This window comes from Dama dama, chromosome 9 (assembly GCF_033118175.1).
Source record: "Dama dama isolate Ldn47 chromosome 9, ASM3311817v1, whole genome shotgun sequence".
Lineage (NCBI taxonomy): Eukaryota > Metazoa > Chordata > Mammalia > Artiodactyla > Cervidae > Dama > Dama dama.
The window spans coordinates 40512021-40651838 of record NC_083689.1 but is presented as its reverse complement, the minus strand read 5'-3'; the positions used below and the strand labels follow the sequence as shown (position 1 = coordinate 40651838).

Genomic DNA, 139818 nt, shown 5'->3' with positions numbered 1-139818 from the left:
AAGGTGTTTTTTCTTTGTCTTAAGTTTTCTAAAGTTTAATTATGATGTGTCTGGGCATAAATTTCTTTGTATTTATTCTATTTTGGATTCACTGAGCTTCTTAAATTTGTGTGTTTATTTTTTCATCACATTTGGAAGATTTGCATCACTATTTCTTCAAAATTTCCCCCTGGATCTACCTGTCTCTTCTTCCAAGACTCCAATGACATGAATGTTAGACATTTTGGTATTGTCCCACAGGTCTCTGAGGCTCTCTTCACTTTTTTCCACTCTTCTTTCTCTGTGTTATTCATATTCGATAACTTCTATTAGTCTATCTTCAAGTTCACCGTTTTCTCCATCATCTCCATTTTGCTATTGAGCCCATGCGGTGAGTTTTTAAATTTTTGGCTATTGTATTTTCTACTTCTAAACTTCCATTTGATCCTTCTAGATATCTTTTATTTTTAGGCTGATGCTTTTTTGTCTTTCCATTAATTTCAAGAGTGTTTGCCCTTATATATTGGACTATTTTTGTAATAGCTGCTGCAATCTCAGTAAAGTCATCTCAGCATTGGCTACTGTTGATTGTCTTTTCCCAAGTAAGTTGAGATTTCCCTGGTTCTTCCCATGCAGAGTAGCTTTCTATTTTTCCTTTAGCAGACAGTTGACCCAATTGGGTTCAGGTCACAAGTTCCCACCAGCTTCCTGTGGGTTGTGGTTCCAATGTCAGTGCAATTTTCAAAGCTTTTACAGTGCTGTTTGGATCTGTCCCACATGTGCACCTCCCCATAGCCAGTCTGGGATTGGGACAGTGGTCTGTCCTCAGGTGTTCAGTTCGCTAGTCTCTTCATGCTGTTTAAGAGTTCAATTTCATAAACAACTTTAAGGGACTCTTTTCCCCAGCTCTTCCCTTTCTGTGATCTCCCCTGGGCTTTCCAGTCTACTGAGGTTTCTCTTTGCCAGTCCCCAGGCCAGAGGCTGGGGCTCTGCTCACTCTCCATAGCACGTCCTTCCTGTAACTGCTAGTGAGGAACCCAAGGGGCTTGCCCACCCTGATGGACCGTGGCTCCTCCCGCTGGAGCTCTGGGTTGCCACCAGCCCACACTGCTATTGCTGCTGCTACCATCACATGATTTATTGGAAGCTGGGGTGCAAGAGAATGAAAAAAAAGGCAGAGAAAGAAAAATAGAAGCCTTCTCTTTTGTCTCTCACCCCTTTCTTGGTCCTCAAGGCAGAATCAGAGGGCTTTTCCTGGAACTCTCTTTGTAGATGCCAATACCCACTTCAAGATTTTGCGCTGCATTGGACTCAGCCCAGGAGATATTGGAGGGGGTAAAAATAGTAAATTTACTACTGATTTGTGTTGCTTTGATATCTGGTCTTCTCCGAGGCACCATAATGCTTGTAAGCCCTTTATCGTGAGACCCAGCACTTAGTAAGTGCTCAAAAATGACAGCTATTGTTGATTTTATTATTACCACACACTTGGTTTCAGGCAGAAGAGACTTCAAATCCAGGCATTCTGTCCAAGTTTTATGCTGTATTCAGTGGGAGAGACAGGATGAGTGTGTTTGCCTCATCTTACCTGGAACTGGAAATTCTCAATTCTTTAAAGGACATAAAGCATGCAAGTATACAGAGGTGGTGTAGTGCTAAAGCCAGTGTTTAGTAAGCACATGACAGAGCTTTATGTTCGTGCAACTCAGGATTTGAACCCAGCTGTCCTTCTTTCTATCTGTGTAATGCTGGGCGAGAATCTAAATGTATATGATCCTCAGGTTCCTCACCTGTAAAATAGAGACAGTCATAGGGGTGTGCAAGAATAATGTCTATAAAGCTCTTTATTTCAGGATTCAGCACATAGTAAGTGCTCAAGACACTAATGGCAACTCTTGGTGTTATTGCCACCTGGGATTGCAAGTTACAGAGAGGGACTGCCTATATTAAGCAAAAAGGAAGGTATATTTGGGGCTCCCAGAATCCACAGGAGGTGATGGGCATCAGGTCTAGGAGCACCAGCAACTGCAGGCTGGGTTGAGGTTCACGGTTGAGTTCACTCCTAGCCCCACAGCATGGGACACACAGCCCTCGGGCTCCCACTGTGGGAGGCAGGTGCCATCACTGCCCTCCGCATGAAGACGGTGCTCATTGAGGACCCTTCCAGAGGGAAACAGGAACTACCAAGCAAGAAGGGTGGATTCTGGAAAGCTCTCCTTAACCCCTCCCCCCCAAACCTCTTCCCTTTTATCAGGAATGAGACCACAGGCAATCAAACTAACCTCACTATACCTATTTTCTCAGCTGTGAAATAAGGCTAGAAATCATATACACTGAAGATTTCATTCAGTAATGTCAGAAAAGATTAAGTCAGGATTAGGCACTGTGTTAGTGCTCAGTTATAAAATATTATTATTACTACTACCTGGGGCTGCTCCTTCAATCCTCACAACAACCTCTGTGTGTTACTGACCTGACTCTCCAGGTGGAGAAACTGAGAGACGTGCAGTGGTTTGGCCTAGGATGCAGGTGGACTTCTAAACTGGTTTGAATCATACCTGTTGTGAAGGTGGGTGGGCCACCAGAGGTGGGACAGGCCCCCAGGGAGTGGGTGGCAGCCAAAAAGAGAGCACCATTCAGGGAAGGGGGTCTTGAACTGGGGGTTGAGGAGCCCCCTTCATCTGTGTGCCTTGGAGGCCAGGGACGACCTGCTGTGTGTGTTCACTTGTATGTGCAAAGTGTATCTCCTCTCAGCACACGTGTGTCCTGCTCTGTGCTTTTCTCACGAAAAACATCAGTGACTTGGACGAGGCATCATGATGAGAAATCTGAGAACCTACTCGTGGGCTGGGGGAAAAGAACAGGGTCCCCACAGGGCCTGAGGGGTGTGGGGATTGGCAGGAGAAGCCCTAAGTTGAGCGGGCACGCTGATCTCATCTGGAAAGCACAGCTGGAGTGGGTGGGCAGGCCAGCGCTGGACTGACAGCTAGACAAGAAGGCCAGGGTGGAAAACCAGTGGGACCCACCATGGGGCGGGAGGTGATATGGGTGCAGATGGTACCTCTTTTTCTTTCCATGTTATTTTCCTCCACTTAAGCAAAAGCTGTAACTAGGCAGCCTATGGAATGGCAAGATTGATTGTGTCATTGTGGCCTTTGAGGGAAGAAGGGGGAAAAAAATCAAATTATCGGACAGGGTCCTTTTAAGGAGCTGCTGCTTTAATTTATTTTTTTTTATATTTTGTCAATAGCTGTTGTTTTTTTTCTTAAACAAGTGCTGCACTTTATAAATGGATTTTGCTTGGGCAAAACAAACACAGTCATTTCATACCTCCTTCTAAAACTCACCAAAAATGTGGTGAGTGGCTATGATGGACACAGGGCCAGATCACCACTTGGAAGGGTGACGGGCAGCTTTAGAGATTCCTCTAGCCCTGGGGCTGGGGGTGGAGGGGTGGGGGCGGGCAGTGGGTGGGAAAGGAGTTGGACATAGCAGCAGACTATGGCACAGATCACCACCCCCCTGTCACATGGCCTATGTCCCAGGCCTATTGAGGCTCCGTGACCCCCCAGTGGAGGAAAACATTTTTTAAAACAGAGGTTGCTTCTCGCCTTCAAGAGTCCGATTCACTGGGTCTGCAGTGGTCCCTGGATGGTAGTTTTTTAAGCTCAGGTGATTGGACAATAAATCTCAGCTCTTCGGCATAGCCTTCCAGCCTCCCCTGGGAGACTGCCTTGCCTCATCCCCACCCCACCCCAGGTGCCCCAGAGCCCTCTGGGTGCCCCCACCTCTGTCCCTCTGCTTCCTTAGCCTGCGGTTCAGACTCACCTTTTCAAATGGCATTCAACCTCCTAACGCTGGGCAGGGGTCACTTGTTCACTCATTTATTCAACTGCTCATTGAAAATGTATTTATTCAGTCCCTCTATATGCCAGGCATTGGGCCGGGCATTACAATGAGTAATGTACAGGGAAACTGGGAAAAGAGAGAGTTCTTGTCCTCTAGAAACACACAATACAGCTGAGAAGGAGGGAGGGAGCTGGCACTGAGCAGGGTTCTCAAGCCAGACTTCCCCAGGGGTGGGACAGGCCCCAGGAGAGCAGAGGCCGGACTGTGGCGAAGGCCCACGCAGGCACTTTCCAAACCTCGCTGCAACCCCACTTGTGGAGAGCAGCTCGGTGTTGACCACTTTTGCAGGAAAAGCTAAATCCAGGTGTGTATATTAAATCTCCTAGTTTCTAAAAGCAGCTTGAGGAAAGTGAAAGTCGCTCAGTCATGTCTGACTCTTTGCGACCCCATGGACTATGCAGTCCATGGAATTCTCCAAGCCAGAATATTGGAGTGGGTAGCCTTTCCCTTCTCCAGGGAATCTTCCCAACCCAGGGATTGAACCCAGTTCTCCTGCAGTGCAGGCGGATTCTTTACCAGCTGAGCCACCAGGGAAGCCCAATTGGTTTTCTTTAAATCCTTCATCCCTAGGAACCACACAGCTGCCTGGTGGCTGGGCCTCTGCATCTCAAATCATCTTGAAACCATTTGGCATCATTTCAGGGGAGCTTCGCAAAGCTCCGGTACCACAGTTCTTTATGTCTTGACACAGAAAAGAATTCAGCGAGAGACAAAGGGATAGATAAGATGTGATTTATGAAAATAGGATGCTTGTGAGGTTTACAAGTGGGCAGGCGAGAAATGCCACGCCCCGAGAACTTACTGGGCTACAGTTTTATAATCAAATGAAAAGTGGGGAGGGGGAGAAGACCTTCTATATCTTTCTCAAGCGGATGTCATGCTTCCATCATGAGCTCCTCCTCCAGGTATGGCAGGGGAGTTCTCTTGTCCCTACACAGTCCAGCTAGGTCCACAAATTCTTGTTCTTTATGTGTGCAGAGAGCATGTTCTAGGGTCATTAACTCGCTGAGCTCACTGGACAGGATGTGGGTCTCCTGCCACCATTGTTTTATTGTCTGGGGGCAAGTCTCATGCTTCTGTTACAAGGTTTTGTTGCTAAGCAATCCTGCTTGGTTTTGTGGTTAAGCAAACCTGCTTTCTTGAGTAATTTACAGGGGCTCCCATATTTTTTTCTACTTACAATCCCCTAGTGGGATTAACTATTTAATCACCTTTAATCAAATTGTTACTTTGTCCCTATCACTCTTGGAGTCTGACTGGCAGGCGCTGGAGTGTGGACTGGGCAGGGCAAAGGTAGAATGTCCCCCCTTCAAAGGCCACCCTGGATGGGTGCTGCCTGATCAGAGAACCTGCCCTGGGACTCAGTTCACATCCCTGGGCCTGCATCTGGGCTCAGCTGTCTCCCTGAGACACCCTGGTTCCAGGCCAGGAGCCAGTCTCCTCCCACCAAGGCAGGTCTCTTTTCTCCACTGCAGCGTCTCCCAGGAAGTGCCATTTCACCCCAGTCATTCTGCAGACTTAAATAATAAATTGCAGAAGAGAGAGGGGAATTGAGCAATGCACTGTGGAGGCTGGAGGCTGAGATGGAATATCTGATGAGGAGTCAATGAAGTGAAACAGGATGGCTGGGTGGGCGCTGACATGCCATCCGCAGCTGCACGGGTGCCTAGGGTTGTATCTTTGCCACCTTAGACCTGGAGCAGAGCTGCATTGCAGCCTCCATCTCATCGAAACGCAGAACCCCATTTGGTCCTGCAGCTGCTTAAAGCAAGATGAAGCCCACTGTTGGGCCTCTCACCCCTCAACACATCCCTGACAGTAGGAGCCTGGCTCCCTCCAGATTGGCACCCAGGACCCCTCAGATTGCTCCTCCAGGAACCCATCCTGACCAGTAGGAGTGATGGGTCTCCATGGGGGTGGGGTAGGGAGGGTGGCATTCTTCCCTGCCCTCCCTTCCTCTCTGCATTTCCCTACTCTGAGGACCCCAGGGAGTCCTACAGGGACCAAGATGAACATGTATGCCACAAGCAACATGCCAGAGAAAGACCCCAGGCTGGGGAGAGCCCCAGAGTGAGAGGGGAGGAGCGGGAAAGGCAAACCTGGCCTGTTGTGGCATTCGGGGATCCCAGGGCAGTGGGACTGAACCTCACTTCTGAGACGAGACCTGGGGAGCATCAAGGCCCACAGAGACCCCTTCCCACCTACTCAGCCCCCAGTCAGCAAGACATAAGAAACTCCTTTTGCAGGAGTTGGTATAGTCAGGTTTAGAGCAGGGCAGAGGGTCCCCATGTGCCCCTGGAGGCAGAATGCTTGTCTTGGTGTGAGATGGTCACCAGAGTGGTCCTGACCATGACGGGGGGACCTCAGTAGCCAGGAAGGGGCCTGTAGCAGGGGATGGACCCAGGGCCCAGCAGGACGGCAGACCTCAGTGAGAGCCAGTGCAGAGGTGGAGAGCTCGGAAAGGTGGACACAGCCTGGATGGGGTGAGCTCAGCCCCAGTCAAGGCCTCCACCCTTTGTGGGCCCCTCCTCCTGCACAGGTTTGACTCAAACCCACCGTAGGTTTGAAAAGGGGCTTCCCAGTGGCTCATCAGTAAAGAATCTGCCTGCAATGAAGAAAATGCATGCAGGTTTGATCCCTGGGTCAGGAAAACCTCCTGGAGTAGGAAATGGCAACCTGCTCCGATATTCTTGCCAGGAGAAGCCCAAGGGCAGAGGAGCCTGGTGGGCTACAGTCCATGGGGTCACAAAGAGTCAGACATGACTGAGTGAGCACACTACTGAAAAGGAGGAGCTGACGAGTGATGTAGGAGACCCAGGACTGACCAAGGGCACCTCGAAATGCTACATTTATCCTGAGTTTACTATAGCAGAGACTAAGACAAGATTAATTTCAGTTTTATATGTATACGCTACTACATTTAAAATAGAGGGACTTCCCTAGTGGTCCAGGGGTTAAGAATCCGCCTGCCAGTACAGAGGACCCAGGTTCCATCCCTGATCCAGGAGCTAAGATGTCACATGCTAAGGGGCAGCTAAGCCCATGCCCTGCAACTTCTGAGCCCACATGCCCCAGAGCGCATGCTCTCCAGTAAGAGAAGTCACCCCAATGAAAAGCCCATGCACTGCAGCTAGAAGCAGCCCACACACAGCAGTAAAGACCCAGCACAGCCAAAAGTAGATTAATTAATTTAAAAAAATAATAGATAACCAACGAGGACCTACTGTATAGCACAGGGAACTCTATTCACTATTCTGTAATAACCTAAATGGGAAAAGAATCTGAAAAAGAATAGATACATGTATATGTATAACTGAATCACTTTGCTGTATCCCGGAAACTAACACAACATTGTTAATCATCTATGCTCCAATACAAAAGAAAAAAATGTTTTTTTTAAGATAGTTAAGTTTTTAAAAACCTGAGACCATCTTTACACATCTGGGTTTGTAACCTGGAGATTCTACCCAGTGCTCGGCACAGAGTTCTCTAAGGTAGTGGTGTCCGGGCACGGCCTCTACTGAGAGTCTGTCTGTGCCGGGCTCTGTCCTGGGACAGGGTGCAGCAGTGAGCTCAGCTGAGGCTAGGCCCCAGCCCACGGGTGCGGACACTACAAACGGGGCAGTAATGCGATGACAGTGAGTGCTGGTAAGAACTCTAGCACAGAACCCTGTGTGGAGCCTCAGGGCTGTTGGGGAGGCAGTCCAGGAAGACTTCTCGGAGGAAGAGGCACAGGACTGAGTCTCAGGAGTTGAAGTCAGTGGAGAAGGCTTTTCAGGTGAAGGGGCTGGAGGTAGGATGACTCATGAGAACACGGTGAAGGGGCCCAGCGGGGCCGCAGTGTGGGGTGTGCAGGGTCAGTGGGCTCGGGAAGGCATGGAGAATGGGGGTGTCTGCCCTTCATTCTGTGTGATGGGAAGTGAGGGGTGAAAAGAGGTGAAACAGGGAAGAGAACCAATCTGATTTGCTTCTTTTAAAGGATGCCTTGGGACTTTGCTGGTGGTCCAGTGGTTAAGAATCCACCTGCACCAGGTTTAATCCCTCGTCCAGGAAGACCCACATGCTAAGTAGGACAACTAAACCCATGTGTCATAATTAGCCCACACACCTCAATGAAGACTCAGCACAGTCACAAATAAATAAATAAAAGTATTTAAAGTATATATTAAGGATGTCTCAGAAACTGAGGCAATCTGCAGTGCCCACCAGCCTGCCATCCTGCCCTGACCCTCTTGGATGGAAAGTCCATCTTCCCGTGGACTTTCTAACTATATAAGCCATTCCATTCTAGACCAACATAGTTTGGGTTTCTGAAGGTTGCAAATGAGAGTTCTGTGACAACTGTCATATTTATTAGACATGTCTGTGCTTAGCACATGACATATGTGGAAGTGTTCATTTGGTCCCCGGAGAGAAGGTGAAAATGTTTACATGGGGAGGGAAAGCAGTCCATGGGACGCTCTCACTCCAGCTCAGCATGCCTGCCAGCCTCGTGCCTCACCAGCCTGCCCGCAGCCCCTAGCCCACTCCAGGGGCTCGCAACCACAAAGTCTCCATCCCTTAATACCACACAGCAAACAAGAACTCAGTTTGCTGGGAACCACTCATTTCCAACAATAAGTCTTGGTTTGTTTTCTCTCTTCTCGATTTCCCCCCAAATAACACTTCTTTTGTCCCTTTGCCATTCTGAATCCTTCCTTCCCTCCCATGCCATGCCTTTCCTGGTCTACTCCCCTTTCTCTCCTAACTGCTTCCCCCTCCCCATGTTAAACATTTTCACCTTTTCTGCAGGACCAAATGAATACTTCTTCCACATATGTCATGTGTCTACATGTAGACATATGTCCACAGACATGTCTAATAAATAGGACAGTTGTCACAGAACTCTCATTTGCAAGTTACAGAAACCCAAACTACACCAGTCTAGAATGGAATGACTTATATAGCTGAAAAGTCAGTGGGAAGACATAGCTAGATCCAGGGGTACAAACCATGTTTTTAGAACTTTGTTATGGACTGGATGTTTGTGTCGCCTATAATTTATGTTTTGAAACCCCAAACCCTAATGTCACTGTATTTAAAGATAGGGACTTAATGTAGGTAACTAAGGTTAAGTGAGGCCATAAAGATGATCCCATAGGCTTAGAATCCTTGTAAAAAGAAGCACCAGAGTGCTGGCTGTCCCTCTCTCTCTCTGTCTCTACTTTGTCAACACCTTGATGGTGGATTCTCAGCCTCCGGGGCTGTGAGAAATAAATGTCTGTTCTTCAAGCCACAGTCTATGGTATTTTGTTATACAGCTGAGCTGACTGACACAGACTCCATTCCACTCATCTTTCAGCTCTGCTTTCCTCTGAGTTGGAATCATTCTCAGACAAACCTACCTCTTCACGGAGGTGCCCCAGCAGCTGCAAGCTGCAAACTCACTGCTCACCACCTGGGGAGAGCCAGCTTCTCTTTGCCAATAAAGTTCCAACAAAGCAAATAGCTCCAACAGAATACAGCCGAGACTATATTCTGGCCGATAAGAATATAGTGTTGTCAACCAGGCCCAGATCACATACATACCCATGCCTGAAGTTAGAGGCCAGGGTCAGCCCTGCCTGAACTACTGGGAGGTGTGTGCGTGTAGTTTCAGTTGCTTGGTCCTGTCTGACTCTTTGTGACCCCATGGACTGTAGCCTGCCAGGGTCCTCTGTCCATGGGATTTCCCAGGCAAGAATTCTGGAGTGGACTGCCATTTCCTTCTCCAGGGATCTTCCCAACCCAGGGGTCCAACTCAGATCTCCTGCATTGCAGGCAGATTCCTTACCATACCAGGGAGATGAGGTTTTCCCAGATGGGAGTCACATAGGGGAAAGATGTGTGTCAGGCAAGATCCACAGAATTCACCCTGTTTTGGGGTCTCAGGGGCTTCTCAGGTGACGCTGGTGGTAGAGAATCGGCCTGCCAATGCAGGAGACGTAAGAGACATGGGTTCGATCCTTGGTTTGGGAAGATCCCCTAGAGAAGGGAAAGGCTACCCACTCCAGCCTTCTTGCCTAGAGAATCCCGAGGACAGATGAACCTGGTGGGCTATAGTCCACGGGGTCACAAAGAGTGAGACATGAGTGAGTGACTAAAACACATACACACTGGGGGCTCAGAGAGCTTAGAGACTTGCCAAGGACCCTGGAGTTGGTCCACCGCCTTCCCCTGCCCCTCTTCCCCTCACCCCTCCCGGTGCCTACACAAGGGTGCTTCCCTCTGTCCAGCAGCCAACTCCAGGCCTCTCCTCTCAGACCAGCAGCTCACCCAGCTTCCCTGCCTGCCTCCTTCCTTCCTCCTCACTCATCATGGGCTCCTGTCATGACCCCCATCCCGAGTTAAGCCGTTTGTTGTTGGTATGACTCTTCAGGCCACTAACCCAAGGGTGCCAAAGCCAAAACCTGATGTTCCTATTATCTTTATTCTTCTTTGTTTCAAACCTCCATTTCTTGCCCAGCAGCAGAAAAAAGTCTGGGTCAGTTAAAGCAGTTAGCATTTATACTCAGTTGTTCTGGGGCTCCCCCTCCCCCATCTCCCAGTCCCTAGATTCCAGCAAATGTGGGTGGTTTCCCAACCTAGGTGGGAGGTGGCAGATGGGTCATAGGTTGGTGTCTGCCCTGCTGACGCCCCCAAGACAGGGACAGCTGGCTCTTGGCTGTCATCTCCCGTCAGTGTTGGCAGCCAATGAGGTGTCTGTGTCCCCATCTGGTCCCTGCTTGTAAAGGCCAAGACGGTTTTGGCAGTGGCCTTTCCTTGTCATGACCGGGAAGCCCCTCCAAGCCCTCCAGGGGGACTTGGCTGCGGCCCGGGTTTCTCCAGGGCTGGGAAGCTCACTGGGCTGTCTCGGGGCCCTCACTGTGGGCACCGCTCACCTCCTATGTACGGTCACCACTCCTTGTCAGGGCACAGGGGGCCTGGGGGTCTCACCCAGACAGGAAACAAGATTCAGGTGCCCCTGCAGTCAACTCGACTAAGAGGCTGATCCTCCCCAGCTGCCCCCACCCAGGGCTTCCCTCCCCTCCCCTCTCAGCAGAGCCCAGCTCACTCATTTCATTCCATACACCCTCTTTCTTTCCCAGCCAGACAGAATTTTTAACCTCATCTATCTGTGGCGAAGGCCAAAAACGCACTGGGCAGAGACAGTATTCTGAATTTACTGTTTATGATGGTACCTGGGCCTTTGGGAGCTCAAAAGCTAAGATTTAACTCCTCTGTTTCTCTCTCTGCAGAGCCTGTAGCCTGCAGGCAGGGTCTGGCTACTGTGGGTGGTGGGGAGTGTGAGAAGGGAATTGCTGGCATCACCGGCCCACACGGGGGAAAACAGCCCAGTGCCACCCACACAGGCTGGCAGGGGTGAAGCCACAACTCTAGGGGAGACAAGGCCGTCTCTGGAATGACACTCTGCAAAGGTGAGGGCAGCTGCAGAGGTGGGGACTTCCTTGTGGGGCAGGCCCATCAAGGCAGCCAGGCACGTGGTGAGGAGCGCCTGGCAGGGGCCGGGAAAGCTGCCCTGCCTGCCGCCTAGAGGCAAGTGGACCAGGAACGTGAGAGTACCAGCCGCAGTTGGTGACCAAGGCCCAGGGGCTGACATGGGAGCTGGACGAACCCATCGGCCTCGGCCTGGGCCTGGCCCACAGCTCTTGACTTCTCTGCATTTATACCTTTGTTAAATCCCACTGTAACAAAGCTGTGCACAGAGGATGCAAAGAAAAAGGTTATTCACACGGCAGCCAGGACATAAAAGGGGCAGCACTTGCCATGGACCCCTGAGGAGTGAGTGGCAGGAATCAGAGGGCGAGATCCCCAGGGAGAGAGGGAAATTGAAGATGCAGTGGTGTGGGTTTAAGTCATGGGAGCAGGAGCTCTTTGTAGGACCTCCAACTTCAATGGAAGGATGGCAGACTCCAGATACTGGGCCTGTTTGTTTGGGCACATCTGGGAACATCCCCTGGCCCTGGTGGGTTCCTGGACTCTGAACCTTTTGAAAGTTCTGATGACCTCAGTTAAGGATGTTTCAGTTCCAAGGGGCTAAAGCCCTACTGTGATTGTCAGTCACAAGAGGAAACACACTGACTCATAATTAAAAGTTAAGCGATGGTGAGCTGGCCATTGGAAGCCTCTGTGAAAGTTAATTTTACACCAACTTGACTGGGCAATCAAACATTACTCTGAATGTCCAGTGTCCATCAACTGATAAATGGATAGACCAAATATGCTCTATCTATATGATTAAATATTAGTCAACCATAAAAAGAATGAAGTTCTGACACGTGTTATCCCATGGATGAGCCATTATGCTAAGTGAATTAAGTCAGACACAAAAAGCCACATATGTGGAATCACATGTATGATTCCATTCATGTGAAATGTCCAGAATAGGAAGACCTATAGAGATGGATAGTAGATTAGATGTTGCCTAGGGTTTGGGGAATAGAGGGATAATAGCTGAAAACAAATAGCTAATACCTAGACAGCATATTAAAGAGCAAAGACATTATTTTGCTGACAAAGGTCCGTACAATCAAAGCTATGGTTTTTCCAGTGATCATGTATGGCTGTGAGAGTTGGACCATAAAGAAGGCTGAGCACCAAAGAAAAGATGGTTTTGAACTGTGGTGTTGGAGAAGACTCTTAAGAGTCCCTTGGACTGCAAGGAGATCAAAGCAGTCCTTCCTAAAGGACATCAGTCCTGAATATTCATTGGAAGGACGGATGCTGAAGCTGAAGCTCCAATACTTTGGCCACCAGATAAGAAGAGCCGACTCATTGGAAAAGACCCTGATGCTGGGCAAGATTGAAGGAAGGAGGAGAAAGGGAAGACAGAGAACAAGATGGTTGGATGGCATTACTGATTCAATGGACATGAGTTTGAGCAAGCTCTGGGAGATGGTGAAGGACAGGGAAGCCTGGCGTGCTGCAGTCCATGGGGTCACAAAGAGTCAGACACGACTGAGTGACTGAACAACAGCCAGTAGCTTTTGGAGATGAAAATTGATTGTGATGATAGTTGCATGTATCTGTGAATACACTGAAAACCATGGAATGGTATACTTTTAAATGGGTAAAGTATATGATATGTGAATTATATGTCAATAAAGGTGTTTTTTTTTGTTGTTGTTGTTTTAAGAAACTCTTTCTTGTGATCTTGGCAATCTGGAATCTGTGTCTTTCTCCCAGGATAGAGAGCCTAGTCTTCATGGGGCCATCACCCCCATTACTCTAACTGCCCCTCCCACATCCCTGAGTGTGGGGCCCCAAATGCTGTCCCATGCATGGGACCCAAGTTAAGTCTCTTACACTCCCCTGGACGCTCATGTTCATGCAGGGGAGCCAGGGCCTCTGGAGGACCCGCTCTATGTCTGTGCTGCCCCCACCCACCCTGTGTTGGTATCATCCATAGACTCCAGCTTTGCTTTAGCTGTCTTCTTTGGCCCTGCCAGCCAAACAGTACTCTCTGATTCCCACCCTTATGCACCCTCCAGCCCTTGCCTGTGGCCCCACCGTCTCATCCAGGATCATGCCTGATGGCCCTTTCCTTGCCTTCCTGGACTCCCCCTCCCATCTTGCGGGGTCACGCCTGGAGCTCTGGGGTCAGCCTCCCCACTTCCAGCCTGATGCCCTGCCCCTCCAGCTCTTTGCTGCTCCCCTCTGCCACCCACCTCCAGCCCAGGACGTGAGCCTTTGTGCACTTTCACTCACGGTCACAGGAGAGGTGACTGCCAGCGGTGGGGGCTGCTGGGGGCGGTTGGCTGGAGCCTGCAGTGGGGACCCTTTGGGCAGCGATCCATCAGTGTCTCCTCCACCTGCACGGGCCTCCCCTACCAGTGAGTTCACTGCTCACCTGCCTCAGCAAACTGGCCCAGGTGCCAGGAGCCTTGCAGCGTGGTTTCATAATTGTGAAAAGCTGGAAACCGCCCAAGTGCTCGTCAAGGGGATGCTGCAGGGCTCAAAGGCAGGCTAGTCATGGAAAGGAGAACCACCTGCCAGTCCAGGAAGGATCCAGACCCACGTGGGTCTACTCACACGGAGCTTGAAAACATATTGAGTGCAAAACACAAGAAGCTGCTTATGCAGTATGATACCACTTAAGAAAGGGAAAAAAAATCCATAGAGGACTACTACCTCTTTTAAGGCATCTTGATGTATTTGTAAAATCAAGAGGAGAAAAATCCTTCGTAGTTGCCTCTGGGGAAGGGGAGAAAGGGGCGGGGGTGGGACTGGTGGCCACTGGGGATTTTACCAGGAATGTTCTAATTTTTTTCAAAAGAAGAATAGATCCTTGTATGACACATGTAATTTATCATATCTGAAGAGAGACAAAGAATTCCAACAGCTGGGCCACATGCCCCCCTGGGCCAGCCTCGCTCCTGGCTCCCCACCCACCCCTGTGCCTTGGGCTTTCCTGTATCCTCACCCTTCTCGCCGGACCCAGAGCTGAAGGCTGTTAGATCTTCCATTTAAAACTCCTCATCCACACCGCCTGCACAAGGGAGTTTCTTATTCCCTTTCAGATGTAACTGTCTGTCACCAATAATAGTCTTTTTCGATTTCATTTCCTTCAGCTCCTGCCAGCCACTCAAGAGCCGCCTTCCCATCCCCACTGTGGCCGCCCCTCCTCACTCAGCCCCAAGTCAGAGGGAAAAAAAATACATTTTTGCCTTTACCATGATGTATGCGATCCCATAAAATAGTGAAACAGATATGAAAGGTTGAGAGAAGGTAGATAAATGGCTCCTATTATTCTACCAATCAAATGAAATACCTCTCCACGTCCTCATTTGAATGATAATAAAACTCGGAGAGGCTGCTGGTTCGCTGTTGTCATCGCTGGCAGCAGCTCGAGCCACGGAGCCACAGGCCAAGGTAACCTTGGGGTGTCCTCTGCAACCAGCAGGGGACTGCAGCCCCCATCCCCTCCCCTCGCCCCTAACCCGGGGCTTCCCCTACTCCCAGCCCATCCTACTTCCCCTGCCCTGCCCCCACCCACCCCCCCAGCAGCTCACCTGCCCAGCCCCCAGCTCCCTTCAGGGCCAGAGGGCAGAACTAGCCCCAGAATAAAACAGTAGGGTCCCCCAGGGCATGCGCTCCCTCGCTGCCACAGCCTTTCACCGCCCTCTCAGCCTTCCCACCCAGACCTCCTGGGAGAGGTCCTGACCTCCTGTCTAGCCTGAGCTCTGGTCCTGAGCAGTCCCGTGGCGCTTGCCACATGCCTCAGTGACGATGTCTTGTTCTGTCTCTAGTCTGGGGGACATCTGTCACCACTGCTGGGCTCAATCCTGATGGCAGGGCCACATGAGACTGGCTTTGCAGTGCCCTCTTGACCTAGGCACGTGCGCAGAGTTTCATTCATTCCACCTGCATTTACCAAACACTCATGGAGCCCTCCCGGGTTCCGATGGGAAGTCCTGCCCCAGAGTCTACCTCCCTTTCTGAGCCCAGACACACCAAAGCCTTCTGTGCTGATGGCTGAGTTTCCCCAGACACTTGTGGGGCCTCCTGTGAGTCCTTGCCTGACAACCAGGGACACTGGGGGCTTTTGCCTTCCCTGTTCCCCTCACTTCTTGGGAGCAGCACATGAGGACCCTCTCCACCACAGGCAGTCCTGGTGGCTGTCAGTAATGAGAACTTGGACCCTGATGGGTACAAGCCCATGAGGCTCGGCAGACCTTCACAGTGATGCTGACTCTTCAGCAGAACTTTTCATTCTGATAGCCTCCCCTTGAGCCTATACTTGAGGGTCTCAGTGCTGAGATCCTGGGTGCTGCTCTGACTCCTGTCCTTTCCTTCCAAATCCCCTTGCCAAGGTCAGTTTCTGGTCCACAGATTCACAGAGGCCTGGACAATGCCCCAAGATGACTTCCAGGGCACTGGGACTTAGTCCATCACCTCTCCCAAATGTGACATCTCATTGTCTGTTCTCTCTTAGGGCAGGGTCATCTGCCCTAAGATGACCCTGAGTCATCTCCTCACCTTGTCTCCCCAGCACCATGGACAGCTCCTGCCCATAACAATGACCAAGAATAACCCGATGGTAGGGATGCCCTTTGCAGAGATAAGGACAGTGCGTCCCAGAGGGAGAGTGACAAGTCAGGACCCAAGTTTGTGTCTTCTCACCCCAAGCCTGGGACCCCTCCCTTTTCTGGTTGCTCCCAAATACCAGATACTCCCTCTCCTGGGTTTCCTCAAGCCGAGGGGAATCCAAGCCCACACTGAGGCCATGGGCCCACAATGGAGGGGACGAGCAAGCGTGGTGTGCAGGGCTAACTGATTGCAAGCGTCAGGAAGCTCTGGGGTTGCCCTGGGAGGTTGCCGGACAGCTTCCTGAAGCCACACCCGCGCGGAGCCTGCTCAGGCCACCTCTCAGTCCCCGTGTCAGGCCTCTCTCTGCTCGGGTTTCAGAGCCCTGACAGAGACAGGCAGATGACCCTCCTATGGCCAAGGTAAGGCTCTGATGGACCGTCCCCACTGGGCTGTTTGTGTTGAAGGAGAAGCCCCAAGAGGAAAAGAGAGCTGTTACTCCCCAACAAGAGGCGTGACCTCAGGTAACCTAAGTCCCACAGCCCAGAAGCCAGGCTGCCCAGACTGAATTTCCAGTTCCTGCCTGGCTTGGCCTCCCAAGGGCTGTTTTGGGACCCACCCAGTTATTCAGAATCCCCACAGGGTTAAAGGTCACAGACTTGGAGATCAAGGGTTCCTTGGAGGGGACTGACACTGTACATCTGTACCAAGGGACCCAAGGTCTGTGGAGAGACAGAGATAGAGCCCAGATCCTTCCCACCCCAGCACGGGGCCAACCCTGACTAAGGACCCTCCGGGCTCCACCAGGGATGAGGCAGCATGGATGAGGGCAGGAGAGGTGAACTGTGTGACCCATGACAGGCCACTGAGATCTGAGCTCCTATCTCCTCATGTATAAAAGGAGGCTGCTTCTCAGGATTATTGTCAGGATTAGACAAATATGAAGTTTATGTGCTCCTATGAAAATACTTGGAATGGAAGTAAAAACACAAGTCCACACAAACACTTGTACATGAAAGTTCATAGCAGACTTATTCATAATTGCCAAAAACTGGACACGATTCAGATGCTCCATCAACTGAAAGTGTCTGCAGGATGGAATACTAACTCAGCAGTGAACGGGGCCAGCCTCGTATAGGCATGGCAACATTGATGCATCTCAGGCGTATTATGTTAAGAGGCAGAGCCAGACTCTGAAGGCAGGTGGCCACCGTGTGATCTCATACACAGAGGATCATCCTCCCATAAAGTCACTGCAGACACTGAATTTGTGAGTCTGAACCATCGCTCCTGGGGGAATATGCACAGGGTTAGGTTCCAGCAAGTCTTTGGTCACATCTGTGTCAGACAATCAATACAGAACTTTGTTGCATGTGTGTTTCTGTTTAAAGAAAGACACTTTAATATATATATATATATATATATATATATATATATATATATATATATATAGTTGAGTCATTAACATTGAGCTCACAGCCAGCAGCGCTAACTCCTATCTGAGCAAAGCTTTCCTAACTCGCATGTTCTCTGCACTGGGCACATCACAGCCTTCTCGCGCTGAGGAATGTTAGACAGCACTTGAGCACTGCACTTTGTGTTAATCACTCAGTCGTGTCTGACTCTTTGTGACCCCATGGACTGCAGCCTGCCAGTCTCCTCTGCCCATGGGATTCTCCATCCAGGCAAGAATATTGGAGTGCGTTGCCAGCTCTTCTCCAGGGGAATCTTCCTGACCCAGGGATCGAACCCAGGTCTCCTACATTGCAGGTAGCTTCTTTACCACCTGAACCACCAGGGAAGCCCTACACTTTGGGTCCATTTTAAACAGCAAAACCACCACCGACCAAAAAAAAAAAAAATCAAACACACAAAATGTAGCACTAAAAAGACTGCAAAGAGAAACCTTGTTTACAATAGGAACTGAAGCAAAAAGCAGAGCCTTGCCTTGTTCAGTCTTGGCTGGGGACGTAAATCAGATGAGTTAAATTTTTTACTGCTCTTAATGTGTCCACAAAACGACCACAAAAGCACTGTGAGAGTTGATTTCAAGGTTACAAATAAATTTTAGCAAATAGGTGAGTTCTCAAACATGGGATCTGCAAATACTGAGGACTGACTGTATAAGAAAAAATCTTAGCTGCAAGGCAATGATTGGGCTGGAGGTGGGGGAGGGTGTGAGCAGAGACTAGCCAGGAATGACCATGGGACACCTTCTAGGTGGTGGCAATGTTCTTTATCTTGATCGTGGTGGAGGTTACACAGGGAAACACATTTGTAAAGCTCACTGAAATATACACTAAAAGTGGGTACATGCTATTGTTTGTAAATTATACCTCTAGGAAGTTGAGTTTACAAAAATGACTTAGAAAAGGGATATTGGATTGTTTTTCCATTCCTCTTGGTATCTCAGGGGACAGACCTTTGAAAGACTCAGCACAGAATAGAGAGAGAGGCAGGGAGTGCTGACTCAGGCTCCATTCGGAAGCTGTTTGCCCTGCCCTCCCAGCCCTGCCCCTGTATGAGAGAGAGCATGTATGACTCAGACCTTCAGCTTCTCCAACTCAGACACTCTCACTTCCACTAGGTCCATCAGAACTTTTTTGGTTGCAGGTAGACAGAAACCCAACTCAAATCAGCTTAGACCAAAAAAAGGGGGTGGTGAGCGGGACATAGGAAACAAAACTTTGGTTACCGAAGAGGAAAAGGAGGAGGGGGTTGGATTATGAATTTGGGTTTAACAGATACACACATAATATATAAAGTAGATAAGCAACAAGGACAGCACAGGGAGCTATGTTCAATATCTTGTAACAACCTATATGGCAAAGAATCTAAAAAAGAAGATATTAATATACATATGTACATACATATATATAACTGAATCGCTTTGCTGTATACCTAAAACATTATAAATCAACTATACCTCAATGAAAAAAGACTTATATACAAATTTTCATAGCAGCTTTATTTGAGGTAGCCCCAAACTGGAAACAACTGGTGAATGAACAAACAAATTATAGTATATCCATACTATGAAATCTTATTTAGCAATAAAGTGAATAAATTTTTGATACATGTAACAGCATGGATAAATTTCAAAATAATTATTCTAGATGAAAGAAACCAGACCAAAAAAGTACATAGTGATTTTATTTACATGAAGTTTTAGAATATGTAAAATCAATAATGAGGAAAGTAGATCAATGGGGGTAAATAGAGGTACAGAAGAAAAGAATTCCAAATAATCTCAAAAAAACTTTAGGGATGATGATTTTGGGGTGTTCATTTATTGATCATGATGATGATCTCATGAGTGTATACTTGTTAAAATTGGTCACATGGTACACTTTAAATATGTATTTAATTGTATGTCAATATTACCACAATAAAACTGTTTTAAAGACTGAAAAAAAAAAAGAGATGTTATTTGCTCATGTCATTGGGAAGAGCAGGAAAGCTCTGCCATCAGACATGACTAGATCTAGGGCTCAAGTATGGTCACCAGGCTCTCATGACTTTATTCCTCTGTGTTAGCTTCATTTTGGGACCACTGGCAGGAAGGTGGTCACCAGTAGCCCCAGAACACCAAAGAGAGGGAGCTTCTCTGTTATCAAACACCCGGGAGCAGGTGTCCTTTGCCCAACCCTCCACAGCCAAGGGGGTGGAACACGTTGACTGGTTAGGCCTGGGTCCTGTTCCTACTCCCCTTAAAGAACATGGACCAAAGGTGGGGGAGATTTCTCTCTAAAAGATAACTCAGGTGCTGTTCCCAGAATATGGGGGAAGAGATGGTGACCAGGCAGAGACAGCAGGTACCCAACAACCAATTTGCATTGAGCCAGAGCTACCTTTCCTGGACATATAGATACATCAAGAACTGAACCTGGCAGGGAATGAATGGGATGTGGGAATTAAAATCAGTATTCTAGAACCCCACAGAAAACAGTGGAGTATTCTGACCATGTGTCTCAAGAAAGGGTAGAAAGAGTTCCTGGGGCCTATGCCTCTAATCTCCACAGTTCTCACAGGTTAGAAGATACAGTCTGACTTTGCTTCCCAGCTGTTTGCCTTAAATGCAGAATCCAGGTGCCATTTACTCCTCTTACTACAGAGATTCCACTGACTCAAGTATCTTGCCCCTGTTTTGGGGTCAACATGAATCATTTTTGAAATCTCTCTTCCTGGCACACCAAGAGCTCACTCACTCAGTTCTGATCTCAGGGAAATAACATACTTCTATCTTTTTGGCAGGACCATGATGATGGCCCCTGGAGAAGAGAATGGCAACCCACTCCAGTATTCTTGCCTGGAGAATCCCAAGGACAGATGAGCCTGATAGGCTACAGTCCACGGGGTCGCAAAGAGTCAGACATGGTTGAGTGACTGACACACACTTAATGATGGAACTTCTTGAGCATCAGTGAATTTTCTCAGACTCTTGCTCTTAGCTGATCAGTTTTGCCTTCACCTTCTTCAAGAAATTTCTTTCAGGACACACTGAATTTTCTTCAGTTTAACAAACATGCATTAAGTATCTGTTTAATTGGAAGCAAGATGAATGAGATGGTCTCTGCCCTTGTTTCTTCTTTTTTAATCTTTACACTTATTGATTTTCTTGTGTTATTGCATTGGATAGGACTCCACTACAATGTCAATACTTGGTATCCTTGTTAGATTCCTGCTACTATTGTTTCAACATTAAGTATAACTGGTAGATGCTCTTTAACAAGTTAAAGAAATTCCCTCTTATTTCTAGTTGCTAAGAAGTTGTGATTTTAAAAACAATGATAAATCAGTGTTTAAATTTATCAGATGCTTTTTCTATATCATATTTTCTGAAATCTGTCATTTAAAAAGTATACTACACTGAGCTCTAGTAGAGGGGAGCCAGGGGACAAAGAAACATTTGAGTAGGTCCTTCAAGGATGTGACAAACCCACCAGCCTCAATGAGGGGAATGACACTGTGCACTGGGGGGACAATCTCGGCAAGGTTATGTGAGTGTGAACACACCTTCAGAGAATGGATTCTAGTCTGAGTGGTTCTTTCAAATGAGAGTCCCTCCCCTGGTTTACAAATATCTGCCCACTGTGGGATCAGGACACGCCTCAGCCTCACAGTAACAGTAACTTGGGCATTCTACAGTGAAGTCTGCACATATGGCAAAAATCAAAAGAACAGTCGAGATTATCCAAGAAAATTACTTAAGCTGCCCGTAAAGAACATATATGGGTTTTATGTCTAAAACTGTAAGAATTCTAGAGTGCTCCTGCTTTCCTCTCAGGCTCACTCCAACTTCTTTCCAGGAGCTTTATTAAGTTTTACCCTTCAATGTTTATGCTTATTAATATATTTGGTTCTTTTTTAAATATTTATTTATTTGTCTGTGTTGAGTCTTAGTTGTGGCATTGAAGATCTTTGATCTTTGTTGCAACATGCGGGATCCTTTAGCTGTGGCCTGCAAACCCTCAGCTGCAGCATGTGGGATCTAGTTCCCTGGCCAGGGACCAAACCTAGTTCCCCCACATTGGGAGAAAAGAGTCTTAGCCACTGGACCACTGGGGAAGCCCCAATATATTTGTTAGTTGCTGGGAGGGTACTTGAGAGGCATCTTAGGTCAACCAGACTCTAGATGATGTAGGACACAGAGCAGAGACTGGATACCGTCCCCCAGAATGACCAGCAAAGCCTTTGTGTCCCTTCTCAGTCAGGTTGAGGTCAGCCTGACACCCCTGAAAGTCTGCCCCTCCCTAATCTGTAGGCATGTGACCAGAGAGTGACAGGGATCTTTCCAAGCCTGACTCTGGCCCTGCTGACCCAGGTCAGACCTTTCTGTCTGACTTTGCATGTGGCTAACACCACCTGGAATGGGGACCCATTCACCATGACCCCACAAGCCTAGCAACTGGGATCTGGCCTTGACCATGATCATCCTTACCTTATTGCCACCGACTTCTCGGCTCATCTCCTCCTCACAGGCCATGCTCCAGCCACACTGGTCCCTTCTTTCTCCAACACCCAAAGCTCATTTCAGCCTCAGGACCTTTGTTCTGCCCATTCCCTTTCCAAGAGTGCTTTTTCCTTGTCACCATTCAGGTTTCAACTCACATGTTACCTCCCCCAGTCTCTTCCTAAAGCAGCACTCAATTCGGGCATTCTGATCACGTAACCCCATTTATTTTCATCTGAGCATTTATCACCATTTATTACATATTAAATATGTATTTTCCTAGTTACTGTCCATCCCCCGACCATAAAGAAGATCTTGACTATTTGGGTCACCTAGCAACTACCCAGTGCCTGGAACATGGTTACCACTTAATAAATGCTTGTTGACTGACTGGACAATGGAATCGGTGGCTGGCCGATTTGGCTTTGGAGTATCTTGGTCCCTCCTCCACACAAAACTAATTGGGGACCTGCCTTACTTGGGCCCCAGCACTCATATCCTTCCTGGGATGCCATCCCAGAACTTCAGTCCCTCCTCTGAGACTGGCCTCTGCCTCCACACCAGCAGGCAGCTGAATTTCAGAGCCCCTCTGCCCACTGGTGTGCCCATCCGGGCCCAGGGTCAGATTGAGGGCTGGATGGCCGCCCGGCGGTGTGGGCAGAGGCAGCCGCAGACTGCCCAACTGACTCGAAGGCCTCCTCCGTGCATCTCCATCTCCTGCCCACCTCCCCACCCCGCAGGGGCCTCCCGGTGAGCGTCCCTCAGAGGCACCTCCTGCGCCATTCATCCCCATTAGCCGCTGTCCATACTGGGCTGGTGGGAGATCAATTACCAGCGCTGGCCATTGAACCGTGTTAATGAGGATGTACGCTCACTCGGCTGGTGGCGGGGATGGGTGGGAGGGACAGAGAGGGGCAAGGGAGGCTACCTACTAAGGTCTTGGGCGGGGGTTCCTCTCTAAGGACCCTGGAAGATGCTTGGGCAGAGACCCCAGGAACCAAGGCTTTGCTCAAGCTGTGTGTGGGAGCAGAGGAAACAGCCTGGCTACAGATTCAGGCCTCAGGGAATAGAGGTGACATTGATGAGAAGAGGGGCTCCTCGGGCTTGGCTTTCCATTCTTTTGAGCCTTGGCTCGGACCCTCCCCTCTACCAGGAATGCCCTCCCTGTGTCTGTCCTACCGCCCAGGGGCCAGCTCACATGACCCTGGCAATGCTCCTGGACCACCTTTACCCTCACCGCTGACTGCAAAACCACTCCAGCCTCTTGGTTCCCAGCCCCTCTGGACCTCGCTCTGTGTAATTCTGACTCTACCAGAATCTGGGCTTCCCAGATGGCATTAGTGGGAAAGAACCCGCCAATGCAGGAGACATAAGAGACGCAGGTTTGATCCCTGGGTGGGGAAGATCCCCTGGAGAAGGACATGGCAATCCCCCCTCCAGTGTCCTTGCCTGGAGAATCCCATGGACAGAGGAGCCTGGAAGGCTGCAGTCCATGGAGTCTCGAACAGTCAGACATGACTGAAACGGCTGAGTACACAGCATACCAGATTGTACTGATCTGTGTGAAAAGACACTCAACCTCTGTCACAAGAGTAACTCAAAGGAAAATCATGAGAGGAGATGGTTTTCTTCTATCAGATTGGTGAAGGTAGAAAAGGTGGATAAAGGCAGCGCGGGCTCTGGCTACTGCAGCGGGAGGGGCAGGTCCCACCTTAGTAACTGAGGGAGTGTGACCTCTTCAGAGGGTAATTGGACAAGAGCTATGTAAATTCCAAATGTACCTGCCCTTTGACCTAGTCTTTCACATCCAAGCATTCATCCTCTGACACACAAGTGCCCAAAGATAAAAGTGCTCACTGCCCGGAAATGTCCTTCGTGTCTATCAGGAGGGGTCGTGAGAGTCACTCAGGCCACACCACACAATGGGCACCCCTGGTCTCCTGCCTGTGGAGGGAGATAAGAGGAGTGTCCATCTCCAATATTCAGGGGAGTCAATCAGTTAATATAAATAAAGTGCTTAGAGGAGCGTCCAGCACAGAGTAAGTATAAGTTCCTGCTATTATTATGGGTTTGCTGTTGTTGAAAAGCATTGGGTGGATCTGTACATACTGCTATGTAATTATCTCCCAGAAATGCTGGTCAGTGAAAAATGCAGACAGAGGCTGCTGGCGGTGCAGGACACAGCTTAAGTTCTGCTTTGTTTCTAGAGGAAATCTGCTTTTGAATGCATAGACCATCTCCGGAGGAGTGGTCCTGGCTGACAGCGCTGCTCTCTGGGGAGGGGCAGGAGAGCAGGAGACAGGGACAAGAGGGAGATTTGCACAGAGCCTTCCACACAGTTTGCAGTTTCTAACCACATGCCTGCACCACCTATTCAAACAAATAAACCACCCATAAAGAATCACCCGGTGATTCACCTGTCTGTGTCTCTCACCAGACCATGAGCCCCCCGAGGGCAGAAACCATGTTGGAGCTGCTGCAGAATTCCTGGCCTGGCCAACGTTGGCTGATGGGTGAGCCTGGCCAATGCTGGCTGGTGGGTGAGCTGGCTGCAGTTCCACATAGCCCATCTGCTGGGAACCACTCCCCCACCACCACCACAAGGCCTGATTCCCAGGAGACACCAACAGATTGGTGATGGGGCATGCTGGAGCAGCCTGGGGAGGGTCCAGCCTCAGCAGGAGGCAGGGCTGAAGAGCTAATTCCCAGATCATTTCTGGAAGCAGGATCCAAGTGGCCAGGTGTGTGGCCAGGCCTCCAGGAGCCTAAAGTAGCAGCCTCCATCAAAGACTGGGCTCTCTCTTGGGCCACAGAGCAGGCCCCTTTGTTTGCAGGAGGCTGATATTCCCATCTGTCTAGGTGGCTGCACAGGGGACCAGGAAGGCATTACCGTGGCAACAGTCTTCACAGCACCAAGGGGCTAGCTGTGTGGCTTTCACACCTCTGATCGGCTGAGTTCCAGGCCCCAGATCTGTGGTAATGCAGCCTGCCCGGTCAGTGCCTGGGCCAAGGGGCAGAAATGAGGCCCCTGGGCACAGGAAGGGACCTGCTGGGGCCACTTCTGTAATCAGACCTGCTTTAGGGCCACCCTCTGCTGCTGCCCTCATCCTCCTGTTTAGTGAATGGCAGCTACTCCAGCTGGAAACTCAGGAGAGACGGCCTGGCCACCAGAGCCTCGAGGTGCAAAGCGCCCCAGAGCAGGAAGAGCTTGACTGTCCACTATCCACTATCCGTGGACAGTCAAGGAAAGGGAGGGAGAGGCAAAACATGACTTATTCCTGCAGGGGACGTCCCTGCAGTTGAGAAAGGTAGCAGCTTTACATGCACAAAATGTGACTCTGTGTTCAAAACACATAACGGCAGGCGTGGGGGTGAGGGTAGCCCAGCAAGATGGGGACAGTATCCTGCCACTTACACACACTCACAACCATGCTGAACATTTTCTACAAATACATAACATGAGGACGAAATTTTTAAAATGCAAGTGATCCAGAGAGAGATCTAGAGCTCACAGCTTCAGTGTCACTGGAAGAGGAGGGGGGAACAAATGGGGCACTAAGACCTTAGTGTTATTCACATTTTAAGTTAGTTGCTCAGTCACTCAGTCGTGTCCGACTCTTTGCGACCCCATGGACTGCAGCACGCCAGGCTTCCCTGTGCTTCACCATCTCCCGGAGTTTGCTCAAACTGATGTCCGTTGAGTCAGTGATGCCATCCAGCCATCTCATTCTCTGTTGTCCCCTTCTCCTCCTGCCTTCAATCTTTCCCAGCATCAGGGTCTTCTCTAATGAGTTTTAAGTAGAATGGGTTCCTAATTTACCTGTTCTAATGAGTTTTAAGTAGAATGGGTTCCTAATTTACCTGTCCTATCAAAATGATTTAAAAGTAATATAAAAAGTCATTGCTCCAACTTCCTGTCTCATTGAGGCTCCCTCTGACCATCCCATTTATTGCCGAGTCCTGACCCCCCCACACTCTCAGAGCCCCTTGCTCACTCATATTTCCAACAACACTCACATCCTCTCCTGGGTGAGGGACTCACCACCAGGCTCATGCTCCGTGGTCTTCTCTCTTCCCAGGTAGGGTCTCCCTTCCTGGGCAGGCTCTCTTTGGGGCGGGGACACACCAGCCTGTGTGCATGGCCAATCCAGTCCACTGCCTGTTTTTACATAGTTCCAGAGCTATATATAAAAGAATGGTTTTATGTTTTTTAATTGTTGAAAATCAAAAGAGGCATAGTATTTTGTGACATATGAAAATTATATGAAATTCAAATTTCAGTGTCCAGAAAATGTTATTTGAACATGGCCATGCTCATTTGTTTGTCTTGGCAACAGCTGCTTTCTGCTCTAAAGGCAGAGTTGAGTGGTTGTATGACCTGAAAACCTAAAATATTTACCATTTGGCCCTTTGCAGACAAACGCTGTTGATCCCAAGGTGCACCAACCACAGCGTCTGGCACACAGTAGGTGCTCAGTAAATCTGGCTGAATGAATAATGGAGGTGTATGTATTGGAGCATGTCACTTCGACGTCCTGGAGAAAGTGACCCTCTTTCCAGACGTGCCTAGCGGACATCACCGCCTGTGGAGACCGGAAGGTGGGCTAAGGTCTCCCTGAGCGACCACTGCACTGCGAGAGGCATCTGTGGAGAAAGAGGTGTCGCTGGCCCTAAGTCCTCGGAGAAGGAAGGACAGAGGATGGCAAAATCCGGATTTGGCACCTACAGGGTGGGCTGCCGGGTGTCTGGAACGGGGCTTGGCTTTGCTTAGCCACGCGGACCTCCCTCCAGTGACCCACAGCAGACACTGCTGCCTGCGTGGGTTGCACTTTGGTGCCCTCTGGTGGCAGCCGGGAGTGTATCCGTCCAAAGCAAGCGCCGGCCGCCCTCTGGAAGGCCTGTTCCCTGACTGTTCCCATCTGACCTCCTTGTCCAGATTCAAGGTCTCATTGTTACGAGCTCGATTTGTCCGTTCCAGTACTCCCCCTTCCTCCACAGACGAAGTAGCCTGATGTCACAGGACGTCCTCCTGCTGAGTTGCTGGGTGAGCTGCTGGCAGCCTCTCCTCTGGTTAAACCAGGCAGGCCAAGGGCTCCTGAGGGACTCCCAGGTTGCCAGTCAACGCCCAACCCTGTCACCACATGTGTCCTGATAGACGGTGAGAGGGTGACCTGGGTCATGTCCCAGGGACCCATCTAGAGTGATGGAAAGTGGGGTGCTTACAAAGCTTCCTTGTGTTTTCTACACACCAAGAGATGTCCCATCTGGGTAAGGGCTCCTTAGTACAAGGAAGAGAACTGTTCCAAGTTCTACTTTGGGGACAGGAAATTTGAGTCTCGCCAGCCTGAAATGCCACGTGGAATGATCCTCACGTGCTCATTACCACATACATGTTACACCACTAGCAACTGTTCCATCTGTCCGTGCCAAGAGACCATGGGCTCCAGGAGGGCAAGGGCAAGATGCTCCAGTGACCCCAGCCTCCAGCCTGAGTGGATGGATGTCCTGTAGCAGAACTGAGCTTTGGGGAACTCTGGGTCCCCAGCCAAGGTCACGCCCACCCCTTCTAATCATTCCTATGCATCTCACTGGTCCTATTTCCAAATATATCCTGGTTCTACCACTTCCCCCTGACCTTCACCCACACTCACCTCTCCAGCACACCAAGCTCCCTTATGCCAAACCCACCAGCTTCAGGGCCCCTAGAGCAACTGTTCCCCTGGAGCTTCCCAGAGATGGGACCCCTTCCACCACCTCATCAGAAGGTCCCTTCTCCCAGGCACTCTAGCTACACCTGTCTGACCATCACTCTTATTTTCTTCACAACTTGCATTACTAACAAAAATGCATACTTATTTGTGTCTCCCCCACAAGAATGGAGCCCAAGGGCTAGGACTTTGCCCTTCTTTCTCCTCTGCATCCCCAGCACCTGCATGGAAGCTCAACTCAAGCTTGGGGAATGATACCTTGCTGCCCCTACGAGTGCAGGTGTCACTCGTGTGCATCAGAAAGGCAGGACAGGTCTGGTGCAGACCTCCAGTGAGAGGGCTCAGAGCTGGGTGCCTCCTCCAGCTGTGTGCTGGGCAACTCCCCCCACCCAGCCCGAGTTCCTTCATCAGGAAAAGAAATCTCCACCTCACAAGGGGCGCTGTTGAGGTTTAAAGGGAAAATGAAAACTGAAAGCTTTTGAAATTAAAAAAAAAAAAAAAGCAAGACACGCACAATACTGTGAGTTGCATTTATTGCGGTACACTGGCACCTATCAGGGACCCTGGACACTGTCTAGCTGGCATCTGGGAGCCATGATGCTGGGTGCATACCCAACACCCTACCCTCCCAGCAGCAGCTCTCAGCATCCCTGGATGGCAGAGCAGCCAGGACTCCAGCGGATGACTGTCCCAGAGGGATCTGCAGTATCACAGGGGCCAAAGCTGTACACCTTTTGTTGGGCTTGCAGCATTTAAATTTTTTTCATTAGTTAACAACTTAAAAATAGGTCTATTTCACATAAAATCCTGAATTCCTGGCTTCTCTGGATTTCTGACATTAGACCTGCATTCCCACTTTATAGCAATTAGCCACAACTCAATAACAGTCACCAAGTTCAGGTGGGGATCTATGCTGTCAGTCCCCACCATACTCTGTTGTATCTCAAGGTACATCATCAACTCAATGGCCCAAATATTTCTCTGGTCACAAGGCAAAGTGTCTCTGTGTGGTCTTCAGGGACAGTACGAAAGTCAGTTGCACTACAAAGGCCTCACAAGTCAAAGGCCTACTTCATTCATTTATATGACCTACGTGACCTTAAGAGCATCTGAGTTGGAGATCTATGAACTACCCCAAATCCCTTTGATCCACAAAGAGCACCCCCTGGATGGATGGGTGCAGCACTTACTCTTCACACACCCCTTCATGCAGCTAAGAGGCAGAGCTGAGAGCAACAGTCAGACTTCCCAAGTCTGAACTCTTCTCAAAGATCTCAAGTTCCCTGAATCGGAAGCACTGGTAAGCAGGGTGGACACACCAGCCACTTGGCTGTACCAGAGGTTGCCGTGGAAGTCGCCAGACCCAAGCAAAGCTGTGCTGGAGCGCCCTCTGGTGGTCATGAGGCAGCTCTGCAGGCCACCATTGGATTCCAAGTGAGACCCAGCATCAACCACCATGGGCCCCAAAGCAGGCTCCCCACCAACCCTATGGGTGCCAAGTTTTTGACTTCCAATTATTTCCTTCCCCAAACCTTCCTGATCTCCATTCCACACCTCAGCCATTCTCCTGGGCACCCATCTCAGTCTCCAGGGGGGTTGGACCCCACCCAAGTTCTGTGGCCTCCATTTTTCACATCCCTGTGCCTGGCTCCAGGCTTGGCCCATGGCAGCCTCGAGGTGTTTTCAGGGGAAAACCCTACAGCAGAGGGGAGGTCAACCCAGCCTACAGGGTGAGCAGCACCGACCAGGTGGGTCTCTCAGAGAACAGGAAGCACGTGGGGGATGATGATGTCCCAAGAGCCGCAGGGGCCGGATGGCCAATCTTCATGAAAGGCTTGGGATCTGGACTTTTACATGAAGTACACCACGTTTTAAAGGTTGGCTCAAATGTATATACTACCCAGACCAAGAAAATGCACTGGCGGAGTGGGTCTGGGCCAGGGCCCAAAGTGGAGAGCTCTGCCGAGGCCCTGCAGCTGACAGAACCTTCAGGACGCTGGGCGGAAGCCACTGGTTTTCAAGGATTTGTTTATTTGAGTAGTTTGTAGCCGTCATCATATTTGATCCTGAGAGGCAAGCAAGGGAGAGAAGATTCTTGGACCCATTTCAGAGTCTGAGACACTGAGGCTGAAGTGGGCTTCTGGAAGGGTCACTAGTGAAGAGAACTCTGAGATATGTGAGGCTGAGTCGCAGGCAACAGCAGTCCCCAAGCCCACCCCACCTGGCCTGCCCCCTCCTAGCTGAGCCCTTCCTAGTCCCCTGGAGAGCCAACCACCCAACAGCAGCCCAGACGGTCAGACGGTGGCTCCTTGTGCCCCCACCCTCCATACACACAGCTCTAGGATAGGCAGCCGGGCAGAGCCATGCGGCTCTCCCTGCGTGCACAGTGCAGTGGCCCGCAAACCCCATGTGGGGTTCAGCTCCAAGCAGAAACACCTCCTGCAGCCTTGCCCATTATGGGCAGAGTGGAGGGTCCCTGGGTTGGCCAGGCGAGTGCCATGGCCAGCGTGGCAGCCTCACCAGTTGGCCTTCACTGCTTTGATGTCGCTGACGAGGTTCTGGGCCAGGCAGATGCCAAAGATCTGGAAGACAGAGGGCAGGTGAGGGAGGGGCCGACAGGAGGGCAGACTGCCCGGGACAGAGTGAGGTTGTGCAGGGCCACAGTGGTACCTGGAGAAGGGCGATGCCCACGAAGACCCCTGCCACAACAATCAGGTTGTCCTGTAGCCACTTTTCAAACTGGCCCACACAGCCTTTGGTGTGAATGAAGCCCTGCTGCTCCAGCTCCTGGGGACAAACGGGCACCAGGCTCGGCTCAGCCCACCCACTGCCACCAGGGGCCCCGCCTCAGTCCAATGTGCCAAGCTCAGCCTGGCCCAGGGCCTTATACCTTAGCGCCTGCCACCTGGAGCCCCACCGAAGGGCCTTCTCCTCCTTGGGGGTTTCAGCACAGACAGCTTCTCCTCTGAGGCCTTCCCTGACTGCCCTGCCCCAACCCCATTACCTCCCTCTTTTTCGCTTCTTCCTAGTACTTAGGTGAAACTGTCACACTGCTGTTCATATTTCCTTATCCCTGACTTCCTGTTTTCCTCCTCTACAGGAGCCCACTGCCTTGTTCCACAGTATCAAGCCCTCTGTGCCTCCTGGGGCTCGGCACTCCCCGCCGCCCCCCCGCCCCCGGAATCCCTAAGGCCTTTTGGCACATATGAGGGCCCCCCTTCTTATCCTAGTTTCCCCAGTTGCCCCCAGCCCTGTCCCCACCCCTCTCACCAGTTTGAGCCGGACGTCGTAGCCACACTGAGTGTTGAGGACATCTTCCTGAGGAGAAACACGCCAGGGAGCGACTCGGTAGGTGCACCCATGAGGCCTCAGGGGAAGCGGATGGAACCATGGATTCCGCCACGGCCACCGCTCCTTAAGGGAAGCTGGCTAGGACCCGAGCGCCTCTCCCCATCGCCAAGGCGCATGGCCGCAACACCAGCTTGAACGGCTTCCTTTTTAGGAGCCCTGCCTGCCCGTGTGTTGTAAGAATGGGAAGAAACCTGGCCCTCAGTGTCCCTGTGCCCTGGGACTGGAGGGATGTCACTGCAAGAAGCTTCTGCTCTTAAAGAAAACCATGCAAGTTTCAGAACTTTTCACCGCTGCCACCCCAGCATGGTGGGCCAAGAGAAGCAGCCCCCATCCAGCAGACCTCAACGCCACCCACCGACACAAACTCCCCACTCCCCAGCCCAGCAGAGCTACTACTACACATAAGAGGACTTCCCCGACATCGGTGGCCCCCAGAGCAGGGCTGAGGCGAGGCGGGTGGTGGGCTCGTTCCAGACTGCGCCTGCGCGCTGAGGCCCCGCCCCTCCGCACGGGGCCCCGCCCCTCGCCAAGGCGCACTCACCGCTGGGTCCCTGACGCAGCAGGAGAAGGGCACTCCGCAGCGCTCCCGGCTGGGGTTCAAGTCAGTGCAGTTGAAGTAGATATTGAGGTTCCAGTCGTTGGGCCCTCGGGCTCCGCAGCAAGACCACTAGGGGGTGGGAGGGGAGCCCGGGTGAGCCAGGCCCGCCCCAGGAGCCCCATCCTGTTTGGGGACAGGCCCAGGCTGGCTGGCAGTGGCCTGGAGACAGCCAGTCAGGTGGGAACCTCCCCACCGACAGGTCAAGCCTGGGCCCAGGGCCATCAGAGCAGCTCAAGGCTCCTGACCAGGTTAATGGGGACTGGGGGTAGTGGGAAGGGGCTCCTGAGCTTGTCCCCCTAGCCCAAGAGAGGCTGAGAAAAGGGAGTGGGCAAGGACGGTGGCCCAAGGACTGTGGCTTCCTCTAGGCCACCTTGAGGGTTGGGAGTTTCAATAAACTCTGCAGAGAGGCTGAAGGCCCCTATCTGTGCCTGGTCTTCCTACACTTGTCCCACAATTTTTACAAAAGACCTTATCTTTTCCTCTCTCCAGGGACAGGAGAGCAATCCTGTCACCCTCATGACCATCCCCCATCCCACTTCATAGATGCTGCTGTGGGCACCTGTATCCCCATGACCCCTATCCAAGACAATGGGCTGCTTCCTTAGGTGGGGCTGCAATGAAGCAAACAGCTCACAATCTAGTGGGGAGACAGGCAGCCTTAACTCACTGACACAGCACAGGCTGCCAAACAGCTGGCCCTCGAGGGACCAGCTCAGTGGCAGACACAGGTAGGCCCTGTGGACTGAATAGGGAGGCAGAGCCATGCAGCTCTGCCTGCCTCCTCTCTACTCAGCACCCCTGCTCCCGCTAGAGAACACTGGCTCCTCTCATCACATCCCTGCTCCTTCTCCTCCCCCAAGGCCAGCCCCTAGAGGCCTTCTCCTTCGCCGTACTTCCCCATTTCAGCCTCTACCACAATTTATAATGCTACACACACGTTTGTTTCTTTTGCTTGTTTATCATCTGTCTCTTCCCCCAAATCACTATCTGCACAAAGACAGGTCCTAGCTCTTTTTCCGGAGAAGGCAATGGCAACCCACTCCAGTACTCTTGCCTGGATAATCCCATGGACGGAGGAGCCTGGTAGGCTATAGTCCATGGGGTCGCGAAGAGTCGGACACAACTGAGTGACTTCACTTTCACTTTTCACTTTCATGCATTGGAGAAGGAAATGGCAACCCACTCCAGTGCTCTTGCCCGGAGAATCCCAGGGACGGCGGAGCCTGGTGGGCTGCCGTCTGTGGGGTCACACAGAGTCGGACACAACTGAAGCGACTTAGCAGCAGTAGCAGCTCTTTTTCACCCCTGAATCCCCAGCACCTAGCTCAGGACCCAGCACATAGGTGGTCCATCACAATTCTGCATTAAATGAACAAATAAGTCACATCCTAACCACCTGGCTCTTCATTTACTTCTGCCCTGGGTTGAGAGCTCCTCCAAACAGGCACCAGCTCTGGTTCACCTCTGGATCCCAGAGCAGTTCTTGGGGGAGATGGCATCAAAAGAGCATGGCTGTTTAAGTGGGTGCGACTATGAGTTTGTGTGACTAAGTGTGTGAGTGGGTGAGAACACGCAGGCGGAAGGTGTCTCAGAGTTCTTGAACTGTTCACTGACTGCTTCTTCTCAGGGGTTGGGTTTGCAAGCTTAAGGGCAGAGCTTCTGGGAGGTGGGGCGGGTCTCAAACCTGACTAAGAGGCCAAACAAATAATATAAATGAGAGAAGAGGGCCAACAGGTATACTAAAGTAGAGTGGCAGGGATGGTGGCAGAGAGCCTCTCTACCAGCAAAGGGGCAGTGGCAATGTAGCCCTGGCCGATACTGTGGGCCCAGCTTAGTAGAAGAAGAAATCGATATTTTTATGCCACAATTCCTCCTTTAAGTGTGTCCTAAACCTGTCCTAGGAGCTGCCAGTTTGCAGCCTCTGGCCTCTGCTCCGTGCCCATGCAGGGTTAGGCACATGTAGATCACCAAGGGCTGGCTTCCTTTCAGACAGGGGGACACCTGGCTCTCTTCCTTGGGGCTTGCCTGGTCTGGTAGGCAAGGGAACGGTCCCAGCACACAGGGAACTTGCTCCTTCATTCATCTGCTTGGCAGGTGCCTCCTGTATGTAGCTGGAGCTGGATGCCGGACTTACGTATTCCTGAGCAAAGTCAATGAGGTTCTGGAGGTCAATGTCGTCCCGATAGGCCTTGACATTGTTGTTGATGAAGAGGTTGAGCTGGTCTCGAATCCAGTCCTTGAAGACGAAGGCCAGGATCCCTGTTGCCAGCTCCAGGAAGAAGATGAGGCCAAGGAACACGGAGAACTGGCATGGGGGGCAGACCGACAGTAGGGGTCAGAGATACAGGGCCTGGGGTTGCCACTGAGTGGGGTTTCAACCTCCCTCATCCTGACTCAAGGCAGCCCAGAGTCTCCACCTTCTACCATATTAGTATTGATTTATGATGGAAAGATAGCGCTGTTCTTACCTACTCTATTGTCTTTGAGAAGCCACCCACCATACACAACTCCAGTTTCTTTGGTTCCGGAGGAGCCACTTCCATATAGAGGACGAGGCACGCATCAAGAGCCCACCAATCAAAGCACTACCTCTCCTGGGGCCACAGGGATTGGTCCAGAGGTGGCCAATCAGGATTAAGGAGATGCAATTAAAGAACTTTGGCAGAAAGTTCTGGGAAAGGAGAGACTCACTCAGCCTCCAGCAGAGTTCCTGGGAGGGCGGCTTGAAGCCAGTACCCCACCGCCCCCTCACCCCACCCGATTCCTGGACATCTGGGTCTGGAGCCAACCCAGAGGCACAGAGCTGAGAAACAGAGAGGCTAGGCCAAGTGACACTGTGGTGGCCCCTGGATCCAGTGGCACTGGCAGCTAACACATCCCTGGGGTTTCTTAATGGCCGTTTTCGCTTAGGGCCCAGGCCACTAGGTTTCAGTCACTTAAAACAGCTGCTGCTGCTGCTTAGTCGCTTCAGTCGTGTTCGACTCTGTGACCCTTAGGGACTGTAGCCTTCCAGGCTCCTCTGTCCATGGGACTCTCCAGGCAAGAATACTGGAGTGGGTTGCCATGCCCTCCTCCAGGGGATCTTCCCTACCCAGGGATTGAACCCGGGGCTTCTTTACCGCTGAACCACCAGGGAAGCCCCACTTACAACAGAGGATCCTATAAATGTATTAATAATACAAATCTGGTGACCACTGTTAAAATTACACAATAATAAAACTACCATTATTAAGCATGAACTATATGTAAGAAGTGGGTGGGAGGAGGTTGGGGTCCCCAGTGAATCTAGGTGGGAGGGCACTCACAAACTTGAGCAAGAAGGTGTTCTCCCGGAGGGCCCCAATGCAGCCGGCAAAGCCCAGCACGGACATGACGCCTCCAACCACCACAAACAGCCACACCGGGTCAAGGCCTCCCAGATCTGTCAGTGCCGAGATGTTGGAGAGAACGCCCTGTGCAGGGGGAGCAGAGGCAGGTGGGGGGGACTGGCCCTCCCACCATCTCAGCCCATAGCAGCCCTGCACCATATCCCACTGCCTTACCTTCTCACTCCAGGCCCAGAGACCGATGGCCAGGAACAGGGCCCCCAGCACCTGCAAGAATAGCAGCAAAGAGCTGAGGGCTGCGGCACCAGCATTCTTTCCCATCCCCAGCAGAGCCCCCTCCCCACTGGTGCTCAGGCTCTTCAGGAAGCCACGGGGAAGGGCTGTAAATGGGATCCAGGGTCTTTTCCATCTTTCTAAGACTGCATCTCAGTGTTTCTTCCCACAGGGCACAGCTTGGAACACTGAACCCTCCCCAGCCCTAAGAAGGGATCCCTTCTTGGAACTTCAGAATTGGAGCAGAGGAGGGCCAAACAGTCCCACCAAGCAGCAGTGACTGGTTCTTGAGCCTTTTCCCTCACCTCAGGCCTATGGTAGGGTTCCCGGCTCCTGGCATCCTCTCCAATATCCTCCCAAGTCTGGTCCTCCTGCTTCCCTGCAATTCGGTGACTGCCACCCTACTCCCATCCCACCCTTCCAACCTCCATCTGCCAGAGTACATCTTGGCAGCTCACAGCCAAAGACCCCTGAATGACCAGGAATCCCAGTGAAGAGCTAGATCAGCAGAGGGGCCCTGGGCTAGGCCTTCTAAACACCACCCACCATCCCACCTCATCTCTGTGCTAGGACGAGCCCTGGATATTCAGGGCAGCTGCCTGAACCCGAGCAGGACATCTAGTCTCAGAGGGAGAGCACCCCTCCTGCCCAAGCCCGAGGCCATGACCCTACCTCTTCAGACATCCATCTCCCACCTGCTTTCTCTACAGGCTCCCTCCCTGCCTCAGCGCAGAGCCTCAGTCAACTCCACCCCAGGCCAGCCACCTTTAGCACCCACCCCTTTCTGACCCCAGGCTCCTCTCACTGCTGCACTCTTTTTGAAGAAATATTTTTCTTTGCCTCCCCCACACTAGATCTGGGATGTGAAACCAAACCTTACTTCTCCTGCCTCATCCCATCTGACCCGCCCACGGCCTTTAGACAGGTGAATGATTACTACTTTCTCTTTTTCGAACCTCCCCATGGTTAATGCAATGCCATTCCTCCTCCAGCCCCTTCTCAGCCTCCCTCCTACAAGGCTCTGCTTCACTGGTGCCATGCACAAGGCCACCCCCTCCTCCACCAGGTTCCAACCTCAACCTCCCACCTACCCTTCTTCTTCTCAAACTCATCTTTCACCTCATCATGACACTGGCAATCTCCCAATCTCCACCCAAACCTCTCGCTGGCTCTAGAGCCTTTAGTCCATCTGCCTGCTGCAAAAGCCTCCGCATCCCAGGCTCCATTTCATGCACTGAAAACACATCAGTGAAAAGGGCACATGAGCTCTCAGCCTTCATGGAGTTTACACTCCAGTGGGGGAAACCCACAGTGAGCAAACAAGGTAGTTTCAGATACCAACAGAGCCTTTAAAGAAAATCAAAAAAGGATGATGTGATGGGAAGTGATGGGGTAGTTGCGGGGGGGGCGGAGCATGTTTCAGTTAGGGAGCATGGTGACATTTTAGCTGAGGCCTGAATGATGAAAAGGGGCATTGAAGAGAAAAGAATTCCAGGCAGTACTGAATTCCAGGTGGAAGTACTGAATTCCAGGCAGAAGAACTGAATTTCAGGCGGAAGTAATGACAAAGGCCCAGAGGTAAGATCATGGATGGTGGTGCAAGGGACAAACTGAAGACATCAAGCCAGACACCACAGGGTACTCTGGGCCAGTCCTGTCAATTCAGCCTGATAACTTCCCCTGAAACCTTCCTCAGCTTGTCCACCTGCCATCACCCCTCCTTTGCCCAAGCCCGCCTCCCTGGTCTCCTTGCCCATGGCAGTCAGGCAGATCTGCCTCTAATACAGAAGCTAAAACAAATCCATCCCCACTGCCCTCAACGTGAAACTCAAACTCTGCCCCAGCCCTGGGGCCTTTCACACTTGGGAGTCCCATCCTGGGGAAGCCTGGAACAAGCCTGGGTCTCTCATGCCTCTCCCGCCCTGACATTTGGCAGCCCCCTCTGCTCAGCGCTCTGCCTCACCTCCACCTACTGCCCACTGAGCTGTCCCCTTGGCCTTGCACTTACTGGCTGTGTGACTCTGGGTTAAGTGACTTAACCTCTCTGTGCCTGTTCCTTCACCTATAAAATGTAGATTATAATTAAAGTAACTGTGAGAATACAGTAGGTTATAATCCATGTCATCTGCCTAACAGCCCTGAGAAGCAGGCTTCATCATCCCCCCCTCCCTGTCAGGAAAGCTGAGGCCCAGAGAGAAGTGACTTGCCCACTGTCTCACAGCTAGGCCTGAGACAACCAGAGCCCCAGACTTTCCCACCAGACCAGCTCTCACACATGGCCCACACTCTCGAGGCTGTGGCACTGCAGGGGCCAAAGGACACCCACACTGCCGGAGCAGCTTGTGGGCAGAGGGCAGTGCCACTGATTCCTGCTAAACAAAACTGAGTGGGCCTGACATTCTGACCCAAGGCAGCAGGAGTAGAGACTGAAGAGTCAGCAAGTAGCCTCGGAGAGATGGGATGGGGGAGGGAGAAGGGAAAGATGACTTGGCAGCCCCAGGGGTACGGATTCCGCCCTGGGAGGGGCACCAGCAGTTCCCTTCTCCAGATAGGGACAGCCTGGCCCTGACACCTCGATTTGCTCAGCTGTGGAATGTTGAATTCTGTTCCCCAAGGCCAGCTCTCCCGGCCTTTCATTAGGGAATATCCCCCTGTCCTCGGCCGAGAACTAGGGCGACTAGCCCTCCTTGCCTGCAAGCCTCTTAATTTGGGGATGGGAGTTTGACCTATTCCCGCCCCTCCCCCGCCTCTTTGTAGGAGCTTGAGGCGAAGCGGTAGGCCCAGGTACTGGAGCGGTAAAAGGGTTGGAGAGGGAATCCAGCCCTTCGCGGAGGCTTTCCTCCCTACCAGCAAAAACCAGAGGTGGGGCTCCGCAGACCCCTTACACCTCAGGGTAAGCGAGGGAGAGGGGCGACCCGCACCAAGCAGGGCCGCGGGGTCTTCACCCAAACACCTCCCATTTCTCCGCTGAGCCCTGAAAAGACCCCGGAAGACTACCCCTCCCCATCCTACTACCGCAGTGGCTGGGACCCGCCGCCTGCAATCCAGACCTCTAATTCCCTCAGGTGCTCCAGAGGGTGGGCGTGGAGGTGGGAAGGGGAGGAAGAAGTTGGGGGACGGTCCCAAGGCCTTGTGGCAAAGAGTGTCTCCCCCTAGTAGGGGACTGAGCCTCCTCCTTCCGCCACCCCAGCACAGGGCCCAGAACCCACCCCGCGCTCACCCAGAAGACGATGTTGAAGCCAAACAGGAAGTATTTCCCGCAGCAGCCGACCTCGGGTTCCTGGAAGTGCTGGTGCTTGCCGGGCATGGTGAGTGGCCGCACGCCGGCCCGGCAACCGGGCCCGGAGGCTGGGCCCAGCCCTCCGCGGGCCGCCCTGGGCTAGAGCCGCCCGGGGCCTAGCCCGGCGGCTGCTGCTTCATGGCCGCGGCCACACAGAGAGCCCGTCGGGCCCCGCCCGCCCCGCAGGGACCGCCCCCGGTGCCCGAACAGCCCCGGCTCGGTCCACTCAGAGCCCCTCCTCTATGCCTGATTCCGCCCCGCCCCTAGGCTCCGCCCCTAGCTCCCCTCAGTCCCCTTTGGAGCCCCGCCTCTGGGTCTGGCTCCGCCCCCCCGCTCCCCTCCGGGCCCCTCCCCCACACAGGCACACCACCCCAAGTCCAGGCCCCTCCCCACAGTCCGACTTAGCCCCCTCGGAGCCCCGCCTCTAGGCCTGACTCCGCCCCTTACGCTGGCTGCTGCAGCGTCCTTCAAGCCCACTTCAGATTATTGCTGAAAGCTCCGCAGGTCGCAGGCACGAAAGACCCCCAGTTCCCCCAACACCACAAGGATCAGTACCAGCGCCACCCCAATCCCCGGCCTTGCGGTCAGTGCCCATCCCTGAAGAGTAGTAACGACCGCGTTGGTGAGCGAACAGAAAATAGTTATATGGATGGTGTTTTTTAGCACAAGTGCAGGACGTTTTATTCCAGGGGAGTCGAATCAGATGTGCTTCTCACTCGGAAATTCAGTTCTGTCTCTACTGGTTCAAACTCAGACGTGATGACACCTGGGTCTTGTGAGGGCTGCGCCTGCTGCTCCCTGCCCCTTCAGTTTTTCCAGGGGGCATATATCGCAGCCCCCAGTTCAAACCCCTTTGGTGGTTGAAGCACTGCCCTGCACCGTCTAAGCCCTCTTCCCCATACCAGCGTCTACCTTGATCAGGCTCCTTGCTACCTAAGGGGTCTCACATGAACCCTCTCAAGGCAGGTCTGGAGCAGACCAACGTGTAGGGGGCGAATTTTAGAGTCCTCTTTAAAAATAATTCCAATTTTGGGCTTCCCTGCGGGCTCAGTGATAAAGAATCCTCCTGCCAATGCAGGAGACCCAGGTTCGAGCCCTGATCTGGGAAGATCCTACATACCACGGAGCAACTAAGTTCGTGCACCACAACTATTGAGCCTGTGCTCTAGAGCCCCAGAGCTGCAACCACTGAGGCTGGCGCGCCTTGGAGCCCATACTCCACAAGGAAGCCACCACAGTGAGAAGCCTGTGCCCCGCAACCAGAGAGTAGCCCCCGCTCTCTACAACTAGAGAAAAACCCACGCAGCAACAAGGATCCAGCACAGCCAAAATAAATAAATACTTTAAAAATTTTTCAAAAATTCCAGTTTTGTTTAAAGTATTTATTTATAAGAGGAACAGAAAGGGGCTTAAGCTTCACCTTCCGGTTAATCCACCTCTGGCAGAGCCACAGTAAGGCCTGATCACCTCTCCTGGGCCAGGCCCTCATCAACCCCACCCCCTACTCTAGGGACCCACACACAGCTGGCCGAGAGAAGGTGTGGGATAAAGCATAGGCTCCAAGGCTAACAAATCTGATGAGAGGCAACCCATAAAAGTTTTTAAAGCAGAGTGATCACTCAGAGCCCCCACTCCTGTCCCTGAGCTCCAGCTCTGTCAGTGGCCTTGAACGCCCCTCCCCCAAATAGAAGAGACTGGCCTTCAGAACACCTAACTTCTTTCCCCAAGGTGGGGGGCATGGAGTTAGTCCTGAATCCTAGGATTCTCTCCTGTTCTCTTCCTGCTTGCCGTCCCACCTCCTCTACCAATGTCTCACCTCACCACACTACCCAACCCAGACCCCCCAGGGATAAAAAGCCCAGGGTTTTCTCCACCTTTCCACTGCCCTGGGCCCTCAAGTTGGCTACTCACCCCAAGGCCTTAGCCCCAGGATAGGGGAGAAACATGGCATCTGCCCTCAGCCCAGCCCAGCCCTCTTGAGAAATAAATACACACAGCAATGGGAGGCTCAGGGTCCTCTCACACCACAAATTTGTTCTTGGCTAAGGAGTTGCTCTTGGTGGCTGTGTCTGCGTGGGCCTGGTACCCAATGATGGTCTTTGTGGAGAGGCCCAGGCGCTCTTTGTAGACACGCCTGGGAGGTAAGTGGGAGAGGAAAGCAGACAGGCAGTCAGCAGCGGGTCCTGCAGTTAACCTGGGACCATGGGTCCTATGCCCAGAGCCCCTACCCTGGTTCCAGCCACAGTAACTCCTGTTGTGTGCGTCTTACCCCTGTGGAAACCCAAAATGTGACTAATGCAAAAGAAAAGAGGTCTGCAAGAAACAGTTGGAAATCTAGACTCCACGCCCTTTGCACAAGTTGCGGAAGAAAGAAGGGAGAGACAGCATGGAGTATTCTGGAGGTCTCCCTTGCAGGCCAAGCCATTCCCCGTCCACCTTCTCCGCTAGAGGAGGCCCAGCCCCCACTCTGTGCCAGAGATACCCCTCACCCAATGTGCAGCACGCCCTCCTGGTTCTCTGCCTCCCGTGTCCACACAGCAATCTTGTCCCCCTTGGCGCGGATGTTGATGACGGCCCCACACACTTCCCGGCTGTGCTCCCCAAAGCTCTCCCCGATGAGACACAGCAGCTGGACCCGAAAAGGAGGAGGAGGAGGCCTCCTGGTGAGCACAGAGGCTGCCCCCACCATCCTTGAGACCACTGCCACCACACCAGCCCAGCCTCTTCCCTTGGGAACCCTGCCCACCCAGCCTCCCGCCCAACCCCCCACTCACTGTCTCCAGCCACAGGTGGTCCAGCTCAGGGTGACGCTGCTGCCTGGTGAGGCTGACCAGCCAGCGGCCACCCCGCTTATTCCTGCTGTCTTCCCACATGGGCTTAATGCCATCCTGGGAGGCAGGTATGCCAATCAGCCACCTCCCTTTGTTCGAAGGGAAGTGAGTGCCTGGCCACCTCCCCAGGTCCTGCTCCAGCCCCTCCACAGACTAGATCTTCTGTCTTCACCCTTCAGTACAAGCAGGGTCAGCCCTGCAGACCCTCCTGTGTGCTCCCATGGGCCCTAAGCCTCAATATAGGTCACCTCACGTAGCCCTGCATAGATGTGTGTCTCCTTTGCTGAGCCAAGATCATTGAGATGAGAGTTCAGAGGGGGGTGATTAAAGGAAGCATCTGGGGCAACCCCAGTGTGGCCAGGGACAGACAGCCCAGGCTCGCTGGGCACAAGTCACTTAGGGAAATCTGCAAACATGGACGTCAGGGCCCCACTGCCCAGCCCCTCCAAGGACAAGCCTGGACATTGACGAGTGTCCTCAGGCACTCCTGATGCATTCCCAAGTTAAAGAGCCAGGCCAGAAACCTAGACCCCTTCGTTGCTCCCCTTTGTTCCCCCCTCCCCTGTTCTTCAAGATGGGGCTCAGTTCTGACACTCTGCCCCAGCTTTCCTTGGCTCCAAGGAAGGCTGTCCTTAGTACCCCACTGTCAAACCTCCTGTGAGGGAGGAAGCTTGGAAGAAATCAGCCCCACTGTGTCCCGGGGAGTGGGGGAAGCCGAGCTTACCTTGAACAGGGCGTAGTCACAACCGGAAGACAGCTTACTGGCCAGCTGGATATTATTATATATCCTGGAGAGAGACCCCCACCCCAGGCTGAAAGTCCAAGCTTTTTAGGGCCTGGTTTCAACTGGCCTCAGATCCCTCAACTTCTTACCCCACTGCTTTCCACCCACCTTCCAGCCTCCAAGCCTTAGCTCATACTGATGCCCCCTGTCAAAAAATTCCATCCACATCTACCCAGACCCTCAAATTCCCACCTTCTCACCCACCCCTAGGGTTTGTGAAGCGCCTTGCAGGCCCCCTCACAGGATCACCACAGACACTGAAACAGCTTGAAACTCATTCAGTAGCTGAGACAAGTTCAGAGGGGGAAGGAACTCGCCCAGGGTCACAAGGCACAGAGCAGCAGAGTCACGGTCCACTCCTCGCTTCTCCTACTTCCCAGGCTTTCTCCCTGAGTCCCAGCAAGGCTTGGGGGCAGGGGCTGTGACCCAGCCCAAACTCCCCGTCACTTCCCTGCAGAGCCCACCAAGCCCCAGCCCCCAGGAGATGCTGCAAGACCGCAGGAAGGGCTGGGAAGACAGCCGTAGGCAGCAGGTCCCTGGAGGCATGGGGTCTGGGAAAGATCCCCAGCTAAGGCCCCCTGACCTCAGCCCCCTCCATGAGGGACAGACACTCACGCCCAGAAGTCCTCCACGGTGTTGAACTTGGTGACCCGATGCAGGTTGTTCTGCCAGGCTCGGCTGCGGTCGTTCTTGAAGAACCACAGAGCCCACCTGGGGGGTGGGGGAGGGGGCAGGAGGAAGCAAAGTGCACCCACCTGCCCTCCCCACCCCACCCCACCCCACCTCCACAGCAGTAGGTTGGCCGGGAAGTCCTGCTCCTTCCTGAGCCAATAGGGAGGTAGGGTTTGTAGCACCGACCCCCACAATAAGGTGATGGGGAGAGTGATCCTGAGAGGCTGGGGGACCAGTGAGGGCCTTTAACCCGGAATCTCAGCTGGATTGAGGCTGAAAGGGCCAGCAGGGCCCAAGTCTTAGGGCAGCTCTGGCCTTGCCCAGATGAGGAAGTGAGGTCAAAGCCAAGGGTAGGGCCTGCCCTACCTGCTGAGCAGCGGGTGGAAGTCCAGCCTGCCCTCCTCCGGGGCCTTCCTCAGAACCTCCTCTCCCATGCACGACCCCGCGGCTGCCGCCTCCTCCTCTTTCTCCTCCTTTTGGATTCCATCCTCAGCCTCTTCAGCCTGACCAAGGAGAGGAGTCAAGCTGGGCGGTGAGCCCCGGCCCTCACTGCCCAAGGGGGCAAGGTGAGTGGACTTACAGGGCGGGCAGCAGCCATTCTGCAGCCTGGGCTCTACGGGCACCCAGCCATCCGAGGGGGCCTCCAGCCGCCCGGCCTTAAACCCACCATCGCCCCGCCCCACTCACCCAGGGCAGGCGACTGGGAGGAGCCAGCGTGGGGTGGGGGGGTGGGGTTTTCCGAGGAGGCGGGGCCTATACTACTAGTTCCATCAGCAAGCATTCAGTGAGCACCTTCTGCATGCAGCCTGGGGTCTGGGAACACAGCTGTGACCAGGCAGACCTAGCCTCGGTTCACATGACACTGGTCATTTGGGGGCAAAGACAGGATGGCCGGGGTCAGTATTAGGGGTCTGCCCCTAGTGAAACCACATCCCACCAAGGGTAGACCCTGAATTTAAAGCGGATTGACCCAAACATGGCAGAAAGTGGAGGGGAGCAGGGCGGGGCCAGGTCAGAGACAATACACGCATGGTGGTGTCTCCCTTTAGGCTCTGCTGTCATTCACCCCCTCAATTTTTGCCACCAATGTCATTTGACATAGGCATGTATCTAGTCTCCGGAAGCTTCTGTGGGTTTTCTTTTCTATGTGATTATTTAGAAACAAGAAGCTTGTGTATTAGAAATCCACATTTTGAAATTTTAGGTTTGGCAACACTGGAGCCTCCTTCTCCCAATCTGTTGCAGTCAACACTGCTTTTTGGAAGAGCAAATGAGGATCCGCATGGACCCTGTGTCCCACTGCACTCACGCTTCTTCCCTCCTGTCCACCTGAGCATTCTCCACCTGCCCAGGGCGCACCTGTCCACAGCCGGAGTCACGTCCTCCCTGCCCCCACCTCAGCCAAGTACCTGAACCTCATTGAGTCTTAGCCTTCCTCTCTGTAAAATGGGAATATTAATGAAACACAGCTCAGAAGCTTGCTGTATTAAGTGATATAAAACAAGTCCACAGAACAAGGCCTGCTCAGTGGTCAACAGCGGTCAGCTGAGGGCCTCCCCAGGGTGGAGGAGGGACTGGGGAAGTGAGGGAGGGAAAGCTGGATATCCTTTCCCCGCCTTCTGAACAACAGCCTTTTCTGCAGGGGTTGAAACCTCCCCAAGTTTCTTAAGGTTTCTCACACTCCCCTTGGCCCAGCTCTGTAAGAGACTAGTGTCTTCCCCTCTGCCACACACAGGAGAGCCATGGGTGACAGTTAATATCTGTTCAACCCGCATCTCTAAGCTCCAGGTGGTGCTGCCAGGCCTGTGGGGGGCTGGGTGCTGGGAGGCAGTGAGGAGCAGATGAGTGGCCCCTGTGCTCTGGTCTATCAGGGGAGCAGACACCAGGTCATCTCACAAAGACCTGTGTCACAGCAAACGCAAGCCTCTGAAGGAAACGGATTCACAGGTGGGAGAAGACCAAGTCCATGATGTGAACTGGGGGCTCTAGAGCAGCCCTTCTCAAGAGCATGGATCAGAATCACCTGCAAGGCTTGCTAAATACTGACCGCTGCACTCTGCCTCTGAGGTGGCGCTAGTGGTAAAAAGCCCGCCTGCCAACGCAGGATATGTAAGAGATGTGAGTTCGATCCCTTGGTCAGGAAGATCTCCTGGAGGAGGGCATGGCAACTCACCCCAGCATTCTTACGTGGAGAATCCCATGGACAGAGGAGCCTAATAGGCTACAGTCCATGGGGTCGCAAAGAGTCAGACAGGACTGAAGTGACTTAGCACAAACAAATGAATACCTAGCTTGGGCTTGAGAACTGGCATTTCTAACAATGAGATGAGCTGATCAGGAACCTCATTTTGAGAACTACCAACTCAGAGGCAGTTCGCGGAAGAGGTGATGTTTGAGTGAGAGTTAATGAGCCAGGTGGAGAAGGGTATCTCTGGAAGTGGAAGCGGCATGTGCAGAGGCTCTAGGGCAAAGGGAACATGAGGTACTGGAGGGAGAGAATAAAGACCACTGCAGCTGACGCCTAAAGGGGAAAGGATGGTGAGTCTTGATGTTAGGAAAGAGGAGAGCCATTGGGTGCTTCAGGGGTTGGGGAGGTAATCAGATGGACTTTCTAGCAAGTTCTCTGGCTGCTGTGTAGGAAACAGACCCTGCTCAATTAAGAGTGAATGGAAGGAGGTCTATCTGGATGCAAACATGGTGATAAATGGGGCAGCTGGGAAGATGAGAGAATATGATGGATTTCAGAGATATTTAGAAGGAAGACTCAGTGGTGTTTGGTGGTGGATAGGCTCAGGAGGGCCTTCCCTGGTGGCTCAGATGGTAAAGAATCTGCCTGCAGTGTGGGAGATTCAGGTTTGACCCCTGGGTAGGGAAGATCCCCTGAAGGAGGGCATGGCAACCCACTCATTTTCTTGTCTGGAGAACTCCATGGATAGAGGAGCCTGGCAGGCTACAGTCCATGTGTCACAAGGAGTCAGACATGACTGAGCAACTAACACACACAAACACACAGGATCTGGAGGTGGGCATGGAGTCCCGGCTTCCTGTTGCTGTATAATAGACCACCCCAAACCCAGTGACTTAAAACTACAATAATCACTTATTTTGCTCACAGATCTGCAATTTGGGTAGCACTTGATAGGGATGGCCCATCTCTACTCCAAAGCCCTGTCGATTGGAGTGGCTCACAGGCTGGGACTGGAGCTGTCTGCTCACTCACAGCAGGGCAGTCTTTGCCGGCTCTCAGATGGAACCTCAGCTGGGGTGTCAACTGGGTTAGCTCTTTGTGGCCTCTCCATGTGACCCCTTGGCTTCCTCATGGCACAATGGCTGGGTTCCCAGGATGAGTGTCCCAAGAGGAGAGAGGCAGAAGCTGCCTATTTCTTAAAGCACCAGCCTGAAACCTGGCACAGCTTCACCACCGCTGTATTCTATCAGAGTCTCAGGGTCCATGTCCCAGGCACTGTTTTAGGCACTGAGGAACACGGATGTGAACAAAGTTTCTCTTTGCCCTGGAAGTTCCCAGGACTGAGCCCTTGGACCTCAGCTCTGCTCTGTCAACACTTGCCATTTCATGATCCCATTCAGTCATGAGCATTGGATGTCACATGTGCAGAACACCTGTGGCCTGGCATGAAATCCTGAAGAGTGCATCCAACTGCCTGCTCACAGCTCCACCTGGATATCTTACTTGTACCTGTCTCACACTTATTGCATTCAAAGCTGAATTCCTGGCTTTCCCCTGTCCCCCGACCTGCCTCTCCCATAATCTTCCCCATCCTTCCACCTGCTCAGCCCAAAATCCTGGACTGGGCCTGACTCTTCTCTTTCTAACCCATCAGTACATTCCATATTCAGCCCTACCTACAAAATATCCAGGATCCAGCCACTTCTCTCCATCTCCATTGCCACACCCTAGTCCAAATGGACTGTCATCTTCCATGTACTATGGCAATGGTATGCACACTGGCTCCAGCTTCCACCGTGGCCCAAGAACAATCTACCATCTACACAGTTCAGTTCAGTTCAGTCACTCAGCTGTGTCCAACTCTGTGACATCATGGACTACAGCATGCCAGGCCTCCCTGTCCATCACCGGAGTTTACTCAAACTCATGTCCATTGAGTCAGTGATGCCATCCAACCATCTCATCCTCTGTCATCCCCTTCTCCTCCTGCCTTCAATCTTTCCCAGCATCAGGTTCTTTTCCAGTGAGTCAGTTCTTCGCATCAGGTGGCCAAAGTATTGGAGTTTCAGTTTCAGCATCAGTCCTTCCAATGAATATTCAAGACTGATTTCCTTTAGGATGGACTGGTTGGATCTCCTTGTAGTCCAAGGGACTCTCAAGAGTCTTCTCCAACATTACAGTTCAAAAGGATCAATTCTTCAGCACTCACCTTTATTTATAATCCAACTGTCACATCCATACATGACTACTGGAAAAACCATAGCTTTGACTAGACAGACCTTTGTCAGCAATGTCTCTGCTTTTTAATATGCTGTCTAGGTTGGTCATAACTTTTCTTCCAAGGAGCAAGCATCTTTTAATTTCATGGCTGCAGTCACCATCTTCAGTGATTTTGGAGCCCCCAAAATAAAGTCTCTCACTGTTTCATTGTTTTCCCATCTATTTGCCGTGAAATGATGGGACCAGATGCCATGATCTTAGTTTTCTGAATGTTGAATTTTAAGTCAGCTTCTTCACTCTCCTCTTTTACTTTCATCAAGAAGCTCTTTAGTTCTTCTTTGCTTTCTGCCATAAGGTTGGTGTCATCTGCATATCTGGGGTTATTGATATTTCTCCCAGCTTCCCTGATAGTTCAGTTGGTAAAGAATCCACCTGCAATGGAGGAGACCCCAGTTCGAGTCCTGGGTTGGTAAGATCCACTGGAGAAGGGATAGGTTACCCACTCCAGTATTCTGGCCTGGAGATGTCCATGGGGTTGCAAAGAGTCGTACATGAGTGAGCAACTGTCTACACAGCGAACCTTAAAAAGGAAAGTGAGATCACATCACTCCTGTGCTCACAGTCCAAGGATGTGTAAGGCCTCACCAGCTCTCAGCACCTCCTCCTCATGACTCTCCACCCCTACAGCCACACTGGCTGCCTTGCAGGTCTTCAAACATGCCAGACCCACACCTGCCCTAGGACTTTACACTGGCTGCTTTCTCAGTTCCTACCTCAAGCCAGTCCTTCCCTGCCCACTGCATTTAACTGGTCAAGCGCTCAGCCCCCACTGCAGCACTCCCATGCTCTTTCTCTTCTTTGCTTTCTCTCCAAGCACTTCCACCTCCTGACACACCCTATATTTTACTTATTTATTTTACTCATCATCTGCCTTCTGGTGCTAGAACATAAGGTCCCCAGGGCCTCTTTTACTCACGACTCTGTTCTGCAGTTCCTAGGACAGGGCCTGGCTCATGGCAAGTACTCAGAAGTCAGAGCGACAAGGGAGAACTAACATTAGACTGATTTTGACAAAAGTAACACAGTCTAAGGGATCTTATTTAGTCACTAGTTCATTTGTTAATTATCTGCCTTCTCCTTCTTGAACGGTAAGCTCTAAAAGAGCAAGAACTTCATGCATCTTGTTTTCTGCTGAGTCTCCAGTACCTAGAACAGTACCTCGCACACAGTAGACACTCAGGAAAGACCGGAAAGACTAGATGCCAGGGACCAGTTACTTTCCCTCTCTGGGTATTGGTTCTTTCATCTGTAAAGTGGGACTGTAAATGTCTGCTTTAAAAGACTGACTTTAGGACTTAGTGATATAATGGATATAGTGACTGGCACACAGGTGTTCAATCAGTATTACCCACCTCCCCCGTCTGATCTTAGGCCCACACCCTGCCTTCCTGCCTTCCTCCTCATCCTGAGGCCTGGACAGCAGGAATGTTGGTATATGTCCAGTCACAGGGTAAGGCCCCACATGCAGAGTTATAAAGACACATCTGGATTTTTATAGAACCCAAGCAGAAACTAGTATCCTGGGACTCTCTTCAGAGAACCCCTGCTGCTCCAGTTGGGATTTTTCTCCCATCCCCTTCCCCACACTCTCCCAGGCTTCCCTCTCATCAGAAGCTTCTTAGTACATTCTTAAGAAGGGGAGAGAAAAGAGGAATAGAGGGGCCTATTTTCCAGGAGAGAGAACAAAAACAAAGAAAGGGTCCTGAGAACTCACAGGTTTAGGGTCTGGCCAGAAAGAGACCCAGGGGTCTGGACTCTGCCATCCTATGCCCCAAAGGAGGGCCAACCACGTGACGTGGGGTAGAGAGTCCAGTGTGCTGGAAAGTGGTAACCCGGTAACCATGCCACCTTCTTCTGGAGACAGCTCCTACGCAGATAGAGAAGGAAAGATGTAGCAAATGTTAACAACTGGCGAACCTAGGTGAGGATATCTGGGTATTCGTTGTGCTAATATTGTGACTTTTCTAAAAGTTTTGTTCATTGTATTATATTTGGGTTCCCTGGTGGCTCCGATGGTAAAGCATCTGCCTGCAGTGCAGGAGACCTGGGTTCAATCCCTGGTTCGGGAAGATCCCCTGGAGAAGGAAATGGCAACCCATTCCAGTATTCTTGCCTGGGAAACCCCATGGACAGAGGAGCCTGGCAGGCTACAGTCCATGGGGTCACAAAGAGTTGGACACGACTGAGCAACTTCACATTGTTTGGAACTTTTCTCTAGGCTTGAGGTTTTTAAAAATTAAAAAAATTGGAGGCAAAAACCCTATGCGGGGCAGAGGGGCTAGTGGCTCATTCAATAACTATTCTTCCCTTCTCATACCTTGATTCGAGGAAGTCATAAGCCCAGAGAGATCACCAAACTTTTCTAACATCCCTGCAGTTAGGTGTAGCCAATGACAGGTAGGCAGGAATTGTTGGCTTCCAGGAAAATTCCTTAAAAAAAAGACAGAAAGCTAGCAGGTGTTCTTTTTACACTACTTCCCTTCCTTCTGCTTTCTGCATGGACATGATGAATGGAGCTGCAGCAGCCATCTTAGACCATGAAGTGGCCTTGAAAGTGGAATCCAAGTACTAAGAATAATTGAATAGGAAGTTAGGATTCTGGGTCTCTGATGATTGTGAAGTCATCACACCAACTATGGACTGCCTACTACATGACTTCTTTGAGTGAAAGAATAAATAGCTGCTTTGCTAAGCTTCTGATGAGCAGCCAAATGAACTTCCTACCTGATTCAGAATTTAACACATTTTCTATTCCCTCTACACTCTGGACTTTTCCACCTGCTGGATCCCCTGCTGGGAAAGTTCACCACCCCATTGTAAGGTCCTTCTCATTTTTCAAAACCCAGCTTGAATGTCACTTTCTGCTGGAGGTTTTCCCTGGATGCTTCCTCTCTCCTGGACTCACGATGCTTCCTGTGGTTGTTCAGTCACTTAGTCGTGTCTGACTCTTTGTGACCCCATGGACTGCAGCACACCAGGCTTCCCTGTCCTTCACTATCTCCTGGAGTTTGCTCAAACACATGTCCACTGAGTCGGTGATACCATCCAACCAGCTCATCCTCGGCCATCCCCTTCTCCTCCTGCCTTCAGTCTTTCCCAGAATTAGGGTCTTTTCCGATGAGTCTTTTCCTGGTGCTGCTGTTAAACTCCTCCGCAGCCCACTTGCTGCCCATCTGCGGATTCTTTATTACTTGTTGTTTTGGCTTCTCTTTAACATCTGTCCTCTTGTCCTCTAATCCCCTTGGTTTCCCTGCCACCGCACTCTCCAGCTTCTCCTCCTCTCTGTGCTGCTTCTTCTCAGCCTTTCCCTGGGCTCCCCTGCCCCTGGCCACTCAGGAAGTTTGCAGTGACTCAGCATTCTGTTCTGACCCTCCATTCTTTTCACTCTCTCTGTTCCTCTGGGCAGTTGCATCCTCCCCATGACTCCAACCACCACCTCTATGCAAATAACTCCAAATCCAATGGTGTCCTGGGCTGGCTTGGATCAGCTTGTAAGAACAAAGTTTTAGGAATTTTATGAGTCAGACATTAAAGTCATTATTAAAAATTAAATAAACTTATGGTTATATAAATATGTTTAAAACAAAGATAATAAGCACTTAAAACATAACTTCCTAATTGTTTTACTATTATCTATGCTTTTCAGATTATTTTGTATCTATTTTACCTGAATGGTGGAAATGCTGTATAAGGGAGTGCTACCGCATGTCTCTTCCCAACTCTCTGCTCAGAGACATCACAGTGACAGCTTGAAATAAACCACAGGGGTAGAATTTACACCACGGGTATGGACAAACTCTACAAGGTGTTTCTCTGCTTGGAAAGCCATGTATGAAAGACTTCCCAGTATACCATGGCCCAAATGAATACCTGAAGCCAGCATGGAGGAGCTTCCTAAGTTCCAGGCTCAGATAACGCTTGGCTGCACACCTTGTCCACCTCGTCTATCAGGCACGGCACATTCAGGGTGCCCTAAACAAGCTCACCCTCCAAAGCTGCCCCAGCCCCTCAATACCTATTTCCTTTTTTGCAGCAGCATCACTCACCCCATTGTCCAAGCCAGAAACCTGGGGATCTTCCTGGATTCATTCCACTTCCTCTTCCCAACATCCAATAAGTTACATCCAAAATGATGCTCAGGTCCCCCCTCCAGTCCTGTTCCAGACTCACTGAGGCTTCCCTCCTCTAGGCTTTATCATTCTTCCTGTGGATTCTGCCTCAGGTCCCTCATTGCTCTTGCTGCTTCTAGCAGTGTCCCCTCCAACCCACCTCCATTTGGCCCCCATAAAATGCAGATCTCATTTAGGTTTCTCTTGGGCTTAAAATCCTTCAGTGACTTCCCAATTCTTACAATAGGAAGACGACACCCTTCGTATGGCCTTCTTTCTCTCTTCTTCCTCTCTCCTTCCTACTGCTTGGTCCTTCCTCATCTGACATTCAGAGAATCTTAGTCAAGAGTCACAAACATCACTTCTTGGCTTATTAACCAGATACGGAGTTTATTAACCAGTGGGCAGCTCAGAAACTTTCCTGGAAGGCCAGAGTCCCCTTGGAGACCCGGCAGCCTGGAATGATGCCCAAATCACATCATCAAGCAGTCCCAGGAAGACTCCCCAGATGCTACAGCTGAGCACAGACAGTACAGCTTGCCCTGTTGGTGCTAGGTGCTCCCAGAAGCAGTGCCACAGCTGCCCCTGGTCCCTGGCAAGAACTGCCAACACCGCTTGTCTTTAACTAAGCAGACTCTCCTCCTTTGCTGCTGCTTCCTGGCACTAGGTTCAGGTTCCAGGTCTGGAGCTGGGATGTCTGGGGCTGAGGTCACATGTCCTGGAAGCAAGAAAAGCTGGGAAAGCATTGTCAGCTCCTAGATGGGGAGGAGGGCTCTACCTCATAAGGTGGGGAATCCCACAGACATAGGAGGGAGGCAGTTTCAATGCTGAGAGGCCAGCAATAACAACAGTTGTCCCCCATGCTAGCTTTTAAAATTACACAAGTAAAACACTCTTCAAGGTAAAATAGTCAAACAGCGCAAGAATGAAGGTGATGAAATGTACAAGCTTCTTTCCTTGAGTTCTCTCAGTCCCATTTGCCAGGGGCAACTACTGTAAACAGTGTTTTGGAAGTTCTTAGGGGTGTGTTCTTTGTATATCCAGATGTCTGTATTTATATTTAAGATGTCTGTATATAACTGTGTGACTGCAAATGCTTTCTTTGTGTCAAAATTGACTAGCTCCATAAGAAAAGGGAACCCTCCTATACTGTTAATGGGACTGTAAATTGATTAAGCCAATATAGAAAACAATATGGAGGATTCACAAAAAAGTAAAAATAGAGTTGCCATATGATCCTACAAACCCACTCCTAGGCATATATTGAGAGAAAACTATAATTCAAAATGATACATCCACCCTAATGTTCATAGCAGCATTATTTACAATAGCCAAGGCATGGAAACAATCTAAATGTCCAGTGACAGATGAATGGACAAAGATGCTGTGGTACATATATACAATGGAATATTACTCAGCCAAAAAAAAAAACAATGAAATAATGTTGTTTGCAGAGATATAGATAGACCAGGAGATTATCATACTAAGTGAAGTAAGTCAAAAAGAAATAGACAAATACTATATGATATCACTTAAAATATAACACAAATGAACTTATCTATGAAAGTGAAAGTCACTCAGTCATGTCCGACTCTTTGCGACCCCATGGACTTTACAGTCCATGGAATTCTCCAGGCCAGAATACCGGAGTGGGTAGCCTTTCCCTTCTCCAGGGATCTTCCCAACCCAGGGATCAAACCCATATCTCTTACATCTCCTGCATTGGCAGGTGGATTCTTTACCAGCTGAGCCACAAGGGAAGCCCAAGAATACTGGAGTGGGTAGCCTATCCCTTCTCCAGCAGATCTTCCTGACCCAGGAATCAAACCAGGGTCTCCTGCATTGCAGGTGGATTCTTTGCCAACTGAGCTATTAGAGAAGTCAATAAATAAAGTCACAGTCACAGAGAACAGATTTGTGGTTTCCAAGGGGGCAGGGAGTGAGGGAGGGATGGATTGGGAGTTTGGGATTAGCAGATGCAAACTATTATATATATTAAATGGATAAACAATAATGTCCTACTGTATAGAACAGGGAATTATATTCAATATCCTGTGATAAACCATAATGGAAAAGAATATAAAAAAGAATATATATATATGTATAACTGATCACTTTGCTCTACAGTAGAAATTAACATATTGTAAATCAACTATATTTCAATAAAATAATTTTTTTAAAAATTAGTTAGTTTGGTACCTTGGCTTCTCTCACCTCACACCATGTCTTATACTCCAAATCAATGCACATGGGTCTAACCCATCCTTTCTAATGACAACATTGCACTGGGTGGATGAACCATAATTAACTAGCCAGTCCTCTACAGATAGACATTTAGATTATTTTCAGTTTTTTGCTACAATAAACTATGCTGCAGTAAAAATCCTTGCACACATGTCTTTGTGTGCTCGTGAGAGTAGAGATCCAAAGGATGAATTCCTGGAAGGGGAACTAACTGTTGGCTCTAAAGGAGCATGCATTTATGTCTTTGGTAAACATTGCCAAATTGTCTTCCAAAAAGCATGTGCCAGTTTGCAGCTCTACCAGCAATCTGTGAACAATTTTTTCCAGGCCCTGCATAGTCTGGCTCCTGGCTGCCCCCTCACCTCATCATCTGACACTTACACACCTTACATTTCCAACCGCATTGCCTTTGTGGATGCTATGTCCACAACCCAAAATGTCCTTCCTCCCTTGTCTGCCAGATGAAATTCCACAAGGCCCAGCTCAGATGTCACCTCCTCTGTACAGCCTTACCTGACTCTGTTGAGCTGTCAGAGACCCCTTCCTCTGGTATCCCACAGCTTCCTGGGCATAATTCTGTCATACACCAACTAAGGACCTATGTGTGACTGGCACTCTAGGGCCATTTTGACAATCCAGACCATAACCACAGAAAAAAGGATCAGGGGCACCTACTTCTCCTTCCCTATTGTTTCTTCTGCTACATTGTGTTTTATCTGTTCCCAAGCACAGTCCTGCCTCTGGGCCTTTGCACATACAGTTCCCTCTCTGTGGATCTTGCCCTCAAGCATCCTGGCCTTGGTGCTTCTCTGGAATCTCTGCTCCCATTCACCTCCTCACAGAGGCCTTCCCTGACCACCAGATCTCAAGCACCCCTACTCTGGTAACTCTTGTCCATCTCCATTTTAACATCTCCATGACTCTTATCACAAGCTGAAATAACCTTTGGTTTAAGCATTGATGTTTATTTTCTGTCCTGTGTCCCGTCTCTGCACACGCACAAATTCACCACTGCAAACTCCCCAAGAAGGAGGGGTCTAGTTTTCCTTTTGTGCGGTCTCCAGTCTCAAATCTGCCTGGTACCTAAGAGCTCAGTAAACGTTCGCTGAATGAACCATCCATATTTTACAGAAGAGGAAACTGACATTCAGAAAGGAGAGTTGAGTATCCCAAGGTCCCACAGCTAATAAAGACCTCCAAACCCATCTGAACACTAAAACCAACTGCAGTATTTCTCCCGTGCTCTCAGCACGCCGCATGGTGTCTCCCACCAGACTAGGTTCCTGGGGGACAGGACTTAAGTCCGATGACGCTCCGGGGTCCCCAGCGGCGTGTTCCGGGCCCGCCCCGTGAGGCTAGCGGGCTCCGCGGAGATGTCCCCCTCCCCGCCTCCTGTCAGTCAGGCCGAGGGGGTGGCGCGGCCGCCAGGGGGGGCGCTGAGCTCAGAGCTGCCGCAGCGCCCCAGCCCGAGCAGGAGCGCGCGAGACAGCAGGGCGCTAGGAGCGAGCGGCGGCTGGCGAAGCACTCCAGGCCCGGGCCCTACTTCACCTCGGCTCGGGGCTCGCGCCTCGTCTGCTGCAGACCAGCCTGAACGCCTGGCCACGGCCCGATCCTCCCGAGCCCACCCCGGCCTAGCCCAGCCGAGCCCGTGCGTCCGCCTGCCGCAGCCTCTGCCGCAGCCGCCACTCCATCCCCAACCCGGGCCCCGCATCTAGGTGAGGCGGCCGCGCTCCGGGCGCCCCGGGCTGAGGAAAAGGGGGAAGGTCTGGGAATGGAGTGGAGAGGGGACGGGGTGGGATGGGGAAGGGGCTGGAGAACGTAAACAGGACGCCGGGGGTGCTGTCCGTGTGCGATCCGGGGTATGGATCTCTCTTACTTGGTGTCTGCAACTGCCTGGATGGCCGTGTGGACGTGCGCCCGCGCCCGTGTGCCCCGTGGTGTGTCCGCGTGTCCGTGCGCGTCAGAATGTCTGAGGGTCCTGTGTGTGCACGTGAGCGTGTCCAAGGAGTATGTTTGTTTGCATGGCCGTGTGTCTGTCGCGTGTGTGCAGGCAGGCCCCCGGGCTTCGCGCCGTGCCCAGCACTCCGCTTCCGCGGGGCTGCAGGTTGCAGGGCCCCGGATAACCGAGGCGGGGGGCCCCTCCTGCGTCCACGGGTTTCAAGGACGCTAGGACTCGCCGCGGCCCTGTGGCCGGGCGCTGGGGAAGGGGGTAAGGTGGGAGGAGGTTCCGGGCCCAAAGGGCGCCTTCGGTCTCAGGGGGAGGGGATGGGACACCTGCGGTCTCTGCACAAGGGCTGGGTTGAGGATGCGGGCGAGCGCGCCGGTGCCCGTGTGTTCGTCCTCCCCAGGCCGCCAGGATGGACGTGTTCATGAAGGGCCTTTCCATGGCCAAGGAGGGCGTCGTGGCCGCCGCGGAGAAAACCAAGCAGGGGGTCACCGAGGCCGCGGAGAAGACCAAGGAGGGTGTCCTCTACGTCGGTGGGCGAGGGGCGGGGCTTCCGGGGCTGCGAGGTTTGGGTGTCCTCCGAGGGGACAGAGCCGAGGTCCTTAGAGCGAGGAAGTGGGGGGTCTGGGCCGGAGAATATGAGTCAGCAGATGGGCCCGGGTTAGCAGGGGTCACTGAGGACATAGCCAGCTGATGGAAACCTGGGTCAGTGATGACACCGACGGTAGGGAGGAATGGAGGAAGGGTTGATGAGGGTGGAGTTCAGCTGAAAGTCCAGAGAAGCAAGGCAGGAGTCAAAGGAGATAGCCTTCTTCAGCTGCTTCTTCCCATTATTAATAGCTACCTGGTGTTGAACCCTTACTGTCTGCCAAGTACAGTGTGAAATACATCTGCAACATCTATTACCTCATTTAATGCTCCCTGCCCATCCACAGACCAGGGAAACCCCGGCTTCCCAGAGCTTTAATTCTCTTGCTCAAGGTCACAGCTGACAAGACCTGAAGCTGAAGTTTGAGCCAAGTTTTATGGATTCCAAAGTGCCCCCCTCCCCTTACCACTCTCCTTCCTGTATTGTTGGGGCTCCCTCCCAGCACTGCTCTCCACCTCTGAATCTCTCCTCCCAGTGGTTCCACCATTGGCACCTCTCCTCGGGGTCTACCGTCCTTGCAACTGCCAGCTGTCATCAGGAGAAAGGCCAAGTGGTTAAAATATCTCACCCTAAGTGGGGGAAAAGAAAAAGAGGGAGCCTTCAGGGTCATTTGCATAAAGGGAGGCAAGAAACTCTGCATTCAGTCTGCCGATTCAGGGCTTACTTTTGTGTGATAGACTTATCTTCTATGCAGACTGCAGAGGGTTGGCTAACCTGCCCAGGGCTGTGGCAGATTTGGAATGGTGGTAATTTGAAAAATACTTATTGATCACCTACTCTGTGCTGGTAGGTGCCGGCTCTGCTGATGGTGAGGTCAAGTATTCTAGTGTCGGGCTTTGACATCCAGTGGCTGGGGCGGGGAGCCACTTTGGTAATCAAAGAGGGTAGCATTTGAGCTGAGCCCAGAGAATAAGGAGGGTTAGCGAGGGAGGTGCAGAAAAGACAGGTGCAAAGAGCCCTGGGATGAGGTGAAAGATACTGGGTTTGAGAGCAGAGGGCAGGAAGCAAGGGTAAGAAATGAGATCAGAAACAGCCAGTTCATGAGGGGCCCTTGCAGGCAAAGCATTAGTATGACTGCCATGGCAGACTGTGAGCCAGGGACCGACATGATCTGGCTTCAGTATAGAGAAGTCCCCTAGCACTCTGGGGACAGAACAAATTACAGGGAGGCCCGCTGGGAGGTAACATAGCCATGAGATGAGGGTGGTTAGAGCTAGGGCAGAGGTGATGGAGACTGGGAGAAGGCTTGAGCCCACACCTTCTGGACCCTAGCTCTGGCCTCCTCCTCCCTCAGCCCTTTCACTCCTGTGGACCCCTGACATCCCTGACACTGTCTCCCTGCTAACAGACTCAACAACCACCTCCTTTTCCCCTAGGTTGGCACCTCCTGCTCCTTCCCCTGAGCAAGAACTCCTGATGGTCCCCGGCTCCTACTCGTCAAAGCTTCAGCTCCCTGTAGCCTAGCATTTAACCTGCCTCGTGGTTCCATCCTAGTCTCCATCACTCTGAGCACACAGACCATGTCAACGTGCTCCATGCAGACCCTAAAATCACACCTCTCTAGGTCTCGCCTACATGGTTCCCTGTCCCTAGAACACCCTCCTCAGTCCCGTTTCTGTGTATCCACTGCTCCCCATTTGTCAAGACCTGGGAAAAGCCCCCTCCCCCATCCTGCACCCCCAGGAGGCCCAAACTTCCTTTCCCCACTACTTTGAAGTCCAGGGCACCAACTTTCCTCTTCTCTGTCCCTCATCTAACAGTGAGCCATCAGCCTGGGCCTTGAATCAGAGAAGGTGCCAACAAGAGTTTGTGCGAGGAATAAATAGAAGTGCTTGCACAATCCCCCTTCCCCATCCACCGGTCTCTGGATGTGGCTGGCCTTAGCCCTGAGAAGCCCATCCATCTGCACCCTCCTCCTGCCAGCCTCAGCTGGCCCACACTCCTGTTTCTGACTCTATTAGCTATTGTCTGGGTTGCGAGATCCTCAGGATTAGAGACATCCCACTCTCCCAAGTGTTCCCACCCCCACCTCAGGACAGGCTCTCTCGCCTTTCCCAGTTGCTACCCTCCTGGGAAGACCCAGCCAATGCCGTGGCTGTCAGTCATAATCTTCACGTCATCCTTAGACCCATCCTGCATCTAAGACACTCCCCACTTTGGCCAGAAGAAGAGATTTGCACCCTATTTGAAAGAGAGTCTTAAGAAATGGAGCAGGGGATGTGGGGATGTGGGGATGTGGGGATGTGAGTGTACTGGGGCAGGATGTGGGCAGTTGTGCACCAGGGGCACCTTTCCAAAGACAGAATCTTTTCGCCCCACCCCCAGGTCCACCCCCACCCCCACCTGCTCCCATCCAGGGCAGAGGATTAAATGAACCGGCAGGCAGAGTGCTTTCCCAGTGCTGGATCATGGGCAACATCCAGAGGAGGGTGGGGGGGCCAGGGCACGCGAGGTCAGGGGAGGGGGTCGGCAGGGCGGGGACAGACAATGGGGAGAACTGGATGTCCAGATGACGCAGGCATGGAAGGGGGCATCTGTGGGATCTGGGGGCCCAAGAAGGCAGGGAAAGACCAGGATGCCCATGCTGCCTGGGTCCCTCTGCCCACTCTCTAACCACTGTGCTTGCTGGCGGCTGTTCCCTCGGCCCTTAAGTGTGCTCCGTTTTGTCTCTACAGGAAGCAAAACCCGAGAGGGGGTGGTACAAGGAGTGGCCTCAGGTACTAGCCCAACTCTGCCCAGCCTTGTTCCCTCACCCTGGCCCGGGGTCTGGCTGACATCCAGAGAGTGGGGGGAGAGAGCGGTGGAAGAGGGTACCCCCAAAGCTTTCTGGGGGGTGTAGTACTCTGTGGGAAGTCAGGCCCTGGGACACTACAGAGGAGGAAGGCATCTATGTCTGCTTGACCTTTGCCCCCAACCATCTCCCTGACGCAGTGGCTGAGAAAACCAAGGAGCAGGCATCACACCTGGGAGGAGCCGTGTTCTCTGGGGCTGGGAACATTGCAGCAGCCACAGGCCTGGTGAAGAAGGAGGAGTTCCCTACTGATCTGAAGGTGCGTTATCCTTCCAACACACACACACACACACACACACACACACACACCAGGTACCCCCATAAATCTGCCACCAGGCTCCCTGCTCCCCCAGCCAGCCTGGGGCACAAGCCACCTTGCCTAACATTCTGCAGGGCCCAGCTAGACACAGTTCGGCATGAGTCTGCATGTAGCTGTGTGCGGGCATGGCGCTCCCCGTGACTGTGACCCAGATCTGGATTGGATACGTGTATCCTGCTCGTGAGTGTGATCTGGGCTGCTTTTGGCCTCATCCACATATGTCGCTGATTGTTCGCTCATGTCTTTTCAATCAACAAGTATTCTGCCAGGGAGGGATTGTTCTAGGGGTTACCACAGTGAATAGGTGGTAACTATTCACTGACTCTGACTCTGTAGTGGGAGAAGTTACAGTAAACAGCTAAGCAGTACACAAGATGATTTCAGACAGGAATATGTGCTATGAAGAAAACAAGAGCAATGGGATAGAGAGTCAAGGGGTGAGGGGGCTACTTTAGTTGGGAGGGCTTCTTTGAAAAGGTGGCATTAGAACTGACACCCAAGTGATGAGGCACACCATGCGGGAAGTCTATTTCAGGTAGGAGGAACAGCACATGCAAAGGCCCCGAGGCAGACATGAGCAGAAGTGGGCCATGGGGAGGGGTGAACTGTGTCTCACACATTTGTGCAGACATGTTACCCCAGGCAAGTGGTGGCAGCAACCCATGTGTGCACGAAGTCAGATACCTTCCTTAGGACATGCTTCAGGGTCAGAGCTGTGAGCTCTGGAGCCCCACAGAGCTGGATCTGAGTCTCAGCTCCATTGCTTCTTGACTGTCTGGCCCTGGGCAGGTCCCATCAAGTCTCTGAGCCTGATTCTTTGCCTCTAAGGCAGGAGATGAACACAGGAGGACTTTTGTGTAGATTAGAGACAATGTAGCTTAGAGGTGTTCAAAAACCTAAGTGTGCATCAGATCACCAGGAGGCCAGGTTGAAATACAGACTGTTGGTCCTATTCCTAGAATTTCTGATTCAGTAGGTCTGAGGTAGGGCTAGAATGTGCATTTCTAAAAGGTATCTGGGTGATGTTGATGCTGCAGGTCCAGGGATCACACCTTGAGAACCACTGACGTAAAGAGCCTGGATGGCATATAGTGAATGCTCAGTAAGAGATGATGGCCCCGCGATCACATGATCAGCCTGTGTGTGCCCCCAGGGGCTTGTGTCATAGGTGTGCTAGGACGTTACACTCTGTGGACCTATACACCATCTGCACAGACATGCCTCCTGTGCGGTGCCCCATGTTTTCCACGTACAAATGCCGAATCTGCCTCCATGGGGGCGGGGCCTCCTTCCGTGTGATCTCGGCATGAGCGGATCCATCCACTGGGCTGGGGGAGGAGACAACACAGCACCCTCCACTCTAGACATTCTGCTCAGTTGGTTCCTCCCCTCAGCTCAGAAGTTCTGGTTCAAGTCCTGTCTCTGCATTTTACCAGCTGTGTGACTTCCCATTTCTTATCCTTGTTTCCAGTGATCACTCCCATTCATTGATCTCTTGTGTGGGCAGGTGCTGTTCTAAAGATTGTACATGGAGTCACTCAATGAATCTTCACAATGTCCCTATAAAAAAGGCATCACAATTAGCACACCTTAGAGGTAAAAGAACTGAGACTCAGAGAGGAGAAGTGACTTACTCAAGATCCCAAATCCAGCCTGCCCCCCTGAGAAGGTAGTTGGGAGGTGCTAAGCTCAGGTTCATGTCATTGTAGTCCCTTGATGCCAACATGGGACCAGGCCCAGTACTGAGAGCTAGGGTGCAGAGAAGGCAGAGCTGTCAGCTTGAGGCTTGGTGAGGGGGCCTTTGCACACAACCCTTTTTCTCAGGCTGCCTTCCTCTTACCATCACTTGTTGACATTTCAAACCTCTTCTCTCAAGAGAACTCAAGATCATAGACTTACAATCCAAAGCCAGGCCTTTGGGGCCACTGGGCCCGTGGAGAACTCATGCAAGCTAAGCGTGTGAGTTTCTGTCTCTACCTCTCAGCCTGCCAACATATAGATAGTATCGTGGAAGCCTCCCCATACGCCTACAAAGCAAAGATACCATCCCACTTCCCATCCGAGGCAGCTGAGATTAGAGGTGAAACAACTTACCTGATGCCAAAAGGTAGTGAATAGCAAGGCTGGAGTGGTTTTTAAGTGAACTCCTTACTGAAGTACATTATGCAGAAAACATTCATGCAGAAAACACGCGGATCCATGGAATTTTCACAAACTCAACTCTCCCCAGGTAACCAAGCACCCAGATCAAAACACAAAACACAAGACATAGCTCGTTAGAAACCCCCTTTACACTCCCTCCCACCCCTGCTCCCAGGGCTAAGACTAGGGTGAGGGAAGGGAAGTGCCTGGGTCACAAAATTGAAGGGGGCGCTTATTCCAGGGTCTCATTTACATCCCAGGCACCTGACTCTCCTCACCTTTGTCCTGTCCCCCTCCACAGTTAATTGCTTCTATCACCACAGATTATCTGAGTGTCTTTCAGCTTCATGTAAACGTTATCCTAAAGCACATGTTCTTTTGTACCCGGGTTCTTTCACTCACCAGTAAGAAGGGGAGTCAACCACGCCTTGGTGTGCGCTGGGTTTCCCCATCCTAGACGTGCAGTACCCTCTGTGTGATAGGACCACAGTGCACACATCCATTCTCCTGCTGTTGGATATTTGTTTCCAAATGATGTGCAGAGCTGGGATTCTTTGCATTCTGTTTCTTTCCTGGGTTCTGGTCATAGCTGGGTGACTTTGGGCAAGCTAACATTTCCCCACTTCCCGGGCTGTGGTGGACTCCCTTGTAACTAGGGGAAGTGAGCTCAGCCAGGAGTGTAAACTCATGTGGTCACAGGGCCCACCTAGACAGGTAATGTGAAGGAGTTGAAGCTGCCTGGATGGAGCTGGAGTAACTAGAGCGCCGAGGTGCCAGCCCTCATGGGTCCCAAGATTCTTACCTCTGCCCAGTAGGGAGGGACAGTGGTTACATGTGCAAGTGGGGGACATGGTGGGGCCCCTTGCCTACAGAGCATGAACCTCAGGTTACTGTGTGCGCCCATGTGTGCAGTCAGCTCAGTCTCGTGTTTGTGCACACATATGTGCTCGCTCACAGGGGACTGGCCATGTGTCTGGCAGCCCCCTATTTGCATGTATGCTGGCCTGCACAGGTCTGGGCAGCAGATGCTGTGGGGAGGGGAGAGTCTTAGCTCACACATCCAAGCAACACCATGAGCTGTTGCTTCCAGCTTATCTTAAAATAGCAACAGCTGAAGAAACCAGGCCACACAGGGCCCTGGGGGAGGGATGGGTGGAAAGTGGCAGGGGAATGGCTCAGAGCCTCTGCTCAGCTCTGTCCCTGAGCCTCCATCTCCCTCCAGCCCAGAGGAGCCTCCAGGGTTATCTCAGGGTCCTCGTAAGCACCCCCACCTACAGAGCTGACACAAAGAGGGACAAATGGATGATTACGTGTGCTATCTCCCCATCCCACCCAGTCCCATCAAGGGAAGCATAGGAGGCTGTCAGCTGCTGGGAGAGGGGTATGTGTACCCACAATCCCTGGACACCCCCAGCTTAAAGCCTTCATTGGAGGGATTTCACTGCTCCATCCCTTTTCCAAGGCACTCCAAATAAACAATTGAAAATTCTGGTTGCACTGCCAACAAAGCCCAGCCTTCCCCCGATCAGCCAACATCTTCTCAGGGTAGGAATCTGGGGGGCATGCCCAGCTGGCCTCACAGGCCCTGTCTCTTCTCTTCGTGCAGCCAGAGGAAGTGGCCCAGGAAGCTGCTGAGGAGCCGCTGATTGAGCCCCTGATGGAGCCTGAAGGGGAGAGTTATGAGGAACAGCCCCAGGTGAGGGATGGGGCTTTGGGCATCCCCAGCTGGGGTGGGAGGTTCTGGCAGGATAAGTTTGGGCCATTGAGTTTTCAGGCTCCCAGACCCCAGACCCCAGAGATGGCAGCAGGGAGGGAGGACAGATGGAGCCTGTCGCTGGGTCTCAGGCACTCCTGCCCAGGAACATCCCAGCCATCCCCAAATTCTAGGTCTCTCCCCTGCCCAGAGGGAGGGGCGTTCAGCATTCCTCTTGGTGGGCGAAGGGTCTCGGGTCGCGGCCTGGCCACTTGGTCTCCAACCCCTTCCTCTTTTGCTCTTCTCCACTCTACCCCCATCCCTCTGATGCAGGAGGAGTATCAGGAGTATGAGCCAGAGGCGTAAGGGCCCAGGACGGCCCCCCACCAGCAGCACAATCCCTTCCCGGTACCCTGCCCCGCCCCCCAGAGCCAGGGCTGTCCTTCTACCCCTTCCCCTCAAAACACGAGATCTTCCTTCGCTCCGAGGCCCCCCCTCGGAGCCCGTGTTTGAGTCTATCTGTCTGTCCTTCCCGCCCGCGTCCAACCCTGGGGCGTGGACAGGGCTGGGGCTGCGGCCAAGGCTGGGAGCCTCGCAGCACGTATGTTGCCCCTTCCGCGCCCCATCCCGTCTGGTGTCTGCGCGGTTGTAGCGTGTTCTATGTGTTTTTAAACGAACAGGAAAGCGACGGCTCCCTTCCACCCCCCGATAGAGGCTCTCTGAAGGGCCTCCGGGCACCCCCGCCAAAGTCCTCCAGAGCACTCCCACATCGACCCCAAGAACCTTTTTTTTTCTTTTAAACCAAAACCAGGAGCCAGGCTGTGCCATGACCCCTCCCCCAGCCGACCCGGTCCGAGCGCGGGCGTCGTGTGTCGTGATTGTAGCATGGAGGTCCCCAACCCTCGTGTGAGCGTGTTCCGGGAGGGCGGGTCCGGCCGCCCCCCTCCCCGCGTGTCCATGAATAAAGCCAATCTGTCTGTAGCAGGCGCCGCACGGGCAGGGCAGGGCAGGGCTGGGCTGGGCGCTGGATGGGAGCGGCCTACAGACTTCCAGGTTACAGCCTGCCTCACTCCACTCTTTGGGGCCCGGCACACTCTGCCCAGGTGTAAGACTGACCACCTCGGGCCTCAGCTCCTACCCTCCCCCATGAACGACCTGGATGGACGCGGTACCACCCCCCCCCCCCCCACCCCTCGCCCCCAGGCTGGGACATGCTGCTGGCAGGGAGGCGGCCTCGGGCGCCACCCACTGGACTATAAAGCACCTACTGGGCGTGCTGGGCGGAAGGAAGCCCAGTGCAGCCGAGGCGCAGGGCCCACAGGTTCACACCTCAAGTCACAGGCAGCGCAGGAGCATCGATGGCTACGCGCGCGCGGACTTGTGTGCACTTATGCTGGTCCTTGCGCTCCAACCCGAGTGTACGCACCGGACAGGCGCGCACCTGCACTGACGCGCGCAGCACTCTGGCCGACAAGTGCAGAACCGGGCGCGTACTCAGTGTTGCACGCGCACCGCGAAGCTCTGGGAAAACAGCAGCATGATCACTGGAAGAAGCTGCTGACCCTAAACTTCCCCCCACCCCCAAGAACACTGACATGCACATAACCCTGCGCATACCGGCCCGCTGCAGAAAAACTCATCCCGGGGAAAAGGAAATGGACAGTTGTCCCCCCCAAAAAAGGCAGAGTTCGGGCAACCAGTGCTCCACCCTTCCCAGAAAAAAAGCCTCGAAAAGTCTGCGACCTCGGCTGAGGGGAGCTAGGGTCTGCAGAAATCTGGAAAGCTGGCCCGGAACCTTGAGCAGATCGGTATCTGCATTGCTGCTGCTGCTAAGTCGCTTCAGTGGTGTCCGCTTCTGTGCGACCCCATAGACGGCTGCCCACCAGGCTCCTCTGTCCCTGGGATTCTCCAGGCAAGAATACTGGAGTGGGTTGCCATTTCCTTCTCTAGGTATCTGCACTAGAGGGCCCCCAACACCGCTTCAGTGCTGGGAAGTAGGGTCGGAGAAGCCGCGGTGCTGCACAGAGGCCCCGCCCCCATCAGGGCGAAGGCACTGCTCTGATTGGTATAGAACACACCGCGCCCGCGTCGAGGCCCCGCCCCAGCCAGGGGTAGGCCCCGCCCCCGCCGATGCGGCGCTCTTGCTCTCTTTCGTCGCAGCAGTAGCTTAACCTGGCTCAGACGCAGACCACCACCCCTGCCCAAGCGGAAGCCCGGCACCGCCTTGCCACGATAGCCCCTAAACCTCGCCTGATCAAGACACCATCCTTTCCCTGCCAAGTTCGACCTCATTTCCGACTCAAACCTTGCTTCGCCCTTGCAGACCTAGGGGCTAGAAGAAGCTTGCTCTATTTATTCAACCCCCAAGTTTTTAGCGCCCGCTCCTTCCCTGAGTTGTTGGGGGCGGTAGGGTGCAGAAGGCCGTGAGCGCTGGGGGTCACCAGGGTCACTTGAGTCACTTTGGCCTGCAGTGAAGGAGCCTTTACTTCCAGAAGTACGAGGCTGCTGGCAGACGTGTGTGTAGGGAGAACAAACGGGGGTGGGCCGTGGGGGGTGGGGCCGTGGGGGGTCTCTAATTCCCTGACTCAACATGCGGGTACTAGGATGTCCAGATCATCTTTGTCTGAATTAAGACATTATTTGCAACCCATAGTCTGCAGGGACTGCAGACTCGTGGTCCTTAGGTTGAATTTGGCCTGTAGAGATGTTTAATTTGCTAGCACAAGGTTTAAATATTTCTCATTTGATTCCAGTTGGCGACAGTCCCTTTCCCTCCCTGTTGTGTTCCTCCCATCCACTTCACTCATTTTCATGAACTGCTTTGCCTCTGAGGAATTTGAGTTTGTCACCTCCTCGCCAGCTACCAGCACCTGATCCCCATTTTTAGATGCCAAAACCAGGTTCACCATCTGCTTGTGAAGAGCTTTATTCCTCCTTCCTGGGTGCCAAGCCACGCACCTGGTTTACTGAGCTCGATTTTCTGCTCAGAGACCAATGTTCTCATCTGCAGGGGTCACTTTAAATGCATTCCAGGCACAAGCCCAGAAGTGTCAGCAGAAGATGCCAGCCCCGTGTCAGACCCAAGTCCTGACTGTGAGTGCTTGTGTGGGAACACACAGCTAGCTCCTGGGTGCCTCCCTCATGACAGGGACAGAGCCATTTCCCCAGTGCCCAGCATTTCCCAGGCATCCAGCCCTTGCCTCCATTCATTTCACTTGAAACCATCCTCAAGGATTCCTTGTTATTTGCCCTAATTTACAGTTGAGAGAATGAAGGCCAGAGAGGCAAAGTTACCCGCCCTAGGTCACATCACTGGGAAGTGGCAAAAGCCACATTCAGCCCCAAGCCTGACTCCGAAGCCCTGTTTCTTTGGAATTTTCCAAAAAGGACTTGCTCTGAGGGGAGACAAACAAAAACCACCACCAACAGGAAAATGTGAAGCAGCAGAGTGGAGATAACAGATGCTTGTGCAGTTTCAGGGAGGCTGCAAGTGAGTGTGTGTGTGGTGGGGTTGAGCCGTGTATGAACACTTACATATAGATGCAGGTATATTTCTGCTCACATGTGAAAAAGGAGGTTGTCCACGTGTTGGGTGCCTTTAGTCATTCAACAGTGTGTGATACTCACCTGCTCTGGTCCTAGAAGTAAGGGGCTACAGGGAACAGCCCTGAGGTCACTGCCCCAGAAGAACTCATGTCCATGGATCAGTGAATACACGGATAGAGACAATTTGGAGTTTTATGAACAACATAAAGCAGAGCCATGTGATAGACTGTGACACAGTAAGGGTAGTGACCAACATTCAATTGGGTGGATCAGCTCAGGTGTCTGAGAGGCTAAAACCTGAATGAAAAGGAGGTGCCTGGGAAATCTGGGGAGGGCGAGCATTGCAGCACAGGAAGAGCCCACCTGTGTTTGCATGGACATGGGGTGTGAGGTCAGCGAGAATGAGCTCAGCCAGGCCTTCGAGATCTGCGAGTCCGGCCCCACCCTGCCTGACCCACACCTTCCAGTCCTTTGCCGGCTCCTCTCCTTCACCTGGACATCTGCCTGGCACTCTGCCTGTTGAAATCCTTCCTGCCGCTGAGCTTCCCCTATTCCTCCAGCCATAATTGACTTCTCCTTGTCACCCCCATCTGGCTCCGCTATGCACACGAAGACCCCCTCCTCACCTGTGTCAGCACTCTGCGGACCACTGCCAGCTGGCTAACCTGAGACTACCGTCTCCCCTGATGAAGGGACAGCGGCTGTTTCCCTGTGCCCCACCCTTCACCCATTTCCCTCCCCATCTCCCCGCCCCCACCTCTAGTAATACAGCTCCACTGCTTTCTCTGGAACTTTATTTTTGTTTTCTCCCTTCCCTATTTATAGCTCTCTCCCCTCCGAACCATCCCTGCATCCATCCTGTTGCCTAGAAACAGGCTCTGGGCTGAGGGTGGGGGAAGGCCAGGCTGAGACCAGGCTGGGGGAAGGAAGAGCTGTCACCCACTCCCCCTCTCAGCACCGCCCACAGGTTCCCAGAAGCCCACCCACCCCTCTGCCCAGCACTCACAGACATTTTTAAAAGATAAAACAAAATGTGAAAAACATCAGCCTTTGTGAAGTCCTTCATGGCTTCTAAAGGGCATGATGCACATGACTGCATGCATGCCTCCCAACACCCTACTGCACTGGAGGCCCAGACCCATCCTTTGAGATGAGCAAACTAAGGCTTTGGAAAGCAAAGGTCCTATAGGTCAAGTCTTCTCAGCAGAAACTCTATGGCTCTGCACTTGTCATTGTTCAGTTGCTCAGTCGTGTCTGACTCTTTGCGACCCCATGAACTGCAGCACACCAGGCTTCCCTGTCCTTCACTATCTTCCAGAGTTTGCGCAAACTTGTGTTCACTGAGTTGGTGATGAACCTGTTAAGCTTAGGATATTGGCCTGAAACGTGGAAAAGAAGATTTTAAAGCATAAATGATTCCATAATCTATTAATTGCAGAAGGGTAAAGAGAATAATCTTGTCATGATCCTTACACACCAAGCCACCAGGCATGCCCCTCCATACACTCCGCATACCCCCTATCTTGCCACACCCCTATGCTACTTCTGATGCCCCAGCCATGGCCCCACCATGGCCTGCAATGCCCCAGATACTCATGCCCCCTCGCCACGCCCAGCTGCAGCTCAACTCCAGCCTTAATGCTTACTTTTCACAGGTTGGACCAAGAAGCCTAAAGTTTGGTTCCTGGCTCTGTCATTTTACCCACTGTGTGACCTTAGAGAGTTCACATAACCTCTCTGAGCTTCAGTCTCCTTAGCTCAAAACTAAGGATACTAATTTCCACTCCTAAGGATGCTATTAGTCCACTCTAGAACTAATAAGAGAATTAAATGCACTACTGATGAGAAAGTGCTTTGAAAACTGTAGAATACTGTAACACATGAGTAATCCATTAGAATAGTAAATATTGTTACCGTTGTTATTAAAGCCAAAAAGTGGGACAAGGGAGCCAAAGTGGGTCCTGGAATCAGAGAGGGAGACCCATGCTCATGTCCAGGCAAATGGGTCCTCTCTCTGGGAGAATGAGGGGTATGGGCGGGGGCTGCCTGAGCGCCTGCAGACCACTGAGGCGTAGAAGTGGGCACAGAGGCCTTCTTGTGCCTGACTCCTCCTTCTCAAGTGCCCATGCTTCCTATCTTCCACCCAAGGCCCATCTCTGCCTTCAAAATAGGCTCTCTGGGCAGAGTGGGGGAGAGGGCTGCCAAGGAGCAGCTGGGCCATGATTCAGCCTGAGTCACCCAGCCTAATCCCGGGGCCGCCCCCAGTGGGGCCGGGGCCTACAGCTGCTGGGGGGCGGGGGCCTTTGTGGGCAGCAAGCTGTGCTCATAGGTGTCTGGGCCAGGGGCGCTCATGAATATCAGGGCAGTGCTGTAAGGGGTTGGGAGTGATGCACATGAGGAGGTCAGAGAGAGGAAGAGGAAGATGACCTCATGCACATCAGTTCCCTGCACTAACTAAGGAGGCAGGGTTTGTGTGTGTGTGTGTGTGTGCGCATGCACACACACACCTGTGCACACGTGCGTGTTGCATGTCTATCTGCCTGAATTAAGACAGTCTCATAGTGTGGGCAGGATTTTGGCTCCTAACTTTGTCACTTTCTAACTTTGTAACCCTGGCAAGTTACCTAACCTCTCTGAACTTCTGTTTCCTCAGCTATGAGATGGGAATAGCAATAATATCAATCTCAGATGGTTTTTCTTAAGGCTTAAATATAAGGAGATGATGACTGTAAAACACTTAGGCAGTCAGTAAATTGTATGCCACCACCATCATCACCTGTAGGATTCTGGGTTAACTCCCCTGCATATATGAGGACCCATACATATGTGAATGTTTGTACCCAGTGTTGTGTCCAATACAAGCCTGGAGGAGGGTGGCTAGGTGAGTGTTCCTTGAAGGAGCAGGTGCATGTCTGTTGAGTGTGCATCTCTGAAGCAAAGAGAAGAACTTTCTAGGAAGTTGGGTTTATATAGTATTGCCTGCCGTGTGATCCTGTCCCCCTCCCCCACCTCTCTCCTCTTCCATCTCTCTGTTTCCATCTCCCCCCAACCCCCAGCACACACACACTTCCCTAGAGGCTATGATTTGCTAAAATTTGGTCTACACCAGGACCAGTGTCCAGAAGCGGGTGAGGAACCGTGGGTGCTATTGTATTAGAAATCTCAGACCTTCTCAAAAGCCTTTGAAAGTGAAGTCGCTCAGTCGTGTCCAACTCTTTGCAATCCCATGGACGGTAGCCTAACAGGCTCCTCTGTCCATGGGATTTTCCAGGCAAGAATACTGGAGTGGGTTGCCATTTCCTTCTCCAAAAGCCTTTAGCCTCTAGCAAAACTGAAATGGGGGCAGATCCCAAGGGTGGTGTGCCTGGGTGTGGAAGCAGGACTGTGCGTGATGGAGTGGATACAAACATGATCTGAACATGGGAGGTGCTTGTGTATGTGCGTGTGTGTGTGCACAGGGGTGGTATCAGGGGGGTGGCTGCTGCCCGTGCTCTGGTACAGTCTGCTTGTCTCCATGGCGCCTGTTGCCACACACGCTTGCTTTTCAGAAAGTCACTGGGATTGTTTATTCTACCCCCGGCCTGGGCGCCAGCCAAAGAACTGCAGGCACTTGTTTATCTTCTGGTGTGCACGAGTGTGTGTGGCTTCCCAGAGGCAGACCAACCCAAGATTCACATACACACACACTCACATGGGTGTGGGTGACCATGTTGGTTGTCACAGGATGAACCTGAACCCCAAGACAAGCCACAATCCGGGCCCAGGCAGACTCTCCACGTGGGGACAGAGACGACCCTCAGTAGCTCCAGGCAGACACACCACCTATTTAGCAACCCCTAAAGCTCCAGGGACGTGGGAGACTGGTTGCCCTGGCTATGATCCTCTGCTCTGCCTCCATCCATGGAACTAATCACCACACACTGATTGGCCAGGATGAGGTCACTGCCTACCCCTAAAGATGGCAGTGGGGCCCATCCCACTCCACTGCATGGACTGCAGTGAGGAGGTGGGTCCCCAAGGGAAACAGAGGTGCTGTGGTCAATAAGGGTACAGAGTGCTGGGCTTGCTGTACCCTGGCACCCACCAGGAGTGTTACACTATGCTTGGTGCTTGAGGAACTTTTCCTGCCTTCATCCTCCTCAGAGCTCTGAGAAGCAAGAATTACACATGATGAAGCTGAGGCCTAGAGAGCTCTCAGTCAAGGCCACACAGCTAGTAACTGGCAAAGTCAGGATCCAAATCTACACTGCTTACGTCTATGTCCTTTTTGACCTTCCACTCTACCTTGGCAAGTGTTTTGTTCTGTTGTCTGGAAATTTTCATTTTTAAACATGTATTTATCAACAAGTCCTCATGGAACAAGTGTTGTTGGAGAGTGACAAAGGGCACAGATGGAAAGAGGCCCTGACTGTGCCCATGTAGCAGACATGGCCAGAGCTCTGTCCACATCTCCTCTGGTGATTTTACTATCTCTGTGCCCACCAGTCAGACTCCCAACAGCCAGGTGATTGTTCAGTCACTAAATTGTGTCTGACTCTTTGCAACCCCATGGACTTCAGCTTGCTAGGCTTCCCTGACCTTCACTATCTCCCAGAGTTTGCTCAAATTTATGTGCACTGAATTGTTGATGCTATCTAACCATCTCATCCTCTGTTGCCCCCTTCTTTTGCCTTCTGATGCTTTCCCAGCATCAGACTCTTTTCCAGTAAGCTGGTTCTTTGCATCAGGTGGCCAAAGTATTGGAGCTTCAGCTTCTGCATTAGTCCTTCCAATGAATATTCAGGATTGATTTCCTTTAGGATTGACTGGTTTGATCTCCTTGCAGTCCAAGGGACTCTGAAGAGTCTTCCCCAGTACCACAATTTGAAAGCATCAGTTCTTTGGCATTCAGCCTTCTTTATGGTCCAACTCTCACATCCATACATGACTATTGGAAAAATAATAGCTTTGACTATATGGACCTTTGTCAGCAAAGTTATGTCTCTGTTTTTTAATACACTATCTAGTTTTTTCATAGCTTTCCTTCAAAGAAGCAAGCATCTTTTAATTTCATGGCTGCAGTCACTTTCCTCGGTGATTTTGTAACCCAAGAAAATAAAATCTGCCACTGTTTCCATTGTTTCCCCATCTATTTGCCATGAAGTGATGGGGCCAGATATCATGATCGTAGTTTTTTGAATGTTGAGTTTTAAGCCAGCTTTTTCACTCTACTTTTTCACCCTCCTCAAGAGCCTCTTTAGTTCCTCTTCACTTTCTGCCATTAGAACGGCATCTGAGATTATTGATATTTCTCCTGGCAATCTTGATTCCAGCTTGTGATTCATCCAGCCCAGCAGTTCACATGATGTACTCTGCATATAAGTTAAATAAGCAGGGTGACAATATACAATCTTGATGTACTCCTTTCCCAATTTGAAACCAGTCCATTGTTCTATGTCTGGTTCTAACAGTTGCTTCTTGACCTGCATACAGGTTTCTCAGGAGGCAGGTAAGGTGGTCTGGTATTTCCATCTCTTTAAGAATTTTCCACAGTTTATTGTGATCCACACAGTAAAATGCTCTAGTGTTAAAAAAAAAAAAAAAAAAAAAAAGCTCTAGCGTAATCAACAAAGCAGAAGTAGATGTTTTTCTGCCTCTTTGTCAAAGAACTGTATCAGTCTGTGGAAACCACTTTGTCTACCTGCACTGTGGGCTAGAAGTGCCTGGGAATTAACACACAGCCCGTGGGCCGGCTCTTCCCCAATGTCTGCCAGATACTGGGATATAAATACACAAGCTCCCTTGCTCTTTACCAGAGGAATTCTAGATGTGCATTTACCCCATTTCTCAAGACTTCCTGCAGGATTAAGCCTCAATCACCCACCGTGGTAGCTGGCTTGATAACCACCTCTCATTGGATGCCTTCTCTGCCTGGGTCACCTTCCCACTCACCTGCTGGTGTCCCTGCACTTGCCAAATAAACCACATTTTCTCAAGCTTCATTTCAGGGTCTGTGAGCCGCCCCAGGGTGCTGGATCCCATCCTATCCTTCCACACTGAGCATCTGGACCCAGCCATTATGATCTCCTTTCTTGGCATCTCCCTTTCCCTCTTTACTGCTCTCCACCCCCCCCCCCCCGCCCCAATCAGGACTTAAATACCTCCAGTGCCCTGGAGAGACTATCAAATCTCCTTTCTTGCTCTAAACCCAAACTTCGGAGAATCATCTACTTGTCCTCTCCACTTCCTTGGTTCCATTAATTCATCAGTTCCTGCCCCACCTCCCCAGTCTGGCTTCCACCCCCACCACTCCACTGACTGTGCTTTCATCAAATTTCCATTTTCTTTTTTTCAAGTCCAGAGGATATCTCTCAGGCTGTATCTTGTCTTCCTGATGCAGTTGACCCTGACGTCCTTCTAGAATGTTCTCTCCCCTTGGCTTCTGAGACATCACACTCTCCTGGGTTTCTTCTGGGTTTTCTCATACTACTCTCTCTCATTCTTTGCAGCCTCCTTTCCCCTTAATGTTGGTGTTCCTCGGAGTGGGCCTAGGGTAACTTGTCTCACCCTATTTGGTCTATACTTTCCCCTGGTGTCCCACCACACCTCTCATGACTTCCAACACCAGTTCCCTGCCCTGTCTCCAGCCTTGGCTACTTCAGAGCTCAGTTTTGGACTCAGAGGTCTCAGTGGAGCTGTTTCACAAGCCCCTTCTTTCCCCAGGGTTCATCAGATTCTCCATCCATTTGGCTCCCCAAGGCAAGCCCTCAGAGAGGCAGTAGAATCCTCTCACACTCGCATTCACCACATGACCAAGACCTGTTGACTTTACCCCTAAATAATTATCAAATCTGGCCCCTACTCTCCATTCCAGTGGTTCAGGCATCATTACCTCTCACCTGCTACGGCCTCCTCACTCATGCCCTGATCCTGCTCTCATCCACTCTCGCCCTGTCCCCTCCCCACCCCGGGGGTGGTGGGGGGTGGTGGGTGGGAGTGCTTTTTAGATCACAGCCACGTTCCTGCTACTGCTTATGTCTTGTGAACCTACCCAAAGCTTGGTGTCTTCATGTGTATCATGAGGCCAACGATGTATACCTTGAACGGCTGCAGGGAAAATAAAATGAAACGATGAGTGTAGAATAGAGTTTGTAAACTGTGAAGCGAAATGCTTTTGTGGTAAATCAGCAATTTTCAGGGCTAAAGACGCTGGTTCCTTGGTGCGCTCCTTGGTGCTGTCCGTGGTACTGAAAGTTGGTTGGGCACTCTCAATTTTCTGCTTCCCTGGGATGCTGGCTGAAGACGTCAGTCCGATAGGTTTTTGTTTTGTTTTGTATGTGTGTCATCCAGATTTTTTAAAAAAAATTTTTTTCTTTTAACGATCACAGTGACTTGTGGCTCACCACGTAAGTCAGAGGAATAGAAAGTAAAAGTGAAGCCTGAAGTTTCAGGAGTTAGCTTCATTACTAACAAACGAGTGACCTAGCACCAGTATCTGTTTTCTTATCTGATAAACGGGATATAATACATTCACATGAACTTGCTTATAAGTGACTGGAAATGGAAATTAGATGAAATCTGAAAACAAGGTAATGTTACTGGTTACTTTAACTGCAGGCTTTACCATAAAAACACTGCCCCTAAATAAGCATATTAACGTTAGTTGCTACCACTTTTAGTAGGTGGTTTTACAGTACACGTGGAGGATTTTATCACCTTTTGGCAATTAAAGACTTATTTTTCCCCTTCTGGGAAACCAAAGGGGAGGAGTCTATTTCTCTGCTGAGAAACGTCGAGGCGGGGTGGGCAGCAAGTCCTCCTGTCCTTGGCAATTCAAATTCAGCTAAAAGCCTCTGAACACCTACTTCAGGCTCCTTCATCCTTCCAAGACTACTCACTGTAGGGTGATTCATGTTAGTCCCATCTTACAGATGGAGAAATTGAGACTCTGAAAGGTGAAATGATTTGCTGGAGGGTGGAGGAAAACCCGGCTTGCGCAGACTAGGTGGGCGGGCACCCTGGCTAGGGAGGACGGTAGCGGGGAAATCGAAGGCTCTCTCCCTCCTCCCGCAACTACGCAGGTCCCTCCACTCCGGGGAGCGTGGGTGGCGGCGAGACAAAGGGGACGGGGGCGGGGCGAGGTGGGGGTGTGGGAGAAGGCCGGAAGTGCGGCCAGGGCGGAGGCGGGAAATTCCGCGCAGGGGCAGCTCGGCCATGGCGCAGACCAGGGTCTCTATTCAGAGGCCGAGTATCCTTGGACAAGTGGCCTCCCCTCTCTGGGCCCCAGTTTTCTCCTCGGTGAATCAAGCAGAGGGCGTTCGCGGGGCTGGATTGAGTGAGATCTGAGTGACAGCGTGCCCCGCCCTCAGCAGGCGCGCAGCAAATAGGCAGCCTCTCCGCCCCTCGGTCTCCAGTCTGTGAAACGCTAACCGGGTCGAGGAGGGCGGGGAACCTAGGAGCCTAGCGGTCGCAGTGAGGGGCTGCGGACGAGGGGCGCCCCTCCCTCCTTGGGGCCCCTGCTTCCCTGCCGGCACCGCCCCCCCCCCGGGTTCTGAGGCCGCCAGTCAGCTAGCGCGCATGCCCGGGGCGGGGCGCGGGGTGGGAGCGCCGAGCCGGCGCGGGGGACGGCTGCGCCGAGTCCGCGGGTCCGCCCGCCAGCCCGGCCGGAGGCAGCCGAGGCAGCTCGGGCAGCGGCGGTGGCGGTGGCGGGAGGCAGAGCGCAGCGCGCCGAGGAGACGGAACGGCGACAGAGCCCGGTAAGCGTCGCTCCTGCATCTGCTGCTCGCTCCAAACGGGCGGTGTCGACCCCCTTCTGCCGCTCGCGGCAGCCCCAGAGCCGCTGTCCAGGGTCCTCGAACCGCCTGGGTGGTGGGGTTTGGGCACAGCGCGCGGCGTGTGTCTGGCGTGCGCCTGGGTGAAGGTACGCGCGCTACTGGGGCGGCGGGTGTCCATTTCCAGGTTCCTCTCTGGGGCGGGGCGGGGCGGGGGCGGGTCCGCAGTCCTGGCCGAGCACCCGAGGGGCCCTGCGGGCTAGCCCGCCCTGTGTGTAAGACCCCGGCCCCGCGCCTGGCCTCGCCTCTGACTGCTGCTTTGTTTGGCACCGTGGTGCGGGAGGGGGCGCTTCCCGCCACCGCGGGGAAGGGGTCCGCCCGCGTTGATTCATTTTCCCCATGGAGCGAGCTCGGCGATCGAGTGGCTCTATTGGCACCATCAAGCACACTCGCTGTCGCACGCCCAGTGTGGCACACACTCTGGGGGTCCACCACATATACTGTCACACGCTCACCACTCGAGGCCACAGGTCTACACACACTATGGTCCTTGATCATTCCATCAGACGCATACACATGGCCACCTGTGCACCCACCCAGTACATCTTTGCGTACACACCCAGGCATTGCTACGCACTCACATCAGCCATCGCCTATCATAGCACACACTCAACTCAGCAATAGTCCCCATCACAACGCACTCGCAGCCACCCTGCTCTGGCCTGCTTGTGCCTGTTCACACCTGCACATCATGGTGTCCCTCACGTTGCCCCAGACCCTGGAGTAGGTGTGTCACACACTCCATCACACACTTTTAACTTGCTCTCCACCCCTCAACTCCTGCATGTCCACTCTTGCCCTCCTGTGAGTGGATGGACAGCTGCCCTGAAGGCTGTTTCTGGAAGGAAGACTGGATATCACCCTTTGCTAGACTCCTTCTCCCATCCAGCCCCAGGCAGGACGCTTTACTGCTCTGAGGGTTGTAGAAGACAAGGGGATGAGAGGGTGAGGTACGGCACACCTAGACTGTCACACATACACACACACACACACCTGCTGAACTACCACAAGCCTTTGTCAATCTTATCACCATGGGAAGAGGTGACTGCAGGTTCCTGGCAGTCCTGGCTCCAATTCTGGAAGAAATCCTAAAGGGGAAATAACAGGCTGGCCAGGTCTCTGGGCCTGAGTGAGCATTCACAGGGGCCTCTCTGCCTAGGAGCAGGGCACAACAACGCTTGTGCACATACCAGCCAGCTCTCTCATGAATGAGGCTCTGAGGCCAGGTGGCCATGAATGTGTATACCCACAGGGTCCAAATGGCCACCAGGAGACACAAATACATAGGGCATTCTGCACATACCGACTGCACATGTGCACACTGACTTCTTGAGCAAAACGCAGGAGCCAGACTCTGGCTCCCCAGGCTGGCCTAAGCTGGCGCAGATGTCGACAAGCCATCTACGTGCTCCGCTGCACGCTGGGTGAGCCAGCCCACACAACTGGGGGTCATTTCAACCTTTTACCTCCATCGGGAGGCAGAAGTGTGCAGGATCGTCTGCCCAAAGGGTGTGCCCACAAGTGGGTTCACACAGAAGACACTCTTGCTTCCTCTCCTAGACACCTCCTTGTGCTGTTGCCTGTTAGATCCAGGGGACTGGGAGGACCCTTGGCATGACCCTGAAGAGCATAAAGGGGTTTTAAGAGCCATCATCAGTGTCCAAGATCTTGGCTGATATGAGTAGGAAGAACCAGGGTTTGGATTCAGACAAAATAGGCTTTGAATCAGAGCCCCACCCTCTCCCAGCTGTGTGCCCTTGGTCAAGTCTTTTCTGCCTCTGACCTCAGCATCCTCATCTGTGAAATGGGATGATAATGCCCCCCTCATGAGACTGTTGTGGAGTCCAGATGCAAAAACAAGCCTGAGAATGCTGGACCCAGGGCTGAGCACACAGTGGGAGAATGATAGAGCTGGGTCCAGTGGGGGATGGGAGGCGAGAATATGAGACCCCAGGTGCGGGTTGCCTTTTGGAGAAGTGACTTGAGAATACCAAGGCTTTCTTGAGAGCTGGGTAAAGCCTAGCACAACTGCAAGCCATAGAGCCTCTAGGAATGGTATCCTAGTAGATTGTAAACCCAGGCCTCAGCCAGTTCTACTAGTATAACTACATCCTCTCCCCATTTGTAGCTTCCCAGGTGATGCTAGTAGTAAAGAACCCACTTGCTAATGCAGGAGATGTAAGAAACATGGGTTCAATTCCTGGGTCAGGAAGATCCCCTGGAGAAGGGCATGGCAACCCACTCGAGCATTCTTGCCTGGAGAATACCACTGACAGAGGAGCCTGGCAGTCTACAGTCCATAGGATTGCAAAGAGTTGGACATGACTGAAGCGATTTAGCATGCATGCATCTCCCCCATTTGAAAGATTGGGAAACTGAGGTTCAGAGTGTGGAAAAACTCACCCCGAGTCATGTAACAAGTCAATGACTAAGCTGGGGCTTGACCCCACATCTAACTATGTGGTCAGGCTCTTTGTCCCAACTTGGACCTTACCCCACATCAGAGAATTGGGGGCTGAGAACTAAGAAGGTAGCCTCTTATGGAACTTTCAGAAAGGGCATGTTGCCAGCTTGGCCATGCCTGCCTCTTCGAACCTCAGTTTCCTTCTCTGGAAAATAAGACCAGAGCATCTGCCCAGAAGGTGTACAGGATTTGCACATAATAAGTTTTGTAAGAACTCCATGTGTGCAAGGTCACCTCCCACCTTCTTGGCATCTAGATCAAGAATCAGAACTCAGGTGGCTACAGACCAGGTGGATAACACCCATAAGGGGCTGCTATAAGAAAAATGGTGGTGCAAATCAGTGATCAATGGCAGCAGGCAGTCAACTTCAGTGCCCAGGACACCACTGGGAGGGGTAGAGATGGTGGCTAATTGGATCCATCTAAGGATGCTCACTGCTGCTATGAAGGAAGAACACTCAGACTGCCAAATCTTAGTTTTCCAAGAGGAGCTGGAAATCTGATTTTCACATGAACTCTTCTCATTTTTAAATGTTGATCAGTAACTTTAAAAAAATTTTTTTAAGCACTCCAAGTTAATCAGGCATGCCCAAGGGCGAGGTTTTGCCAGTTTGTGCCTGTGTTGCTGGCCCTCCCTCCCCTGCCCCCTCCTGGGAGCACAGCTGGGCTCTGACAGCCTGAGTAGATAAAAACAGGCCTCGCATGTACACAGCCCAGCCCTAAAGTAGCAGGGACGTGCACACCCTTCATCTTCTTTAATTCTCCCTGCAGCCCTGGGGGAGCAGGGAGTAGGTTTGTTAGGGTCCCCAGTGAGGAGGAGGGACTTGCCTAAGGTCATAGAGCTGATTAAAAAATCAGGAAGCTGGTAAGTTGGCGAACTGTCCTGACTTCTGGCCCATGCCTCACCTGGAGGAGGGAGCCTGATGGAGGGGCTGGTGTGAGAGGACCCTGGAGCTGGGCTACCAGGGGTGAAAAGAAGGTTGGTGAGGACTCACAGCACACCTCCTATAGCCCTTGGCAACTCCTTCCAGTTCCAGCCCAAGCTCCCTATTTTGTTGTGGTGTTTAGTCACTGTCATTTTCGACTCTTTTGGGACCCCATAGACTATAGCCCACCAGGCTCCTCTGACAATGGGATTTCCCAGGCAAGAATTCCGGAGTGGGTTGCCATTTCCTTCTCCAGGGGATCTTCCCTGGGATTAAACCCAGGGATCGAACCACTTCTCCTGCATTGGCAGGCAGATTCTTTACCACTGAGCCACCCGGGAAGCCCCAAGCTCCCCATACAGCTGTTTTTATGCTGATGAAAACCAGATCCAAAGAATTGCAGCTGACCTCTCCTGTGTTTCAAACCTGTCTCCCAGAAGCCTCCTGGATATCTCCCCTATAAGGCCCACAGACACCCCAGTTAAATTTCCCAAAACCCAGTCCCCCACCATCCTCTGCAAGACTGCTTCTCCTCCCATCCCCCCATTTTGGTGAAATCCTCACCCCCAAGTCCCATAAGCCCAAAGCTTGGGGGACCCAGTGGTGAACAATAGCAGCTGAATCCCCATCCAGGCACCTGAGGGCTAGGTGGGGATCCAGAGGTGTAAAGGGCTATAGGCAGAATGACAAGAGTCTGGTTAGGAGTAGAACAAGAGGCCACGGGAACCCGGAGGAAGGTGGTAGGCAAAGAAGGGTCATTGGAGGAGGCGTTTAAACTGAGAACTGATGGTTTACTAAAAGCCAAGCAGGAAAGTTGTAGAGGCCAAGATGAGAGAGAATCTGAACCCCTGGTTGAACCCAAAGCAGTTTTGAGTGTGTGTGTGTGTGTGTACACATGCTGTGGGGCATACAGTGCATAATGAAAGATAAAGCCCACCAACTGAGTAAATACACAGGGGCTTAGAAGCATATTAAAGAGTTGGACGTGACCCTAAAGATTTTAAAGAAGTCATTAAAAGTTTCTTTTTCCCTGTTTTTTTTTTAAATAATACATGCACACATAATCAAAATTCAAGCATTGCAAAGCAGCATTAATAAAACAGTTTCTTCTACCTCCAGATATCTCTGGTCTCGCTTCCCAAAGGCAATCACTGCTAAAAGTTTCATGGGTTTCCTTCCAGAAATTTTCTCTTTATAAATAAACCTACAGATGTGTACCTGTCCTTTCCCTTGCCTGCACTCACAGGAACCCACTCACCATGCTGTCCCCTGGTTTTTTTCCTTAACTTACCTTGAGCATCTTTCCTTATCACTCCACCCATTCTGACAGCTGTGGAGGGTGGAGGGTTTCCCATATGTTTGTCCCACATTTTACAAACCCACTTCCTGGTTTCCTTCTCATTACCAGCTATGTTCTCATGCATCATTAGTCTGATATTGATAAATATCCTTCCAAAAAGATTGCAACCAATTTATTTCCCCTAAAAGAGCAAGGAGGGCTTTGAGCCAAGAGTGGCATGGTGGGACCAACGTCATAGAAAGGACATTCAGTCATTTATTTAACAAACATGTATTGGAAACCGCTTGCTTACCATGTGCCAGTCATTGTGCTCAACCCTGAGACTACATCAGTTAACATGGCAAAGTCCCCACACTCCTGGAGCGGACATTCTCATGGGAGAGACACATCATGAGCAATAAACAAGCATATGCAATTTGAGGATGAAGACAGGTAGCAGAAAGAAAAACGGAGCAAGGCAAGGGGGAAGGAGAGCATCAGCCAGTGTTGGGAAGGAGGCTACTTTATCCTGGATGTGTCAGGGAAAGCTTCAAGGAGATGCAGATGTTGGGAGCGAAAGCATTTCAGGCAGAGAGGAGACAGCCAGTGCAAAGGCCCCACGGTAGTGGGTTCAGGGACCAACAGGGCAGACGGGTCGCTGAAGTGGGGCAATCAGGGGAGAGCCGTAGGAGACAAGACCAAGAGCTGTGACAGGGCCAGAAAATGCAGGAACTTATGGGTTATGGTGAGGAGTTTCCCTGGTGACACAGATGGTAAAGAATCTGCCTGTAAATTGGGAGATCCAGATTCGATCTTCTGGGTCGGGAAGATCCCCTGGAGAAGGGAATGGCTACCCATTCCCGTATTCTTGCCTGGAGAATTCCATGGACAGAAGAGCCTGGCAGGCTACAGTCTGTGGGGTCGCAGAGTTGGACACAGCTGAGTGACTAACACTGTTACATTGCATGAAATGGAGAGACACTATATGGTTCTGGGCAAAGGAGGTCTGCCTTGAATTTTACTAAGATCCCTCTGGCTGCTGTGTTGAGAATAAACAAATAGGGTGAAGGATAAAGCAAGGATAATTCCAGTCAGAGATGGTGTGGGTTTGGCTCAGGATAGTTGCCAAATTCTGGATTTCTTTTGAAGGTATATCCATTATGTTTTGCTCGGATGTTGGGCTGGAGGGTTTGAGAAGAGGTCTAGGGATCTTGGCCTGAGCACTATAACGTGACTTTGGTGATGTGGGGAGGAAGAGGTCTAGGGGAATCAGAGCGCTGCTTGCCTTGGCTGCTGAGTTGCATGCTGATCCAGCCACCTGCCAGATCCTTTCCCTGGGTGTACCCCAGGTACCACACACTCAGTTTGTCCAAAATGCAACTCTCCCATTCCCCATATGTCTTGCCCAGCACCCCCAACCCCAGCCAGAATCCTGCAGACCACCCCCACGATCACCTCTTACATCCAGTTGGTTCCTGTCAGTTTCCCTTGGACCTCTCAAAGCTGCCAACTCTTCATCCCCACCACCTTCGCTGTACTGTCTCTTATCTAGGTCATCACAGAGAAAGGGCTGGGTAAACGAATGAAGAGCAGGATGCATGAGAGGTTGAATAAATGATTGGCCAACCCCTCCTCTCCAGCCTCCACACCATCCCTAAGCAATCTTTGAAAACACACATTTCAGACTATGCTCTTTCCTCAACCGTAAACCATTCCCATTTCCCCAGGGCCTACACAGATATAAACTGGTGATCCACAGACATACTTTGGCCCACATACCATATTTTTTAAATCTTGAATTAATTGGGATATTTTACATTAAACTTCTATATTTCCCACTTCTGACTGATACTACCAGGATGCATTTCTCCAGGACAGTACTTGGCTAATGGAGTATGATCCGCTCTTTAGACAGGGCATGTGCTCTCCAGTTTGCCTTAGTCCTGAACACTCCCTACTGTTTAGGACCCGGGAGTGTTCCTTCAATTAGATTACCTACCTGGCCCCTATGGCATCAGAATTCGTGACCCATGGCCTAAAGAAAAACAGCATAACTTCTAGATGGCATGTTGCATGGGGCGGGGCGGGGGCACTGAAAAGGGAGGGGTGAGAAGTTAGATTGTGGCCAAGTTGTGAAGGGCCTTGAATGCCCTTTTAGGAAGCCTGGCCTTTATCCAGAGGGCCAGTGGGAGCAGTGAAACAGGGAAATGGTATGGTTGGGTTCATTTATTAGCCCAGACCCTATGGACAGGAGGGGATCAGACAAAGTTAGAGAATGTGAAGAAGGCCCGGCTGTTAGGAACAGTGAGAGGGAAGGGGCCTGGATAGAGGCTTCTCCCACCGGGTCTCCTCTGAGCCTGAGTCTGCTCTTTCTGTGTTTCAGAACCAGACAGACGCCTGGGGCCCAAGCATGGTCTTGAGGGCAATTGGGCAGTGCTGAAGACCCAGCCTGGCTCCAGCTGCTTCGAAAAGACTCCAGCCCCCCAGGACCCCAGCCCACAGCCTTCTGCTGCCCACAGGATGGGAGCCTGGGGGCTGGGAGCCAGGCCATGAGGGACTGCTGCCCCTCCCAGCAAAAGGCCATCCCCACACACCCAAGGCACAGCTCTGCCCAAAGCCCAAGCATGGCCTCCAGACACAGCAGCCCCAGCGGGGCTAGGGAAGGGGCGTCCTGCTCTGCGGACCCTGGCAGGAGTCTGGCCTACCCCTCCAAGACCCGCATCCCTTCCCAGGAGGCAGCCGCCAAGGAGACATTAGGGGCACAAGGAGCCTTGATCTCAGGAACACCAGAAACCACCTTCTCTGGGAGGCCAGAGCCTGTGTCCTCGGTGAAAACTGATCCTTCACCCTCAGAGAACAGAAACCCAATGTTCTTAGAGAATATGGATTCCAAGTCTTCAAAACAGCTAGATTCCATTTCCATAGGAAAGGAAGATGCTGGGTCCTTGAGGATGGCAGATCCTATGTTTACAGGAAAGACAGAGCCTGCAATCATAGGGGAAGTGGATTCTGTGGCTTCTGGAAGTAAGGATCCCGTGACCCTAGGAAAAGAGGATCCTGGATCCTTGGGAAAGGTAGATCCTCAGTGCTCCAGCGAGATGGATACAGTGTCCCTAAGGAAGGAGGAGCCTGGATCCTTGGGCAAAGTGGATCCTGTGTTCCCAAGAAAGGAGGAGCCCAGGTATTCAGGAAAAGACCTTCGAGTGTCCTCAGAAGAGGTGGGGTCTGCATTTGCAGAAAAGACAGATCTTGTAGCCTTGGGAAAGAGAGATCTCGAGTTCTCAGCAAACTCGGATCCTGTGTCCTTGGAAACGCTGACTCCAGGGTCACCAGGCAAAATTATGCCTGGAACAGTGGCTCTGGGGCCATCAGGAAGGGCAGATCCTACTCACTTGGGGATGACAGATCCTGCATCTATGGTAAATGCAGAAATCATGTCCTCCACAAAAGAGGACCCTCAGTTCCTAGGAAAGATGGACCCTGCCTCCTCAGAAAAGCAAGGCTTCATGTCTGTGGGAATGACAAAAACCATGTCTGCTGGACAGGTGGAGCCCATGTCTTTGAAAAATATGGACCCCGTGTCTGCAGGCGAAGTGGGTTCGGTTTCTTTGGCAAAAGTGGATCCTGTGTCCTCAGGAAAGCCAGAGCCCTTGTCTCCCATGCAGGCAGAACTGATGTCAGTGGGAAAGACAGAAACCACATCCTCAAGAAAGGAGGACCCAGTGTCCTCCAGAAAGGGGGATCCCATTTCTGTGGGAAATACAAAAACATCACCTCCTGGAAAAGTGAATCCTGAATCATCAGGAGAGATTGACTCTGCGTCCTCTGGTCCCGTGGGTCCTCCTTCCTCTGAAAAAGCTGAGGCAGTGACTAGGGGGAAAGCAGACCCATTGTCCTTGGAAAAGTCAGGTCCCCTGGCCCCTGGAAAGGTGGGTCCCCCAGCCTTGGGGAAGGCTGATCCCCCCATCTCGGGGAAAGTGAACCCTGTGAGCAAGGGAAAGCCGGAAGCTGTCCTCCCCGGAGACATGGACTCCGAGTCCGCAGGAAGGGTAGCCCCCACGAGCCAAGGAAAAACAGTCCGGGCATCCCCGGGAAAGGCAGAAGCTGTCCCAGAGGGAACGGTGGATGCTCTGCCCCTCGAGAAGGGCAATCCTATGAACTCCATGAAGGTGGATCCCAGGGCCTCCGGGAAAGCAGGATCCAAGTCCGAGGGCAAAGCGGAAACCACACCCTGTGGGCAGGAGGGCACCGCCTCACCAGGGAAAGCAGAGGCTAAATCTTCGCCGACCGAGAAGCCACTGGCCCCGGAGAAGCCGGATCCTGGACCCTCAGAATCAGCAGGCTCTATTGCCTCTGGGAAGGTGGCGCCTGTAGCCCTGGACAAGACTGACTCTGTGCCTCCGAGAAAGGGGGAGCTCCCATCCTCGGGGAAGGGGGACAGCCTGACTCTGGAGAAGGCCTCCAGGCAGGCAGATGGCAAACCCTGTGACTCCGCTCCTTCTCCCGCAGACCGCGGGGGCCGCGTGGAGCCAGCGTCACTGCCCAGCTCCGAGGCCTCCAGCCTCGTCCGGAAGGACCCGGCGGCTGCCAAGGCCGAGAGGAGCCCTGGCCTGGAGGCGGTCGCGCCGCCGCCGCCCGGGCCGCGGACTCGCGACAACTTCACCAAGGCGCCGTCGTGGGAGGCGAACGCCCCGCCGCCACGCGAGGACGCGGGCACGCAGGCGGGCTCGCAGGCCTGCGTGTCGGTGGCCGTGAGCCCCATGTCTCCGCAGGACGGCGCGGGCGGCCCGGCCTTCAGCTTCCAGGGGGCGCCGCGCGCGCCCAGCCCCGCGCCCGGACCGCCCTCTCGCCGGGACGCGGGCCTGCAGGTGTCGCTGGGCGCCGCCGAGACGCGCTCCGTGGCCACCGGGCCCATGACACCGCAGGCCGCCGCGCCGCCCGCCTTCCCCGAAGTGCGGGTGCGGCCGGGCTCCGCGCTGGCGGCCGCCTCGGCGCCCCCCGAGGCGGTCGAGCCGGTGCGCGACGTGAGCTGGGACGAAAAGGGCATGACGTGGGAGGTGTACGGCGCCGCCATGGAGGTGGAGGTGCTGGGCATGGCCATCCAGAAGCATCTGGAGCGACAGATCGAGGAGCACGGTCGCCAGGGGGCGCCCGCGCCGCCACCTCCCGCTGCGCGCCCGGGCCCGGGCCGCGCGGGCTCCGTCCGCACCGCGCCCCCGGAGGGAGCCGCCAAGCGCCCGCCGGGCCTCTTCCGCGCGCTGCTGCAGAGTGTGCGGCGCCCGCGATGCTGCTCGCGAGCCGGGCCCACGGCCGAGTGATCGGCTCCCCTTTTGTACGCCCGGGTTTCCAACCTTCTCAGGCTCCCTTCTCGATCCCAGGCCCCTAGAAGGGATCCCCTCGACGCGCGACAGGCCTCCAAGGGGCGGGCAGCATCTAGGGTCTTCTCATCCTGTCTTTCCAGCCCCCTTCCCCTCCTGAACACACCAATAAATACCCTCTACCCAGCTCCTTCGTGGTCAGGAGCCCACGAACCCAGCCCCGACACCCCCCCCCCCCCCCGTCCCCTCATAGCCCTCAGCGCTACCCTCTCCCGGCCACACTGGGCGACCTCTGGGGACCTGCTCAGAGTCCCTCTGGGGACCTAGCCTTGAGAGCTAGGGCAGGCTCCTGAGATGTCCAGACAGGTGCGCTATGGTCTCCAGAGGCAGCCAGGTCCCCAGAACGGGAGAAACTGTGTACAAAAGCCCCAAGTATGTGAGGATTGGCATGTGAGACCCCCGATGTGCAAGCCCGGGGTGTATGCGAGTGCGTGTCCACGCGGCGGGCTGGCCCCATGGCCTGGGCATCTCTTGCATGCTGGTAGTTGTCCCCAGTTCCTGTCTCCCCCTCACCTGGCCCTATCCCCACCCTCACTGGACACCGCTCCACAATTCCCAGACAGGCCAAAGGCAGCTGCAGGAGTGCCCTGTGGGTGCAGCTGCAAGAGTCACAGAAACGCCGGAGGGTCATGGTCAGAGGCCCACAGCCTGGTGACAGCTGGCCTTGGGTGCTGGGGACACGACGGAGAGCTCACTCTACAACCACCGTAGTCCCTAAAAGACCACCCTCTCCGGTCCCTCGTCCCCCAGTGCCATGAGCCCCACAAGCCCCTTGTGACCACTCAGTACCCCTGTCCCCCAACCCTCCAGCCACGGTTTTTGGCTACAAACTGTCACAATACATTGGTAATAAAATACTCCCCCAACCCTTGTCAGCTGTGATTGGCTACAAGCAGACGGGGGTGGAGCAGCTTATCTTATTATGATCAGGGAAGGGTAGGTGTAATTTGGGCATAACAAAGCCCCTTTGGGGGTGGATCAGAAGAGTGGGGGCCCTGTGGAGCTCTGTGGCCAGAGTCCGGTGGCTACGCCCCCATCACAGGTTTGTGGTGTCCAGGCCAAGGTTGGTGAAGACCAGCCCCTCCTTCCTCCCGAAGAGGTCACTGTCCCAGGGCTCTGGATCTGGCCCCATGGGACCATGCAGAGGCTCCTTCTGTGGAAAGAGGGAGGGGAGGGGTCAGGCCAGGGCCAAGATGGAGTGATCTCCCCAGTCCTTAGGAGAATGAATGGGCCTTCAAGCTCACGACCAGATGGTTCCTTGGCTGGGGTCTCAGTTCCTGACTCTGTCCCAGAGGCAGCCATGACTACTGGTGGTGCAGACGGGTTCAGGTGATGGGGCGGGCCTCAGGGGTCTACTCCAGCCTTTGTCTTGCCCACGGACGTGGCGGCATTTTGGTCTCCTGCCAGGTCCTGAGTAATGTCAGGCCCTGTGTCCTGTACCAGAGAGCCAGTCCAGCCACAGTCCTTGCCACCTGTACCTCATGGCATGCACGGTGGGGGCTGGGCACAGCCATCCACGTCCTGAGGTACTCACAGGACTCCCTGAGGGAGGGATCATGTGCCCCAGTTTACAGATGAGGAAACTGAGGCTTGGAAGGCTCTCTGGCCCAGAAGGGGCAGAGCAACGTTTGGACTACTGGTCTTGCTGACTCTAAAGCCTGTCCACGGCGCCACGTTGCCCCTGGCTGAATTTGGCAGGTCCTTCTGCCATCCCAGAGGGATACATCACACCCAGGTCCTGCCTGCCGGCCATCACAGCATACACTCACTGGTCTCCTGCCCTCCCTCTTCCCCCTCACCATGTGACATGTCACACTCACACCTTCACAAGAATCCCTCTTGTGGACCAGCCAGGTCCCCAGGCTCAGTTACCCCACCATGAAGACACCCATGGGAGCAAAGCCCCAACCGCTGCCACCACCTCCACCGTCACTAAGGGCTTTTTCCAGACTGGGGTTGTTCTGGTCCCTGGTAAACAGTGGAATATCTGAGGGGGGTCCCAGGAGGAACTAAACAGTCTGCCATGCTCCCTAGAGCCCTCCACACAGACCCCCATTGGGAACAGTTGGCACAGTGCAGCCCAGGAAACAGCCTGGCCTGGGAGGTAGGAGACCTGGGTTCTGGGCTGCCCTGGCCTCCCAAGCTTTTTGATCTTGGGCAGTTCAGCACCCCTCCCTGGCCTCGTTTGCTTGAAAAACTCAGACTGGATGAGCCCTCAGGTTTTTCAGACCTTCCACACAAACATTTATGGAAGGCTTAGGTGAGTCGGCCCCAAGGGGTCTCTGGAAAAAGGCCCCACCTGCATTCCGCACTTGGAGACCTCAAGGCCCACCTTCCACTGCAGGATCACGGAAACAACCCCAGCCCCTGCCTTCGCAGGATTGGCTGTTTCCCGGCCTGAAGATGCTCAGAGCTCTGGCCCTCCTCCCTCTCCAGACTCTCTGGGAGTTCCCTGGCCCTCCCCAACCCACAGGTCCAGCCCCACTGCTGGGGTCTCTGACTCCACTCCCCTCCCCACTCCATTCTCCACCACTAGGGTCAACCTTAGCCTCTGTTAGGAACCACCTGCCCAGTTGCCGGCTCCAGCCCACAAGACTGTTTCCCTCCACCTAAGTTGGAGTTTTTGCTCCAAACCATCTCGAACCCAGAGATGAGCCATCCATCCAGAGGCCTCCAGCACTGCCTGGCAGCCTGAACCCCCATCCACCACCTTCATCCTTGGGGGCCCATTTGGAAGCCTTCAAGTGACAGCCAGGTCCTTGGGCAGCATTCTGATATTTTAACACCTGTAAGAGGCTTTGGTTGGCCAAATCTTTTCAAGTAAGGGATCCTCAAGGGAAAATAAGGCCTGAAGCATGAGGCTTCCCTGGTGGTCCAGTGATTAAGAAGAGAAGAAGAGAAGTCACTCAGTCGTGTCTGACTCTTTGCGACCCCATGGACTGTGGCTCACCAGGCTCCTCAGTCCATGGGATTTTCCAGGCATGAATACTGGAGTAGGTTGCCATTTCCTTCTCCAGGGGATCTTCCCGACCCAGGGATCGAACCCGGGTCTCCCTCATTGTAGGCAGACGCTTTACCATCCAAGCTACCAGAGAAGCCCAGTCTGCCTGCCAATGCAGGGAAATCAGGTTTGATCTCTGCTCCAGGAACATCCCATGTGTCTCGAGGCAACTAAGCCCCCGCGCCACGATTACTGAGCCGGCGCTCTGGATCCTGCAAGCTGCAGCTATGGAGTCTGTGTGCTGCAACTACTGAAGCCTGCTTGCCCTAGAGCCTGTGCTTTACAACAAGAGAAGCTACAACAATGATAAGCCCATGCACCACAACTAGAGAAAGCCCTCACACAGCAATAAAGACCCAGCACAGCCTGGATTCTTTACCAGCTATCAGGGAAGCCCCAGCACAGCCAATAACAAATAAATAAATATTTTTTAAAAGTAAAAGTCCTGAAGCATGAAGGGTGGCTATGGATCCCCAGGAGGGCAGGGCTAGGCTGAGGGTAAGACCCAAAGTAGGATGGATAAGGTGAATGGCGGGTGGATACCCATCCCTACACACACACACACACACACACACACACAAAACCATAGACTATCAAATGTCAGTGGGCCTTAGAGCTTCTACTCCAGTAGTGGTTTTCAAAGTGGGAAGGAGAGGATAGCTGCTCCTGGTTCTGGCGCCCCATCACCCACCCAGCCCTCTAATCTACTTTCCCAGTTGCGGTTCTCATTCACCTGCACATTAGAATCCCAGGAGCTTTAGCAGCACCTTGCTTCCCAGGCCCACCGTAGCTGATCAGAGTCTCTGGGCTGTGACCTGATATACTCACATCTAAAGAGCTCCCATGTCAGCAGCCCAGGCTATGCAAATGCTTGATCTAACCGCACCAACTTGCGTACTGAACAAACAACAGCACTGCTATTCACTCGAGCCTACCTTTGCTCTTCAGTTGGATTATGTTCATCTCCGGATCTCCTCTTCCCACCCCACCAGCTTTTATATAAAGGATATAAAGGGAAGGAACCAGATTTCTGAACACTTGCTTTGTGCCAGATGGTTTCTATACCCACTCTTATTTCATCCTCACAACAGTTTTGAATAGTTGGTGTTCTGATCCCCATTTATAGATGAGAAAACTGAGAACCAGAGGGAAGATGTCACCCACCCGGGGTCACAGTGAATGAGTAGAGGAATAAGGATTGGGTCCCCTTCCAAAGCCGTGGGATTTCCCAGGGCTGAGTGCAGCGACACACCCATGTCAGCAGCAGGTCCCTCGAGCTCTGTCCTGAACCCCAGCTCTTCAGAGAAGAGCCCTAAGTCAGAAGCCCCAGGTACCAACTCATCCCCCATCTTGCCTTGATTTCCTGCCTGCTGTTTTCCAGGTCCACAGAATTGTCATCCAGGGAGTTGACGCTGTAGGGGAGATAATGGAGCTCAGATGGTTGGCAGGCCCAATCCAGCCTGTCTCTGGCCAACAACTTCCACTACCACCGTTACCACCATATCCATCACCACACCATCGCCACCACCATCACTGTCACTATCACCCTTTCCAACACCATGACTATTACCACCAACCAGCCTGGCTGTCAGGGGCACTACTCACCTGATGTGGTCCAAGTCGCTGGAGGAAGATTGGGACTCAAAGCCCAGGTCCTTGGCAGGGAGGTTCAGCATGGGATTAGCCCTGGAGAGAAGGCCCAGTCCAGTAACCATAGGCTTAACCACCCCATGGGGCCTCTTACCCACCCTTTGACCCCGCTTACCTCTCAGTGTTGTACACGTTAGTCCCAGGGATGGCAGAGCCCGGGGGCATCACCCCCACCGCTGTCTTCCGGGCCTCCTTGGCAGCTTTCATAGCCCGAAGCTTCCGCTGGTAGCTATGGGGAACCCGGAAGGGGAGGTCACTACTTTCCCTGTTCACCTACTGTGTGCCCAGTACAGGCCCTGAGAGTGTGATTTCACCACAATTTGGCTGGTGGAGTGTTAGCTCCATCTTACAGAGGGTAAGAACCACAGAAGGGAAATCATTGCTGAAGACCACACAGCTGATCAGTGGCAAAGCCTAGAATCACACCCAGATATGGCTACTGCCTCCATATGTATTAGAAAGGGTGAAAGAAGCAACATTTATTAAATGCATAGCATGTGCCAGTGCCCCTGTCCCCAAGTCAGGCCACTGCCAACCCACTGCCACCCTCAGGCACTGGCAGCAGCAATCCTAGGAGGGGTGTGTTGGCATAAGTCCTTCTGCAGTTTGCTTTTAGCCCTGCCTTAGAGTTACCTCGTGGCTCAGACAGTAAAGCGTCTGCCTACAATGCGGGAGACCCAGGTTCAATCCCTGGGTCGGGAAGATCTCCTGGAGAAGGAAATGGTAACCCACTCCAGTATTCTTGCCTGGAAAATCCCATGGATGGAGAAGCCTGGTAGGCTACAGGTCATGGGGTTGCAAAGAGTCAGACACAACTGAGCGACTTCACTTTCACGTTAGAGCCTGTAGACTCCAGGACTGGGCCACCTCAGGCCAAACAACTAACAGGAAGGGAGCACCCCACCCATCAGCAGAAAATTAGATTAAGGATTTACTGAGCATGGCCCTGCCCAACAGAGGAGACCCAATTTTTCCCACAGCCAGTCCCTCCCATCAGAAAGTTTGCACAAGCCTCTTACCTTCTTCCATCATAGGGCAGACAGAAAAAGCAAGAACTATAGTCCCACAGCCTCCAGAATGAAAACCATAATCACAGAAAGCTAATCAAAATGATCACATGGATCACAGCCTCGTGTAACTCAGTGAAACTATGAGCCATGCTGTGCAGAGCACCCAAGAAGGACAGGTCATGGTGGAAAGTTCTGACAAAACATGGCTCACTGGAGAAGGGAATGGCAAACCACCCCAGTATTCTTGCCTTGAGAACCCCATGAATAGTATGAAAAGACAAAAAGATATGAATAACACTGGAAGATGAGCCCCACCAGATTGGTAGGTGTCCAGAAAGCTACCAGGGAAAAGTGAAGAAATAGCTCCAGAAAGAATGAAGAGGCTGGGCCAGAGCAGAACTGGCACTCAGCTGTGGATGTGTCTGGTGGTGAAAGTAAATTCCAATGCTGTAAAGAACAATATTGCATAGGAACCTGGAATGTTAGGTCCATGACCATGGATGTGGTCAAGCAGATGGCAAGAGTGAACATCGACATTTTAGGAATCAGTGAACTAAAATGGATGGGAATGGTCATATACAAGGGCAAGAGTCCCTTAGAAGAAGTGTAATAGCCCTCATAGTCAGCAAAAGAGTTCAAAATGTGGTACTTGCCTGAAATCTAAAAAAAAAAAAAAAACCAGAATGATCTCAGTTTGTTTCCAAAGCAAACTATTCAACATCACAGTAATCCAAGTCTATACCACAACCACTAATGCCGCAGAAGCTGAAGTTGACCAGTTCTATAAAGACCTACAAGACCTTCTAGAACTAACAAAAAGGGGTGTCCCTTTCATCATAGGGGACTAGAATGCAAAAGTATGAAGTCAAGAGATACCTGGAGAAACAAGCAAGTTCGGCCTTGGAATACAAAATGAATCAGGGCAAAGGCTAACAAAGTTTTGCCAAGAGAACACACCGGTCATAGCAAACACCCTTTTCCAACAACCCAAGAGTCATCCAAGAGATGATTCTACACATGGACATCACCAGATGGTCAATACCAAAATCAGATTGATTATGTTCTTTGCAGCCAAAGTTGGAGAAGCTCTCTACAGTCAGCAAAAATAAGACCTGGAGCTGTGGCTCAGATCATAGGCTCCTTATTGCAAAATTCAGGCTTAACTTGAAGAAAGTAGGGGAAACCACTAGACCATTCAGATATGACCTAAATCAAATCACTTATGATGATACAGTGGAGGTGATGAGCAGATTCAAGGGATTAGATCTGGTAGACAGAGTGCCTGAAGAACTATGAATAGAGATTTGTAACACTGTGCAGGAAGAAGTGACCAAAACCATCCCCAAGAAAAATAAATGCAAGAAGGCAAAGTTATTGACAGGAGGCCTAACAAATAGCTGAGAAAAAAAGAGAAGCTAAAGGCAAAGGAGAAAAGGAAGGATATACCCATCTGAATGCAGAGTTCCAGAGAATAGCAAGGAGAGATAAGAAAGTCTTCCTAAGTGAACAACACAAAGAAATAGAGGAAAACAGTAGAATAGGAAAGATTAGAGATCTCGTCAAGAAAATTAGAGATACCAAGGGAACATTCCATGCAAAGATGGGCAAAATAAAGGACAGAAATGTCAAGGACCTAAAAGAAACAGAAGAGTTTAAGAAGAGGTGGCAAGAATACACAGAACTCTACAAAATGGTCTCAATGACCTGGATAAGCATGATGATGAGATCACTCACCTAGAGCCAGACATCCTGGAGTTTGATGTCAGTTGGGCCTTAGGAAGCATTACTATGAACAAAGCTAATGGAGGTGATGGAATTCCAGCTGAGATATTTCAAATCCTAAAAGATGATGCTGTTCAAGTACCGCACTCAATATGTTAGCAAATTTGGAAAACTCAGCCACAAGTGGCCACAATACTGGAAAAGGTCAGTTTTCATTCCAATCCCAAAGCAAGGCAATAGCAAAGAATGTTCAAACTACTGTACAATTGTGCTCATTTCACATGCTAGCAAGGTTAATGCTCAAAATCCTTCAAACTAGGCTTCAAAAGCATATGAACCAAGAACTTCCAAATGTACAAGCTGGTTTTAGAAAAGGCAGAGGAGCCAGATACCAAATTGCCAACATCCATTGGATCATAGAGAAAGCAAGGAAATTCCAGAAAAACATCTACTTCTGCCCCATTGACTAGGTTAAAGCCTTTGACTATGGATCACAACAAACTGTAGAAAATTCTTAAAGAGATGGGAATACCAGACCAACTTACCTGCCTCCTAAGAAACCTATATGCAGGTCAAGAAACAACAGTTAGAACAGTTAGAACAATGGACTGGTTCAAAATTGGGAAAGGAGTACATCAAGACTGTATATTGTCACTATGCTTATTTAACTTATATGCAGAGTACATCACGTGAAATGCCAGGCTGGATGATTCACAAGCTGGAGTCAAGATTGCTGGGAGAAATATCAACAACTTCAGATATGCAGATGATACCACTCTAATGGCAGAAAGAGAAGAGGAACTAAAGAGCCTCTTGATGAAGGTAAAAAGAGGAGAGTGAAAGAAAGCTGGCTTAAAACTCAGTGTTCAAAGAATGAAGATCAAGGCATCCAGTCCCATCACTTCATGGCAAATAGATGGGGAAAAAGTGGAAACAGTGACAGATTTTATTTTCCTGGGTTCCCAAATCACTGTGGACAGTGACTACAGCCATGAAATTAAAAGATGCTTGCTCCTTGGAAGAAAAGCTATGACCAATCTAGACAGCATATTAAAAAGCAGAGACATCACTACTGACAAAAGTCTGTGTAGTCAAAGCTATGGTTTTTCCAGTAGTCATGTATGGATGTGAGAGTTGGACCATAAAGAAGGCTGAGCACCAAATAATTGATGCTTTTGAACTGTGATTCTGGGGAAGACTCTTGGGAGTCTTGGAATCCAAGAAGATCAAATCAGTCAATCCTAAGGAAAATCAACCCTGAATACTCTGGAAGGACTGATGTTGGAGCTCCAATACTTTGGCCACCCGATGCAAAGAACTGACTCATTGGAAAAGACCCTGATGCTGGGAAAGATTGAAGGCAGGAGGAGGAGGCAACAGAGGATGCGATGGTTAGATGGCATCACCGACTCAATGGACATGAGTTTGAACAAACTCTGGGAGATAGTGAAGGACAAGGAAGCCTGGGGTGCTGCAGTCCATGGGGTCGCAGAGAGTCAGACAGGACTGAGTGACTAAACAACAACATATGCCAGATATCTGCTGGTATGAGATGCACATGGATCCCTGAAATGCTTTGGGGAATCTAGCATCAAGCCTCTTCTGCAAATGAGGAAACTGAGGCTTGGGGAGGGGAGATGACCTACCCAAGGGATCATAAGGAGTCACTGGGGATTGAATACAGATGTACCTGACACCTAAGCCCCAGGTCTTTCTACCCCTAGATATCTTGGGTGGTGAGGGAGGGGAGGTTGGAGACACAGAGGGTGATGGGAGCAGCACCTCTTCTGGGTACACACGATGATCGTGCTAAAGATCACGATGACCAGCAGCAAAGCCACTCCCAGTCCTATGGTGACGTTGCGGAGCGTGTCCGGCGACTCCGATTCTAGGCTGTCCTGGGAGCCCTGGAGAAGGAGTGTGATAGGAGGAGGCTGTGGGGTCAGTCTCCCGCCTCCCTGCTCCCCCATTACCTCTGTCCCTCCAACACTCACCAGTACCACCAGCCCCAGCTGCAGCAGCTGCGTCAGGGAGTCCTGGTCATTCCGGATCATCCTGGCCACAAAGCTCCGCTCAGGCCCAAGGGACATTGGCATCCCCCAGGCTTCTTGGTTACCCTCCAGCCCACCCCAAGGGCAACCCCACTCACACACTCAGCTGGTCAAGGGTCAAGGCCGACCCATTTGAGAAGACAAAATAGGCATCGAGGTAGGAACGTCCTCGGGCCCTGGAATAGGGCAGAGGTGAAGCTCGCAGCCCGGGACCACCCGGCCACGCCCCTGCTTCTGATCCTCTCTTCCTTGCCCCATCCACCGAGTGGGCACTCACCGAACCAGGGAGTCTATGTCCTGAATGTCCACAATGTAGACAGTAGTCCTGGTTGCCTGAGCAAGAGCCCTGCAAAGGGGGCAGATGTCACGGAGGGCTGGGGTAGGGACCTTAGCCCAGGCCTGTGGCCAGGGCTCTGCCAGTGAAATTAGGGATTGTGTGAGGGTCACCTCCTCTGGACAGCTCCACTGGCTAAGCAGGTAGCACTCTTGCACCAATTAGACAAGGAAGCCACTTCCTTTGGGGCCGGGTTTATAGTTTAGCAAGCAGAGTGCCCTTGTGCAGTGCACTGCCTTTGCAACTGGATGTGGCAGGCCTATTTAGGCCTGTCTCTGCCCAGCCAACCATAGGCTTCTGGGGGCATGCAGAAGGGAAGTACAGGTACAGGTATAGGGTCAAAGACAAGGACCAGATCAAATGTGGGTCACAGACAGCGTTGAGAGATATTCCATTCAGATTTCTGTCAGGGACTAGGCTCCCAAGCCCTGTTCTTCCCCAAAGGCCACCCACCCCCCTGGCTCCCCAGACCTACGCCTTAATCTCATCCGTTTTGGCGCCCACCTCCTCCTTGCTCAGTGAGAACTGCAGCCTCACGCGGTAACTCTGGTCCACGGTGAAGAGCTGTGGGAGGGGGGCATGGGGAAGATGAGACGCAAGGGACCCCGGGGCTGGCAGAGGGCACTGGGAACCGGGTCAGAACCAAACACTCACGTTTAGGGTGATTCTGGCTTCCTGGGCAAGACCCTCAGAAGGCTTGTCTTGGGCCTTGACCGTCACTTGGTAGGTGCCTTGGAGAGTGGAGTCAAGGCTGGTGACCAGGCTATGGAAGGTAGGAGGGCATCACTCAGTTCTGAAACCCAAGCTGGAGTCCTCTCGGAAACCCCTTGGACCCCTCCTAGGATGGGGAACTCCCTGCCCCGAGGCCCCGCTTGGCTCCCCCACCCCTGTCCAGGAGCTGCCCGCAGTTACTCAATGTTGCCAGTGAACACGCTGTCCTCCGAGGAAGTGGAGATCCGGAAGAAGCCCTGGAAAGGGATCACGGCCCCGTCCTTAGAGATGAAATCCACTTGGAGGATGGAGAACAGGATGGCCCCATTGTTCCCTGAGTCGTCATCTCTGGCCTGGGAGCAAGACAGAGTAAACAAATTCTGGGGGCTGGGCCAGGCCAGGCCCCCCTCCAGCCCCAGCAGGAATCTGAAGCTAGGGTCGCCTGGGAGCCTGGCCCCGCTGTGACCTCTATTGGCCTTCCCCAGGCCACTGACCAAATGCTTTAAACAAACAGGGTTTGAACATGTCCCTGCTTCAACGCAACAGGTCACTGCCCAGGTCCCTCCCAGGTGGAAGGTCCCCCCTCTCACTGCCAACACGCACAAGCCTCGGGGCACCCAGTTGTCCTGAGCACCTACTGTGTACCAAGCACCTTCCCCCAGAGCCCTCCTTTCAGCGCTCACTAACAGGAGTATGAATTCCCCCAGCGGACCATGAAATGAGGCATTTTTATTCATTCTAGTGCCTTTCGGAGAAGAATACGACCGACACTCGGAGCTGTGAGGCCGCTGATGTCACTGTTCAGGATGAGGCCAGAGCTGGTGTTGACATTTCAAAAGGGAGTTAATTTAAAGAAGATTGTTCAAAGCCAGGGCCACACTCCTGACGTTGGAATGAACGTCTTCAGCCAGGGCTGAAGATTGGAAAACTGACCGTTTGAGCCCAGAAAGAACCTAGAGAGGGAGAATTGCATGCATGCGTGTATGCTAAGTGGCCTCAGCTGTGTCCAACTCTCTGTGACCCCATGGACCGTAGCCCGCCAGGCTCCTCTGTCCATGGAACTCTCCAGTGGGTTGCCATTTCCTCCTCCAGGGGATCTTCCCAACCCAGGGATCAAACCCACATCTTTGTGTCTCCTGCATTGGCAGGTGGGTTCTTTACCACTAGCGCCACCTGGGAAGCCCCAGAAAGGGAGAATTACTATTCTGCTTTTATGGGAGGACACTGGGGTTCTGAGAGAGACCAGTCCTCCCCAGGGCACATTCGGCTGTAAATGGGGAGGGCCAGACCCATCCATCTCCACACCCATGCCCTTTCCATAACTCAAGGAGGGCCACCCACATATAAAACGCCTGAACCCTAAGGAGTTACTGCCAAGGGCTCCAGCTTCTTGTCTGGATGGGAAAATGAGCTCCAAAAAGGCATAGCAGTTCCCCAGCTCAGTTAAAAGGCCTGGCCAGGCCCAGGCCCCAGGAGTGTGGGGGAGGCCTCAGCCCCCACCCACTAATAAACACATCCACTGCCACAAAAATTGAAAACATTTTTGCAGCTTGCTCTGGAAATTATTTAATATGAGGAACTTGTTTAATTTACAGTTATTGTGATTTCTCTGTAATAGTCCAGAATTCTGAAGAAAAGCACTTCAAGTGGCTTTTAGGGTCATGAATTTTTTATGAATACCACATTTAACAATTAATGGAGTTTAATGATATCAATTAAGCAGGTGGTTCATTTCCATTCTGGAGAGTTAATACATTTTCTTTCCAGTGTTAAAACATTTGGAGGATGGCTGAAAGACCTAAAGACCTAGGCCCCGTGTCTGCTGGGGCTAATGTGACTGACAAAGGCTGGAGCCAAGGACTTACCTGGACAGACGCCACCTGCTGGTTGGGCATTACGAGTTCTGGGATGATCACTGCAAGTGTAGACAGGAAGAGGTCAGTGGCATCAGGGCCAGTGCCCGCTTGGCCAAGTGCTGACCATAGCCCAGCTCGGGGCTCATCCCTCCAAACCTGCCCTTAAGCTCTCTACTGCCAGATCCCCATTACAGCTACCTCTGAGCCACTAGTTAGCAGGTCCTCCACCTCCCATTGTGCAGATGGGGAAACTGAGGCCCAGAGAAGGAAGGCCGGGCCCAGGGTCACATGTGAGTTGGGACAGAGATAGAGTGAAACCTCAGGTCTCTCCTCCTGTTGAATCCCTGAGAAAGAGGCAGGGCTGGAGGGCTTCCTCCCTTTCCAGGGGCACACCTGGGGTCTGCACAGCATCTGTGGGAGTTGCCCAAAGGTAGCTCTGGCAGAGTACAGTGTGGGTGGGGAGGGAGGGGCTTGCAGCTTACCGAAAGTCTTATCCTCAGGCAGAAAGTAGGGGGCATTGTCATTCACATCCTCGATGGTGATGGGGAGGCTTCCTAGAGGGAAAAGATTGGCTGGCTTTGGTCTCTAAGCAAAGACTTGACCCACAAAGCCTGGTCTTCAGGCTTGTTCCCAGCAGCCTCCCTCCCATGCATCACCCACGCTCAGTCTCCTCTCTTACTAACTCAGTTTCCTCTGGCCTTTGTAGGAGGGAGCATCCTCCCCAGACCTCAGAGAGAATAAGCAAACTTGTCCAAAGTCACAGTGAGACCACTGCGCCAGGATTGAGCCCAGCCCAGGTATGTCCCACCTGGCCACAACATTATTCTGACCCTGGTTCGCTGTGTAAGCTAGATTATTGAACTGCCCGCTCTATACCTCAGTTTCCTCATCTATAAAATTGGCTAGGGATCACCTACCACATGGACTGTGTGGGAGTAAAATGGTGAAATGCTTGCAAGGTGCCTGGCATAGGCTGGGCTGTAGTAAGGATTCAATATATGCTGGCTGCTAATGTGACTGTTATTGCTACTTGGTGTCAGAGATGGGATCTGAGCACACACCTGGCTCTGAAGTTTCTCTTTACACTGCCTCTCAGCGTCACAGCATTAAGTGCTAAAGTCCCTTGGATAACAAGGAGATCAAACCAGTTGATCTTAAAGGAAGTCAACCCTGAGTACTCATTGGAAGGACTGAGGCTGAAGCTGAAGCTCCAGTATTTTGTTCATCTGATGCAAACAGCCAACTCATTAGAAAAGACCCTGATGATGGGAAAGATTGAAGGCAGGAGGAGAAGAGGGAGTCAGAGGATGAGACGGCTGGATGGCATCACCAATGCAATGGACATGAACTTGGGCAAATTTCGGGAGATGGTTAGGGACAGGGAGGCCTGGCGTGCTGCTGCCCATGGAGTCAGAAAGACTAAGACACGACTGGGCAACTGAACAACAACAGCATGCCAAGCACTGCACTCAATGCCTTCCATACATATTCTCATTTACTCTTCACAGCCAACCTACTACCCAACTCCACTTGACCGATGGGGCAACTAGAGCTCAGGGCAGTGTCATGACTTTCCCAGGGGCACAGCTGATAGGGGCTGGAGCCAGGATTTGAACCCAGACCTTACAAATTCCAGTTCTTTCCCACAGCCCCTGTGTTATAGCCTGCTGTACCCCGCAGGCCAGGCTGCCTCACCATTGTCACTGTAGGCCTGGAAGCGGGGGTCTGTTGTGACGTCATAGGCTCGCACGACCAGCGTGACCAAGTCACAGGTCTCATAGTCGATGGCCTCACTCTGGTTGATGAACACCGAGCCGTTGGCCAGCACAGAGAACCAGCCGTGGCACAGGCTGCCCACGTCAACTCCAGCCTTGGTGCAGATGACATTCACAAGCTGTACCTCCACCTGGGACATGGTGTCCCTGTCCTGGGCCACCACGTTGACCAATATGCCATGCTGTGAGCCATTCTCGGCCACCCGGACGCCCTGGAGCGAGGCTGAGTCCAGGGTGGGTGGCACATCATTCACATCCTCCACAGTCACAAGGACTTCTGCTGTGGCCTCACGCCCCTGGGCGTCCGTGTTCTCGGCGCTCACGATCAGACTGAAGGAGGCCTGTGTCTCATAGTCCAGGCTCACATCCGAGGGCAACGAGAGGCGGCCCACTGCCTGCCCAGACCCCAGCACCGAGCCTCGCACTATGAAATTGTTGGCGCCGCTCCCTGACAGGCTGAAGCTGATGCGGTTGTTGGCTTCCGTCTGGTCTGCATCCCAGGCCTCTACCACGCCCACCTGCACTCCTGTGGACGAGGGGCAGAATGCAGAGGGACCCCCAGCCCGGCCACCACCGGGGGCATCCTCTGTCCTCACCCCCCTTGGGGGCCTCAGGCCTGCCCTTGACTTACCCAGGGAGCCCCAGGGAGGACTTACCTGGGTCTCTCTCCCTCACCGAGAAGGAATATCTGGACTGGTTGAAGATGGGCAGATTATCATTGATGTCCTGCAGACAGAGGCAGTTCTGAGCCCAGGGAACTCAGGCTCCCAGGTTGGGCCTCCCCAGACACAGCCTGAGAAGCCAATATTTCCCCTGATTTGCGGTCCATTCTCTCTGTCCATCTCCTCAGACAGTGCTGCCCACTTCAGAGATGATGAAACAGACTTCAAGAGGATAGAACTAGCCCAGACCCCACCCCCCAGGGCTCCGAGGTCCATGGCGGGCCCTCTGAAGTTGGGTGCACACTTTGTTCCCCTGTCCACCACTCACAGCTCTCTTAGACCCTGCTCCCCAGAAGGATGGTTCTACATCCCCACCTGTGTCCCTGCCTCGCCCAGCTTGACTCCCCATCTCTCAGATTTACTGTGTTGGTCCCAATACCACCATGATCCCACAAATACCCAAGTTTTTCCTGGTCCCCTCCTTTCTCCTGTCCCTCCTACTCTAAGTTGACTCCACAACACTCACTCTGAGCTCAGGTGCAGAGGCACTGGGGGCATATGCCAGGGCTTGACCTGGTCCTGCCCTCGGATGCCCACTGCGTTCTGTTCTTATCTTCCCTTTCCGGTGACCTCTCTGGTCACCCACACAGAGTGCTGTCCCTGTCACAGCATCAGGCCAACTCCGCCTGCACCTCCTCCCCTGACACTGGTGCATGCTCAGTGCTCTTGGCTCTCCCGGTCCTTCCCCAGGGCGGCCCGTGGACTTTTGCTTTCGGCATTTTCTAAATAACGGTAGGACGGACATCTTTGAAAACCAGAGACCTCTCCTTCTTAACCAGATGGAATTTCTGATGGAGATTTCCCAGAGATGGCGTCACTGCCCCATGCCCACGGCCAGCTGCATTCTCAAGGTCGTCCTCACAGGAGGAGCTACGAGCACTGCTCCGAGTTCAGCCCAACTCTACTTCTTCCTCGTATGTGACTCTGACCTCTCTGGGCCTCAGTGTCTTCGTCTGCAGATTGGGGGCGTCATCCCTACTCATAGGGCTCATGGGTGTGAAAGAACCCTGATGGCTCAAGAAAGGCTGTTTTGCTTTTTTTTCCTTCTTTGTGGCCTATTCTCCCCGGCCTCCAAAGACAGCTGGTAAGTCCTCACCTGGCGTCTGTTTCTCAGTTTTCCCTGCTGTCTCATTCTGATCCTTGTAGGAAAGTGTCACATCCCAACCCAGAGGGAAACAGGCCTTCTGTGTACTGTGGCACAGGCTGTGCACTGCATAACCCAAGGGGGCGCCAACCACATCGTGGACATAAGGTGCTTGTGACCGGGCAGCAGCCTTAGAACCAGACAGACTGGATTCAAAGCCCCATTCTGTGACCCAGGCAAGCAACTGAACCTCTGTGCACCTTAGTTTTTTGATCAATATGATGGAGCTAACCCCCCCTGCCTCGCAGCGCCCAGTGTGCCCCGAGTGCTTTCTCCAGGCCAGGCATTCTTTGCAACACTTTCCATTGATTAACTCATATTATTTTCACCCCCATTTTACAGATGAGGAACTTGAAGACACAGGGAGGCTGACTGATTGCCTAAGGTTACACAACCAATGAGCCAGGACTCTAACCCATTAGCTTGGCTCCAGAACTCTTTTAGCCACCATACTGCAAGGGCAGAAATGTGATTTGAGTGGGAAGGAGGGAGAACGGGCCACCTTCTCGGGAGCCTCCCAATACGGGGTTCATCCCAAACCCCGTCCCCGGCTGAGCCGGGCCTTACCTCCACGGTGATGGTGACACCAACAGTGGTCCAGAGGGCAGGTTCGCCAGAGTCAGACACGTTCACGGTCAGCACTATGCGGCCCCCCAGAGCAGGGTCGATGGCCTCTCGGTCCAAGGGCCCCAGGTTTCTGAGGATGCCTTTGTCAGGGTCCAGTGAGAAGTTGTGGCTGTAGGGGCTGGGCAGGAGGCTGAAATGCAGCAGGCTGTTGTTGGTGTCTGGCTGGTCATCGTCGTGAGCCTGGGCAGGTGAGCAGGGTTGGGACGCCTGCCATCAGGTGCTTGCCCACCCATGGGCCTCCCCCTCCAAAATCAGAGGGCGGCTCCCCAGTTCCCAGCCCCTGTCTCCCAGCTAAGAGGACAGGACCAACAAGAGCTTGCAAGAGCTTCTAAGGTCTTTAAACACTGAGATCATTCCTTCAGCCCACACAGGTTTACCTACCGCGTGCCTGGCCCTGTTCTAGGTACTGGGACTAGAGTGTGATCGAGACAGTTCCTGTATGGAGCTGATATTCTAGTGAGGTGAGAGGGGTGGGGGCAACATACTACAGGCAGTCAAAAGTAAAAATAAACCAACAGAAATGAGTGTAGGGGAATTCCCTGGTGGCCCGGCGGTTACGATTCTGGACGTTGCCTCCTGAAGCCCAGATTCAGTCTCTGGCTGGGGGGGGACTGAGATCCCACAAGCCACGTGACGCAGCCAAAAAAAGTAAGTGTGAAGTCCACCAAGATTCTGATTCATCATGACTACTTCAGTGCTTTATTTTTTTTTAAGTAGCTGAAATTCTTCACCCAACCTGTGTGTGTGTGTATTCCTGTCCTGCCAGGGTCCTGAGCACACGCTTGGTTGCCTTTAGGGTGAAGGCGCAGAGAGCACAAGAGGCTCTTCCCTGCCACCAGGGCTTTGCGCGCGCACACGAATGCCCTCTACACCTTTTCTGCTTGACTCCAGGTCAGGTTGGTCCCTCCGCTGGGCTTCCACCACCCCGTGCCACCTTCCATACAGCACAAGTGACACCCTTGTGTGATGGTCTGCCATCCCCCCTGGAAGCAGGAATTATGGTGAATTCATCTCGGAGGACTCAGGGCTCAGCAAAGGGCCTGTTGCATGTAAGTGCTCAGTAAATGTGGCTTTGAATCCAGAGCCGGGCTAGTCTGACTTGGACCCAATTCTTTCATCTCCTCCCTGCATACTGCCACCTTCAGCTCTTTTTATTTCAGATCTGTTGGGATCTTGTTCAGGAAATGAAAAACTGGTTGTTCATCCCTCAGCACTCTGCACTCAGGCCAGCTGATTCACCAAGCACTTCTCAGGGCTGAAACCAGGCACTGTGGTTCCAGCAGCAGATCTGAGATGCTCTTGCCCCAGAGAGCTCTCAGACCAGGGTGAGAAGCATTGAGGTGCATGAGAAAGACCCAGGTTTCAGCACTGCCACTGACCGGCTGTACAACCACAGAAAAGTCACTTAACCTCTTTAAGCCTGTTTTCTCCTTCCGTGAAATGGGGACCATTAGAGCAGCTGCTTCACAAGGTCATCAAGAGATCAGGAAACCACAAGCCCCAGAAAGATGGGAGGGCCCCGTGGCCATATGATTGTCACTCTGAAGACTTTGTTTCCTGCTTCTCACAAGACCTCCTTATAGATGATTCATTGTAGGAGATTCTCCCCCACATTCCTCTGGAGCCAACAGTTGGTTCTTATCTCCTAGTCTCTGAGAACCTGGCCACTGGCCTCATTTCCATTTTTGCTCTGGCCATTAAAAGAAGCTCAGAACTGAGTTTTCAGCCCTCTCCTAGCAATTGTATGGCTTCAGGTTTAACCCTATCTTTGTGCTTACACCGCCTGGTAGCTCAGATGGTAAAGAATCTCCCTGTGATGCCAGGAGACCTGGGTTCAATCCCTGGGTCAGGAAGATCCCATGGAGAAGGGAATGGCAACCCACTCCAGTATTCTTTCCTGGAGAATTCCATGGATAGAGGAGCCTAGCAGGCTACAGTCCATGGGGTCGCATAGAGTTGGACACGATTTGTGTTTATTTTCTCTTTTTCTTCATTTCCTTTATTATACTTTTAAATCTAAGCCACCCAAATCCTTTTTGGAGTGAGGCTGGGACCTGCATTTTAAAGAGCAGTGTGGTTTTTGAGGGCTCGCTCTGTGCTAGGCAGCACTTTATATCCTTTATGACAGCACTTTATATCCTTTATATGCTTATGAATAAGTTCTATGATTGACCTCATTTTCCAAAGAAGAAATGGAGGCCCAGAGAGACTGAATGACTTTCTCAGGCCCACACAGCAAATCCCAGATTCCAGCACAGGGCCAGCATGACCACAGAGCCAGGCTTGGTGCCCTGGGCCTGTTCCCTCCACACCCCACCAGTCTCAGGCCAGCTCGCACCTGGATGGTCACAGAGACATTTCCCTCCTCCTCCTGGACAAAGATGTTGTAGGAGCCGCTGACCACAGGACTGTTATCATTGATGTCTAGCACGTGGATCTGTAGCATGGTCGAGGACGACAGGTCCCCGCCGTCCGTGGCCTGCAGCGTGAGGTAGTACACGGCCTGCTTCTCCCGGTCCAGCAGCTCGCTGTTTCTCACCGTCACCCTCCCCGAGTTTGGATCCACGGCAAAGATGTCCGCCCTGCGGCCAGATGGAGCGAAAAAAGATACAGGATGCCCACTTCCATTTGAATTTCAGATAAACAATGAAAAGTATTTTAGGACGTCCGGTGGAATATTTGCAACCTACTTATACAACAAGAAAAAAAATGAATAATTTGTTTATCTGAAATTGAAATGTAACTGGGTACCCTATATTTTATCTGGCTGCTCTAGCCCCACTGTGAGGCAGAGAGGCGGACCTGGGTCCCCCTTACCACCTGTCCCGCTCCCATCAGAGACGTTACCCGTTCCCTGGAAGCAGGCTGTAGGTGATGCGGCCCCCCTCGCCTGTGTCGGGATCAGAGGCCTGTGAGGCAGAGAGACAGGTAATGGGACACTGAGCAGAAGCCACGCCCTCACTGCCGACCGTGCAATTGATGAGGACAGGGCAGCCCTGCTTCCTGAGCCGAAGGGAGAAGCCCCTGACACACTCAGACTGACACGCTCACCCTCGCACACTCACATGTACGTGCACGCTTGCTGGGATCCGATGACCCCAGATGATGCAGAGACTCTGGCAGGGACAGCCCCAGGCCTGCCCATCTCCACGTCTCTCCCAGCCCAGTCCACCCCGTCCCCTCTCACTCACCTGGATGCTGTCGGTGACCACAGAGCCGACAGCACTGTGCTCAAAGACGCTGAGATTGTACATGCTGTGGGGGAACGTGGGCCTGTGGTCATTGGTGTCTCGAAGGTGGATGGTCACCGAGGCGACAGAGGCGTTCCCGCTGACAGAGTCAGTGGCTGTGACCTAAGGACAGGGGAAGAGGCAGTGGCATGGGGGTGGGAGCACCCCGTGGCCGGCTCCCCCTGGCGCCGCCGAGCACCCTCACCTGCACCAGCATCACTGACTGCCTCTCGTAGTCCACCAGCGACGGGTCCCTCACCAGCACCTGCACATCCACTGAGCCCGCTGCCCGCTGCGGGGAGACGCTGAAGGCGTCGACATCCGGGCCCCCCAAGGTCAGCAGGAAGGTGCCGTTGTTGCCCTGTAGAGGTGGGCTGTAAGTAGGGACCCCACTCCTGCGTCTTCCTCCCAATCCCTGGCCACAGGCCCCGGGAGGGTGGACTGGTCACTAGTCCCTGTAGACGTGAGCTCATCAGAAGAAGATGTCCCTGAGGCACTGTGGGCCCCAGGCTGGGCTGCAGAGCCTGGACACACACCACTCGCTCCCTCTGAGTTTTCCGTACCAGCCACCCTCCACCACTCACTCCAACACCAAACACCATCGGTGCCCAACATCGGCCCATTACCCACACGCCCCTTCCACTCCATACCCTCTCCACTTAATGCCAACCGCAGACCACACACCACCAACCACCACCACCACCCAAATCATCCACCACTCAATCCCAACCTCTCCCAAGAATACCTTCCAATCTGACACCCATTTAGAAGCGTCTGTGCTCAACACTTCCCACATCCCCCAATATCCAGTACTAGCTACCCGCAACTTCACCATCTACCCATCACTACCCTCTGCTCAATACCACCAAAAGTGACATTCCACTCAACGTTACCCAGCATCCTGCCTTTCTATTCCCCACCACTGAGCTCTGCCCTGAACACAAGACCTCCCACCAGCTCAGCATCACTCAGCAGTTCCAAATGTCTCTCAAACTCTGATTGTCACCACCACTCATGGTCAGCATCACTGTTGCCCACCGCAACACTGCATACTATGGTCCAGGCTCCGCTGGTCACTCGCCACCTCTCCTCCCCAGCAATCCCCCGTCATCACTTCCGCCCACCCTGCCTATGGTCTGGGTGCGCCTGCCTTGTCTGGGTCGTAGACCACCATGGTGAGGTCCTCAATGGGGATGCGCGTGGAGGCGTGCTCATCCACGTAGCCAGTAAAGTTGACTTGAGTCTCGTTGGGAGTGAAGGCGCAGGCTTGGAGGCTGCAGTTGTAAAACTCAGGGACGTGGTCATTGACATCTGTCACTCTCAGCGTGACCCATATGCTCGCTTTGGCCTCCTGCCCATGGATGTTGGGGTGCGTCTCAGTGGCCTGAAAGCAGAGTTGAAGCCGGAAGGCAGAGGTCAGAGAACCAGCATCTCGAAAGAGCTGAGATCAAAGGTCAAAGTGGGGGTGCAGAGAGTGGGGGTGCAGAGAGTGGGGGTGCAAAGGGGGCACTGGCCCCCTCACTCACCGTGACCTGCACTTGCACTTCCTCATCCTCCTCCAGCAGCTGCTCTCTGTCCAGGGGACTGTTGACCGTGATCACCCCATCTTGCTTGCCAATGTCAAACCAGCCAGGCCTTGTGGAATCTGGGAAGAGGCAGCAGGAGCGGCTCCTTCCGGTGGCTCTGACAGAGCCCCCACCCCTTCCCTTGCCCCAGCCCCAGCCTGGGGACACCCCGTTCTCACTGGAGATGCTGTAGATCACAGGGTCATTGATGCCTCTGTCGCCATCCATGGCCTCCACCTTCAGCACAGGGGTTCCCTGCGGGGAGGCACGGTCAGTAGCCAGACCCCTTCCCTACCTCTCGGCTCCCCCCAGGTGCCCAGCATACCTGGGGTGTATCCTCAGCCACAGAGGCTGAGTAAAACTCCCTAACAAACTGGGGGTCCAGGTCTGGCTTGTCGATTACAGAGATGGACACAAAGACAGATGAGGAGCACTGGATGACCTGTTGATTGTTGTACTGGCCGCCCGAGTCCTGCCGGGATACGGGTCTCCATGAATCTGGGCCTCGGGTCCCCATGCCCCCAGCCCCCACCAGTGCCCCCACTCACACAGGCCTTCAGCTCCAGCTGATAGAAGGAACTCTTGCTGTTGTAGTTGAGGCTGCCATTGAGGATGATGGAACCATTGGGTAGGATCCTGAAGAGGTACTCACTGCCCTCCGTGGTAGGAATGACCTGAGGCACAGCACAGTCAGGCCAGGCTGCCCCAGGATGGCTCTGCCCCCAGGACCTGCTCTCAGAGGCGTGGGGTCGAATCCTGGCTCTGCTCTTGACCTCACCAGGTCACATAACTTCTCTGATTCTCAGTTTCTGCCTCTGGGAAATGGGCTAGATACAGCCTCAGTACTCCAGGTGAGAGCGGGGGAAGAAGGGTTCGGTCTGTAGCAGGTACCCTTCTTAGGCGACTGGGCCAAATGGGGCCAGAGAGGGCCAGAGGATGGTGTGGGGACCAGGGCTGGGCCATGGCAGAGCTCCTGGTCTGCAAGGGCCCTGCAGGTTGTGTGGGAGATGCTGCCCCCTGGTGGCCACGAGGAGGGGCAGCGCCCACACTCGCACGTGGACCGTACACACTCACCTTTTCTATGTAGTATACCACGGTGCCCGCCGAGCCTGTGTCTTTGTCCGTGGCCAGAACAGATAACACCACGGAGCCCACCGGCAGGGTCTGTAACAAAGAAAGTGAAAGTGAAGTCTCTCAGTCGTGTCTGACTCTGCGACCCGGTAGACTGTAGCCTACCAGGCTCCTCCTTCCATGGGATTCTCCAGGCAAGAATACTGGAGTGGGTTGCCATTTCCTTCTCCAGGGGATCTTCCCGACCCAGGGATTGAACCCAGGTCTCCCGCATTGCAGGCAGATGCTTTAACCTCTGAGCCACCAGGGAAGCCCCTCTGTAACAAAAGGTTTCATCAACTCTGAGTTCCAATCCATTTTCTTCATGCCCAAGCACATGCCCCCACCTGGAGTTCCAGGGCCCACAGCCCTACTACGGGGATAGTGACAGGCCTTCCAGAACCTGAAGCCCAGTGTTCCACAGATGGCCCCCTTTCCTTCCCCTGGGCTGGGCCTCTGGGGGCATCTGAACATCGGCAGGAAGCTGAGTTCCCCCTTCTCTCCCCGATGCAGCCCCCTTGCCACATGAACTAGCTTCTGATTTGCTGAGCCCCTCAGGGCCCGTATAAATGATCATTCCAGAACTCAGGTTTCGCCACTCCCCTGCTTAAATTTCCCTGTGGGTTCTTTGTAGCCTCCAGCCCAGGTTGCAGACAGTATGCTGCAGAGCTGAAAGTTTCTTTCAGATGCCTTTGCCCCAGGACCTGTCCACACGCTCACTAATTCCACAAGATGGCCAGAGAGATCTCTGAAAATCCTGAACCAGACCACATCACTCTCATGCTCAAAATCCACCCAGTGGTTTCCCCATTCCACTCAGAATATAGTCCAGACTGCCTCTATGGCCCTCTGGGGTCAGGCCAACCTCTCTGACCTCACCTGTTCTTCACATTCCACCCTCCATCCACAGCAGCTTTCTAGCTTTGCCTACAACACTCCAGGCTGATTCACACCTCAGAGCAGTTGCTATTCCCTGCCTGGAAAATCCTTTTCCTGGAGCAGCCCAAGCAGGCTCCTTGACATTTAGTTCTGCTCAGATGTCATCCACCCAGAGAAGACTTTCCTGACTGGTTCAACCTGAAAGCAGCCCCTTATGTTCTTCGTTGAGCACAAAACCTCTGAAATAATCCTGTCTGTTTAATGTTTTGATCATTAGTGTCTGTGATCTTCACTACAGTGTGAGCTACTGAGGGTGGCAACCAAGTCTATCATCTCCGGATATCTTCAGCACCAAGGACAGTGCCTAACACATAGTAGGCATTCAATGAGAGCCTGTTGAAGGTCTGTCTGGACCTCACCAGCCTCTTGTCTGGCCTGGGGGGTAGGGCATACCTCTCAGGTCTTTGAATCCACTAATAATGAAGATTCAGGAGTGGTGTGTTTCCTGCTTGCAGACCACTGGAGAATCTCCTCCCTGCCCATGCAGTTCAAGTCAGGCTGTCACCCTTGCTAAAGGGGAAGGCCCATGATGCAGACTTTGACAACTGGAGCGTTCCACACCCTTCAACTGATGGACATGTATGCATGGTAGGTCGCTTCAGTCATGTCCAACTCTTTGTGACCATGGACTGTAGCCCAACAGGCTCCTCTGTCCACAGGATTTTCCAGGCAAGAATTCTAGAGTGGGTTGCCATTTCCTTCTCCAGGGGATCTTCCCAACCCAGAGATCAAATCTGTGTCTCATATCTCCTGCATTGCAGGTGAATTCTGTACCACTAGAGCCACCTGTTAAGTCCAGTAAACAATGGCGGCACATGCACGTGACCCAAAATGAGTCAATGGGAGTCAGCCTGGGGTGTTGATTGGGGCCACTGAGAAAGAGACAGTCTGAGTTGCATTTCAAAGCTAGTGGGATGTGAGCCTGGAGCTGCTGGGGGGCACTTTCATCATCACCATGAGGGTGGACCTCTCCCCCAACCCAAGGATGAAGGCAACAAGAGGCACAGAGGTGCAAGGTGGAGAGAAATCTCTTCTTGATGACATGGCTTGAGTGCCTGGATCCAGCCATGTTTGAAGCCAGATATACCATTCAAGGGATTTTCTTGGTGGCTCAGACGGTGAACTATCTGCCTACAATGTGGGAGACCTGGATTCGATTCCTGGGTCGGGAAGAGCCTCTGGAGAAGGAAATGGCAACCCACTCCAGTACTCTTACCTGGAAAATCCCATGGACGGAGGAGCCTGGTAGTCTACAATCCATGGGGTGGCAAAGAGTCGGACACAACTGAGTGACTAAACTTTCACTTTTTAACTTTCATACCATTCAAATGTTCAGATACATGAGAAAATCAATTTCTTCCTCTCCGCCTGGGATGATCATAACTTAAAGAACTCCAATCCAGTGTGATGGATTGAAAAATGTTGCTACAAATATTGTACATGGGGTTACATGCAACCCTCTGAATTTGGTTCCTGAGGCTGCCCTTTCTAGGAGGCACACTTCCCAATCCTGGAGACCTGCTGACTGTCTCTGGTCCTTCCCACTCTGAGCAGATTTGTGGGATGCCTGCATTCTACACACCCACCCTGGTAAGGCAGACGTTACCTCGCTGACGTTGGCGGAGAAGCTTATGCTCTGGAAAACGGGCACATTGTCATTTCTGTCCTCTACGATCACCTGCATTTCTTTCTGTACCTGCATGTGAGAAAGCCCAGGTGAGCCCGGAAAACGTGGGAGTCTGAAAAAACAAAGTCAGGAGTGCCCGGACAGGAATGCAAGCTGGCAGAGCGTCTCAGGAGAACAATCAGGCAATGTCTGGGGTGACTCTTTATTTGATACCATTTCAAATGCCAGAAAAGTTGCAAGTACAGAACAAAGAACTCCTGATACTCTTCATGCAGATTTACCCCTTATTTAGTTTCCCTCTCTCTCTTTCCACATGTTTGCTGAACCACTGGAGAGTACATTAGGTCATTTAAGAAATCTAAAACATAGCGGTCTTATTACAAGAATGTTCCTTTTAGCTTTGTTAGCCACAGAATAAAGCTGTGAACAACCTAAGTGTTGAGGAGACCAGCTAAGCACCATGGTACATCCCTACACTGGGCTATAGACATACAGGAAATGGGACACTTGTGTGCAGACTCAGAAAGGCTCCAAAGCTGATTGTTGAGTGGACAAGTCGGTTTAAGACCATAACGGCAGTAGGATTCCATTTGGGTTTAAGAAAATACACTGAAAACTACAATCTTTCTTCCATGGATGCACATATGTACGCCAATGCTTAGCAAGGGATAAACAACACAGTGATGGTGGATACTTTAGTTGGGAGTGGGTTGGAAAGAGCAACCCAAGAGGACTTGAGCTTTGTCTGAACTTTTAAAAATGCTTACAGAGAGAAAGTATTTATGAACATCCAAGTCATCTTTTAATGCGTAGGTTTTAACGAATAGGTCATAAAGAACCCCCAACTTTCACAGACACAAGCTATAACTTGTGCGTACAGCTTATGTGTACAGCTTACATGTAACTGTATAAGCGTGTTATTGAGAAACATGAACGCTGAGAACAGCCCATTAGTCAAAGGAGTTGAAAATGATGATCTCAGTGGAGAGAAGGTAGGGAGTTATTTGGTATCTGTTTTCTTATTAATATACATATTAATATGAATTAATAATGCAATTCATGATAACAGTAGATATACAAATATACAAACAGTATATCTACAAACAGTAGCTATGCAAAATAGATACACCATATATATATATATATATAAACATATGCATATAATTAAAACAAATTAATAGTAAATACTAAAATCTTGGTAATACTGTATGGTGAAAAATGGACAAGTTTAATTTTGATAAAAATAAACATTCAATTTGTTTTTTGTTAACTGAGGCTCGCTCTGCTTCTCTGAGGTCGGGACACCACTAGCCGCTGCCCCTTGGTCCCCTGTTCTCCGAGCCCAGGACCATCACCCTTCGCTCCCCCTGCTGACTCACTCGGTTGTCGTGACTGTCGCTCACAGAGATGTTGATGGTGAACCAGTCGAGTGTCTGCAGGGGGCAGAGAGACAGAGACCAAGGTGAGCCCTGTTCAGGGGTCCACCAGGGCCCTCCCCACTCCCCACCCCTCACAAGGCCTTCCCAAGTTGCTTTCTTTACCTCATAGTCCAGAACGCTGGCCAGCTTCACTTCCCCAGTATTTGAGGTGACACTGAAGAAGTAGGCATAGGAGCCACTAATCCCGTATTTCAGCTCGTCATTTTCTTGGTCCTGAGCTACCAGCCAGAAGGCCTCGGCATCTGGAGACGGGACAGAGAATGCCCAGGGTCCACGGCCACCTAGTTCAATGCTGGCCTGTCCAAGCTGCCCACAAGGCCCGCAGGTACATTAACTTCTTTTAAAATTAGAAGGGCCAAGACATTAATGGATGTCTATCAATGGATGAATGGATAAAGAAGATGTGGTATATATATATATATATATGTGTGTGTGTGTGTGTGTGTGTATTTTGTACATTTTGTACAAAATGGAATATTTTCAGCCATAAAAAAAAGAATGAAATCTTGACATTTGCAACAACGTGGATGAACCTAGAAGGCATTCAGCTAAGAGAAATAAGTCAGAGGAAGACAAATATTGTTTGGTGATCTCACTCACACGCGCGATCTGAAAACAGAAATCCAAGTTCACTGAGTCAGAGAACAGATCGTGGTTCCCAGACGTGGGTGAGGAGACTGAGCAATGGATGAAGAGGGTCACAAGGTACAAATTTTCATATAAAATAAATAAATCCTGGGGATATAATGTACAGCATGGTGACTATAATTAATAATATTGTATTGGGTATTCAAAAGTTGCTGAGAGAGTAGGTCTTAAAAGTTCTCACAGCAAGGGAAAAATATTCTGTAACTATGTGTGGTAAGAGATATTAGCTAGACTTACTGGGGTAACTATTTTGAAATATATACAAATATATCAGTATGTTGTACACCTGAAGCTAATATCACGTTTTATGTCAATTATATCTTATTCTTTTTTAATTACGAAGAGGCCTGCAAAGGCAGAAGTGCCAGAATGGTGACTGATGGTGGGGTCAGCCCGCAGCCCGAGCGTCCCAGAGAACCAGCCTGCTCCCTCTTGCCAACGATGGCCCTTCGGGGACAGTCTGGGCAACACACCTGGAGCCTGCTCTTCTTTGATCAGTCTTGCCTCTTCCAGAAACTCCTTGGACAGCTCGGTCTCTCCCCACCCAGGCCCCCTCCTCCAGGAAGATCATCGGGCTAGAAAAATGTTGGTGTTTATGTTGTGTTTCCTCTGCCGTGAGACACGCTGTCAATTTAATACATGCTGGGATGAGGCTGGGCAGTCATTCTGTGTTAAGCGACTATCTCAACCATAAGATACATCCTGACTCATAAATGTCAAGGTGTAAACTGATATGGCTCTTATACCCAAAGAAATATGGGAGGTGAGTGGGTGTGTATAAATCTTTCTCTGTACACGTGTCCATGGTCACAGAAAGATGGATCAGGGAGAAAATGCTTTTTTAAAAGTCTGTCTGAAAAAAGTCAAACGTAACAAATAATAAGAGCTACAGAAGTAAAAGACATATATTAGGTCTCTGTCACTAAACTCAAATTTTATATTTAAAATACAATGCATTTTTTAAAAGGCTGGAAAAAAAAAAGTCTGCCTGACAAAACTAAACTATTAAACAGTGTTAGTGTCAGGAAAACAGGTCTTATACAGGAAGGAGAGTGACCAGAAGGAGAGAGGGGGGTTGAGGTGTAGGTGTTCCTGGCGGTTGAAGTGAAAGTGGCTCAGTCATGTCCGACTCTTTGCAACCCCATGGACAGTAGCCCATCAGGTCCCTCTGTCCATGGAGATTCTCCAGGCAAGAATACTGGGGGTGGTTTGCTGTTCCCTTCTCCAGGGAATCTTCCCAACACAGGGATCGAACCTAGGTCTCCCACATTGCAGGCAGATTCTTTACCATCCTAGACACCAGAGAGTTACATGTGGTAATTCAGTATACTTCCCGGTACATTTACATATACTATACTTCAAAATAAAAGGTCTAAATAACATTTTTTTAAAACCTAACTGAAAATGCTTTCTCATCCCTAGAGAGGCATGGAATTCATCTCAGAAAGGAAAAAATTGCCCTTTGGTTTAAGAAAGCCCAGAGAGGGGCCCCAGGGTTATAGAAGAAAAGACCCTTGGACTTCCCTGGTGCTACAGTGGATAAGAATCTGCCTGCCAATGCAGGGGACACGGGTTTGATCCTTGGTCCAGGATGAGTCCACACTCCATGGAGCAACTAAGCTTGTGAGCCACAACTATTGAGCCAGCCTGCTGCAACTACTGCAGCCTGTGTGCCCAGAGCCTGAAGCCTGAACACCACAATGAAGAGTAGCCCCCTCTTGCCACAACTAGAGAAAGCCTGCATGCAGCTACAAAGACCCAGCATAACCAAAATATATAAATAAATAAATTATATATTAAAAAAAGACCCTCCTTTGGTCTGGCTGAGATCATACTTAATTTTAAAGGGTTACCCAAGAGAATGGAGATCATGAGGGCATTTGGATTACATGTATTTGTGACATTTGTTTGGAAGGGTGTGTGTATGTGTGTATGTTTATCTATGACTAAACAGCTATAAAAACATATGTAAAATATCATTAACACGTATATACTGCTTCTCTGTTGCATTCATAGATATCAAATAGTTTAACCTCAGCCCAGTCCTCCAGGGAGGATTATGCCATTTTGGGATGTAATAAGACTATCACCTCCCTCATCTTGGGCTCTAAATCTTTATTAATATAATTCTTATGCTGTCCTGACAACCACATGCAAATGGATATAGCCTTTATGGCTGCAAAGCCCATCGCCCACCCTTTCTTCATGTACCCAGACCTGGGCTTCTGGATCCCAAGGCAGACTCTGGATTTCAGCTTCCTTGATGCCATCTCTTGTGTCAAGACTAAATTGTTCCCCAGTATTCACAACCCCCTTTTCTCTCAGACTAGTAGGATCCCAGATTTTGAGCTGGGCACATGGGTAACTAAAATAACAAAGCCCTCATTTCTCCAGTTGCCTCTCAGCTAGGGCATGAAGCTAAGTTCTGGCCAATGAGATGTGAGCAGAAGTAATGTGTGTGAAATCTGGAGCCCTGTCCTTAGGAGAAAGAAGTGAGCCTTCCTGGCCCTTTCCTCCCCCAAGTTCTCACTGGAATAGGGTGGGACACTAGCCATCTGGGACCCTGTGGATGAAGTCCATGCCACAGGGGAGGCAGAAGCTAGAAATGGAAAAAGGGTCCCTGACACCCAAAGCAGAGAGCAAGAACCAGCTTAACTGAACAGACCCTCCAACAGCCCTGAACTCACTGCTCTAGGAGACTATGTAAGAGAATAGTAAACCTTGACCTTGTTTATACTTCTATTATTTGGGGTCTGTTATGTGCAGCTAGGGCTTCACTGGTGGCTCAGACAGTAAAGAATCTGCCGGCAGTGCAGGAGACCTGGGTTTGATCCCTGGATTGGGAGGGTCCCCTGGAGAAGGGAATGGCCACCCACTCCAGTATTCTTGCCTGGAGAATTCCATGGACAGAGGAGCCTGGGGGCTGCAGTCCGTGGGTCACAAAGAGTCATACACGACTGAGCGACTCACACTTTCTGTGCAGCTGACCCTATATACCAGTGAATACAGCCATCTATCCTTTCAGCTTCTTCAACCCCCATCCTGCCTGCTGGGAATTTGGCATCCAGTCCCTGTGGCTTCATCCAAAACAATGGTTTGTGAACATCATTCACTCCTATGCACTGCCAAGATCTTTACTACCAACCATGTCTCATTATTTATGACCCACCTTTTAATTGACTTACTATTTTATGTAAATACATTTACTTTAGAAGCGAACTTTAGATTGTTACTGTACATGGAAAACCTGTCTCACTCGCCACAGATGGAAGGTAACTCTACAAAGACAACAAAAGCAAAGCAAAGGTGTCGACTTCTGGTGAGATGTGTCCGTGAAAGGCTCTGAGCCTCTAGTCTGCTGTCTGTTTAAGCAAAAAAAAAAAAAAATAGCAAGGGATGGAGGGAGATGAGCAAGTGAGAGAGAGAGAAGAAAAATAATGGTACCAAATGAATACTTTCTCCCTGGGAAAATCAGAAAGCCTGAAAGAGATGGGAAACAGGAGGGGTGTTCTCTTGGGGTGGGTCTTAATTATTTGATGCTGTGTGAGGGTCTTTGACCAAAAAGCTGAAAAGAAGAAACTTCTGGTACAAACTCCCTTCGGGCCATCTTTGCCCCATGAGGAGCTGTGGAGCTGCAGGGACGGGGAGCAAGCCCACAGGGGACCCCCGGGCCCTCTTCGGGGTGAGGGTTTGGTACGATCTGGGCACAGGTACTCACTCAGTGGCAGGTCTTCGGGCAGGCTCACTGCTGACATGTTGGACGCAAATATTGGGGCCGTATTGGCTGCCACTGCGGGGACACAGGGTGCGGGAACATCTGGACACCTCTGGAAAGAACCCCATCTCCCGCCATCGGAGCCCACACCAGTCCCGTTGGCCAGCCTTCAGCCCAGCTCACCAGTCTGGGGCTGGGTTCCTCCCCAGGCCTCCCCAGGGCAGCCAAGCATAGAGCTGGGCCGTAGGAGCTAGGTTTTTGCTGATGGAGCAGCAGCCCGCCCTACAGAGGGTTCTGCTGAGGGCCCCAGGGTTAGTGCTGATGGGAGAGGGGAGGTACCTACCAGACACCCCAAGGGCAGGAAGCAAGAGGCAGGACAGCCACGGCCACCCCATCGTGTCTGGAGGGACCTGCGGGAAGAGACGTCAGGAAAGGGGCCCCTGGACCCAGGCCTCCCTCCTCTGGTGGAACTTTGTCTGTGGGCCCAGCCCTGGCCCACTCACCACCATCACTCAAGGCTCTCCCCCAGGCCCCTATCAAATTCTGCCCATTTGCCAGATGTGCCTGGGGAGGGGAAGGGGGGCGTGGCATGAGAGGAGGGCAGGGTGGCTGGGCCTGGTCTAGAGCTTCAGCCTGAGACCGAGCCTGAACTTGACCCCAGAGGTCACTGCCCACTGTGGAGCAGGCATGGCCCCAGGTATACTGAATGCATAATCTCATTCCTACAATGACAAAGTGACTACTGAAGAACCAAGTCTGAGAGAGTAGGGGGCTTGCCTGAGGCCACACAGAGTCAACGTCAAGACCACGCTCTGAACACAGGTCTTTTGGACTCCAGAATCCATTCCCTCAACCACTATGCTGCCCTGCCTAATTGAAGTGTCGGAGCTAATAGAGCCCTTCAAAATCAGGGGCCTGGAGAGGGACTGTGACTTGTCCAGGACCATCCAGAGACTCTATGGGTGGGCAGGGTCCTTTGTCCTACTTGCTGACACAATAAATTGCTGCCTTGGCATCCTTTCTCAAAGTGTGCTCCATGGAACCCCAGCCCTGGAAGATGCCCCATAGCAGAAGGGTTCCCTGGTCAAGTCAGTATGGGAAGGACTCTGTGCTCCTCCTGCTGACTGGGAGCTGGGCAGGGACCATTGGAAGACTCTGCCTGGCCCAGTCTTCTTGGTCGCCTTACGTTGCAAGCTGTCCTTCATCCAGGAAGAGGGGGACTTGGATTCACTATCATCAGGAGATGCCTGAAGCACCAAGGTTCTTTCACCCCAAAAGATGATGGATTCCAAAGCCAAGGGAGAGCGAGATAGTTCCACAGATGTTTCTTGCTCTCCGTCAAGAAAGTGTGCTGCATGTCTGCATCTGTGTCATTGTTCCATAAAACAGGACATTGTACTGTATAGCCTTTTACGCCTTTTGAATTGTGTGCTAAGTGAATGAGTGAACTTTTCCAAAGATAAGTCGAAGCTGTAAAGTGCACAAAACTATGGCTGATTCATGCTGATGTTTGGTAGAAACCAATGCAATACTGTAAAGCAATTATCCTTCAATTAAAAATAAGTGCATGCGTGTGTGCTAAGTCAATTCAGTCAGTTCAGTCCTGTCTGACTCTTTGTGACCCCGTGGACTGTGGCCCGCCAGTCTCCTCTGTCCATGGGGATTCTCCAGGCAAAAATACTGGAGTGGTTTGCCGTGCCCTCTTCCAGGGGATATTCCCAACCCAGGGGTCAAACCCACATCTCTTGCATCTCCTGCATTGTCAGGAGGGTTCTTTACAATTAGGGCCACCTGGGAAGCCCTAAAAATAAATAAATAAATAAAAGTAAAACTACACAAAAGAACACAGTCATTGTCAGGCACCCTAACTGGGTCCCAGGCAGCTTCCTGTCTTGCCCCAGTGTGGCTGAGGCCAGTGGCCTGCCATTTTCCAGAGGAGCCTGGCCCCAAAGCTCTGGGAGAACCACGAGGGAGGGACCCCAACCCACAGTGGACTCCATATGACGGGCCCTCCGTGAGGGGCAGGATGGCTTCCAGAGCTGAACCTTGACCAGAAACCAGAAGGCCTCTCCCTCCCACCACCCAACCTTCCTTCTGAGTTCCCACCTCAGGGACACTCACGTCCCCATCACCTTGATGCCCCCTAGCCTGAATGCCCTGCATTCAATCCAATTTCTGCATCTCTTACATTTATTCTCCATCCTACATCAGGCTTCTTCTCTCCCCGGCTCAGCCCTCCTCAAGGGCTCCTTCCCTTCCTTCTCTTTAATCCAGTCCTCTCAACCAAAATTATCCCTCCTGACTTCCTTTAATCACCTCCCTCCCCTGCTCCAAACCTTACAATGGCTCCTTTTGCCAAACTGCACAAAAAGGCTTCACAGGGACCATCCACACCCTGACTGCCACCACTGCCCCCCCCCCCCCCGCAGCCCCCGGCTTCCTCTCTAACCACACCCTGCTTCCCTCCCTCACACCTCTCCCTACAAAGACCACCCCACTTTCCCTCACTCTGCATATGAAGAGTCCTCTTTCTGGAATGCCCTTCCTCTCCTTACTGCCTGGTCCTCCCTGGTGAGCAGTTCCAAGGTTATGTTCCCTCCTGACACTCCTGCAATGTTCCAGGGAGGAGCTGAATTCCTGTGCCAGCCCAGAGACCTCACGAGGTGCTGCTCAGATCCCAGCCTGAACCCTGTGGCTCTCAGGGCCCATTATCTTTTTGCAGATCAGCCTCTCCCTTTCAGACCAGGAGAGATGTGAAGGCAAGGTCCAGGTCTGATTCATCTCTCTGATCCCAGGACCGAGCCGGGGATGAGCCCATAGCAAGCTCATGGGGCACTTCTGAATTGAATGAATGAGTGTGCCAGTGAATCACTGTAACCCCAGTAGCCTGACATGGAACACACCTGAGAGAGGGGGCCAGGTGTGAGAGGTAAGCATATAGGCTAGAGAGAGCTTGGGTGCAAATTCAGTGTAATCTTGGGCAAGTAAGTTAACCTTTCTGGGCCTCAGCTCCCCCATCTGTAAACTGGGAATAATAATAGCACCTACAGTACAGGGTCTGTGGGAGGCTTCCACTGTGCCCAGCTCAAAGTAAGTGAATCAAAAACATCAGCAATTTTTTTTTATTATTATCATGGAGGAATAAAGGCACACCCCATATTCTGCCCTGGCCAGCCTTGGTCACTTCATAAGCCCCTCTCGGTCAATAGCCCTGAGACGGCCAGAGGGACCCCAGCTCCAATCTGGCTACTATCTTCTGGGCTTGGCTTGCTGAAACCTGCCATGAAGTTCCAGCCTGAGCCTTCCCCCTTTAACTCAGAGTTATGTTTGCCCCCACTTTGCCCAGACCTGCTGAGGCATTGACAAGGTTGGCAATTTTACATATCTGCTAACAGAACTTACTGAATGGTCCAGTGGTAAAGAATCCACCTGTCAATGCAGGGGACACTGGTTCAATCCCTGGTCTTGGAAGATCCCACATGTTGCAGAGCAACTGAGTCCATGTGTCAGAACTACTGAGCCTGTGCTTTAGAGCCCAAGTTCCGCAACAAGAGAAGCTACCACAATGAGAAGCCAGGGCACTGCAACAAAGATTAGCCCCCGCTCGCCACAACTAGAGAAAGCCCACGCAGCAACAAAGACCCAATGCAGCTTAAAATGTGTATATATATGGAATAAAGAAGTTGTATATTCCATATATACATATATGGAATACTATTCAGCCATAAAAAGTAATGAAAATTTGCCATTTGCAATAACATGGGTGAACTTGGAGGGTATTGTACTAAGTGAGGTTTCAGACAGAGAAAGACAAACACTATATGATATAGAATTTATATAGAATTTTAAAAATAAAACAAACTAGTGAATATAACAAAAAAGAAACAGATACAGGGACCAAACTAGTGTTTGCCAGTGGGGACAGGTAAGGGGAGGGGCAAGAAAAGGGTAGGAGATTAAGTACAAACTACTAGGTAGAAAATAAATAAGCTAATAGGATATATTGTACAACACAGGGAATATAGCAAATATTTTGCAATAGTTAGAAATGGAATATTGCCTTTAAATATTATGAATCACTATGTTGTATACCTGAAACATATAATATTGTACATCAACTATATCCCAATAAAAAAGTAAAAATCCTACATGGTTTATGATTAAGACATCTGGGCAGGTTCACTGACTTTTCAATAAGAATACTGATTCTATTGTGCCAGTTTCCAGACCCAGGTCTCATGATCTTGGGAGCTTCCCCTTCCTGCCTCTTGGAACACTCCCTCTTGGGACTCAGCAGCCATGCTGTACGGGATCCCAAGCAGCTCTGCGAAAAGGTTCATGTGGAGAGGAACCAAAGCGCCTGGCCCACAGGCCCTCCAAGCTCCCGCTGAAGGGCGAAGCCCACCTACATAAGCAAGCCATGTGTGTGAACCACCCTGAAATGGCCCCTCCTCCTCCATGAGCCACCCCTGCTGAGCCCTGTCCAGATGGCAGATCGCTCAGCATAATAAATGGCTGTTGTTGCTGTTCGCCAATGAGCCTTGGCGTGGTCTGTTTTGCAGGAGTAGATAAGGGGAATACGTCGGGTGGAGTCCCTGAGGAGGTGAGGAGTCAGCAGAGATCTGAGGGGTGAGAGGAGATGCCGTGTGAGGAGTGGTGGAGGGAGGCTCCTCCTAAACAGGGACAGTTCAACACCGTCCTTCCTCTTGAAACCCCATTAAAATTATGGTAAAGGGTTTAGAATTGGAATGAATTGATGAGAGACTATCAAGCTAATGACAGTTTGATAGATTGATGAGAGATTATCAAGCTAATGATGGTTCAAACCAGAGTAAGGATGGGGGTAAGCAGCACCCACAGGCAGTAAAGTGAAAGTCGCTCAGTCGTGTCTGACTCTTTTCAGAGCTATGGCCTGGAGCCCGCCAGGCTCCTCTGTCCATGGGATTCTCCAGGCAAGAATACTGGAGTGGGGTGCCATTTCCTTCTCCAGGGGATCTTCCCAGGCCAGGGATTGAACCCAGTTCTCCTACATTACAGGTGGAGTCTTTACCGTCTGTGCCACCAGGGAAGCCCAGGAAACAAGCTCAAAACCACAACAAGCCTGCAGGATGGAAGGTTAGGAAGCTCAGAAAGCAGAGGTGTGGAGTGGCCTGAAGGCAGAAAACTGGTTGCATAAGAAGCAATTCAGATTCCGAATATTACTTCCTCATCCCCACCCTAGAGCACAGGGAGGCTGCTTCCTGGGGAGTTTGAATCAGACAGATCTGGATTCAGGGACCCTTGGCCTGGTGGAGATGGGGGCACCAGAGCAAGACAGGGCGTTAAGTGAAAGAGCACACACTCAGTGGTGACTCCCTCAGCTCCTTTCCCCCAATCAGTCCCAAGAGCACTGACCAATATGACCTCTCCCCCAACAACCAGAAATAAAAGATTAGAGAACGCTGACCCATCTAAGAGAAAACCCCTACAGATTCTGAAATGTGGGGCCTCCGTTGGATCCTTCTACATCCAGGAAGCAAGTCCTACCCACAGGTCCCCTGTCAACTTTGTGGAGTCTCCTTCTTAGTTAGAGCCAGGGTGCTGTACTGAAAACTGCCATCTTTTCAAGAATTTTGCAAACTGATCGGGATTATGTCCACAGCTTGAAATCAGCAGGGATGGAAGTATTTACACCATGGAAACAAGCGAACACATCAAATCATGGAAACCCACTGAAAAACCCAGACACTGAAAAACCCAAACCAAATCAAACAAAAATACGAAAATAAAGCATCCTGAAATGTGAAGTCAATTGGGCCTTAGGAAGCATCACTATGAACAAAGTCAGTGGAGGTGATGGAATTCCAGTTGAGCTACTTCAAATTCTAAAAGATGATGCTGATAAAATGCTGCACTCAATACGCCAGCAAATCTGGAAAACTCAGCGATGACCACAGGCCTGGACAAGGTCAGTTTTCATTCCAATCCCAAAGAAAGGCAATGCCAAAGAATCTTCAAGCTACTGCACAGTTGCACTCATCTCACACGCTATCAAAGTAATGCTCAAAATTCTCCAAGTGAGGCTCCAACAGTATGTGAACTGAGAACTTTCAGATGTACAAGTTGGATTTAGAAAAGGCAGAGAAACCAGAGATCAAATTGCCAATATCTGTTGGATTATCAAAAAGGCAAGAGAGTTGCAGAAAAACATCTACGTCTGCTTTATTGACTACACCAACGCCTTTGACTGTGGGGATCACAACAAACTGTGGAAAATTCTTAAAGAGATGGGAATACCAGACCACCTGACCTGCCTTCTGAGAAATCTGTATGCAGGTCAAGAAGCAACAGTTAGAACCAGACATGGAACGACAGACTGGTTCCAAATTGGGAAAGGAGTACATCAGGGCTGTATGTTGTCACCCTGCTTATTTAACTAAAATGCAGAGTACTTCATGCGAAATGCTGGGCTGGATGAAGAACAAGCTAGAATCAAGATTTCCAGGAGAAATATCAACAACCTCAGATATGCAGATGACAACACCCTTATGGCAGAAAGTGAAGAAGAATTAAACAGCCTCTTGATGAAAGTGAAAGAGGAGAGTGAAAAAGTTGACTTAAAACTCAACATTCAAACAATAAGATCATGACATCCAGTCCCATCACTTCATGGCAAATAGATGGGGAAACAGTGGAAACAGTGGCTGACTTTGTTTTCTTGGGCTCCTAAATCACTGCAGATGGTGACTGCAGCCATGAAATTAAAAGACACTTACTCCTTATAAGAAAATCTATGACCAACCTAGACAGCATATTAAAAAGCAGAGACATTACTTTCCCAACAAAAGTGCATCTAGTCAAAGCTATGGGTTTTCCAGTAGTCATGTATGGATGTGAAAGTTGGATTATAAAGAAAACTGAGCACCGAAGAATTGATGCTTTTGAACTGTGGTGTTGGAGAAGACTCTAGAGAGTCCCTTGGACTGCAAGGAGATCCAACCAGTCCGTCCTAAAGGAGATCAATCCTGAATCTTCATTGGCATGAAGGATTGATGCTGAAGTTGAAGCTCTAATACTTTGACCACCTGATGTGAAGAACTGACTCATTAGAAAAGACTCTGATGCTGAGAAAGATTGAAGGCAGGAGAAGAAGGGGATGACAGAGGATGAGATGGTTAGATGTCATCACCGACTCAACAGACATGAGTTTGAGTAAACTCCAGGAGTTGGTGATGGACAGGGAAGCCTGGCGTGCTGCAATCCATGGGATGGCAAAGAGTCAGACATGACTGAGCAACTGAACTGAAAGCAACTCAGAGGCTGGTTTTTGTTCTAAACTTTGTAGTATTATTTGGAATGTTTATCATAAATATTCATGTTACTTTGATAGGGAGATCACTGTTACAGGGTTCTTCCAGGTTGTATGAATGATACAAGAGATGGCCCCAGATCAGGTGAGGATGAGATATGTCCCAGGAATTGAAAGAGGGACTGTGAGGATGGAGCCCAGGGACAGAGTGGAGAGGGTGGGGATGGGGTTGGAGAAGGAGAGAGTGGCCAGACCATGCTGGGCCCTGTAAGACATGCTTTGTTAAGATAAACAGACGCTTGTTTCAGGGAAGCAGGGGAGTGACGGGACTCATTTACTTCTCTTAAAGATCTTTCAGTTTCTGTGCCAGTGGACTGAAATGGTGTCCCAGGGGTGGAGAGGAAAGGTGAGATTAGACATATATTTTGGAGACTGGATGTTAGGAAGTCACATAATTTAATCTACTTTGGCAGACAGAGAAACTGGGGCTCAGACTGATCCGCTGAGCATCTCACAGCTAAAAGTGAGTGGGATTCAAACAGAGTTCTCCAAGCTCAAGGCCCCCATCTCTTTTATGCACAGAGGGAAGGGTGCAGTCCTCACCTTCCCCCAAGATCCCAGCACGAGAGGAAAACCCCTGTTCAGCTATGGACTCAAAATCTTTAAAACATTTGCCCTCTTACACCCAGTAATCTAACTAACCTAAAATGAAGAAACTTTTTGCAGAAAAGTTGTTCCTCACAAGCGATGATTTCTAACCTTGGAAAATGGAAGTAACCCAAACATGAAACTCAAGCAAATACTAACAAAAATGTGGCCAAGCCCTTGGCAGAATGTTTGGCAGCCATTGGACATCACGGTGATGAACAGCAAACGTTGCCACCAGAGGAACACCTACGATGTGCCAGACCCTGGGCTGGGTGCTATTTAATGCTCACAAGAACATTTCAGGGTAGAAACCATTACACCCACTTTACAGATGCGGAAAGAAAAGCCCAGAGGAGTGAAGAGCCTTGGCTGTGCTTGCAGAACTGAGAAGCTACACAGCTGTGCTGAGCAGTTTGCTGAGCGTCCCTGAGCTTGCTTCTTCATCTGCAGAATGGGAACGATACCTCCAATAAGTGATAATTTGGGTGGGGGCAGGCTAATGGCAGTAGAACATGCCAGCTTAGTGCCTGGCATACAGTAGGTGTTTGGCAAGTGCACATCCTTCCTTTGACATCTTGTGGGGCCACCTTCACCTTCTGACTGCTACTCCCCATGCAGTCACCACAGAAACTGCTCCTGTCTCTCCCTGTGCCCACCACCCTGCCCAAGCCCTGAGATTGAGTGTAGAAGTCAAGAACAGAGCGGGGCTGTTCTTGTGGATGACGCCAAGGACTATATTTCTGGGTCATTATCTGCAATGGAACTCTGCCCCTGGGAAGCCGCTGTGAAAACCCCTGGCTGGCCAAGGTCCCCAAATATGATAGCTGGGGGCAACCCACGTGCAGGACAGCAGGGTTACGCTCAGCCAGATTGGCAAATGCCGATGGACCCAGTTTCTTGGGAGGAGTTAATAAGCCCTCAGTCCTCAGACTCTTGTGTGCTGAGCCACAGTCATCAGTGAGACAAACATTATTCCATGTGAGGTGCTGCCACGATGGAGTTGGGACTCAGTTCCAGGTGGCGCTAGTGGTAACAGTGAGTAACAGTAACCTGTAACAGTGAGTAACTCGCCTGCCAGTGAGTAACAGACGTCCCATCCCTGGGTCAGGAAGATCCCCTGGAGGAGGGCATGGCAACCCACCCCAGTATTCTTGCCTGGAGGATCCCATGGACAGAGGAGCCTCGCGGGCTACAATACCTAGGGTCACATAGAGTCAGACACGACTGAAATGACTGAGATTGCGCATGCACGCACATGGTGAGGAACAGGTGACCTGGGAGCCGGTTGGGGACAGGGATGGCAGAGGGGACAGAAGTGGTGATGGTGGTAGGGGTGAGGTGGGGATGGATTCAACAGTGACCCTTGTGGTGATGCGGGGGTCGGGGATATGCAGTTGGAGGTGGTGGGCTGACAGAGGAGATGAAGACAGATTAGGGTTTTGGTGATGCTGACAGGTTCCCGGTATCCATCGTGTGAGCAAAATTCAGGGCACTTAACCCTGCCTGGGTGAAGCTAGCCCCGGCACCCCCTTGGGGGTATGATCTTGGACTTAACCCCCTCACCTCTTTTTCTCTCTCCATTGCCCTCCTTTAGAGGTGCACCCAGAGCCACAAGACCATTTGCCAGTAAGTGTGTACCTCACCCAAATTGAAGTGCAATTAGAAGATAAGAGACTCCTGCCCTGGGCTCCAGTCCTGAAGGGAAGGGAGCTGGCAGGGATGGCCAACGTGACTAGAACTTTGCACCCATTACCATTGAGTTCTTAGCATACCGCGGTCCTAGACAGGAAGGGATGTGACTCAGTAACAGGATCAGAACCCAGAGCAGGACCTGTGTTTTCTCCTCTGTTACGCTTCTGGTTTTCTCTTCCCCTTCCGCCTCGCCCTCCCCACAGGCCTGTGCAAAGCCCCGGGGTCCAGGCAGAGGTACAACAGCCTTAATCAGGGGCTTCACTCTGCAGGGTCCCTGAGGCCTCCACCCCCACGTCCCCTTCCCACACCCAGCTCTACTCATCTTTCATCAAAACTTCTTCTGACACATCCCCACGGGCCCTGAAGACGCCTGTGACCCATCCTCAGAGCAGTGTGACCTGTTACGTTTTGGGTAAGGCACAAAGTCTTTCCCCTGAGTTGAACCCGCCTCGTTCCCCGGGAGGGAAGAGAGGGCTGTCAAACCCTTTAGGCCTGAGTCCCAGGGAAGTTCCGGCTCCTGCTCAACACGCCACTCCACCCCTCTGCCTGCCGGGTCCAGTGCTCCTTCTCCCCGCCTTGCCGGGCCCTGGGTTTCACGCAGTCTTGCCTCCTCCTGGTCATGGGAGACACATGCTCACTATAGAAACGCGCTCATCTGATCCTCATGAGGCCAAAGTTCTAACAGTCTGGATTCAGTCACCTGAGAAAAATGCACAGAGCCCGTGTGAGCTGGGAAGACACAGGCTGAACCTGCCCCAACAGGGAGCCTTCATGCGTCACTGGCACGGCCACTCCCACGCTCAAGCCTCGCCCTGGCTCCCGCTGGCTGCGGAACCCACTTCCTGTCTCTCCCCCAGGCGCCAGGCGAGCAAGCAAGGGCCTCACAGCAGCTGGCTCCATTCTTCCGCCTCCAGACACTTGCATATACCCTCCCCTCTGCCCAGAACACCTTCCCCAGTCTTCTGCATATGTGCAAATTCTGTCTATCCTCCAAGGCCAGGTTAGGTGTGGAGCCAAGATCAGGCGTTGGGGCCCCTGCACTGGCCCTTGAGCTTCTGGTAGGCCAGCAGGAGTAAGAGACAAAACAGGCACAGATGAACAAGAAGTGAGTGGAGAAAAACAGAAAACCAACGAGGACCTACTGTACAGCACAGGGAACTATACTCATATATTCTGTAAAAGCTATAAGGGAAAAGAATATGAAAAAGATTATATACATGCGTGTATGCATGCATGCTCAGTCATATCCAACTCTGCAACCCTATGGACTGTAGCCTGCCAGGCTCCTCTGTCCAGGGGCTTCTTCAGGCCAGAATACTGGAGTGGGTTGCCATTTCCTTCTCCAAGGGATCTTCCAGACCCAGGGATCGAACCCCGTGTCTCCTGCAGCTCCTATATTTGGCAGGTGGGTTCTTTACCATTCAGCCACCAGGGAAGCCCCATATGAAGATATATGTGTATATATAACTGAATCACTTTGTATATATAGCTGAATCACCTGAAACTAATACAACATTGCAAATACTATACTTCAATTTTAAAAAAAAAGAAGTGAATGGAGTCGCCCACGGGTCTGACTGGGGAGGGGACCCGACAGAGTCCAGGCCAGTCCCTTCCCCAGGCCTCAGCTGTGCGTGGCAGCCCCAGGCCGAGGCCTGAGAGGGAAGGCGGCTCAGCCTTCTTCAGGGCCCAGTCCCTCTATGGCTGAGCCCAGGGCTCTGCTTTGCTCCTCTCTGCCTCTCAGTTTGCCTTCTGAAAAATGGGACTAGGTACATTCTAGAAATTACAGCTTCTCTTCCTCCAACCCCTCTCCCCAACATCCCTCTACGCCTCCCCTTTCCCTACCCTCAAAAGGTGCTTGAGAAGGGTTCACAGAGGACACGGAATTAGAGTGACTCTGGCCTCCATCCCCCGAGACGGGCAGGCCCTTGGGAGTCCTGTTGGGTTGAGAGAGGCGTACCCACCCCCGCGGCAAACAGCTCTCAACAGCCCACGGCTCCAAGACATTTTAGAATTTGGAGGCACTGGGGATGGGGATCCCAGGACTGCCTGGGGCCTCCAGGAGGGCCAGAGAGGGAGGTGGCCTTCCTCACCCACAGGCGTGTCCCCGCGGGCTGGTTCCACCACCAGCCGTACAACCACCTCCGACTGACCGCAGACACCCACTTTCGCTTTCCCACCTTTTCGTTCACTTCTCATAGGTGTTTCCCATCTGGAAGGAATCCACAGGGCCCAGAGAGGAAACCAAGGCCCAGAGAAGCTCAGAGAGGGATGCCCCAGAGGTTAGGCCCAGACTGGTTCCCAAACCAGGATTCCCTGACAAGCCTTGGTCTGGGGTCCACTTGATGCCACCAGGGCCCTCCTGCCCCAGCTCCAGGCTGCTTCCCTGGAAACACACATGGAATCAGATGGCCCTGGGTTTTGATCTCCACAGTTCATGGGCCCCAGGCATGCCCTCATCCTCCTGCCTCAGTCTCCTTCCTGAGAAACAGGGTTTGGACAAGAACCAGAGCCCACACAGGGTCACAGCCTGTCTCCACCATTTGGATTTCCGTGTTTTCCAGGCCCCAACCCAGCAGTTCCTGAAGAGGCCCCGGCCCAGCCCAGCTCTCAGCTGAGTCTCTACCTGGTTCCCCAGGACAGAGATGTGTCAGGGCCTCGGGATGTGCCAGAGCTTGGGGGGAGGGTGCGTGAGGTGAGTAATGGCTAGACACTTCCTAGTCCAGCTGAGGAGGCACCGAGCTTCGTTACTGACCACAGGCCAAGCTCCTTGGGGCTCTCCAGGGTCTTTCCTGCACTATAACCACCCCCATTCTACAGATGAGGAAACTGAGGCCCCAAAGAGTCACAGAGCCCACTCAGTCAGGATGGAACTGCAATCTGAACCCAAGCAGTTGGAGTTGGAGCCCAGTCCTTCCTTGAGCGCTGGTGCTGCCTGCCTCAGCCACCCTGTCTTCAACCCCTCAAGCTTCCCTTGAAAGGGGCCTGAGGCAGGTGAACTCACTTCTCTAGGGGACCTGCCTCCCTTCTATCCTGAGAAGAAACCTCTTGGATCTAAATCGCCTAAGGCCTTGGAAGGAAAGGGGGCCATCAGGGTCTTGGGAATAGGTGTTACTATCTCCACGCTGCAGAAGACACCAATGCCCCGTGGCTGGGACTCGTTCCAGGTCCACCCACCTGGGCCCCAGCGCTCGCTTCCTCCACCCAGTGCCCCCACCCAGCTGAGCGGGAGACCCCCCAAAGCTCACCACGGCCCCAGCGACCCCCCTCGGTCCATACCCCTGGCCAGGAGACCCCGCACCCCTGCTGCAGAGAAGCTGTGCCATCCCTACCTGTGCCCCCAGGAGGGGCCCCAGAGGCAGAGGATGTGCGCTGTGGCCAGCTGGGCACCTTCTGGGGCCTGTGGTGGCACAGTTAGCAGACTTTGGCACCATCTCCGCCTCCCCTGAGAAATCATTAACCCTGAGAGAGACCACACCTCCAGGGATGGGAAGGACTACTCAGGAGGCCCGGACCACAGCTGAAGAGGGGGGTACAAGGGCAGGACTGAGGCGAGGACCCCCTGCTCCCAGGCCCAGAGGCCTAGGCCACGGGAGCCAGTGCCCAGCAGAGCCGAGCCCATGGGAGGTAGGAACTGGGCCCCAGCCCTGGGGCGACTGTGTGTGGAGGGGAGTGACATCTGGGCTCGCCATCTCCTCCCTGCTACAAGATCCCTCAGTGGCAGAGGACCTGTGAGGGAGGTGAGAAAGGCAATAGGTTCTGGGAGGGAAGTAGTAAAACAGTGTGATAATCAAACATGAGGTCTTCAGAGAGCAGTGAAGGCAATCATGATGGGTGCCCTCCTTTGAGGCCTCCAGAGGGTATCCACACTCCCCCAGGGTTTATCCACCCCCCACCCCCAGCTGACTTTAAATATTTTCCCAGCACCTGTGGTCTCCCAACAGAGGCAGGACCCTGACTCCTCCTCCAGCCTCTCAGGCCCAACCCTTCCTGTGTTGACCCCGGAGAAAGGGGATCTTGAGTCCTTGGGGATGGGAAGCCTAGGGAAGTGACTTCCACCCCCTGAGCCATGCTGCCTGTGTCTGGGACCGTGGGGTGCTGGGTCCTCCTACCCTAGGGGCGGGTGAGGGCTGCCAGGAGACACTCAGGCCAGGAGGGGCATTTAATGAGGCCTGGAACAACCACAAGAGACCATGAGGTGCAAATACACTCTTAGCTCCAGGAAAGTCCTGGGGAGAGAAGATCGTGCCTCCTGAGAGGAGCTAGAACCAAATTTATTGAGCACCCACTGTATGCTTTATCACCAACTCAGTGGACATGAATTTGAGCAAACTCTGGGAAATGGGGACAGGGGAGGCTGGCGTGCTGCAGAAAAGGATCATGGGGCTCAGAAAGGGGAAGTGACCAGAAGCCAGGAACTGGCTCTGACGACAGCACCACGGCCTGCCTTCCATGAGGGAAGAGTTCTCCCGCCTGCCTCAGCCCTCCCCACGTCTCCTCGCCCAGCAGGGCCTCCCCCACACTTCCTGACCACCCCCTGTTCTGGCCATTCAGCAGCCCTCCCGGCTTCCCTGGTGACAAGATCCAGTTTTCCTCTGTGGAATCTCCTCACCCAACCCCTCTTACCCACATGGAGGGCATATGATGAGGCCTGGCACAGCACCTCTCTGGCCAGAGCTTCTGGTTTGGGTTTGGCATGTGACCAAAATTGGGTCAGATAGAACTGATGAGACTCAAAAGACTTTTGTTGGAACTGTTAAGAATAAGAACCTCATTCCTCCCCACTGGGATGTCCAAGCTCTGAGAAAGTGACTTCCAATAGCTGTCTGTCTCACTACCATGAGGGGAAAGGCTACTGAGAAATAATTCAAGACTGAGTTAAACCAGAACTAAAAAATGGAGACACATGAATTCCTCATGACTTATGTGGGCCCCTGGATATAGCCATGCCTGAAGCCATCACCACAAGACTCTTCAGTTACTGAATCAATACATTCCTTTTTCTGCTATGTCTGGTTGAATTAATCTGTCCTGATTATAGTGCCCTTGAGGCAGGAAGTTCCTCATCCCTACACCACCCTACCCAGATGCTAAGGAAGAGGTACAGACAGAGTTAAGGTAAGAGACAGAAGAGTTTGAACTTGGTTTGGCCAACTCCCTGTTAAGCCTCCTGGAGTTCCCACTTCTCCCCATAGCATGATGTTGGACATCTGCATTCATAATTTGGAGAGAACAGTATTACTTCATAAGATTCTTGTGAGGATAAAACCAGATCACTGAAATACTGTTCCTGGCATGGGGCCTGGAACACAGCATGGACCCTACCCACCAGTTGTCTGAGCTCCCAGGGCATTGAATTCATAGCTTGCTCAGCGCACGTGCCACTGTCTGGTCATCATCCTGGGTGGCCTTCTCCCCATGGGCTGGAGTCACACTTGACTTACACTCAGTAGATATATGTATCAGGCAGTTATGATATGACAGACACTTTAACAGAATGTTTGTTCCCCAAACCCCCATTTTAAAACAAATTATCAAAATACATATGCTGTGTGCACACCCATGTTCATAGCAGCACTATTCACCATAACTAAACAAAACATGGAAACAATCCAAGTGTCCGTTGACAGATGGGTTTGTTGTTCAGTCGCTCAGTCGTGTCCGATTCCTTGTGACTCCATGGACTGCAGCACACCAGGCTTCCCTGTCCTTCACCATCTCCTGAAGCTTGCTCAAACTCATGTCCATTGAGTCGATGATGCCATCCAACTATCTCATCCTCTGTTGTCCCCTTCTCCTCCTGCCTTCAATCTTTCCCAGTATCAGGGTCTCTTCCAATGAGTCATCTCTTCGCATCAGGTGGCCAAAGTATAGGATGGGTAAGCAAAATGTTGTCTATACATACAATGGACTATTAGCCTTAAAACGGGAGAGAATTTCGACACATTATGATATAAATGGACCTTGTTATGCTAAGTGAAATGAGCCAGTCACATAAAGACACAAACTGATTCTACTTAATGGAGCTATTTAGAATAGTCAGAATCGCAGACAGAAAGGAGAATGGTACTTACCAGGGGCCAGAGAGGGAGGAATGGGAAGTAATTGTTTACTGGGTATACAGTTTCAGTTTTGTAAGGTGGAATGAGTTCTGGAGATGAATAGCAGTGGCACACAGCAATATGAGTGTTCTTAATACAACTGTATATTTGAAAATGGTTAAGATAGTAAATTTAATATTATTTTACCATAATTTTTTAAAATTGGAAAAATATGTGCTACAACAAGCTTAAAAAGTGAAGAAACCCGGATGAAGGAAAAACCAATGAAAAAAATGAGGACAATTTAGCCCCTACAGAGTCCATAAAACATTTAAATATTTGCCTTGACGTTCCAGATAATTGTCAGAGGTGGGCCATGAATTGGGTTCTGAGCCTCCAAGCAGGCAAGGCAAAGAGGGAAACATGATCTGGGCTCCATTAAGTCCAACATCCATCCAACGCACATACATACATACAGAGAGAGAAAGCTCACTAGGATCTGGGAGTTGTGGTGCAATTCCTAATACCTAATAGGTTTTACCTCTTGTGTGTCTCTAAGAAAAGGATGCTACAGGATGTTGGATGGTACTTGACATGACTGTTATAATGTAGTTGCTAAGAAACCAGGTTCAGGATCAGGGGCCAAGTTTAATTGTAATGAGGCAAATTACAGAATCTCCTGAATCCTCAGTTTCCTCATCTGTAAATTATGGGTAATGTATGAAGCCTACCTCAGAAGGATGGTAAGGCGGTAAGGCAGTAAGGATAAAAATGAAGTCATGCGCTTAGAGTCCCAGGTACAACGGCCAATGCAGAGAGAAGGCTCACAGAATGTTAGTTCTGTAATAGTGTGGTGAGATCACTAGGGGCCTAATTGGTAGGAGGAGAGATGGGCACCTCTGCCCAAGGCTCCAGGCCCACCCCAGACCAAGGGAGGTGGCCTGGTCTCTCTGCCTAGGACCAGGTAGGGCAAACCCCAGCCCCAGCCCCTGCCCTTGCTCCCTGCTCTGACCCCTGGGGCCAACAGCTCTGAGTCACTGCCCTGGCCCCTACAGGGTGTGTCCTGGCCTTCCCAGACCTTTGGTCAGTGTCTGGATGAGCTGGGTGTGGCCAGATGGTGTCTTTTCCATCTCAAGAGCACCTGTCTGCCTGCCACCAGGTGATCTGAGAAGCTCACTGGGCTCTGGGCTGTAATTGACCCAGGTCTGCGTCAGTTTCAGGAAGTGGCAAGCGGCCAGGCACAAAATAGGCCTAAGGGGTCAGAATATGAACTCAGATGACCTAGGTCCTAATTGTCTCCCCACTGCTTACTAGCTGGGGGCCTTGGGAAAGAGAGTTCATCTCCCAAACTTCAATGTCCTCATCTGTAAAATGGGCACAACTGCAGAAGCCAACCCTTAGGTTTGTTTTAAAAAATAAGCAGGAAATGCGCTAAAGCACTGGGGCTTCCCAGGTGGTGCTAGTGGTAAAGAAACTGCCTAAGCCGTGCAGGAGACACAAGAGACACGGGTTTGATCCCTGGGTTGGGAAGATCCCCTGGAGGAGGGCATGGCAACCCACTCCAGTATTCTTGGCTGGAGAATCCCATGGACTGAGGATCCTGGCCGGCTACAGCCCATGGGGTCACAAAGAGTCAGGTGTGACTGAGGCAAGTTAGCACACACACATGCACTAAAACCCGAGCCCAGGGCAGTGATAGAGAGGAGGTAGCAATCTGGACACACACCAGGGTTTCTTCATAGCCACTGCCTCAGGTGCGTGGTTTTTAAAAGCTTTTTTTTTTTTTCCTAATTGTTATTTATTTCTGGCTGCCCTGGGTGTTCGCTGTGGCGCACAGGCTTTCTTTTGTCTGGGCAAGCAGAGGCTGCTGTTAGCTGTGCTCTACGGCTCGTGGAATCTTCCCAGACCAGGGATCAAACCCGTATCCCCTGCATTGCCAGGTGGATTCTTAACCACTGGACCACCAGGGAAGTCTCTCTCAAAGTTCTGATCAGAAAAACTTCTCGTTGCTTGTCTCTTCTGGCAATCTACTCTGTGTACTCACTATGTGCTCAGAAATTGATCAAGTTGAAATCAAGCCCTGACTTGTCCTGTGGTGTCTGGCAAGTGATTCCTCTCTGAGCTACAACTTCATCTGAAACATGGAGTGCCCCGCTCGCTCCCCCACCTCAACAGCGTATGGCTTCAGAGGTGACCTGGAGAGCCTGGGCCGAGTGTGTCTCGTTGCTGTGCGTGTGTCCAACCCCTCCTCAACCTTCCAGCTGCACACACCTTTGCAGAATACAAGTTTCCTTCATCACTCTGTCTTACATCTGAGGAACCAGCCCAAGGTATTAATATATAAACAGCCGCTTGGTGTCAGATTGACAACTCTCATCCTAGAAAGAACCTGAGGACCCATGAGACCAACGCCTCACCACCCCCAGACCTCTGAGCCCCTTCCCAGAGCACACATTCTCTCTAAAGGACCCCTTCCACAGGGCTGCTCTGCCACAGTCTGCACAGCCCCAGTGGTGGGGAGCTCACCTCTTCCCCTGACCTTCACTCCGTGGCCCCAACTGTATTTGTTTTTATGGAGTTGAGAGTTGCCTGACCACTTCCACTGGGCTTGATTTCAGGGAGTAACAGGCCCCACTTCCCCTCTCTGCTCTGCAACAACGTCCCTAGAGCCTTCCCTCAGGTTCTTCTCAACACTCCTCACCACCACCATCCCGGGAAGGGGTCACAGCCAGGAAGACCTGTGTTCCCATTCCAGCTCTTCTCAGCCTCAGTTTCCACATCAGGAAAATAGGGGGAAGTAAAATAACACATGGCTGTCTCTGAGACGGAACAGGCCTCTGAGCCCTCCAGGAATGCGACCCGGTGTCACATGGCCCTCCTGGGGTCCCCTGCCTCTTCTGAGTCCCTTCAATGGACAGGGACTGATTGCTCACCTTGTCCAGGCACTGTGCTTGGCGGAGGACACTGGCCGTGGGGGGGAAAAGCATCCCTGCCCCCACAGAGGGAGGCTCTGTGACACAGAGTAGGTCAGGCCACAAGGAAGGAAAGGGAAGCCCTGGCAGAGGGAACGGTGTGTCCAAAGCCTCACTAAGGAAAGAACCTGGCTCCTGGGAGAATTGAAAGATCAAGGTGGCTGGAACTCAGGGATCATTTCTTCAAAGGATTGGGTTTCAAAAACCATTGTACATTCATACAATGAGTTACTAGCCATCAAGTTAGAAAAGAAAGTAAAACAAAATAAATGAATAACAAAACCCTGCCTGTGTTCATTGCAGTATTATTCACAACAGCCAATACTTGAAAACAACCTAGGTATCCAGTGATGGATGAATGAATAAACTGTGGTATATACATATATACATATACACACAATGGAATATTCCTCAGCCATAAAAAATAAAGAAATCTTGCCATTTGTAACTACATGGACAGACCTGAGGGGCACCATGTTAAGTGACACATGCTAAACAGGGATACATGCTAAGTGAAATAAGTCAGTTAGAGAAAGGCAAGTACTGCATGATCTCATTGATATATAGAACTTTTTTTTTTAAGTCAAATACATAGAAACAGATTGTAGCATGGAGGTTGCCAGGAGCTGGGGGGTGGGGGAAACCAGGAAGTGTTGGTCAAAAGAAACAAACTTTGAGTTACATAAAATGAGTAAGTTCTGGGGATCTAATGTATAGCAAGGTGACTATAGTCAATAATACTGTATCTACCTTATACCTGAAAGTTCCTATTGAGAGTAGTGCAAAGCAAAACAACAACAAAACAACAAAATGCTAACTACGTAGGTGAAGGAAGTGTTAACTAACCTTATTTAGGGAAACGTTCTGCAGTATATACATGTATTGGATAATACTGTACACCTTAAACTTACAAAACGCTATATGTCAACATTAATTAGCTCTCAATAAAACTGGGGGCAAAAAAGAACAGACTAGTGATACCTACCGCAGGTTGGATCTCAAAAAACATGATGCAGAACGAAAGACGACAGCATTTACACAGTTATTCCATGATATGAAGTTCTAAACACAAAAAACAAATCTATCGTGTCAGGAACCAGATCCATAGTTATGACAGCAGGAAACTGACTTGGAGGGGGTAAGAGGGAACTTTCCAAAGTGATGAAAATGTTCTAGATCTTGATTAGATTTTAGTTATACAGAGGTATACATTTATGAAGAATGTACACATAAGATTTATTTTACTGTATAGCTACAAAGTATATCCTAAATGAGGCTTTAATGTAGTTCGTATTTAAAAAGAAAAAAACAAAACATATGTTTGCTAAAGGATGAACCAGAGTGAGGTAGAAAGCAGGTTCTGGATAACAGGCCTGGACAGAAATCCTGAGTCTGTCACTTCCTAGCAAAAATCCCTCAGCTCGCTATACTTCAGCTTTCGAATCTATAAAACAGGGACACTAATAATATTCCCTCACTGGGTAGAACTCAACAAATGCAAGCTTTAAAAAGTAAGTCGGCCTCGAGGCAGCGGGCCCTCCCTCGGCAGAGGTGCCAAGTCCTGGGCCGAGGAAAGAGGGCAGCCTCTGAGAGTAAGGTCTGCAGGGACTACAGCTCCCAGCACGACCCTGATGGAGCGGGGCGCGATGGGAGTTGTAGTCCTAGCCGGCTAATTACACCCTAGGATGCAGTGGGCGGGGATGCCCTCTGGATCCCAGGCCTGAGCAGGTATTCCCACTTTGGTCCAGGGTGGCTCTAGCAATGGACAGAAGCATTCTTTTGTCACTAGAGTCTCCCTACATCCCGAAGGAGGTATCATCATTCCCATTTCACAGAAGAGGAAACTGAAGCTCAGAGAATGACCCACAGAGAGGAACCAAGATCTGCTGATCTCAGTCTTTGCTCTTTGTATGTAGATCCTTGTTACCTTCTCCCGCGCGCGCGCGCACACACACACACACACACACACACACATTCCGAAGCTGAGGGATGGGAACAAACTGTCCGTGAAGCAAAGGTTCTTTGAACGGCCACGGGCTCGTATTATCTTTCCTATTTAGTCATTCATCCAAGGTCACACCGGTAGCAAAGGGGGCACCTGGGGTGCCAGACCCTGTAAGCCTCGCCCTTGCGCGCCCTTTGCGGCCGTACACTGAGGGGGCGTGGCCGAGACACGCTCCGCCTCCTTCCACCCTCCGCTCCTGCGCGCTTGGTGCAGTCCAGGTACTTCCATACGTGCGCGGGAGCGAGGGTGAAGCTACGTAGCTGCTGTAGAGCCCGCGCGCGCGCGCGCCCGGGTGAAGAGGTCTGTGGACCGTTCCACTGCATCGGGCCAAAGGGGGGACCGCGGCAGGCGGCGCTCGGGCCGCAGCGGGACCAGGACCCCGGGCTGCAGCGGGAGCAACGCACCGGCCGCCGGGTGGGGTTAGAGCCCCGCCGCGGCCCCAGGTAACGCACGGCCTGGACCCTGCGCCGTGCGCCCCAGGCGCAGGGTCAACGAGGATGGAGCGATAGGGGGCGGCAGTGGGCTAGCAGTGTAGCGCAGGGACCTCCAGCAAGGCCAGAGTCCGCCGGGCTGCGTCCGCTGGGCGGGAGCTTGCTGTCCTGGGACTCTGGGCCGGAGCTGCTCTGCCCGCTGTCTGGTGTTCCAGTACGGGGAGCCCCTGGGAACTACTAGTCCCAGAGTGCCCTGCGCTCCACGCATGCTCCGATCGCAACCCCTGGCGAGTCCCGGCTAGAGCTGGAGCCCAGGAGTCCAGGACAGACTGCAGTGCTTTGGCCTCCTTAGCGCTGTCCCAAACACTACCAGCGCTCCTTGTCCCAGCTGCTGGGGATCCAGCGCGACCCAAACCTTGCTCTGGGGCTGCCTCGGGTCGGAAGAACAGACCACTGCACGCCAGCGGCGTGGGTACTGCTTTGAGGGTAAAGGCAGGCGCGGGGGCTCCAGAGGATCTGTGTCTTGCCCAAGGTCACACACTCTGTTGCCTGAGGGCTATGAAGCCCGAGTCGAGATGGGCCCAGGGCAAGAAAGACGATGTGGGTGTAGGAAGCTGGCCTTGGTTGGAGGGCAAAGGGGGGATTCAGCTGGACTCATCTCCCGGGAGTTGCCAGGCTCCCACAATCTTGCAGCGCCCGATTTTCATCTCTGGATGCTGTGGTGACCTGTACCTGCTCCTTCGTTTACCAGACCCTATGTGTTCCACGGATGACAGCTATAACAGGGAGGGAGTCAGGAAGCGGATCCCCTCCCAGTGCCTTACCCACAAAGCTCACACATTCAAGCACATGGTATCTTCCAGGACCGTGGAAGATGTGCACACAGTGGAAGCCACTGTTGACTCACAGTCACCCCTATTTTCACTGGACAAACTGTGAGCCTCATAGAGGTGGCAGCTTTCTCATAGTCTAGGTGGGCTGGCTTCTGAGGCACTGCACTTAACCATCAGTGTCTGCCTGCCCTCTCTGTAGCCTGTAGGAGATGAACAGCAGTGCTGCATACACAGAGTGCTCAGGAAATGGCATCTGTCGTTAGTGCTGTCATCATCCTGGTTTTACAGAAGTGAGACTGAGGAAGAGAGAGGCCACAGCACTGACCAAGACTCAGAGCTGGGGCCAGAGTGCTGCAGCCTCGAACCCAGACCTGGGAACACCTTTATAGACATGCCACCCTCCCCCATATGCATAAATGGTCTCTGCTTTTTGGGGCAACCAAAGCTTAGGGCTCAGGTGTGTTCAAGCCTGCCCTAAGCAGCAAGGACTTGGCAGAGTGGGGCCTGTCAACCCCTACCCTGGAATGTGAGGCTCCAGGCTGATGCTCTGGGGTAGCTGGGAGGTCTGTGTCCTGAGCGGGCTTTACCAGGCTGTGCTGTGTGTTCCTGGATCGTCCCTCAATCTCTGTGTTCTGCCGGCTTCACTTGGGAAGGCTGCTGGGCCCTGCATCTGGAGGAGGGCTTGAGGGGTTTTAGAAAAAAGGAGTGGAGTACTTTCTGACCCCTGATGGAGGGAAGGAGGCAGCCAGCTGTCCAGGCTCTTAGGTAGGCAGGTAGAATAGGGGAGGCCCCAGCAGGAACCATCTCCTGCAGAGTCCTGGGGTGGAAGCCGGAATGTAGGTAGCATCCAGTATTTTGCATTCAAGGGACCAGTGTTCAAACCCCTCTCTGCCATTCTTCCAGTCTGTGATCTGGAGAGGCTCTTGTGCTTTTGATTATTGGACACTTGGAGACCCTGTGTTGGCATTTGCATTGTGTGAACCAAACTTAATGTTAGCTTAAAATGTGACCCCATGTTTGCCCCTTGATGACTATGTAATGGTGGGTGAGTCATGTCCTCTTTTGCCCGAGCTTCCTCATCTGTAAAGTGGAGCACACACTGATACCTAGGTCATTGGGAGGACCAATGAGATGATCAGGGTAGGATTTACCCACATCATGCAGGAGACTCCAGAACTCCAGTTTCTCCACAGAACTTCATGGGAGGTGCTTGGCCAAGCGTGAGCCACCCCCACCAATCATTTCTGGAGCTCCCTGGGCCACACTTTGGGAACTGGGTCAAGGGGAGTCATTTCCTGAGCCATTTTCTTCATCTGTAAGATGAAAGTAACAGAACCTGCCTTCAGAGGGGTGGGGCGGGGTGGGGTGATGAGGGTGAGGCACACAGTAGGTATATAGGCTATGGGCCCACACTGGGGTTTCAAAGCAGAGGACTCATAAATGAGAGGAAAGTCCAGATTCCTGACTTCCCTGGGAAATAGGTTAAAACTGAGCCTCCTTCCCACTTGCTCCAGAGTGATTTTGCATGTGCCCAGGAAAGTTTTTCAGGTCAGAGGGAGA

The 139818-nt window shown here is 51.8% G+C and overlaps 6 protein-coding genes across 12 annotated transcripts in view; 3 read left to right on the top strand and 3 right to left on the bottom strand.

Moving 5' to 3' along the window:
• Positions 1-29605: 29605 nt before the first annotated feature.
• TSPAN17 (tetraspanin 17) lies at positions 29606-38575 on the bottom strand. 2 transcript variants are annotated; one of them, XM_061150986.1, is made up of 9 exons: positions 38363-38572; positions 35086-35136; positions 34849-34995; positions 33678-33848; positions 31487-31612; positions 30865-30912; positions 30265-30381; positions 30115-30176; positions 29606-29660 (listed from the first exon to the last, which is right to left on the bottom strand). In XM_061150986.1, exons 1-9 carry the CDS (start codon positions 38447-38449, stop codon positions 29624-29626), a joined length of 846 nt encoding a protein of 281 aa, XP_061006969.1. In that variant the 5' UTR covers positions 38450-38572; the 3' UTR covers positions 29606-29623. The 2 variants fall into 2 exon arrangements, with proteins under 2 accessions (XP_061006969.1, XP_061006970.1); XM_061150987.1 differs by lacking the exon at positions 34849-34995 and having other exon boundaries at positions 38363-38575.
• A 1721-nt stretch (positions 38576-40296) lies between these two features.
• Positions 40297-43156, bottom strand: EIF4E1B (eukaryotic translation initiation factor 4E family member 1B). The gene is made up of 6 exons (XM_061149336.1): positions 43076-43156; positions 42653-42748; positions 41978-42041; positions 41197-41310; positions 40912-41051; positions 40297-40556 (listed from the first exon to the last, which is right to left on the bottom strand). The coding sequence occupies exons 1-6, from the start codon at positions 43141-43143 to the stop codon at positions 40442-40444; spliced, it is 597 nt and encodes a 198-aa protein (XP_061005319.1). The 5' UTR covers positions 43144-43156; the 3' UTR covers positions 40297-40441.
• An 11850-nt stretch (positions 43157-55006) lies between these two features.
• Positions 55007-64229, top strand: SNCB (synuclein beta). Of its 3 annotated transcripts, XM_061150985.1 has the most exons (6): positions 55007-55245; positions 55879-56008; positions 58800-58841; positions 59056-59174; positions 62983-63072; positions 63403-64229. In XM_061150985.1, the coding sequence occupies exons 2-6, from the start codon at positions 55888-55890 to the stop codon at positions 63433-63435; spliced, it is 405 nt and encodes a 134-aa protein (XP_061006968.1). In that variant the 5' UTR covers positions 55007-55245; positions 55879-55887; the 3' UTR covers positions 63436-64229. The 3 variants fall into 3 exon arrangements, with proteins under 3 accessions (XP_061006968.1, XP_061006965.1, XP_061006966.1); XM_061150982.1 differs by having other exon boundaries at positions 62983-64229; XM_061150983.1 differs by lacking the exon at positions 55007-55245 and having other exon boundaries at positions 55739-56008; positions 62983-64229.
• A 3737-nt stretch (positions 64230-67966) lies between these two features.
• Positions 67967-129400, bottom strand: CDHR2 (cadherin related family member 2). 4 transcript variants are annotated; one of them, XM_061150980.1, is made up of 33 exons: positions 129309-129400; positions 116692-116758; positions 116352-116423; positions 112088-112227; positions 111926-111979; positions 110526-110615; positions 107945-108034; positions 107419-107544; positions 107196-107342; positions 107050-107125; positions 106832-106950; positions 106456-106689; positions 105511-105666; positions 105267-105428; positions 104923-104984; positions 104414-104657; positions 102016-102255; positions 100239-100308; positions 99503-100108; positions 98290-98361; positions 97817-97866; positions 96153-96304; positions 95895-96003; positions 95716-95804; positions 95184-95252; positions 95005-95082; positions 94850-94910; positions 94638-94762; positions 90239-90352; positions 90079-90159; positions 89828-89885; positions 73646-73701; positions 67967-67994 (listed from the first exon to the last, which is right to left on the bottom strand). In XM_061150980.1, exons 2-33 carry the CDS (start codon positions 116741-116743, stop codon positions 67982-67984), a joined length of 3867 nt encoding a protein of 1288 aa, XP_061006963.1. In that variant the 5' UTR covers positions 116744-116758; positions 129309-129400; the 3' UTR covers positions 67967-67981. The 4 variants fall into 4 exon arrangements, with proteins under 4 accessions (XP_061006963.1, XP_061006961.1, XP_061006964.1 ...); XM_061150978.1 differs by lacking the exon at positions 67967-67994 and adding an exon at positions 71938-72175; XM_061150979.1 differs by lacking the exons at positions 67967-67994; positions 73646-73701 and adding an exon at positions 86316-86625.
• GPRIN1 (G protein regulated inducer of neurite outgrowth 1) lies at positions 75172-86191 on the top strand. The gene is made up of 3 exons (XM_061149514.1): positions 75172-75350; positions 75423-75514; positions 82516-86191. Exons 1-3 carry the CDS (start codon positions 75172-75174, stop codon positions 85410-85412), a joined length of 3168 nt encoding a protein of 1055 aa, XP_061005497.1. The 3' UTR covers positions 85413-86191.
• Positions 129401-137236: 7836 nt separating the features above from the next.
• The window catches only part of RNF44 (ring finger protein 44), a 16621-nt gene continuing 14039 nt past the window's right edge, over positions 137237-139818 (top strand). Inside the window, exon 1 of the mRNA XM_061150973.1 lies at positions 137237-137437. The gene's annotated coding sequence lies outside the window, so the exon portion shown is untranslated. The remainder of the gene's footprint in view (positions 137438-139818) is intronic.

Coding starts and splice junctions, on each gene's coding strand:
- TSPAN17 (XM_061150986.1), bottom strand. CDS start 38,449: ATGCCCGGCAAGCACCAGCACTTCCAGGAACCCGAGGTCGGCTGCTGC. Junction 35,137..38,362: donor GCTTCAACATCGTCTTCTGG/GTGAGCGCGGGG, acceptor CTATTCTTGCAG/GTGCTGGGGGCCCTGTTCCT. Junction 30,177..30,264: donor TGGGCATCGCCCTTCTCCAG/GTACCACTGTGG, acceptor TCTGTCTTCCAG/ATCTTTGGCATCTGCCTGGC.
- EIF4E1B (XM_061149336.1), bottom strand. CDS start 43,143: ATGGGAGAGGAGGTTCTGAGGAAGGCCCCGGAGGAGGGCAGGCTGGAC. Junction 42,749..43,075: donor TTCCACCCGCTGCTCAGCAG/GTAGGGCAGGCC, acceptor CCCACCCCCCAG/GTGGGCTCTGTGGTTCTTCA. Junction 41,311..41,977: donor GTGACTACGCCCTGTTCAAG/GTAAGCTCGGCT, acceptor CCTGCCTCCCAG/GATGGCATTAAGCCCATGTG.
- SNCB (XM_061150982.1), top strand. CDS start 55,888: ATGGACGTGTTCATGAAGGGCCTTTCCATGGCCAAGGAGGGCGTCGTG. Junction 58,842..59,055: donor GGTACAAGGAGTGGCCTCAG/GTACTAGCCCAA, acceptor TCCCTGACGCAG/TGGCTGAGAAAACCAAGGAG. Junction 59,175..62,982: donor AGTTCCCTACTGATCTGAAG/GTGCGTTATCCT, acceptor CTCTTCGTGCAG/CCAGAGGAAGTGGCCCAGGA.
- GPRIN1 (XM_061149514.1), top strand. CDS start 75,172: ATGCCCGGGGCGGGGCGCGGGGTGGGAGCGCCGAGCCGGCGCGGGGGA. Junction 75,351..75,422: donor CGGAACGGCGACAGAGCCCG/GTAAGCGTCGCT, acceptor CGCTCGCGGCAG/CCCCAGAGCCGCTGTCCAGG. Junction 75,515..82,515: donor TGGCGTGCGCCTGGGTGAAG/GTACGCGCGCTA, acceptor CATGGTCTTGAG/GGCAATTGGGCAGTGCTGAA.
- CDHR2 (XM_061150978.1), bottom strand. CDS start 116,743: ATGGGGTGGCCGTGGCTGTCCTGCCTCTTGCTTCCTGCCCTTGGGGTG. Junction 112,228..116,351: donor GCCCGAAGACCTGCCACTGA/GTGAGTACCTGT, acceptor TCCCGTCTCCAG/ATGCCGAGGCCTTCTGGCTG. Junction 73,702..89,827: donor ACAGCAGGCAGGAAATCAAG/GCAAGATGGGGG, acceptor TTTTCCCTGCAG/CCGTTCAAGGTATACATCGT.